The following is a 144,179-nucleotide window of genomic DNA, read 5'->3' as shown; positions in this document are numbered from 1 at the left end:
TTAAGTTTATATTAATGTTGATATGGCATGAGGGACAGAATTGGGAGTGTCAATGGCACCCATTTATTCATTTATCCGATCCGTATCATATGCGAAAATACTGATATTTTCGGATAATGTTAAAAAAAAAAATTTCGTGAATTTATGGGGGACAAGGGTAACATTTTTTTCTGTTATCTTACCCAGTTTAAGATAATTTTTAAAAATAAAATTATAGATATATATTTGTATAAAGATGATATATGATACAATAAAGTTTTGTATTTTATTAAATTTTTGTAATACAAATTAGTTGTATTCATTATTTTTTTTTTCTGTTTTTCTTATTTTGAATAATATTTTATCAAAAAAAAAATCGAAATGTCAATAGCACTTTTTTCATCTGTTAGCCGACCCATACTGTATTCGAAAAGACGAGGTAAAGATTTTCTTTTTCATTATCATAACGGGTATGGATATGAAAATACCTCCACCCGACCCGTATCGTATCCGTTGACACCCCTAGACAGAATGCAGTAATTAATTAAAGCCTTAAAGAGGGCATCATATATGTTTAAGTTTGATTGAGGATCAGTCAATCGAGGAACAAGATGAAATATAATAAGTCTAACTTTGATGAAATAGGTTTTGTTTTCAACCAAACCGGAAAAATCAACAATTCTAAGAACCTGATGGTAGCCCAAACATATAACTCTACCCATTTATTCATACAGTAGGCCTTAAAAGAGGAAACCAAACAGATCTTAATAAGGCACCAACGGAGGAAGACCTCTACGAACCCAACAACCAGGGGTAACGCCAATGACGGATCCGAGGGGACAAAAAAAATATTATATCGGGTTTAAATAGTTTATTGAATTTAAATTCATTAACTAATTGGGTACTCGATAAAATAATAATACTTTGACTTATATTTTCCAATTATCTGACTTGTAATTTATGATGTTTTAACTTATAATTATAATTATCAATCATAATTTAAGAAATTTATTTTGATTTTAACACTAAATTTAACCGAATTACAAATCAACATCCAGAGGAGGGCAAAAAAAGTTTCTAGGGAGGGGCAAAGTCGATCAGTACTGATAGATCACTACTAAAACTCAAAATTCGGTGGATGGGAGCCACCCCTAGGTAATGCTACCTTTTTTTCACATTGTTCTTTTTTTTTTAATTATAATAAACTGAAGTGTGCAATGTCTAAACATGACAATCAAATATTTTGATTTAGTTTATGTTAGATTAGGTTAGGTTTCTTAATTACTATAAACTCTAGCAGCACTTAGGCTACAAGAAAGATGTATCACATCTCATATAATTGTTACCACTACATATCGGTTGGGTAAATATATATATTTTATTATTTTATTATTATTTCTTTAAATTTGATATTGTAGTACATCATTCAATGTGTATACACAAATATCATACAAAAGTATGATTTGTTTATACACAATCCTTGTATTTATAAATATAACAGTTGAACTGATTGATCCACTGATCTGACTAATAAAACAATGATATGAAATTTACCAGGTTGGCGTTCAGTCTAGTTCTAATAACATTGTAAAAAATTGTAAAAAAAATGTGAAAAAAGGAAATTTTTTGAATTTTGAATTGTTTAATGGGAAAAAATCCTAAAAATGTGAGAAAAATTGAAAATTTGTTTTTAAAGTGAATGAAATTGATGGAAAATTTATTTTCATACTTCTCAAAAAATGAATAGAAATAATTTTACCCTTAGTTTCTTCAATACAAAACATAATGGTTTTCTTATCTCATACTAGAAAAAATGTTGACTTTTTTTTTAATAATGATTTGATATTTTAAGTTTAAAGTATAATAATATTTACTTTTAGAAACTTTTTAAGATGAAAATAATAGATAGGTAATGTTTGTGGAGGATTTATGTTATTTACTCGGAAATAATTAATAAATGAAGGTGCTTAATTTCTTCCAGTGCGGCAGGCAGTGAAGTCTCCATAGCATGCACTGGAGAAACCAATCACCTATGCTTTCAGAGGGTAACTGGACTCGTCTTTTCTTTACGAAACAGAGATATATTGAGAAAATCTTACAATTCCAAGACACGCTTTATGGACCGACTTCGCTGTTGCCTGTTGCGCGGGAGCAAAAGGGAAATTAGTTACTCTTCGCACTCCGCAGCTGGAATTCATATCACCTAGATCTGGACTGTCCGATCAGAACATGCACGAATATTAATAAAAATAAATATTCTGTTAGCCTAGAGGATATGGACTCCGGAGCTGAGCTTCTTGAGAACTCTTCCCATTCCCTTTGAATATTCTATTATCTTCTTCTCTCCTGTCTGGGGGACCCCACCGATTCCCTAGGAGAAAATAGATCACCATCTCCAGCGAAAATAGGCCCGTTAGGATCCAATAATAGGCCCGTTGAGGATCCAATAATAGGCCCGTTGAGGGGTAATAAAGCCCGTGGATCTCAATTGATGTACAGAAATGCAGTGTCAATAAATTCTTAATTACATCGCATGTTATTAATTTTGGCTTCATGCAGTGTTGTATTGACTTGATCGTATGTGCGCTGTATGAAGCCAAAATGAGTTCAAATCACCTCATGTACTTGAGGGATTAGAATATATACTCTCAGCCGAACCATAATCAATTTAGTGTCTATTTAGAACACTCTCAGCTAGGGGTGTAAACGGATCGGATATTATCTTATTTCGTCTGGATCCGAATCCAGAAAATTACTTAAATTATTAGATCCGTATTCGTATCTGTATCCGTATTTGAATATTATAAAGGATAAAGATACGATAAGATTTTTAACTATCCATAATTATCCGTATCCAACCTTTTACACCCTAAATCACAACAAATGTACTCTATGTTTTTAAATTGATTTATTAAATTGCATATACATATATATTTTGATGAACAATATAACACTATGACATAATTAGTAACTAATATTTTGATAATATGATATAAGTTTTGTAACCAACAAATTTATTATGAAAAATATTAGATCTAATTTATGAGTGAAACATTATATTTAGATGTTATTCTTTATTAGAATATACATTAGTAATTTATCTTTAATTATGTGAATCTGATTCATATCCAATCTATATCCATCCAATTAATATCCGATCTATATCTATAGCATATAAAATCTTATTCGTATCTGTATCCGAGACTATCCGTATTCGTATCCGTATCTGAAAAATTATAACAGATAAGGATATGGTTTGACCACTATCCGATCCGTATTCGACTATTTACACCCTTACTCTCAGCCGAACTAAAATCAATTTAGTGTCTATTTAGAATATGAGTATGTTTTAAGATTTGTGTCAGATTGAAACAGACGACTCAGATTTCATTCTATTCGATCAAGTATTGCACTGGATCTATATTCAGCCAAAACTGCGTTGTTAATATCTTTACCCTCCTCAATTTGTACCACTGACAATTGACAAGTGCTATAATAAATTAATAATCATCCATGGAATGTAGCTTGATTCAGTAACAAAGCAAACCATGATGAAGAGAGATTCCCTTTTTCTAATAATCCATATAATAATCCATGTGCAGTACAATGAAAAGTGCAATCCAGAATCTCCTTTGCTTTTCTTTATTTAATTTTTACCCCCACAAGTTTCCTTTTTTCATTTCTTTTGTGAAACAAAAAGGGTAATCCAGGTCTTGAGACCTGACAAATTACAAACTAACACATGGGTTTCATTTTTTTTATGAAAACACTCTCACCATCATTACTTAAGTTTCAATCACTCTTATGCCAAAATCCAACGTGCTCTGCTACCAATTGTTGGCGTTCATATATACGCGGAAGTACTCAAGAAGTAATTTCGTCGAACACCTTGCGGGCATACACCAATACCCAACCAAATAGAGAAATATAAAAATCAAACAAGAAGCTAATACAAACAAGTAATCAATCACAGAAAATAAAAGAGAGACACAAAATTTTACGTGGAAACCCTTTTGGGAAAAAACCACGGGAGCGCACGACGCAAATTCACTATATCAAGGAGTTTTTACACATACAAAGAGATAATCAAGCCAATAATACACTCTTTTACAATTTCATACACTTTAGATTCTCAAGTATATATATTGGTGAATTGGTACAAATAGAGCAAACCCTAAAAAGAGCTAGAAGAAGAAACCACTTCTATTCACCTATTGGCTTCACTCTCTGTCTTTCTCTCTCTGTTTCCTTTTATTTCCATTCGGAAATGATTTCCACGAATTTTCAATATGGGGCCAGAGGCCCAATTCAATTTTGTCTTCACATGATATAATAAGTACATAGTAATCTATACCCGTTTATTATTGCAAAGTTCTTACAAATATCCATTAGTGAAAATGTCGAATGTAAAACCCATCTATAACAAAATTAAACCACTTTCTTCCATTCTCCCATAATACCGTAGCCCAAATTACAAAGGCAAACCCCATACCTAACCCCAATCCAATTGAAACAGAGAGCTCAATTTTATCAGTAGAAGACTTTGAAGACAAACCTTCATTAAATACATGATTTGAAGGAGGTGCTGGACATTGCTTTGATAACGGACCGCCACACAATCCGGGATTACCCAAGTAAGAATCATTTGAAAAGGTTGAGAACTGACGTGCTTGGGGTACTTCACCAACCAAATTGTTGTATGAGAGATTTAGTGAAGAGAGAAAAGTGAGAGAAGTGATTTCTTGAGGGATGTGTCCAGAAAGCTGGTTGGATGAGAGATCCAGCGATTGAAGTTGGTATAAATTAGCAAATTCTGATGGTATTGGACCGGTTAGGGTATTATGTGATAGGTTAAGCACATCAAGTGACTTGAGTTGCCCGATATCTTCCGGTATTATCCCATAAAATCCATTTTGTGATAGATCAAGAGAACTGAATATGCTGAGTGATGTCTTTATCTCCATCTCTTGTCCTTTGGATGTGACTATAATTGAATTAAGATAATTATATTCACCCCCAAACTCAAATGTACTAGAATCTGAAATAGTCACCATGGCCTTCAAATTTTGGAAAAATTCTTTTGGGATAATGCCATCGAAATCATTTGAAGAAATATCAAAAACTTGCAGTGTGGAAAACAAGGAATGATTTGTTTTTGAATTTGCTTCCATATTCGGAATTGTGCCATAGAATTGATTTGATCTTAAGACAAGCACTCTTAAATTGTTGAGATTTCCAAGCCAAAAGGGAAATGTATCCACTATTTGATTATTTCCGAGGTCTAAGATCTCTAAAGCATTGCAGTTCGACAGTGACTGGGGCAAACTTCCATGTATTCCATTCCCATTCAAATCTATTGTTATAAAGTTGCATCCGTGACTAATATTTTGTGACAATGACCTACTTAGTTTGTTACTTCTCAGGTTAAGCACTTCTAATTCACCAAATTCTAGAAGACAAGCAGGGATTGTACCGGTTAAATTGTTATATGAAAGATCAAGCAAGGATAGGAATGTTGCATTACAAATGGAAAGCGGGATCTCTCCAGTGAGGCTATTGTTAGAGATAGAAAGATACGAGAGGCTGGAAACAAAAGAAGATGCAGGCCATGAAAAAAAGTGGTTGGATGAGAAATCCACGTAGCTAATATTATATCCCGGTGGGAGGAGAGGTAAAGGTCCTAAAATCCTGTTGGAATGGATATCAAGAAATATTAGATTGTGGAGAGAGGTAAAATGTGCATGCCCCTCAATTTTAGTAAAGAAATTATGTGATAAATTAAGGTATTCAATATGTACTTTACTACATAACCAATTCGGTATAACATCATCAATTTTATTATTTGAGAGGTCTATGGTGTCAATAATTGTTTGGTACCTAAGAAAAGAAGGGAACTTTGTTAAATTACACGATACCAACCTTATCTCTGACATATGGGGAAAGGAAGCATAGAATGACTCGTTATGGTTTTTGTCTTCTATAATGGACAACGTGTTGTTTGAGAGGTCCAGAAAATCAAGCTTCTTATTGTGCTTGATGATGTCTAAATTTAATGTACCAGTAAAGGAGTTTGGGGGAATTGAATATGGACATTGGCAACTGTCCTTGAATATTATTGGAGTGAAGGTCAATATATTTTAAAATTGATGATCCATTTGAGAACTCAGGTATATGTCCGGATAATTGGTTATTTGATAGATCCAATGATTTCATAGAAGGATGAGAAAACAAATAGATGGGTATTGAACCTATCAAGTTACAGTAGGAAAGATCCAATATCGATAAATATTGCAAATTTCTAATTGAATCTGGCAATTGATCCAGCAACATTGAGTTCCCTGATAAATCTAGCTCTGTTAGATTTGTAAGGTTGAATATTTCATCTGGAAAATTTCCCATTAATCCACATCCTTGCATGGATAGCTTTTGAAGAGTTGGGCCTACTTGAGAAACTGCTTTTCCCCGCTCAGATACATTGAGTGAAATGTCAACCCCATCCAAATAAAGAATTTGGAGCTTGGTGAGGTTGCTGAGTAAGGTTTTCAGGCTTGTGTCATGAAGATACAAGAAATTTATGTAGTATGAATGGATGTTTGTGGGTATGTCTCGTGCGATGTCTGATAAGTTAAGTGAGACAAGATTTGTAAGGGCAGAAATGCCTATTGGAACTTCACCAATAAAGCCAGAACACGATAAGTCGAGATGGGTTAAATTACCAAGTCGCTCAAACCCGGTTTGTGGAAGGGAAATATTATAAAAGTTGTTTAAAGCAAGGTTGAGGTACCGAAGAGAGCTGAGATTGAACAAAGCTGGGTTGAGTTCACCGCTGATGGACCTGCCAAAAAGGTTGACTGCATTCACCATACCTGTTTGCTCATCGCATGTGATGCCATCCCATATGCAACAATCGGTACTTGCATTCCATGTATGGAGTACTTCAGTGGTGTTGAAACCTTGCTTGACTTGAATCAAGGCATCACGTTGGTCGGGAAGGCAGTAGGCTTGTGCTAGAGTGGTGGTTTTGATGGAGAGAGAGAAGAGAACAAGTGATATGGAAACAAGTGCTACAAGTGCCATTGTGGTAGAGAAAAAGAGAAAGCAAGACAACTTGGAGAGGTGCTTCATTGAATTTAGTTAAGTATGATATATATAAGAGCAAACCTAAGAATTTAAAAAATTAAAATTAATAAAGAGAAAAATTATTGGAACGCGCGTTCATGATTTGACAGATTGTGAAGTGGAGCATGCATTAATCACAAAGCGCAAAACAGAGTTCTTTAATTACCTGTAGCAGATTAATTTTGTATTAAATTCCCATAGGAAGACTTTGATTTTTAGATTGACTTAGAATGGAAAAAAATAAAATAAAGGCTATATCTGTAGTTGATAGCGGGCCCTTAATTTCTTTGATCAAAGTTATAATTAATTATTGTCCTCCTGAGGAACAAGTGGAGACACTTGATAGAAAATGAATTAAAAAACTCTTGGAAGAAGATTCCCGTATCAAAATAATGTTTTTGGTCTTGTAAATGCCAAAAATAAAGCAATGGGAATTCTTTGAATGTTAGGTAGAGCAGGGAAAAGGAAATTACTTGGAAGTTGCACTAGCATAAACTGAAATCTTAATTTGGTCTTTCAATGTTTGGTAAGCAGGGAATTACTTTTTATGAGTCAGGTCAAGAAAGTGAGGGAAGTGGGACCGTGATTTTTATTTTTATCTAAAAAATAAATTATTTTATTATAAATAACCACATTTTGGTTAAAATTTTATTTTTGCTCAAACCGTACATAATATTTACGGTCCGGATTTAAAATTTCGGACCGTATAGAATATTTGCGGTCGAATTTTTTTTTATTTAAAAATTCGGACCGTATAGAATATTTACGGTCCGAATTTTTTTATTTTTTTAGCCCAACTTTGCACCTCTGGTTAACATATCAAAACACCTTCAAAAATCATGAAAATTTACCGACATGCATTTTTGACTTCATAGAATAAGACTGTGAAATTTCATACAATATCTCAGAACAGATCATGAGATTTTGGCTCTCAAAAATTGTCCGAACTGCTGAAGGAGTGCTTCTGAGCCCAAATTTAAATCTCTGATTAACATATCGAAACACCTTCAAAAATCATGAAAATTTACCGACATACATTCTTGACTTCATAGAACAAGACTGTGAAGTTTCATACAATATCTCAGAACAGATCGTGAGATATCGGCTCTCAAAAATTGCCCGAACTGCTGAAGGAGTGCTTCTGAGCCCAAATTTGCACCTCTGGTTAACATATCAAAATACCTTCAAAAATCATGAAATGCAAGGTAGGCAACAGGGCCACCGTCCTCTCCGTTCCACTACTGACAAGTAGAGTCGAGGTATGTAACATTCAACCCTGATTATATTTCATTTCAATATTGAACAAGTCATATTGTTGTTCATAATTTTCTTGTTTTGGTGTAGTGTTTTTTTGTTGTATAAGTACTTCCCAAGAACGATTACAATATATAACATAGTTCAACTCAAAGCATAATAAAATATAACGAAACTAATTGGTCTCCTTGCAGGGTCCTGCCTACATGCCTCCACTCTGCCTGTCAAGTACCTAACCGATATAGCCCTTCAGATTACCATTAATAGAGAGTTTTTTTTTTATAGTTTTAGTTCAGTTTAGCTATGTTACGTTTTATTATGTTTGAGTTTTCATTTTTGTTATGTTTCATTATCTCACGATCAATTTTGAGATTTTTGTATTAAACTTCACAGTCTTGTTCTATGAAGTTAAGAATGCATGTCGGTAAATTTTCATGATTTTTGAAGGTGTTTTGATATGTTAATCAGAGGTGCAAATTTGGGCTCAGAAGCATTCTTTTAACAGTTCGGGCAATTTTTGAGAGCCGATATCTCATGATCTGTTGTGAGATTTTGTATGAAACTTCACAGTCTTATTCTATGAAGTCAATAATGCATGTCAGTAAATTTCATGATTTTTGAAGGTATTTTGATATGTTAATCAGAGGTGCAAATTTGGGCTCAGAAGCACTCCTTCAGTAGTTCGGGCAATTTTTGAGAGCCGATATCTCACGATCTGTTTTGAGATTTTGTATGAAACTTAACAGTCTTATTATATGAAGTCAAGAATGCAGTCGATAAATTTTCATGATTTCTATACGGTCCGAATTTTTAAATAAAAAAAAATTTCGACCGCAAATATTCTATACGGTTCGGAATTTTAAATCCGGATCGTAAATATTCTGTACGGTTTGGGAAAAAATAAATTTTTGACCAAAACGTGGTTATTTATAATAAAATAATTTATTTTTTGGGTAAAAATAAAAATCACGGGAAGTGGGATATTGTTAGTTACTTTAAGAATAGGTTTAAAATATATTATTATTTTTGTGTTTCAATTATTTTTTTGTCTCTGTATTTAAATTCCAAACAGTCGATCTTGACACTCAACATGTTCCCCATATTTAAATATGGTTAGAGATGAAATTTTATAATTTTTTTAAATCTTGTATTACCTTTTTAGATAGGTACAAATTCACTACTTTAACATAAATTAAGGTTTGTTCAAAAAGAATAACAATTTCTTAGAAAAATATTGCATCATCTGATTAAGATTATATGGTTAAAAACACTGAAATTTTTTTAAGTACCATAATGCAAAAAAATAAATCAAAGCACTCTGATTTTGGAAGAATTCAAGTTTTATCCAAATTATAAATTGAATCTACAGCCCCACTTAATGAGGACAGCACAGCAAGTCTACGACTCCAAACTGGAGTCCGCAAATTCAATTTTTTTTAAGAAACAATTATTAATAATAAACAACTAATCTAATTAGGCTCAAACTTTGAGATATCTCAGAATATGCGAATTATTTATAATTAAACTTGAGTAAAATTAAGGTGACACAAATTTCAAGGAGATATCTCAGAAGATGTGAAGAAAAAATTATTCATAGTTGGACACAAATTTCAAGGGAACAAAATAGTTGCTTGTATCATCTAAATAAGATTCAAATAGAACTTTAACTGCATAAAAAAAACGAGCAAGCACAACTTTCTATAACTCTAAAACATAATTACATTGGTTGAAGTACCTAATCCATATCAGTCAATCTAAGTCGAATTCTCTCAAAATAGGAGTGTTTTGATTTATTTCTTTTATTATGGTATTATAAAAAATTGGGTTAAAAACATACAAGAAAAAATTGAAATTGGAATCGGTCACTTGACCATAGAATCAGAATCGGGTGAATCGGATTGGAAAATTGGATTTATTTATTTTTTTCCTTTTTATATAAGGTTATTTTGTATTAAGGCCCCAGTTTTCAGTGGGCAAAAGATATGAAGTAGTGGGAGCTCCCTAACAGCTCAACCTAACAATGAATCTCACTATCAGTGAAAGAAATAATTAAAGAGATGAGGCTCTAATACAAAAAGAATAAAATGGTTTGGGTCTGATCTTGAGGAACTGAACAAAGAAAGTCCCACCTCCAAGTGTCACATTTCACATACTCCAAGTCCATTTTGACTAAGCCATTGTTATGTTTCTCATTTAAATTGACTAACGAGACCCCACCTCTACGCCTCTCTATGCCAATGGGAGCCGTTTCATTTGTTCTCTGAACCGTAGGCCCCAATTCTTCAGCCTACTATTGTGATATTGTCCCTCCTTGTGCCCGAATCTCTTTCTTCTCCTTCGTTCAAAATCTAGTGATCTCCTCTCTCGCGACATCCCCGTCTCTATCTAGTAAAAGAAAAAAATTAAACTAACTCGCTCTCTGTGTAAATCGGTCCAAAATAGGCTCGGTCTGATCCAATTCCGTAAAACAATTCGTTGGCAGTTTAAATGGATAGAAATAATTTTACCCCTAGTTGTTTCAATGCAGAACATAATGGTTTTCTTTTCTCATTCTTACTAGAAAAAATGGTGATTTTTTTTAAATAATGATTTGATATTTAAAATTTAAAGTATAATAATATTTACTTTTAGAAACTTTTAAGATGAAAATAATAGATAGGTAATGTTTGTGGAGGATTTATGTTATTTACTCGGAAATAATTTTTAAATGGAGGTGCTTAATTTCTTCCAGTGCGGCAGGCAGTGACTCTACCAAAATCATTCTCACCAGTCTCCACTGAAAGCTTTCAGAGGTAACTGGACTCGTCTTTTCTTGATGAAACGGAGAGAATAGAGAAAATCTTACAATTCCAAGACACGCTTTATGGACAGACTTCGCTATTGATTGTTGCGCGTGAGCAAAAGAGCAATTACACTTCATATTACCTAAGGTAACAGAATATTTCTGTTTATATCTGAACCGTTCGATCAGAATCCGCACCAAAATTAAAGAAACCCGTGCATTCCACCTAAGGCCGGATTGGCTCAGATTCTGATATAAACAGAAATATTCTGTTAGCCTAGGGGATATGGACTCCAGAGCTGAATAGAATATTATTTTTTAATATTCTATTATCTTCTTCTTTCCACAGGAGAAAATAGATCACTATCTCCAGCGAAGATAGGCCCGTTAGGATCCAATAATAAGCCCGTTGAGGATCCAATAATAGGCCCGTTGAGGGATAGTAAAGCCCGTTGATGTAATGTCGGTGGTATTGGAGAATCTAGCTACACTGCCTCAAGATTCTCAACCTCAGTACAACTCGAGAAATGAGATGTTGTGCTGAAGGCTTCAACCAATTACAAGAATTGATTATTATTATTATTATTATTATGTACTTTTACTTGCTAGAGGATTAGGCGATAGAGGAGGGGGCCAATGGGCCACGCCCATTCTTCTAAAACTCAGTATTACTTTCTGTGACAAATTGTGTGTTCCTCACAGTCACAGGCTACAAGCCTACAACACCTAACCAACCTTCAAAAATTTGATGTATCAATTGATGTGCTTAATTCATTTGAGTCACATTTATGATCGATCTCAATTGATATACAGGAATGCAGTGTCAGTAAATTCTTAATTACAAGATATTAATTGTACTTAATTTCAAGTCTTCTTCGCATGGTATTAGTTTTGGCTTCATGCAGTGCTGTATTGACTTGATCGTATGTGCGCTGTATGAAGCCAAAATGAGTGCAAATCCCCTCATATACTTGAGGGAGTAGAATCCTCTCAACCGAACCAAAATCAATTTAGTGGCTATTTAGAATATAAGGAATTAAGTCTGTTTTGAGATTTATGTCAGATTGAAATGGACTGACTCAGATTTCATTGAACTCGATTAAGTATTGCACTGGATCTGAATTCAGACAAAACTGCGTTGTTAATATCTTTAACCTCCCCAGTTTGCTGATTTTTTTTATTAGGAGGAATAAAAATAAATATCGATTATGGGGTATACTTTCGTGAAATTTTGAAAAATAGGAAAAATGTTATGGTTTATAACGTCTAGGACACTGTAGCTGAATGATAAATCATAACTTCCAGTTAATCCAATTGTTAATGATTACTAATTAACCAAAAACACTGTAGCTGAACGTTATGGTTTATGAAGTCCAGTTACATTTTTTTTTTTTTTTTTTTTGGACCATAGTCCAAAAAAAAATATATATATAGCTAGACTTCATATACCATAACATCTAGCGACAGTGTTTTTTTTGTTAGTTAGAAATCATTAGCTAGTGCCTTGGACGTTATAAATCATACTGTTTTTTTTTTTCCATTTTTATAGAATCTAGCGAAATGGTTTTCTATTATTAATATTTTATTTTCTTAATAAAAACTTTCCCCAATTTGTAACACTGACAACTGACAAGTGCTATAATAAATTAATAATCCATGGAATGTAGCTTGATTCAGTAACAAGCAAACCATGATGAAGAGAGATTCCCTTTTTATAATAATCCATGTGCAGTAGTACAATGAAAAGTACATCTAGAATCTCCTTTTCTTTTCTTTATTTAATTTTTACCCCCACAACACAAGTTTCCTTTTTTTTCATTTCTTTTGTGAAACAAAAAGGGTAATCCAGCTCTAAAGACCTGACAAATTACAAACTAACACATGGGTTTCATTTTTTTAATGAAACACTCTCACCAGTCAATCATTACTTAATGGCCCTCTGTGGTCAACAATATCCACTAACCTGATTCAAATCCGGGTATCCATAAACCCGTTAACCCGATTCGACCTTTGCTTCAGACTTGTATTACTTCCATAGAGGGTAACAATTTTTAAAAGAAAAATTATTTACTTCATACAATGCACGAACAATAAAGTCAAAATTGTATATAACCCGTACGCTGCATACAGCCAAAACTGCATTGTCAATATCTTTATCTTCATTAAATCTATCTTGAAACACCAATTTACATATTTAGTATTAATTTTTACAACTGCCAATAGACCATGAACTCAAAACAACCTGAGACAAGAACCAACTTCAACTCAACCCGATCCACTAATCTTTTGTTCAGATCCACCAATCAAATGCCTATCTTTTACCTTTTGCCTTTATATAAAGATAACTGTTTTTAACTGATGGATAATGAAGAGAAAATTGGGCACATAGAGTTGTCAATAAAACAATATATCTTGTTGTACCAAACAAAAGAAAGGGGAGAGGAGGAGAGTGATCTAAGAGGAGACACTGGTATTTCATGCTTGCTGAAAGAGATTAACAATAAAAACTGTTCTATGACAATGGGTATACAGGGAGGTTTACTGAGAAGAGTCTTTTCAAAGGGCCGGTCGTATGAATACAATGTACTATCTCTCTCTCTCTCTCTCTCTCTTTCCTCAATTTTTTTGTTCTCATATTTAGTTCTTAATTGAGTTGAACCTGATTTTCATGCTTTATTAAGACTTAATATCCTGTCTGTATTGGTCTGTGTCAGTACCAGCATATATCAGTACTGGAACTAATACACAATTTGATCAACTCAGCAGGGACAAAGTTGCTCTGAAGGTGCTCAATCAAAAGTTAAATGGGTAGATTCTGTCAAAGTTTACCTATGTGGAAATGAAATTAATTCAAAGACAATTCAACAAGAATTAGAAGAAGAACAAGAGTTGGAGGATTCTGTCTCTCGTAAAAGCTCTGATGCAAATTTAACAAGAAAACAGAATTTGGCAACAGATTCGAGAAATGGTGAAGTTCGAATGGAATTGCATGAAGATCAAAACAGGGACCGCAATGCAATGCCGGAGAAATTGTTGCAAGAAGAAAGAGCTGCAATAGTTATACAATCAGCCTACAAAGGCTTCATGGTTTGTTTAATTTTGAAAATTTTGATGAAATTTTCTTTTCTCCTGAAGTTCTACCCTTGAAAGAGAGGATAAATACTTGACTTATTCAATGAGTGAGGTTATAATAATATCCATATTACGGATCAACCCGTACTATTGATCCATATTACATGATCTCCATATGAAAATGTACCTGGGGACCAAATTTTACATTTTCTAGAACTTTTATTATTTTTTAAATAAGTAGAAAATCACTGCTATCAGATAATCCATAATTTTTAGATCAAGTCATCATGGTTTGTTTATATTTACAAATTTTGATGAAAAGCTTTTTATCCTAAAGTTCTACAAAGAAAAAACTAATACTTTGTTTATATTAATTATTATTTTTAAGGCAAGAAGGCAATTTATGGAAATGAGAAAAATAGACCAAGAACAAGAACAAGGAACAGAAGAGGAGGAAGGAGAAGAAGAAATGGTAAATAATGACTTGTATGCAAACACAGATGCAGCAACTGTGGATACATCAACTGAAGTTCAAATTGGGGAATCATTTAGCACTCTCAAATTTAGTGAAGAAAGTGTGTCGTTGCATTGTAAGGGCTTTTCAAAAGACAAACCCCCTGTGTTTAAAGTGAAGGTAACCACCATCTTTTACAAATAAACATAAGAAAAAATGTTTTATATACCAATGCAAGGTTATAATTTCCTATATAGCCCTTGTAAGATAGTAATATTCCGGATAAATATTTTCACAGAGCAGTTTTGGCTTCATGCAGCCAACAGATTATAGAATCAAAACAGCTTTGCGTATGATTTGTGTGTGCATGAAACCAAAACTGCTCTGTTACAGTCTTTACTCTAATGATCCCTCATAATATCGGTGACCAATTTTAATATTTTTCAATCAATGAAAAACATACCTATTTTAAGGGGGCAAAGAAGAAATAGTCAGCACTTTAGTCTTTTTTTTTTTTTCCCCTGAAATCAAAAGCAGTGAAGAGGAACACAGAAGAAACATATGACAGAGCAGTTTTGGCTTCATGGAAATCATATGCAGTTTTGATTCTATAGTCCGTGTGTTGCATGAAGCCAAAATTCCTCTGATATATTGCATGCCACAAGAAACTTTCTCTTTGTTTAAATATAGTAATTTTGTTAGGTTTTTTTTTTATTTATTAGGAAGAATGGGATGATAGCACTGTGAGCAGCAATGTATCAAAAATGAGAATGCAAAACCGCCTTGAAGCAACCACACGGCGTGAAAGAGCACTTGCTTATGCTTTCTCACAACAGGTACAATGTATATTGGGAGAACACTTGCAACTTTGCAAGGGCCAACTCAAATTTATGCTTTACATTGTCTTTTGTTAACATTTATACATCAGTACTGATAGTCTGATACAAAACCTTAATTTAATACTGGGATATTAACCAGCTGGCATGTACCTTGAAATTTTTTTATTTTTATAATTTAAAAAATCAAATTACCGGAAACATGATGGATCATTTTTTTTCATCAAATAGATGAGTTGCAGCATGCTTTCTGCTACATAAAATTTGAAAAGTACTGGTTCGGTCCCAGTGGGGCTTGTGAAACTCGCGGGCCCTCTCATCTCCTTCCTTTTTCTCTCTTTCACCAGTCACCCATTGTTTTTATGTAGACTTCCCTTAGTGGGACCGAATCAACAGTTCATTCCATTTATTTATCGAAGAAAAAAGAAAATCAATCAATCTTGTTTCCAATAATTTTAATTTTTTTTATTTCTGACAATAAAAAAAATTGTGTACCTTGAACCATTAATCACAACACCGGGTAATTATTTTACTAATTGGACTCAATTATCAGCTGAGAACTGGCAACACAAAGAAAAGATTAAGCAGGTGCGACTCAACCGAGCCCAATGTGAGCTGGAGCTGGTTAGAGAGATGGATGGCAACCCGCCCAAACCCAGAATCCGATAGCCCGCAACCCGATGATTGCATAAGCAAAACCTTGGAAGAGTTTTACGCTACCACAAGCCGTAAAACAATCCTCATGAAAAATAGAAGGCTGGATGTCAGTTTTGAAGGAAAAGAAAGTTGTGGGTCCAATGATATTTCTGTGAATTTTGAGGGTTTTAATGCAAAAAGTCAGAGTAGCTCACCCAGTGACAGTGAGCGTAATAGAATAGTAAAGAATAAACCAAAGACCAGTGCTTCAAGAAGTGTGCGCAGGAGGAAAGTCTTGTCAGAGAGCCGTTGCAACAGTAGGTCAAACAAGGTGAGCAAAATCAAATATAAATATCTTACAGATTAAGTTTTTTTTTTTAAATTAATGTATTTTTTTTATTTTTAGGTGATAAAAAAAGAGCATAGTACACCAGAAAAGAGCAGCCCAGAAGAGGCCGAAGACTTGAATAATTCTGAGTCAATTGTTGAATGTTGAATGCGTGTTTATATGTAAATAACTATTATTAGAGGATGAATATGATTATATCAATATTGTGTTTTCTGTTTTTGGTGTGTTGAATATCTTTTTTTCTTCAAGTTGATTTGAAACTCTTGAAAGGACAATTCAAATTCTCTTAATAAATTGATTACAAACAGATATGCTTTTGTTTTATTTTAAAGCGTAGCAGCACTAACAGAAGAGAAAAGTGAAGGGTCCCCCCCCCCCATCCCCCCCCAAATTCATATTTTAAATTTTTTTTAGTGGAGAATGAATACTTTAAATTTAAAATGAGTTTAATAGAAAAGTCAATAAAATGGATATATTTGTGAATTTTAGAAATTTAGAAGGGTATAAATATGATATTACAAATTTTAGAGAGGATATATGTAATTTCGAGGTTTTTGAGGGGTATACAAGAAATCCCTCAAAAAAAAAAAAAATCATACTGAAATTGAAAGAGCACACTACAAGGACAAGCCATTTATTAATTGAAGATGCAAATCTCACAGGAGTACAAGTACTATTACCACAGGAAAAACATGAACCAATACAGGTACAACTAGCATAGTTCCCATTACCAGAAATTTTTGAGCTGGAAACTAAATATTCAAGGCAGTGAAGGTAGGACCCGCCCGGCGCACGTCCCGAACCCTACATTGTAGTCTTTCCCCTGCCAAATACAAGCAAGCATAAAAGGAGAGAATTTGTAAGTAAAAATTTTGAAGAGTTATTTAGAGTGAGGCTTTGGTACTGTGCGGTCTATGCATAGCACATATTGATCTGTTGTATGAATCAATATTTTTTTTTTAAAGTCCAAACAGTCAATCTGAAACCGTTCAACATGATCTTCAATTCTTCATATGAAAATGTACTTGCAAACTAAATTTTACATTTTTTTAGAAACTTTTTGCTTTTTTTCTATATATAGGTAGAAAATTAGTACTTTTGAATGGACTATAATTTTTAGATCTCCATAGTACAGACCAATATGTGCTATGCATAGTAGCCTAACCTCAGGTACTATCATTGAAAGCTTCTCGAAACCATTTCTCATAATTGGCAAACATAATATTTTCTTCATGTGCTCTTTATTATCTTCTGTTATATTTGGTGCCCTCAACAAAAATAAGTGGTTTGTTGTCAAAAGGGACACACAAACATATACAAAGAACAAAACAGAAGAAAATTCTATTACACAGTCATAAATTATCAATCCAAATTCAAATTGAATTCAAGAGGTCTGATATTCTCAATGCACATGTCTGTGCTATCGATCCATATCTCCATTTTAAAAATTCAAAATTCAAACAGTTGATCCAAACCTCTCAACACGACCTCCAAATGAAAATGTACTTGGAGATCAAATTTTACATTTTAGAATTTTCTTATTATTTTTTCAGATAGTTAGAAAATCATTCTTTAGATTATGTGATTTTCTACCTATCTCAAAAAATAGTAAAAGAAATTCTAAAAAAAAATGTAAAATTTGGTTTCCGACTACATTTTCATATGTATATCATGTTAACCTGTACGGGAAGGAATCCAAAAACTAACAAAGTTCTATCAGATCAATAAAGTCTTTTGGCAGTAATTTACTCTGACAGCTGTAAATATTCCAAGAGGTGAAACAAAAAAAGAAAGAAAAATAGTACCTTGCAGCAGCCGGTAAATATAACCTCATCTCCATCTTCCAAAAACTTACGGTCTGATTTTCCAACACTTAGTGTTTTCTGTGCATTCCATGTCAGCTCTAGCAAGCATCCCAGTGAATCTGGTTCCTAAAAAATATTATTTTACTATATCAAGAATCTTCTTTGGTCAGAAAATACCTCAGACTTTTAACTTTCCAATAGAGAAAAAAAAAACCCCTAAATAATTAACTCTTTTGAGCTTGGCAAAAGTTATCAATTGTAAGAGTGTCAAGATACGCAAAAAAACTCTGTTGTCTTTTGTCTTATGAACAGATCTAGAATTTGAGAAGAAATTATAGATCATACAAATATTTTTGGAGAAACTACATGTTTCAAATGGAGAAAATATGAAATTACATACAGGTCCACTAATGGTGCCGGTTCCAAGCAGGTCACCCGGTCTCAAGTTGCATCCATTGATTGTGTGGTGTGCTAACTGTTGTGTTACCGTCCAATATCTTCAAAATATATAAAAATGTTATAATGAAATCCAATGTTTACTTGTTTAGAGAGAGAGAGTATTTGAATTCTCACAGATGCTTGAAGTTGCTCTTTGTGACAACGGAAGACTCATCATGGCCCTTGGGTTTTATCGAAACCTATTTTGCAAAGTAAATCTTTATCATTCGAATAAAAATAATAGTTCCTACCAAGGACTTCTCTTGAATTACACAATTGATAAAAAAAAGAAAAAGCATATGACCATCAAATAATTTTGTAGTGCATACCTCAAGGGAAATGTCATAGTTTTCATGTGTCTTTTCTACCAAGTAAGGCAATGGCACAGGATCCTACATATATATATATATATACCATATATTAGGGCAAAATATATATAAGAAAATTAACTTTTGCAACAGTATATGTACAAGTACAAAATCTCAAAGGACCTGAGTTGGAGCTTCACAAGCAAATGGTTCAAGCGCATCTAAAGTAACAATCCATGGTGATACCGTGGTACCTAAGATTATATAATGTTGCAAACCAACAATCAGTATTTCTAATTATGATACATATTTTTCCAAAAAAGAAACAAAAGAGAAGGAAAGACACTCACTAAAGCTCTTGCCAAGGAAAGGACCAAGAGGCACACATTCCCAAAATTGAATATCTCTGGCTGTTAAAAAAATATATTTCAAGTCCAATTTTTTTCAAGGGTGCGTAAGCAAGATATTTTTTAAGGTTAACTATGCAAAAAGGTCTCTACCACTCCAATCATTCATTAGAACGAGGCCAAAGATGTGATCAGCAGCATTGTTAACATCTATATGCTTTCCTAGCTCATTTCCGGGCCCCACTACTGCTGCCTGTATATTTCAATATCACATTAAAGCCAATACAAAACATTGTTTGAAAATTGAAATTGTACAGGCAATAGCAAAGATACCACATGCGCATTACATTACTAGTAAAACTGCATTTGAGTTGGCACTTATCAGAAGACTTAAGAAGTTCAATTCAGCTTCTGACTGATATAAGACAAAATAAATATGTATATATGTTTATTTAATCACTGCACAAACATACAAGTGCAAGGTCAATTTAGTAAGAAATAAATTTATCTCACCATTTCAAGTTCGAAATCTAGCTTCTGAGAGGGTCCAAAATATGGAGTTGCACTTCCCATGGGAGGGCCTTGACCTCTGTTTACAATACACAAAAGAATTCACACATGTTAAACACTAAAATTAGAGCATGACAAGAAGTATAAAAATAGATATATCCTGTAAGAGTGAATTATACATATAACCAGAGACCGCATCACTACAAATCCAGGTGGCACAGTAAATGACTATAACTCATATTATTTGGTCTGGTTTTGAGTTCCTAGAACCATGATTTATTGTAATTCATTCATAAAAACCTCACATAACAAGCTAAGTTAATAGAAATAAAGCTGACTGGTAGTTGTGATGCTGAATAGTTGAACCATGTCATACCTACTGGACAGTACCAACATTTTAACAGTATTATAGAGTGAGGCTACAGTACTATGCATAGCGCACATTGGTTTGTACTATGGATTCATATCTTAATTTTCAAGTTCAAATAGTCGATCCAAACCACTCAATATGATATTTATATAAAAATGTATATAGAGGCCAAACTTTATATTATTTTTTTAGAATTTATTTACTATTTTTTCAGATTATTAGAAAATCACTACTTTCAGATGGTTTAGAATCTTTAGATCAAGTGATTTTCTACCTATCTAAAAAAATAGTAATAAAATTTGGCATCCAAGTACATTTTCATATGGAGATCATATTGAACGGTTCAGATCGACTATTTGGACATTAAAAATGGAGATATGGATCCATATTACGGACCAATGTTGCATTATGCATAGTACCATAGCCTCACTCTTAAAAAATTATTACGTTGTTAGTTTTACCTGGGGCGTATGACATCGGTGCCAGAAATAACAATAGAAGACGACCTTCCATGATAGGCTATTGGAAGTTGATACCTAAATAATTCAATCACTAATTATTCTCTTCACAACAAAAACAAGCAGTGCATACATATAGTTGAAATATATACAATTTCATAAAAGAATATAGAGTCAAAAAGAAGAACATGAATTACCAGTTAGGTGCAATTGCATTCTCTGCACCCCGAAACATGGTACCACAGTTCTTGGCATGATGTATAGAAGAGAAGAAATCGGTATAATCACCTATCACTATAGGTAAAACCATCTCTACCTCACTCTGCACATTGCATCCAATTAGTAACAACAATTTATAATTTTATACATCAATCCAATAATTTATAATCATATAACTGTCAAATTGATTTAATTACCATTGGTACAAGGCATTTTTTTTTCAAGGCATCATTGTCCCGTAACACAGGCTCGTCAGCTGAAAAAAAAATTAAATGATAAAAACTTAAACTTGTGTAACCTCAGAAAACAATTTCTTTCTGATAAAAAAAAAATCATACCTTTATCATTTTTAAATTTGGATGAATCATAAATTCATAATTATAAAGAAATTTACCAGATAAAATCTTTTGAAGAGTAGCTCGCGCCTCCTTCCAAGCAGGCCTTCCCATTTCAAGAAACTTGTTAAGTGATGGCTGTAAATTGAAAAATCAATCAACTTTGATTCAAATCCTTTTTGACTTTTTGGTATATTTATTGGTACTTTTCTCAAAATATGAATAGTACTGTACCTGAGAGAAGCACGTGGAGCCTTTGAGGTGGGGTCCATCGAACAGTCCTGCCTCAGCAACAGCAGAGAGGTCAAGCACGTAATCCCCTATCGCCACTGCCGGACGTGCCACGCTGGCTCCCTCCACCGGTGATCTTGGTCGGAAAACGCCGTAGGGGAGGTTCTCTAGCGGAAAGTGCGACCCTTCGCTGACTTCTACAAACGATTTCAACCCCATCTCTCTCTTTCTCTTTCTCTTTCTCTTTCTCTTTCTCTACGCGAGCGCTGAAGGAGTAAGAGACTGAGAGAAGAGAGACTCTTTGAGCTTTCTTTTTAGTAGCTGAGTGATGGCCTCGTTGATCACGCTCTTTTTAATATTTATAAATATAGCGGGTAGTTCGGAACAATTAAATGACCCGCTATAGAATAGCTTCACAGGAAGAGTTACAGGAGATCTCTTAATGTTAGATATTCCTGCATCATTTTAATATTTATAAACGTAGCGGGTGATTCAGAACATTTTAAATGAACCGCTATAGAATGGATTCACAGAAAGAGTTACAGGAGATCTCTAGATTGTTTTCTGATAACACAGCACGAATTCTTATCCTCTGAGATATCTCAAACTTTGCGTGACTTTATGGAAATCTCAGCCGTTTAAATACGTCTACACGAATCTCAAAGCACATATAATACTGACCCCCTACATCACCACCGAATAGGAACCAGACACGTAAGACACGCAAAAGTTGAGATATCTCAGAGGATTCGCACTCAGCACAGTATATCCTGCTGATTGCTAGAAGCCTAGAATGGCTGGCTGGGACCGGAATCAAAATTCAATTCGTCAAGCGTCATCCTTTGGGATTGAACTCGTGCACGGAGCATCTTCTACGACTTTTGTACGTGCCAATGGAAAAGCAGGAGTAAGGAGGAAACCCACCGAAATTTTTATTAATAGAAAATATAATAAAAAAATATCCAGATTAGGGGACTTTTTTCGTTTTTTTTCAGATATAAGGAAAACGTTTTTAAATATCGCGGCCACTGGCCGTTGTGGCTTATCACGGCCATACTTAATGCCTTATTAATCGTTCTAACTACATTAACCATTCTAATTGAACCAGAGAAAAAACCGGAAAAAAAACTCTGTCCGTTATGGATAGAAACGGCCAGCGGAAAAAAAAAAAAAATCCGAAAATGCTGTCCGTGATAGATAGCAACGGCCAGCGAAAAAACAATAAAAAAAGCTTTTCTTACGGACAGCATCTTCATCCGTATCCGAAAATGTTGCCAAGTACTTGCTCAAGAATGTGAATGATTCTTTCCCCATGCTACAACCAACGAACAATTAGTAAAAAAATACAAAAAAAATATTAAAAATTACAAAAAGGAAGACAGGGAGAGAGAGAGAGAGGACCTCTTGTTGTCCTTGAGGATGTTAGAGATGGAATGAAAAAGAGCTCGCTGGTCAACCTTGCCAATATTCCATTCGCTCAAAAAGGCATCAATCTTCTTAAAAGAAAGAATGATACCTTCCCTCCTCAGCTTTTTTTATTGTTTTTTTGCTGGCCGTTGTTATCCATCACGGACAGCATTTTCGAAATTTTTTTTTTTTTTCCGCTGGCCGTTTCTATCCATAACGGACAGGGTTTTTTTTTCCGGTTTTTTCTCTGATTCATCTCTGGTTCAATTAGAATGGTTAATGTAGTTAGAACGATTAATAAGGCACTAAGTATGGCCGTGATAAGCCACAACGGCCAGTGGCCGCGATATTTAAAAACGTTTTCCTTATATCTGAAAAAAAACGAAAAGCGTCCCCTAATCTGGATATTTTTTTATTATATTTTCTATTAATAAAAATTTCGGAGGAAACCCAAGAAGAGGTTGGTATGGTCCGTATGGATGGCTCGCTTGGGCCGATTTTTTTATTAATCGAAAATAAAAATAAAATTTATCGTGAAAAAGATTTAAAATTGAAATTTATGAAAAAAAAGATAGTTTATTCCGTTCAAATATTATAGTTGGACGGGATGAATCATTTGTTCCGTTAATCTTGATTTTAATTAGTGATCTAACAAAAAAGAAATCTGAACAGGATAGACCATCGCATCTTGACACTGTACCAATTTTTTTTATTTTCTTATATGAAGCTAAATTAAAAAAAATTAAAAATAAAAATGCTACAGTGCTGAACGGGATAAGCAGTGCAGCATTTTTTTATGCTTAGCAAGATTAGCAGGACGCTAATTTGAACGGAAAATTTTGTACTATCCGGAGAATAATCAATTTCATTTTTCTTATATTTTGACCTTTTTGCGATATTTTATTTTATTTTATTTTCAATTAATAAAATAATCGGTCGCTTGGGGTTGGTATGAGAAGGGTAGTTGGGGGAGGGTTCGTCTCTTACGCAGTGCTACGGAAATGGTCAGATAATTTCAAACAGATTTAGCCCGGTCATTTTAGGTTGGACGGTCTAAATCCTAAATCAAATTATATATATATATATATATATTGTCATATAATATCGGTTCCAGCAGCAAGTAAGAATAGAAAATCACATCCATATTAAAATTATGGCACTTGATAGTTACCAGGGGTGAAAACGGAGCGGACAGTGGTAAAATCATATCCATAATTTTTTTTTTTAAATTCTGATACGTCGCGGATATAGATACGCATAAAGATTTATTAAAATTAGATCATATCAGATATTTATTAAAATAATATAAACAAATATTAAAAAATATTAAAATTCATAATATTTATCTAATTATAATACTGAATAATATAAATTTTTCATAATATATATTAAAATATATGATATATATTTACTATTCGGATACAAATAATTGAAACATAAAATTATATCAGTATCCTTATCCACACAAATATCAGATATCAAATATTCACGTCTAAATTTTCGAATACATATCGGATATTATCCATACCGTTTTCAACCCAACGAATTATTATAAATTAGATTATATCGAGTTGATGGATCAAATTAAATAGTCCGACAGTCTGACCCGCATTTGAATGATACAACCAGAACCATGCCCCATTTATTTGAGTTCACTTCTCCTTAAAAAATCGTGCCAAAAAATTAAAAAAAATCTCCTTAGAAATACCTCAAAATTTGAGTTCATATTATCATAAAATAATTATTTTTCAGATAATATTGCCAAATCCTATAAAGTAACTCAAATTTTGAGTTTGAATCTGAACCATCCGATCAAAACCAATCCAGACCAACCTGGCTCAAGTTAGAATTCATGAGATCCTTTTAATATTTGTATTGATTCTGATTAGAGGTGCTATCGGGTCGGGTCGGGTCCGGGTACTATTATATTTGGATCCGGATCCTAAAAGTGTTCGGGTCCAAATTTCGATCCATATACTTATTTGTTTCAAATCGGGTCAGGTCCGGATCCGGATACCTATCTACCTGTAGATATTTCGGGTCCAGTCTTTCGGTTCCGGGTAGATAGATACCCGTAACTTGTTTGTGGATTATCGGGTCCGGTTCGGATACGGGGCGGTTCCGGATCCAGAGCGGGTATAGGTCACAACTCCAAAGTATTCGAGAAATTATTTACATTTAAATATAATTATAATTTCTTAAACATCTCATATAATAAATCATTACAATATAAATTAAAAACTACTGCAAAATAAAAATTATACTATTAATCATGTTTATAAATAATAAAATATATCATGCTACATAGCAAAATAAAAATAATAACTCTAAATTATTAGTTGGTTGTTGGTTGTTTGGAGTACTCATGGTGTAACAAAAAATATTGAATTTAGTTTTTTGTTAATAGCTTTTGAATTCAGGAGGATGGAGGAGATATAATTTTTAGAAAGTAAAATATTAGAGATGATGATTTCCTTTTCTATAATTCAAAAAAATCTATGAATTGAATGTAATAGAAGAAAAAAGGTATAAAATAAGCTGGTTATGGAAGAATAAATTTGACAATCATGTGTTATGTGTCACATGTGTATAATATAGAACAAAAATTTAAGGGCGTAATTAAAGGACTAGTTAAGGATGTAATTAAAGGGTAGTGTAAAACAATAGCATAAATTTGGTTAAGTTTTATCAAATTATAGCTCAGCTGAAATATATTATCTAACACAAAAACTTGATGCAGAGTTATTAATATATATTTTATCGGGTATTTATACGGGTATCAGGTCGGGTCCGGTTATGGGTCGGATAATTAAATGATACCCATATCCTACCCATTACAGTATCGGTTCCGGTTCGGATCCGGGTCGGATATTAAATTATTAATTTTATACCCATACCCATAATTTAATCGGTTATATTTTTTAAACCATACCCTATCCAAATTAATCGGATCCGGGTCGGTTCCGGGTCGGATCCGGTTCGGTTCCGGATCGGATCCGGGTAATCGGGTAAAAGTAGCACCTCTAATTCTGATTGGATGTTGTTCATTCAAACTCAAACTTTGAGTTACCTTATGAATCTCAATTATAAAATGATTAAAATTGTATCAAATCATGCTGATTATTTATTATGGTTTGTATTAACAGCAACAAAGGAATTTGTATGTCAATTATTTATTATGGTTTGTATTATAACTACATAACACTACATATTAACCAACAATTGGTAAATCTATATTATTTGTTTTTTTTTTGCCTCTCGTTTAGTAGCTTTTTTCAAATAAAATAATGCCAAAACATTGACCGAGCAGTGAGAAATTCAATATATGAAAATCATGATTTTTTTTTTTCACATGTTTAGATATGTTCATTCTTAAACCAAACCCGACCATTTAAAATGTAAAATATGCGTTGAAAAGATATGTTGTTTTCTAATGTTGACCATTTTAAAAGAAAGAAATCAAAGTATCTTTTTTTGACGAAAACCAACTTAACAGTTAATTAAACAAATACAGAAGCAAATTCAAAATTGACTAATGTAATTGCTAAATAAATTGAGTCTTTTTTTTCTTTTCTTTTTTTCTAAATTACGTTCAATACAAATCACACACAAAAAAAAAAGAGAACAAAAATGCTGCTTCTTTACTCTGAACAAAACATCAGTAAGAAAATGGGCATTACTTATTACAGAGATGTAATTTATTATCTCCTAATCATTTATTTTATCTAGATACAAGTGATCAATAGCTTCAGATAATTTTGTAGTTGGCATTTGTATGTTTCTTTTATTTTATTTTGCCCTTATTTGTATCAAAAGCTTTATTTTTATTACAATTGCCAACCTTCAATAAAAAATAAATAAATAAAAGTACCTTGCAAAATTTGATTCCAGGTCAAAAATTACAATTCTAAATACCAGAACTTACAAGGTATATTTGAAAACCTACCTGAAAACTAGCTCTTCTCAAAAGTATTGCATATTTCTCTGATTATTTTTATCAGAAGCCAAAAAAAAAATGTCGTCATTTCTCAACAAAATTGACAATTTATAGTGATCAAGTTCATACCAATAGTTCTTTCTTAGACTGGTGGAGAGGAGAAGAGAAGAGATGCATTGGTCCCACCGAACCCAAAGGAATTAGATAGAGCAGCTCGGATTGGCATTTTCTTTGCATGGACTAATGGTGCATAAGCCCCTTCAAAGACCGGGTCTACCTTCTCTAAATTCAGTGTTCCCGGAGCTATTCCCTAAAACAATTGCCATTACTTATTAATTTGTTTTCAGGAGTGAGGCTATGGTACTATGCATAGCACATATTGGTCTATACTATGGATCAATATCTCCATTTTCAAAGTCCAAACAATCGATTTGAACTGTTCAACATGATCTCCATACGAAAATTTACTTGTAAATCAAATTTTACATTTTTTAGAATTTGTTTACTATTTTTTTTAGATAGGTAGAAAATCATTACTTCAGATCAAGTGATTTTCTATCTATAAAAAAATAGTAAACAAAATTTTGGAAAATGTAAAATTTAGACTGCAGGTTTATGAAAATTATGTTGAATGGTTGAGATTGACTATTTGGACTTTGAAAACACAAATATAGATCCGTAGTCAAGGTTATATGCATTGCTGTTATAACTTAGATTGGTCAAGTGACATTTCGGACATGGTTATCCACTTGTACTTGGCATAGTGAAAGCAGGCCAATTTTTCACAGTTTAATTCTGTAATTTGGCACTTGGCATGTTGGTTGAAAAATATAAGACTTGCAAGTTTCGGAAATCTGTATTATACTTCACCTATATATTCTGTCTGTGTAGAGAGAGAGAGAGAGAGAGAGATTACATGGTGGATAGCAAGCACACTAAATATAGCCTCAACAGCACCAGCTGCCCCGAGAAGATGCCCAACTGCCCCCTAAAAAACACACAAAACCATGTTGTTAGCAAACAAACTAAAATTTTAAAGAAGATTGATAAAAATGAAAGAGTGAGGCTATGGTACTATGCATAACGTAGATTGGTCCGTGCTATGGATCAATATTTTCATTTTCAAAGTTCAAATAGTCAATATGAACTGTTTAACATGATTTAAATATGAAAATGTACTTGCGGACCAAATTTTACATTTTTTAGAATTTTTTTAACTATTTTTTAGATAGGTACAAAATCATTACTTTTGAATGGTCTACATTTTTTGATCAAGTGATTTTCTACCTATCTAAAAATATAATTTTTTAAAAATAATATTAATCTGATCTAAAAGTACATTTTTATATGGACATCATGTTGAACAGTTCAGATCGATTGTTCGCACTTTAAAAATGGAGATATCGATCCATAGTATGGGCCAATATGTGCTATGCATAGTACCGTAGCCTCACTCAAAATGAAATTAGCTTAGTACTAATTTAATACCTTTGTTGAGGATAAAGCTAAGGCACCTGAGGTAGCATGATCAGAAAATACTGACTTTACTGCATTAGCCTCAATTGCATCACCTGATACACATTTTCTTATTATAATACCAAAAATATAAATCTACAATTTGAAATTAAAGAAAAGGAAACCCAAAACAGATTTAAGTTATATGCAGTTTGAACCTAGAGGAGTTGATGTAGCATGAGCATTCACATAGTCTATTTCATTTGGATGAAGCCCCGACTGTGTATTATAAACAAAAAGATTAAGTTATATGCTAATTACTAAAAAAAAGTGTAAACTGATAATAATTTAGGATTTAAATTTGGTACTTGGTCAATAGCTCTCCTCATAGCTAATATGGCGCCTCTACCGTCATTCTGTGGTTGTGTAATGTGATATGCATCCCCTGTAAACTTAATTAGTTTTTCCATGTAGAAAACATGGCTTATTCAAGGTGAACATCATTTTCATTTTGGTTGGCATGAAAAAATGATAGCCACCAGAAAAATAAAATTAGAAACATTACATCTAAAACTAAAATAAAAAAAAGGAAAAGGGGGTTATACCAGACATTCCATAGCCACGCACTTCAGCATAAATCTTCGCACCTCTTTGCTTTGCATGCTCAAGAGCCTTAAATTTTCCCCAGAGAAAAAGAAAGAACAAAAATTGTTACCAGAATCAACTGTCACCACAGAAAGAGAAAAGCTTGAATAAAGTACTGACGTACGAAGTCTACTATGCATTACAAAATGAGTGAGGCTATGGTACTTTGCAAAGAACGGATCGGCTTGTACTATGGATTCATATCTCTATTTTCAAAGGTCAAATAGTCGATTTGAACAGATCAACATGATCTCCATATGAAATGCAGACTGGGTTTTAAAATCACTACTTTTGGTAGGTTGAAAATCACTACTTTTGGATGGTCCAGAATTTTTAAATTAAATGATAATCTAAAAAATGTAAAATTTGATATCCAAGTAGATTTTCATATTAAGATCATGTTGAACGGTTCGGATGGATGGTTTGGACTTTGAAAACAAAGATATAGGTATAGTACGGGTCGATGTGCTCTTTGCAAAGTACCATAACCTCACTCTTACAAAATTAGTAAAAGGCAGCTATTGCCCTGTAGATCCCTCAAAAATATGGCATTCAAAAGTGTCACTTGACAAGTTAAGAATTCTGATTAAATAAAATATTCTGTATTTGGTGGTTTTGTATAGAAAATTATAACCCAATAATTTAATAGTATTGTGAATAAAAGCATTGCTCACAAACACTAGAAGTTATTCTCTTAGTTCTAAAACTAACCTCCAAAACCATGACACCAGCACCTTCACCTATCCTGGAAATAACAAATAAATTTGTGAGCTTGAAAAAAAATCATTAAAAAAAGTTCTGAAATATGCTATTAGAATGTAGTATCTTACACAAAGCCATCTCTGTCACAATCGAACGGCCGAGAAGATGCCTCTGGATTAGTGTTATATTTTGTGCTCAATGCTCTTAATCTGAGATCCAAAATAATATATATCAATGAATATAATATACAATTACTAGAAAATAATGTCTCCTAATATCTGCATTTTATAGCTCCAACATGCTTGTGACACAGTTTCTTTTTTCATAATTATTTTAACCATCGGGCCGTAACTTTCTATAAGAAACCCTAAACCTTAAACCAAAGTTCATGACTTATAGACCTGATATGTGGGTAATATAGATCATGCCTATAATGTTAAATTCTAAATTTCAGCTTTATTTTTGAAGATTGTCAAATAAATACATGTCAAGTGACCCCCCCCTAAAAAAATATATAATAACATTAATAATTATAAAATAACATGTAATCTAAAAATAATTATTATATATACCTGGAGAAACCAGCAATGGAGAGCGCATCGATACTGGACTCAGTTCCACCTGCCACCATGACATCAGCATCTCCAAACATAATCATGCGTGTTGCGTCACCAATTGAGTGGGCCCCAGTTGCACAGGCTGTAACTGCCGCATGGTTTGGTCCCTACACTACAATTATATAATCATAGCATCTCTCTCTAGCATCTCTCTCTAGCATCTCTCTCTTTTCTCAAGGTACATACAGGTCCTGTGCTATGCAAAGTGCAGGTTGGTCTGTACTATGGATTGATATCTCCATTTTCAAAGTCTAAATAGTCGATCTGAACCGTTTCACATGAGCTTCATATGAAAATGTACTTGTAGGTCAAATTTTACAATTTTATTACTATTTTTTAGACAGGTAGAAAATCTCTTGATCTAAAAATTCTAGACCATTCAAAAGTAGTGATTTTTCTACCTATCCAAAAAAAATAGTAAAAAAATTCTAAAAAATGTAAAATTTAGTCTGCAAGTACATTTTCACCATAGCACGGACCAATCTGCGCTATTCATGGTACCAGTGAACAAGGATTGGAACAGTTGCTACGTAGCACTATTAGTATTACATAAGAACCAGTGAGCACAATACGTTTTTTACCAGTTGAAACAGATGCAGTTTGAGCACAAGAGTAGCAAAAGTACATACCTGGAACCCATATTTCATGCTGACATGGCCTGACGCCATGTTGATCAGAATTCTCGGTACAAAAAATGGACTGAGGCGCCGTATCCTCTGTGTATAAACCAAAAGCAAGTAATTTCAAAATCCAGCAATAAGGTAAAATAATAATTAACTACCAGCAATAAGGTAAATTAATAATTAACTACTTATAGTCATAGTTGTACAAAAGTCCAGGCAGAAATTACTGCAAAATTACCCTTGAAAAGAGAAATAGTACTATTCATAAATCGACAACAACACAGCAAAAGAAAAGGAATAGTTTTAGTGGGTACCCAACAGACTAAAAAATATTCCACATAATCTTGCACACAAAAAAAAAATGAATGAATAGGGGAATTTCGGCAGTTCCCAAGAAAAAAAGCAATTTTATGGATTTGTTCCCCCTACTATGCCGTGGTGCGTAAAATATTTCCTATGTTCCTTGAGTATTCAAATATTTTTGGGGGCACACATTATAATACCAATAAAACATGTACCTTTTCAATAATCAACTTTGACGCATCTAAGATGTCAGATATGCTTCCAATCCCTCCACCTATGGAGACACCCTGATTATAAACAAAATAGGTACAACAAAAATAGACATATATTTAACAACCAAACATCTGGTCAAAACGGGAAAGATACCATTCTTTCTAATCATCTGGTGTTAAAATGAAAAAAAAAAAAGTACCGTTCTCTCTTTCTTTTCAGTTTCATTTGGTAGCCAATTGGCATCTTTTAGAGCCTCATCAGCTGCACAAAGTGCATAAGCTATAAAGGGAGATATCGATTTGCTATCCTGTAAATAAAAACAAACATATATAAAAAACAAGTCATTAGAAAAAAAAATAAACTGGCCCCTGCATTCCGAATAGGCACCACAAAAAAATTGACCTGACTTTAGATAAAATGAAAGTCTGAGATATAAATTGTATCAGCGAATTTCCATATGCTTTAAATTTCTATTTTACTTTTGTGGCCTTTTATGTTCTTCTTAGTTCCTTGCTTTTCACAAATGCCCAATATATTTTAGGATAACAGCATAGTCCATGAGATAGGAATATAAACATTCATTTGGCATTATTACACAAACTAAATCTGAAACAAAAATAGTAATTTGCAAATGCAAGAAGGATAAAAAAGCCAAAATTATAACAAACCAGCCCAGGCATTTCTCTCAAGCATTTCTACAAACACTTCAAATGCAGTAAAACACGAGCACATGAAAAGAAATAACATTTTGCTCAATGACCAGTATTTCTCACCTTGGACTGAAGGCAAACTTCTTCATTGAACTCCCCTTCACCTATCCCACGAGGCACAGGTGCCGCCACCTTAGAAGACAACTGCTCGTAAGTATAAGCTAACGTGGCTTCATCCACACAGTCTAACTTCAAATCCTCAGGTCTAATTGCACGAATCCCACATTTCCCTTCAATTAGTCGTTTCCATGTGAGGTCAACACCGCATCCGAGCGGCGTCACAGCTCCAAGTCCTGGAGGAAGAGAGAGAGAAAGCTAGTTGTTATATACATATATGAAGCATTCATGGTGTTGGGTTTTGATCGAGTCGAAGGTCGAACCGGTGACGACGACACGGCGGAGAGAGCTGACGGAGGAGAATAGCCGGCGGCTGAAGTGGCCTGGGACTTTAGCCATGCTCAGTTGCTCACTCGATTCTCTTTGTTTCTTTTTCTTTTCTCTCGACTAAAATTTACAACTGGTGACGACGTGTCCGGTGCCTATTCGGGGATGGCGCAGGGGGGCCAGTTGTCAGCATTATTTTTGAATTGAGATTTGTGCAGATCGTATTGGAACGGTTAAGATTTTCTAAATAATCGCGCTAAAATATGAGATATCTGAGAGGTTGCGAATTCGTGTTTCTTACTAAAGACTAATAGAATTGAGATTGGATCTGAACCGTTAGATCAGAGTTCACACTAATATTAAAGAGGCCACGGGAATTATAATTTTGGGCCGGATTCTGATCGGACGGTTATGATCCAATATGAAGATATTGACGGACCAGTTTTGGTTCATGCAGTGCAAAGTCACCCGCAAAGTTGTTTTGGCTCTCGTGTCTTTGCGCTGCATGAAGCAAAAACTACTCGTCAATATTTTTACAGGGTTTAGATAAAAAATCGCGCCAGGTAGGGGTCGAACCTACGACCTTCTGCTTAGGAAACAGACGCTCTATCCACTGAGCTACAGGCGCCTGTTGAATAATTTTTTATTAACAATTTAATTGAAAACATATAATTCCACTGAGCTACAGGCGCTTATTAAATAATTTTTATTAACAATGTAATTGTGAAGTATGATTAGTAAAATTAATATCTATTTGTTCTACAGCTGTAATAAATAACTGATAGCCACAATCAGGTTTTCAAAAAAAAAAAAAATCTATTTGTTGTAATTCCAAAGGCATAATTGTAAAAAATGTAAATTCTATTCACATAGTATTGAGGAGGGATCTAATATCAACGAATTTGATGCCAAATCGTTCCCAATATAATTGAACTCAAATTATTATATTCTAAATTCATATAATTTGCTTTAAATTTGTACTTTTATATTGACGATGGCATTGAATAAAATAACTTACATTTAAATTATAGAATTCATGCTCTCAAGCTCCGTTTTCGGAAATAAATATGCTGTAATCCTCCACTCATGAACAGTAACCCTACAATCCCTCATTTTCCGAATCCAGCTGTTAATGATTGTTTGAGAACGAATCTCAAAGCAACTTTTTTCAAAACTTTTATGTTCACGCATCTCAAAAAGCATTAACGGTTGGATTCAGAAAAAGAGGGATTGTAGGATTACTGTTCATGAGTGAAGGATCGCAGCAGATTTATTCCTCTGTTTTCATATTCTTATTAGTATTCATATATTATTTTTTCTTAATAAAATGCATTAAATACGTAGTCTATGAATTAGTAAAATTAAGAAGAAAAAAAAATTATCAAGTATTACATATAAATTAAGTTAATTTTAATTTCTTAACTTAATTTACTAAGAGAGCAAATGCATAAGATACAGATCATATTGATCGGATAGTGGTAAAATTATATATGTATTTTTTTTTTGATACAAATATTGATCGGATATTAAATGAATACGTACAGATATAGATTGAATATCAGACATCCATAGGATATTAAAATTCAAACCATATTTGTATCTGTATTTTCATAACATAGATTAACATATATGATATATATCTACTATTCGAATACAAATAATTAAAATTCAAACATATATCTATCTGTATCCGAACGAATATTCAGATATCCGTATATAATTTTTTGATACGAATCCGGATACAGACAAATATTATCCGATCCGTTTGCACCTCTATTTTATACTATGTAATTAACTTTTTTTTTAATGATCACGTCATCAATTATTATTATAAAAGAAAGAACAGAGTAAACAAAAAATAGTTAAAAATTATGCTACATTGAAAAAATAAAAAATAAATGAGTAGAATAAGAATTAGAAAGTGTCAATTTTTGTTTTAGAAAAAAAAACAATATTCAATGTTGTTGTTGTAAATTGAACAATAAAAATGGAAATAAACCCTTGGTAGCTTCAACCAAGTCTTTTTTTTTTTTTTTGAAAGCTTGGTAGCGGCTATCAAAATTCCAACAATTCAACTTTGTTGAGATTCATGCATGAAAAAGTTTATTTATTAAGATTTGGGCATGAAATTTTTTGAATGGTTGGCATTGGAAACAACAAAATTATTTCCATAAAAAATAAATAAAATTCTCAGTGTGCTTGCAAGGGCGGATCTAGAATTTCTATCAGGATAGGGCGCTAATCAGATTTAAATAACTAATCGGATTCAAACCCGTTAACTAATCGGATAATAGATAATAACCAATCAACATGATATAATCATATAAGGCTCGTTAACATGGTAATTGACAAGAAGAAGCGTCTCAAATCTCGATTCTGCACTGGTCAATTGATTGATTGATTAGTGAATTAATAAATCTCAAAATGATGAGGAAGAAAATAGAACGAAGATAACACATACAACATATAATATGTAAATATATAGATATTTGCAATGGATTGATGGATAGAATGATTAATTAAGAGAAAAGGTGTAGGAGGGTTTGGTCTCGTAACAAGAAGAAAGCAAAACAAGATTGAAGATTAAGAGTTACGAGACCACCAATTAACACCACCAGATTGATTGATTGATTTGTAACAATAACGAATTGATAGTAGTAATTAATTAGGAAGTAAATATGGAACGAAGAAAAGAGAGAAGAGCATAGAAAGAAACCTTGAATATGAGATGGGGGCTAACTGGCTGAACCAGACACGGTTGATGGAGGGTCCGGATCCCCTAAAGTAACCCAACTTTTGGGTTTTGGATAAGGACCGTCCGATTAGAATCTGTCGTTCGAGATTGTCTCGGAATTCGTATTAGTTGCTCAGAATGTGTGCGCTTCACTTCGGACGGATTGTCTCCGATTCGAATCGGAAGGTTTAGATCCTAAACTGAAAAGTTGGATTACTTCACTAGATCTGAACTCATTGATGGAGGGGACTGAGGAGGAGACAATGAAGGGGCCAATTATTTTTTCCTTTTTTTTTTATTGCAGCTGGGCTATAATTTTTAACTTTGGTTAGATCAGGGCAGGCACAACTATTAAATTGTATCGAGCTTAAATAAATTCACAATTCAGGGGTAGACACTTGCCTACTCCTGGCCTCTCTGGGTCCACCCATGGTAACATATATTTAAATTTAAGGATATAACTGTTTTTATTTTTTTATTTCTATTAATTAGTGTTTTTTATTTAATTAAAAAAATAAGTATATTTCTAAGATAGTTGAGGGTTCAAATCCCTCCATTTTTTGTGCCTCATCCTTGCCTTCACTTTTAAAAACTTTAATAATTCAAAATTTAAAACTTAAAAGTCAAAATAAAACCGTTAGATGTGATCTGTATTATTTTCTTTATGTGCTCATAAAAAATTTTCACATTTCAATTTTGTTTTTATGTGAATCAATAAGTTGAAAAATGAACGTCTATAAATTATCTACATTAGTACGTTTTTTACTAGCTTTTGATGACAAACAAAACAAAATTGAAATGCCATAATTTTTTACACGTGCATAGATAACATGATGTAGATCATATCCAACGGTTTTATTTTAACTTTTAAATTTTAAATTTTGAGTTATTACAGTTTTTAAAAATGGAGGCATTTGAACTAGGGCTGTACAAAATTGCTCGAACTCGCAACTCGCTCATAACTCGCTCGTTAATGGCTCGCTTTAACTCGTTTATTTACAACTCGAGTCAGTTTCAGCTCGAGTTGGTTGACTTGTTTAATAAATGAGCTGAGTTTGAGTTGAGCCCAACTCGCTCATTTATAACTCGAGTTACATAACTTGCTCATTTATAACTCAACTTATGTACTAAGTTGTATGAAAAATTGTTGGATTCTAAGTTGTTGACCTATTATCTGTGTTAGATTGTTTGTATTTAGATAAACTATTACTATGTCATTTCAATTGTTTGTGTATAGATAAACACATATTAGTGTATAACAATACCTAAGAACTTGATTGGTTAAACGAGCTGCGAGTCAACTCGAGAACGAGCTGAGTTCAAGTTAGCTCTACAGCTTGTTATTACCATCCTAACTCGAGTTAACTCGCTCGTTTATTAAATGAGCTGAATTTGAGATGGGGGTAACTCGCTCAAACTCGGCTCATTTACAACCCTAATTTGAACCCTCCTCTGTTTAGATTGCGAAATAATTTATTTTGAAGTTTTGATGATAAAATATATATATTTTTTTTAATTGAAGAAATTATGATGCATGAACATATATCTAAATTTCTCTATAATATAACACGAATCTTCGATTGGAGACTTTGACTTTTTATTCACACACGTGTAATAACACTAAAATGAAAGGATCGGTAACCATCTACCTTTTCGTTTTTGCTCCGTCGCTGTGACTAATTAATGGTGGTTGCCTAAAAAGTGACTACATCAGCTGGAAATTTTCAATGGATTTGAACTACTGCATCACAATTAATAGATGGGGAAGACAAAAGATTAACACAAGTATTATATGAAAACAACGGATTTATGTTATTTTTATCTAAATAGTAATACGTAAAATTAAACACCAGCTGAAATCCAAACATGCATGGCATCAAATAATATAATTATATAAATATTCTCAAATGATATTTCTTATTTTTTAAGCTCAATTGCCCATATATTGGCAAAGACATAGGTGGCTTTCAAGCTGGAGAAGCCAGCCTCCTTCGACAAGGCCTCAAACTCGTTTTGCGTTCTCTGTTTTCCTCCTGGTGTTTGCAACAGCATGATGAGGTCCACGTCGAAGACACCTTGCGATTCCGGTGCTGCTGATGGGTTAACAGGAAGGATGCGCTCGACTATAATCACTTTTGCATTGTCTGGCAGGGCTCTGTAGCAGTTCTTTAGAATTGTCACGCAGTGCTCATCACTCCAAGCATGCAGAGTAAACTGAAATTAGATGATAGTAATGTTAAATTTTGAAAAGGAGATCTTTTTATTTGTATTATTTTAGAAGTCATTTCTATGGAAAATTATTAACATCTAGCTAGCTCCATGCTTAATACTAAATTTGTCGGATCTGTTTTCTTATTTATAAGGATACCAGAGAAATTAAACTGGGTGAGAGTAATCAAACGTTAGATACCAGTAAAGCAAAGCAGTTGAGAGTAATTCCTTCCTTGGTTTATGAGAATATAATTAAATTATAAGCTGACCTTAATTAGAATGGCGTCGCCGGTGGGCACTTCCTCTAACATGTCACCAGCTACATGCTCCACTCCTGCATTTAAATTCATCGATTGAAACAAACATATTAATTTATAATGTTGTGAGAGAATAGATGCAGGATAACTAATGATTTATTGATTATATAAATATTTATCATGTCTATATAAAAAACTACCGGGTAAAGCAGGTGCCGCGTGTATTACATGCGGAAGATCAAAATTGATGCCTTTGATGTGATTATAACTGGAGATGATTATGCCCAAAGTAGCACCAGTACCGCCACCGACATCAACAAGTATATTGACATCGTCAAATCCTCTGTAGAATTCAATCAACTTCTTTGTGATGATTACAGTCTGGCTTTTCATCCCCTCATTGAATAACTGATTGCAACGGGCATCTTTTCCGTAGTACTCGAAAGACGTCACTCCATAGGCCTTGTTGAAAGGGATGCCACCTTCTAGCACAGCATTCTTCAGGTGGTACCTGGTGCATGGTGAAGTTGTGAGGTGAATACCATACACATTTCACATGTGGTGTGAGTGAAATTTAGAGATAGGTTAGTCCGATTAGCAAAAGCATAAGCCTTAATTTCTCTATTTTAATATTTTATATGATTTACAGAGGAAACTGGAATCGATTAACCTGTGAATAATTTAAACTGAAAGCGATTAAAAAGATAATTTAAGTACCAACTCTCCATGAGAACCTTGTCTTGGTTCATGACAACTAAAGATGCCATCGAAACACCTTCCTCATTCTTTGTCAGCCACTTGCACACTGGTGCCGGTCCGTAATGCCAAGTCAGTAGCTTTCCGTCATCTTTAGTCTCTGCTGTACATGTGACTATGTTGTATGCTGCCAGAAGTCTTAGTATTCTATCTACTGTCGTTGCTGCCTGAGAAAACGTACATAGATAATTAAAAGCTAGCTTCAATTGATGTTTAAAGGTTTTGGACTTTATTTCTAGCTTAGATTTACAACTGCCGCTTCTGAAATAATTTAACAATCAGTCTTCTTTTTTTCCCATCTTGTAAACATCCACTTGTGAAATAAATACTGATAAATATATTATATAAATAAATAATGTTTTACATTAAATAAAAAATATACAGAGAGGAATCAAAGAAAATGAAAGAAAGAAATATGAAGAAAGTGTCAAGGAGGATAACAGTATCAGAAGGAAATTCTCCACTGAAATCCCCTTTATAGTTTTCTGTCTGGCATCACCTCCTAATTAATGGTATTGTTAAAAACAGTCAAAATTGCAAATCCATATATGACAAGCTATTAGGATCTGGCTTGAAGAGATCCTACGATCTACATTACTTATTTACTGAAATGTGCCAATACAAGTTGCAACAAATATGTTTCTAACTTTCTATTTTATTGCAGTCACCTCTTCTGCTTGTAAAAATCCTTGAAATTAATGAGAATCATTTTGCAACTGTTAGATTTCGTGACAACTAGATTCAAACCGAAACCAGTGTCTCCTTGACAACACTAATTAGTATCAATTTAATTAAGTCCTGTGCTCTGATACCATGATAACATAGAGATAAATGTTTGAGATATGAAATCTTTTATTATATTGAACCAAAGTTTACAACAGCCTTTATATAACCAACACTGTAATTACAATGCTAATCTAGCCTTAACAACATTCTGTTATGTGCTAACTGAATTAACTAATCCTAACTGCTGGAATTTTCCAATAGTCCGATATTTTTAATAAATTACGTACCTGAGGGTTGCTGGCTTCTACGTGTAACACGACATCAGCAGCTGTCATGGTCAGCTTACCGGAGGGTCCGCCACAGCCAGCAACCAGGATTTCAAGAAGGTCAAGTTCAATAGCAGTCTTGAGCGTCATGGGAAGGATGGAAGCAGTAGTGAGTTGCCAAGCAAGCATGCTTGCATCGTCATCAACTGCACTCCTCCGCTCTGAAACAGCAGGTAAACCAGCAGCAGTAGGTCCCATGCTGGTGTGCTTGTGTGCGCTTGTATGAGAAAGAGAATAATATGTAGCTATTGAGACTGTTATATCACAACTTGTATGATTACAGGCTTGGTCAGTTTTATATATATTAGCGAAATGGTTTGCTAATGTTTTACACATCATATCAGGATATCTCTGTCTTATGTATGGTTATCAAAGAAATTGAATGCAAATACAAATTGAATTATGACCGGAATTACAAAATTGAATGCAAATACAAGAAAATTCAGATGAGACAATATCAATTTCTTTGTCATGTAATACTTTTTCTGGGGAAGGTAGTTTTACCATTGTTAGTGTAACACAATTCAATTCAACTCTTTGCAACTGATGTTGACTTTAGTTGGAAGATGTTTGCGTGGTCAAAAATACTGATCTATAGTCATGATCGGTATGTTTTCAATTACTGGATTCGATAAGCTAAATGAGACATTATGAGCGCCAACAAGAAAAGTTGTTGCAAAATCTTGCAGTGAAAATGACCCAGTTTTTCAATATCTGGCAAATGCTGACAGGGACGGACGAGAATCGGATTCAAATAGCTTATTGGGTTCAAACCCATTAGCTTATCGGGTCGCTTCAATGCCTTAAAATCTAATTTTTTTTTTAAATTATGAGATTTGAATTTATTGAAAATAAAATCCATAATAAAGTTCTACACATTAAACCGAGAATTTTGATATGAAGAATTAACGCGAAAAACTTCCAAACAATTGATTTTATATGAATTTTACAAGATTTAACGCACATTTGGATGCAACTTGGATGTGTTAGATAGCAATCCGACTAGTGGGGCCCACTATCATAGAGACACCATTTGAAATAATTTGAACTCATTTAATGTGACCCTTTCATTTTAGATACACTCACACCACATAGACCAAAATATAAAAAACATGAAAAAGCCATAGACTCATCATAAACCAAGTCTATCAAAAAATTAAAATAAAATAAGAAGCATTCTATTTGGTCAATGACACGTGGGACCTCTTTGTAAAATTCTTCTTCCTTCTTTGTTATCTGAAAATTGGTTTAAAGAAGATTTTTAGAACTACAAAATTCAAGAGAAAGAAAAAATCTCATGGCTTATTCTCATCAGCAATCAAGAGAGAAATAATCAGATTCGTTTTTCTCCAAATAGAGGTGATCTAATTTTCAGAGGGGGGCAAAACCGAAATCAACTTATTTTTTCTACTACTTTCGAAAATCCAGAGGAGCAGCTGCCCCCCCACCCCCCCCGAACTACACTGGGTCTGCCCCTGCTTGTTGGTACAATTTCTTAGTTCTTCTCCTCCGATTGCTGTCAGAGAAGGAGGCGATATGTACAGCCTCCAACGCCGGGCATTCTCCGGTAAGGTGAGTGACCCTTCTCCTCCGCACAGAATCAGTTCTAGGTTTAACTATGCTGTAGAAAAAGTAGAATGTTGTTTTCCTCTACCTTTTCCTAAATCATGATTGTAACTTAAAACTAAATAAATCCTAAACACCTAGACTTAGGCTAAAGGTTTTAACAGAGTACTTTTGGTTTCTTGCAGTGCACAAACAATATGAAAAGCTACTTTGATTTTATAGTCCTTGCACTGTATGAAGCCAAAACTGCTCTGTTAAAATATTTACCCTAGACTGAAGCCCTAAACCCTAAACTTGTTATTCGTAAGAAATGTATTAAATAAATTTTGACATTAGAGAGCGCTTTTGAGATTTTTCGAGATATAGGGAAAACGTGGTGCTTTATCACGTCCGCTGGACGTTCTGGTTTATCACGGCCAAGATTAGCAGCAAATTAACCCTTCCAACTAGAGATTAACCATTTTAACTCATAAAAAAATCAGAAAAAAAAAAGTTGTCCGCACTAGACAGGAACGAACAGATTTACGAAAAAAAAAATATATATATGCAGGCCGTGATGGATTGTCACGGCCAGGGCGGAAAAAAAAATAATCCGAAATTAGAAGCCCTATTGACACGCGTGTGTTAAAACCCTTTCAGCTGGCCATTACTACCTATTGAGTGACAAGAAGAAACCAAAAGGAATAAAAAATAATTGTGGTATGAATTGATGGGCTGTGATAGGTAGAAAATGGTATTTGTCTCTTGTCAATAAAAAAAAAAATCAGAAGAAACCAGATTTGCGGTATTTGTTTCTGGCCGTGATGGCCTGTCACGGCCCGCAATTTCTGGCTCTTCTAATTCGGAAAAAAAAAGCCTTTTTGCTGGCCGTTACTATCTATAACGGACAAGATTTTTTTCGTTTTTTTTTTCTGATTCAGTTAGAAAATAGTTAATCTAGTTAGAATGGTTAATCTGCCGCTAATTCTGGCCGTAACAAACCATAACGTTCAAAAGCCGTGATTAATCAAAACGTTTTCTCTATATCTCAAAAAAAAATCAAAAACATTCTCTAATCTCGATATTTTTTTAATATATTTCCTATTTTTTTGAATAAAAAGGCTACCGCCCAGTTTCATTAAGAAACAGAGTTAACTTACAAAACTGATAAGAGGATGTGAGAGAAAACAAAATTCTCTCAGATCCAAAATTATTCCTTAGGCCTAATAGAAGCAGATAGCATCCCACTGCTTTAACAAAAACAAAAAACTTGCTAGCTATTAGGTCTAGCATCAAACCACAAAATCGTATCAACACTTCACAGAAGCATATCAGCAGACCACTAAACAGCAAACAGTATTTGTCAATTGCTAGCTATCCTTTTGTCAGCAAGGTTTATTATTAAAGCAAAAGCCATTAGGCCGGCGATGGAGATGTGGAAGGGGGTGGTGTGAAGGTGGTGAAGTCCTCCTCCTCCTGTGGCATCAGCTGGTCATCTCCAGGGAGCCAAACACGCAATGGAATGGTCTCCAGTACCCCTGCCTGCGGCATCCAATCCTGAGTAGCCTCCTTGGTCTGCTGCGGTACCTTGTTGCTACCTATCCAATATTCAATCAAAGAGATAGTAAGTAAAATAAGTTGGCGACCTGTTTTAAGTTGTATATTGTTAAAACACACTTCATTACGGTGTTTCCAAATTGTCCAACATATGCTACTAAAGATCATCAAAAAAGCTTGTCGCTGATATTTATCCAAAGTTTTAGCAAATGCCATGATGTCATTTAAAGATTTTCATTGTTTAAAATAGTTTTGGTTGTTCCCCATCCAAAACCACACTTGTTGAGCAAGTGTACAAGTGAGGAACAAATGATTAGCTGTTTCAATGTTATTACAAAAATGACATTTGGTATTGCCTGTCCAACCTCTAATTTCCAGTTTGTCTTTGGTAAGTATTTTTTTCCTACATGTTAACCACATGAAAATTTTAATTTTATGAGGTATGGGTGTCTGCCACCAAATCATGGGATAAGCTACAGTAATGCCCCGAAAGCTAAGCATTTTATACAAAGATTGAACTGTGAAGCTCCCTGTGTGTTCCCATCTCCAGGAGATTCTATCAAATGTGTGTGTGAAAGAAATGGAACTAATGATGTGGAGAATTTGAGCCCAATCTGTTTGATCAACCCCGGTAAGAGTACGTCTAAATTGAACACAATGTCCTTGTGAATTTATCACATCGGATAGCAACACCTGTGGATTAGTACACAGTTCATATACTTGAAAATAGGCTACAGATAAGGAGCAGTTACCATACCAAAGGTCTTCCCAAAAGCGGACTAAGGATTGTGTTCCAGGTTTATATGCAATGCTACAATTGCCTATTGAATCGAGTTTGACAATTTCTGACCAAAAAGGAGAAAGGACATGACTCTGGCCTGGACTGTAATATAAGTAAGTCACTAATGTTTTCCATTTACTGTTGAAGGTGGGGTCTTTAAATTTCCACCACCATTTGCCTAGAAGTGCTAAATTCATGTGATCTAAATCGAGGATGCCTAATCCACCATACTCCTTAGATAAACACACGATGGGCCAGCTTATTAGAGAATATTTTTTCCTCTTTTTATCACTCCCTTGCCACAAAAATCTGCATCGAATCTTATCGATATCTTTTATCACAGTGCTAGGTATTCTAAACAAAGATAAAGCATATAAGGGGATCGAAGACAGGACTGAATTGAGTAGGGTATGTCTTCCTCCTAAAGAAAGGAGTTGTCCCTTCCAATTTTGTAATTTTTTATCGATCTTATCTACCATGAATCGCCAGTCTTTACAACTAAGTTTTCTGTCATGCAAAGGAATTCCTAAATACTGAAGTGGAAATTGTGCTAATTTGCACCTAAACAATTGAGCGAATTCCTCAGAGTCATCAGTATTGATAGTAAGCATTTCAGTTTTATCTAAATTTATTCGAATACCCGAAACAGCTTCAAAAGCTTTCATTGCCCACCATGCAGCTTCCACTATTTCATTTTTAGCTTCTAAAAATAAAATAGTGTCATCCGCATAGTGGCAATTGGTGATTGTTTGATTAGCAAAGCAAGATGGTCCGAGCCCTTTGAGAACTTGGGCTTGTCTGCCTTTTGCAAAAATTTTACTAAGAGAATCGGCTGCTAAAATGAATAAGTATGGAGATAAGGGATCTCCTTGTCGGACTCCCCGCTTACAATAAAAATATGGTGTTAATTCCCCATTGATACTGATACATGATTGCGAACTCTTTAACCATAGTGTTATCCAATGAATTCACCTTTCATTAAACCCCCTACTTTGTAATATTTCCAAGAGATAGTCCCAATGTATTTTATCGTATGCTTTTTCAAAATCGACTTTTATAACAACTCCTGGCTGGTTGTGCTGGTGACTATAGTGGATAAGTTCATGTCCTAATATCACATTGTCTAATATATATCTAGTTGGCAAAAAGGCCGATTGGCTGTCATCGATAATTCGAGACATGATGGCAGTGAGTCTATGGGTTAAGATTTTAGATATAAGTTTGAAACTACAATTAACGAGACTAATTGGTCTATATTTGCTAATAAGGGATGCATCTCTTTCTTTTGGTATAAGACATATAATAGATTTGTTAATCTTATCTAGCTGTAGACTATTTTGGTAGAATTGTTTACAAAGTAAAAACAAATCAGCCTTAACTAATTCCCAAAAATTTTGGTAAAAAGAGAAGGGTATCCCATCTGGGCCCGGTGCACCATGTGGTGCACAATCAAACAAAGCAGTTTTGATTTCCTCTAAAGTGAAAGGGAGAGTTAGAATAGTATTTTCCTCCTCTGTGATTGTGTCGACAGTATCCCAAAAGTTATCCCCTAAGCTAGCATATTTATATTCAGCTGTGCCTAAAATATTCTTATAGTAGCTACTAACATGTTCTTTAATTTCAGCAAGTGATTGAGTAGGCTGATTATTAATGATTAAGCTATTGATTCTATTTTTCTTTTTTCTATGATTGACCATGACATGAAAGTATTTGGTATTTTGATCGCCTTCCTCTAGCCATTGATGCTTAGCCCTATGTTTCCAATACTTTTCATCTTCTAAGTATATATTCTCTAATGTAGCCTTAAGGGTTTTCCATTCTAGATATTCCTGCTCATGAAAAGGCCTACATTCCTGAATGAGTTCTAACTCATGCAATCGAGTATGAATGCGAGTTTTTTCTTTGTTCTTTTTCCCATAGTGATTCTTAGCCCAACCTTTAATTTTCCGGCGTATACGACCTAGTTTATGATTCCAATTAGCTGCTACATCATGTAAAGATAGTTGGTTTTCTAGCCACCATTTATTTATAAGCCTAATAAACTCTTCGTCCTCTAACCATAGTGGATCTAATCGGAAATGTGTTTGTGTAATACAACCTGAGGTAACACCTTGTAGTATCAAAGGGCAATGGTCTGAACCATGTTTACTAAGATCTTTAACTAAACTAGCAGGATACATACGGTCCCAATCGATGGTTGTAAAAAAGCGATCTAATAATGCAAATTTGGTGCCGCTTGACCATGTATACTTCCTATTATGTAGTGTATGTTCAACTAGATGATGTCTATTAATAAAAGAGTTAAACATGTGACTAATTTTGATGTCAAAAGCTGGACCTGACTTCTCTTTCTGTGTTCTAATAACATTGAAGTCTCCACATAAAATCTAGGTGGTATGCTGTCCCAATCGAATCATATCTAATTCCTTCCAAAAATCTGGTTTGAATTTGCGAATAGTAGGACCATAAACAATTGTAAGTTGCCATACTGAGTTATCTAATTTATTCTCCAAATGAATATCTAAACAGTATTTGTGTTGACTATGAGAGATAATATTGATTTTGTTACTATCCCCCCCGAATAATATCCCTCCCGACCTACCAGCTGATGGGACATAAAGCCAAATATCCAGCCTATGAGAAAGGGAGTTAAGAATCCTTTGAGAGAATGTGTCTTTTTTAGTTTCTTGAATTGCAATTATATCAATATTATGTTGATGTATGATATCAGCTAAAGCATGTCTTTTTCTTGGGGAATTCATCCCTCTAATGTTCCATGTTAGTATATTCATGAAACACTATGCTCTACCCTATTCCTATTGACAATGGTATCTATCCTAGCATTAGAAAGCTGAGCTAAGCTAAGGCATGATGTACCATCTAAATCTTTAGGTTTATTAGCTAATTCTTTCAAAACCTGTTCAAATTGAGCCCTCCCCATATGCTTAATAGCTGAGATAAGAACAAGTCTATCCTGTGGAGTAGCTCCTAATTTTATCTGATACACTCCAAATAGTTCAGTAATTTGATCTATAGTTAATCTATTGTAAGGATAAGAAATCAACAATGAGTTACCTTTGTGTATGTGTGATCCATTAGCTTTCCTTTTTTGCGCCCTTTTCATGATGGGCGTCTGAGTGGTATTCACTTGCAGCCTAACACTTCGTCTAAGGACTGGTATGAGATACTTCCTATGATAACTCTCTAAATTCACTTCAGGTGTGGTGACATAGTCGGTAGACATAGCCAAGCTTTCAGTCACTGTTTTATCAACCGAGGAAGGAGAGGCAGAATTGACTGGTTTTTTGGTTCTGGAACGAGGCCTATGATGCTGCTTAGTCCTTCTAGCTGGACTCACACTCTGTCGCCTCAAAGTGATGGTTCTAGTTGCTACAGCAGGTGAAAATCGTATTGAGTTGGGTGGTTTTGTGTGGTCAGCTTTTTTGGATTTGGGAGGTGGTGTTTTGGGTTGGAGATTTTTGCTTTTCTCTTTCTGAACTTGCAATCTTTTGGCTCGCACCGACAATGGTTCCTCATCAAGTAAGTGATCTAGACCATCGCCTAGGAGGTCACTGTCACTATCAGGATTCTGAATGGTGAGGTCGGTTTCTAGTGGAACATAATGTAACGGGCTATGAGCTACCATTTTGTTTTCTGAGGATGAATTAGCATAGGGTATCTCAGCAGCAGTAGGCTGTTGAGCGATGCCAGAATCTGCTGGGGGATCAGATTGATCTCCTTGTTGCGGGGCAGCAGAAGTAGACCCAAGTCCGAGCCCTTTGTCCATGTGTAGGATTGCATTTAGAGCATTTTCAAACGAATCTTCATCAGAGTCAGAGGTTTCATAACCATCTCCAAGCTTGTTTATCTCATCAGAGCATTTGGAGGCTGAGAGTGGTTTTTTCCCCTTGCCAGGAGGGGATTTACCGAGCATTGGTCGTGCTCTAGGAGAGGGTTCAGCGATCACCACCCCTCTCTGCCTAGGCGGCTGGGGAGAAGGACCATGGAGAACATGTCTAAAAGGAGGTGTGGGACGAGTAGTATGGTAGGGAGGAGGTTGATAGATGGAAGAAACAGGCGGGCCATGTTCAGAAAAGGTATCTCGAGGGGGAATGGTGGTACTGCCTGGATTAGGATCTAAGAGATCTTCATCCATATCCTCAGGATTTGTTGGGTGTGAGACAGGCTCAGGAGGATTGGTTACAGACTGGTTGGTGGCAGAAAATTGAGGAACAGGAACCTGGGGTTTGACTCCAAATGGAGTGCCATTGGGGTATGGTCGGCCGTTCAGCCGGCCCCTCCATGCATGTATGCTCTCTGTTTGGTCCGTTTCAATTTCAAATTCAAGGTCATAGGTGGCAACAAAACCATTGGTATTCCTACGGTTAACACTATGATATCTAGGTAGAACCGAGATGTTACTAATGCCAATTCTGAGTCTAGCAAACCGGTAATCATACCGAGAACGTGTTCCTGGGTCAAGTTCAAGGACTATAGCACCAAAAGGGCTGACTAGTGAGTTGAATTCCCCCCATTCCCAGAGATTGTAAGGAAAACCAGTAAGCCTGATCCAAACTGACTGCAATCGTTTACCCACATTAAAGCTCGGATCCCATTTGAGAATAGGAAACTGGATATCTTCCATTCGTATCCATTTTTTTCTAGTAGCCGAGTGAGCCCACTCATCAGATGGTGCTTGGATAAGATAAACAAATTCATCTAGTACCTGAACCACCCAAAGGAATGGCGGATACGAGAATCGGAGTAAGCGTTCCACCTTTTCAGGGCCCCAGCCAGCAATATCGTCAAGTAAGAAACTCAACTGCAACTCGCGGTCAATTGCTTCAGATTCTGGAGTAGAATTAAACATCAGGATAGGTGGATGAACAGACCTCTGGATCGGTGGTTCAACAGCAGGTTCTACCACCCTAGGGCGCACAGGTTCTGTGGGTCGAGTATCTCGACTCTGGATCGGTCTGTCCGGTGGAGTTTGTTGAACTGGAGGCCTGCGTTGAGCCATTGGGAGAGGCGGACGGAAGGGCTGAGGTTGTGGTCGGAAATGAGGGGGTATCGGAGGTCTGGGAGCATGAGAATGACGCTCCAGTGGTGGCTGGCCGTCAGTCGAAGGGTGAATCAATCCCAGGACCAGGTGGTCTGCCATGGGATGCTCTTCCGCCTGGATGATAAGGCCGAGATCGCGGAAAACCTCTCCGATGCGCCGGTGGCGCCATGGTTTGCGCCTCCTTGCTCTTGTGAGTTGCCTGAGTGGATGGGATGGGAGGTGAAGTGACCGAAACCGAATGGCAGGAGATACCTTTATGACCAGTTTTGTTACAAATAAAACAAATCGGCGGGTCGCGACAAGCAACTGCTAAATGTCCTTTCATGCCGCATCGCATACACACTGGGCGAGATAGTGTGGAAGATCGACGGATCTCTTCAATTTTGTTTCGAATGTGTTGAATCTGAGCTTCTCGTGTGCGGATCGGAGCAGCAGAGGAAGGAATTGCTTTAGACGGTGACAGCAGCGAATCCTTATATGAATTACGCCTTACTGGGCCAAGATTAGGCGGGCTGTCCGCCATTAGCGAAGCAAATTGAGCTCGGGCGAGCTCCATTTGGCGGGCTCTGTGCAAGGCCATAGGCCTGTGAGAGATTTCGAGATTGCCTACGATTTTCTCTTCTTCTTCTCTTTTTTTTTTTTTTTTTTTCTTTTTCTTTTTCTTTTTCTTTTTCTCTCTCGCTGATCGCCTAAATCGCCAATTTTATCGCTCTTGCTATCGCTCTTCCATTTTAGCTTTTGTTTATCTACATACAGCTATCATCCAATAATATATTTCCTATTAATAAAAATTTCGGAGGCAGGTTGCTAAGGTACCAAAACCAAATAATTAGTTGTAACCCGAAACACGGAGAATCACATAAAACCAGAAAAGCTCTTACCTTGACATATGTCATTCGGAAATTGGTTGTTATTGTGTTAGGTTGTTTTTTTTTTTTGAGGAAAAATAAGAGTCAAGCTCTCATTTCATTGATGATAGGATGTTACAAGGGTTTTGTAACAAAGTAAAGAAAATACAGTGTAATTGTGTTAGGTTGTTAATTAGCAATGCTGTTTGTTGTTAATTTAATTTAGTTATTTAAAAAAAAATAATAGCTTTAAACATGCTGGAAGGAGGTACTGGAGACGAGAGCTGGATGGAATCATCAAATAGAAGTTACATCGAAAAAAATGAGAGAAGAAGTCGCTTCGAAGAAAAATGTTCATGATCTGACTATCGTCAGCTTAATTAAAGGTATGCTGTATTTTTATCTTCTTTCTCTTTGTTCCTGTCGTATATTGTATTGGGTTAAGAGAAAACTGAACCCGTTACAGTAGTTTAATTTGTTTTCCTTCTCACTTAAATCCATCACAGGGAACAAAAAAATGTTACTAACCCAATTCGACACAACTCATTGCTAAATAATAGATATTCAGAACCTTGTGCTAGTCTTTTTAATGTGATGCTAATATTACTTTTGAGTGAGGCTATGGTACTATGCATAGCGCAGTTTCGTCCGTACTATGGATCCATTTCTTCATTTTCAACGTCCAAATAGTTGATCTGAGCCGTTCATCATGATCTCTATATGAAAATATACTTAGAGGTTAAATTTTATATTTTTTTTAGGATTTATTTACTATTATTTTAGATAGGTAGGCAATCACTACTTCGGATTATCCAGAATCTTTTGATCAAGTGATTTTGTACCTATTTAAATAGATAGTAAAAAAATTCTAAAAAAAAAATCTAATATTTGGCATCCAAGCACATTTTCATATGTAAATCATGTTGAGCAGTATAGATTTTGAACTTTGAAAATGGAGATATCCATAGTATGGACCAAAGTGCGCTATGCATAGTACCATAGGCTCTTATTTTAATCAATTCAAGATAGCCATAAAACAAATATAAACTTACATAGATGCTCAACCGATTAGTTGACCAATTTCTTTATTTTTCTGGTAACTAGTTATGGAAACAAAGACTATACTTGCATGGATTTTAGAGGATCGAGGAGATGTGGTTTTCCGAAGCATTTGATAATCTTATCATAGCATTTCTTGAAGATGCGAGTGCGTCACTTCATACTAGGAGAGTTCAAAACAAGAGAGAAATCACAGGAGCACAATGTGTGAACAATATTTTATCGGGCGATCCAAACCGATGTTATGACATTTTTCGAATGTCGACGGCCAATTTTCACATTTTGTGTCAAAGAATATCCAACAAACTCAATACAATCATGGCAACTACCAGAACAATTGGCCATTTTTTTGTTATGTATCGGTCATGCGCTTAATCGGAGAATACTTTCAACACTCTTTTGAGTCTATATACCGACTTTTCAAGGATGTTTTGAAGGCTATACTTGGTTTGCATGATGAATACATAAAACAACCCGATTCGGATACGAATAGTAGAAATCAGTTCTTCAAGGTATTAATTTAAAACCCGTATTTCTTTCTTTCCCACAAATCAACATTTTTAAAATTCACATAACAAAATCTCATTATGAATCTTCCGGCTGTTGTGATCGATGGAATGCATATTCCGGCTGTTGTGAACAAGAACATAGAACGATTTCGTAACAAGAAAGGAACTCTGTCTCAGAATGTTCTCGTTGCATGCTCATTTGATATGATTTTTCTTTATGTTGTTGTTGGATGGGAAGGATCGGCATCAGATATGAGAGTGTTGAATTGGGCTATAGAGGATGACGGTTTTACCGTACCTAATGGCAGGTACTATCTTGTTGATTCGGGTTTTGCAAACACACCAAACTTTCTAACTCCATATAAAAATCATCCATATCATGCTGTGAAATTCAATTGTCAAACTAGGGTTTCTCGTTATACGGTCCCGGAAGCTTTGTATAATCATCGGCATGCTCAAGTTAGGAATGTGATTGAGAGAACTTTTGGAGTTTTGAAAATGCGTTTCAAAATTCTCGAGCGAATGCCGCCATGTTTACGGTTTAGGAAACAAACCTTGGTTGTTATGGCTTGCTGCATAATTCATAATTTCATAAAAATGCAAAATGCATCGGATCGGTTTTTTGATGCCTCGGTAAATATGGAATTCACACATGACAATGTGGAATCAGTGGATTCAAGAGAGTTGCCGAGTGCTACTGACATTGCTGCAGGAGATGTTGTTCGAGATAATATTAAAAATGCTTTGTGGAGACAGAGTCGACAGAGAAATTAGATTTACTTGACAATGTGACCTATGTTGTCACTTGATTTACATTTCTAACCTCTAGTTATGTTGTGCTTTAAATTAAGTAATTTATTTTTTTTAATTTAAAAACCTTGATGTTCTTTAATTTATAGAGTAGGCACTGCTGATATTTTGGAATTTTAATTTAGTTGTAATTTGTTTCTATATTATGTCTTATTAGCTTTTAAATTTGAATTATGTTGTAATTATAAATGTTTGCTGATTGTTATCAATTGCTTAGAAAGAAAAAAAATGAACCAAATAACAAGGAATTTTTGCTGACTAATAGAATACACTGCATTAATGAAATTGTCATCATGAGTACAACAATACATTTTTAAGCAATAATATACATTTTTTTAGAGAATAAGCAATAATATACATCAAATGTAACAATATACAATGCAATGAATATTTTAAATCATGATTAAATAAGTTCCAACCAAATAAAATAATAATTTAAGCCATAATTAAGTAATAAAATCCATCTAAACAAGAATAACATAAATCAACTTGACAAAAACTTTACTGGTCTCAACTTTGAGAAGCTGTCGCATGTATCATACAATACTTGAGGTTTGCTTTATGGACTATTTGAAAAAATATATATATATAAATTTAAACCTCTCTAACATGAGAAATCAAATCCAAAACTTCTGCTTTAAGATTTGAAACAAATAATTTGAATACTGTCGACTGGAGTTGGATAAGGAGGAGCTTCGAGAGGGTAGAGTTCTCAGCTAGAACTGAGAGCTCAGAAAGCATTTTTCTTCCAAGTAAAATGAATTCTGTGATTGGCCAACTAATGTTATTTTTGTTTCTGAATTTTATTTAATATATAGTAATTTGCAAACATGGTCTAGAATTATTGTTGCTGATTTAATGGTTTACTTCTTTAATAATTCAGATTTCTTTTTTGCATAAGAAACCACTGTCTAGAGGAACTTTTTTCAATAAAAAACAGCAAAAAAATAAAAAATAATAATAATTTGAAGTTGAAGTTGAAGTTGAAGGCAATTATAGTTGCAAATCTCAAGATAAAAAAATATACCATTATGTATTGCTTGCAAAACAGATCAGTTTCTGAATCTCCTTTTCTACATTTCCTTATAGATCAGATCACAATAATCTTTCTTTCTATTTTTTATGTGCAAATCTTAACAATTCAAAATTGGTTTCTCCATTGAAACCCTAAAAGTTGGTTCTTCCTCAGAAGATTTGTCAACTAGTCCTCCAAAATTTACCTAAACACTAAAACAGCTTACATATGTAAACCAATTATCCTAATATATATATATACCAGATCTGGTCTACACAGGTTCAAGGTGAACCAGTTCCAGCACTAACAGGGTTATTGCTTGACACATGAGATGCTGTGTCATCTTTCGCTATAGCAACGTAGTTCACAGGAGCAGAGGGTCGGGCAGGATCCTTCTGCCCATTTCGGGTGGTAGAGCGGGACCCATTCTGATTCGTAGTGAGCCGCTTGCTTCCAGTGCCTCCATTTGGCGTGCTACTGGTCGCTCGGGGCCCAGTAGTTTTCTTCAAGGTATGTGGCCGGGCCGGGCCGGGCTTTGACCCAAATAGAGCCTCCTTCTCTGTGGTCAATTGCTCATGAACTTTCTTCTGATCCTGCAACATAATTAGAACGATTAGATAAATTTGAAGCAATATCAGTAAATTGTGTACAGTGACTCCTGACGCTAAAGCATTAATCAATCACCAGACCTAGGTTTTATAATAGAAGTTAGTTTATACTTTACCCTGAGACGACGTTTTTGATCTTCCTTGTTTTGCCTGAGCAACTTATAGTCATCTAACATGGCAAGTAGTGGGACCCCATCGTAGGTGAAAGGCATGCCCTTTTCTGCCTCCCATGCCTGAGTCTTTGCTGCTAGTGTGTCCACAAGGGCTGCCATGTCATCATAGGTGACAACAAACGGTTTTAAGTGCAATTAACACTAATTAGGACAAATCAATAGTATAAAAATAGTAAGTTTTTTTTACCTGGGATTTTATTGACCAGGATACGGGCCTTCTCTGCACGTTTAAGGTTCAAATGTGCACCTCTGCCAGCATTGTATCTGTTTTGATCCTGATCAAAGTAATGATGAAAATTAAAAACTAAATTTGCTAAAGGAGAATCTGGATTTTAGTTTTGACCTCATATAATTTTATCAACACACTACATGAACTCATGGTTTCAAATTAGTCAAAAACATCTCAAGTGCTCATAGGAGAGATAAAAAACCACATGTAGGATAAAAAAGCCTCCAATAAAACATACGTAATTTATAATCTTGCCATCTTAACTCTAATCCAGGTCCCACTACATGACATTTCATCATACCCATTGTTGCCATGCCAACTAGAATCCATGGATCATATTTACCTGGGAAGCAGGGGCAGTCCGGAGCCCAGTCGGAGCCATCCGATTCACATCAAGATTCGTGCAAACAACTTCAAAATTTGCAATACAATAACCAACAACTAAATGCAATGCAACACCAGCAACTAAACTATCTTCATTTCTATTTATCCAGTTTAACTCACAGATCCAATCAGTACCTATACCAAATTACCAATACAATAACCAACAAAAAAAAATGTACAATACCTGACTGTAGTCATCATGCCAGCTCTCCTCATCACAAGACAACATCCACTTGTCAACCTTATCCAAAATTTCCTTTCGACTCATCGACTCCTCCTTGGCTTTTTCAACCAGTTTCTCCATCTCTTGTAACAACTCCAATGGGTCAAAACTACCCACCTCAATGACAGCCAAGATGCTCTCAAATGGTGCAATAGTGTCAACCTTCACATGAGCCCGTTCATAGATCTCTTCTAGTTCGAGTTGTTTTTTCTGGGCTATTTCTTTCATTTTAGTAGCCTTGAGAAGATCAAGCCTCTGCACTTCTACCTCCGCCTATTTTATTATATGATATGTTTTTTTTATTAGTGGGAGTACAAATTATTTATATACATATTTCTGCAAACATATATATAATTTAGAGCTCAATACCTGATGGGTTTGGTTTGATTAAGTTTAAATTTAGAATAGAAAAAAGGTGGACTCAGCAGAGTCATGTGCAACCTTTCCAATATTTAAATGTTCTTTTCCATCATATAATTTTACAATTAGGCGCTATTTACTATCCAAACAATGTGGTCAGAGTTGGTCACATGTTGAGGGTAACCCAAGTATCTGGCCAAATGCTATATGTACTTTCAAAACACCATTTACTTCTTACATATGTTTTTTTACAAACTTAAAACATATTCTTCTTTCTTTTTGCAATGTAATAAAATAAATTTAAAACATCAGACCTGATCTAATACATCGAGAGCTAGAACCCCGGGACCCGCTACCTCATCTACATCAGATGAGATATGACATGTGACATGTGAAAATAAGTTCCTCTCTTCATTGGATGTATCCATTAAATTCCAAATGTCCATTAGTCGAGTAGCCAGCTCTTGAAGCTATGCATATGATATCCAAAAATTAGTTCAAGATAAACAGTTAAACACAGTTTAAGCAACTCTTTTAATATAAATAATATAATTCAAAATAAACTTTTTATATACATATATTGCCTATCTGATATGCTAATTCGAGGAGAGGCAAGATAACTTTGGACATATAAAAATGATATGAGAAGAGGGTAAGGTGAGTATATCTGACACTTTGCAAGGCTGTCCCACATACTTCCATTTTTTTGTAAATAAATAAATAAATAAAAAAAAACACACAGGATTCCATATCATAGATTCATAGTAGTAGTTGCTAATTCAGAGAAGACCAAGGAAGGAAAGAAAGCAAGCGGCACCAAAGGTACACACAATGTTTTAATAAATGAAGAAAAAAGACAAAAAGGAGGTTACCTTTTGAAGCCTCTTCAACTTATCCTTTTTAAGAGTAGCAAGTATTTTTGAAAGCTCCGCTACAGTTTGGTTACTAATGCTCTTAGACTGAATAGCGGGCCCGGAAGAGCTGTTAAGACTTGGATCAACCTCAGTAATTGTGCCAAAGAAATCCATCCCCAAAACCACACACAAATCATGCACCATGCTTACTAGAGCACGAACCTTACGCAATTTGTCACTCTGCAAAAAAAAAAGAATACAAAGACTCTAGCAATATAACAACTGAGAAAAACATTGAAGGCTGCACATATAGATAGGGATGTTCATTGGGCCAGTTCGGTCAAAACCGAATTAGAATAGCCAGACCAAAATTTTATTTGGTTTGTTTGGTTGAACCGAAATAAGAGAGATTAAATTTTAGAAGGTCAAAAATCAATACCTACACAAATAATACATTTAATAATCATAGAAATAAATATGACTTATATATAGAAGTTATTGACATTACACACATTGTTCAATTCCATACAAAATATGAAGATGTTCTAAAATATCCAAACAAAAAAATTTCCTCATTTTGAGTCCAAAAAGTCATCAGTGAGGTAAAAAAGAAGCAAACCATCGATCGCACTAAAATATGGATTTAAACCATATTGAGTTCAGTCAGTTCGGTCTATGTGGTTTTGAAAAATATAAACCGATCCAAACATAAAAAAACTGAAGTAATCCAAAAATTTAACCGAACCATTCAATAAAAACTTATTTGGCTCGGTTGAAAACCAAATAAACCGGACCCAATGAACACCCCTATGCACATTACAGTAAAAAAAAAAACTTTCATTTGTACCTTTTCTTTCTGTAGCTCCTTTAACTGAGACTGGTACTTTTGTAGTTTGTCAAGAGACAAGTCTTGTTTGTCCACTTGTGGTGTACTGGTTACTCTCTCTCCAGTAATTTCCCCTTCAATGCTCTGAATCTGCAACTGAACTTGCATGAACTCATTCACTCTCTCTTCCTTTTGCTTGCACAAGCGGTCAAGCGTTGGGGTCACAGCGGCCAATTGCTCTTTTATGGTCCCAGTTGATTTGTCAGGCTATAAATAAAAAAAATGGTCAAGAAAAAGCCAGCAAAAGGATTGATAGAATAAAATAAAAAAGAGTAGTCATAATGCCAAAGATCATCTAAAAACCCCAAATCCCAATATACCACTTTGCATATTCTTAAATTTCATGTACACTGCTGTAAGATGACGGATGTCAATGACCCTCTAAAATAGCTACTTTTATGCTCATGTTAGGAATAGAGGTTAATTGAGATACAATTATAAAGAAAAAAAATGGGTAGGGCAGACAAGCTTCTTGTCTAAAAACAAGAAATAGCTACTTTGTTGCTGTCTATAATGCACCATTTTACACAATCCATATCATTTTCTATCCAATATTACAATTAAACATTTACTAGGGATTTGTAGCTATTTTGGACAGGAATAAACCATTGACATCAACATAAAACTTCATTTAAACACCAAACAAACATTACAAATAAATATGGAGTGATGGAATTCAACTTATCAACTTACAATGGGGATGTCAGAAAGTGATTTCTCTCCAAGCGCAGAGACAAGCCGGACAAGGTGAGCCCTTGCATCAGCCAATGACTGTAGAAGCATTGCTCTCGACTTAGCAGCCTGGTCAACCTTTCTCTTATACACTTCAAGGCACTCCTGCTCCAGCTGCAGCAGCATCTTATCTCTATCTTCGTCACTTTCTCCCACCTCATCCCATATCACCTGCCAACAGAGTATTAATTAGATAAGGTAACCGGTTGAGTCAGATGCAATATCCATGGTTCTGGGTTGCTTTCGATTATTGATCCACGATTCAGGGGTGTCAATGGTACCATTTTATCCATTTAGCCGACACATATAGTATCCGATAAGACGGTATGGGTATAGTTTTTTTGTTCGTTAAATAACGGGTAAGGATGATGCATGATATGATTAGTGTTATTTATGGCCCATATATATCTATTCAATGGTGCCCTTCTATCATTCGTTTACCCGACCCATACCGTATTCGATAAGATGGTTATGGGTAAAAAAAATTTCATTCGCTTATCGGGTATGGGTAAGGATAAAGTTTTTTCATTGGGTTGTATCAAGTCTAGGTACAACCCAAGCGGGCCCACGTTATCAGGTTGTGTAACAGAGTTTCAACTAGGCCTGTGTACCATTTATACATCCTTTCAGATCAGGGTTGCTTGCTGGCCGGGCTCAGGTTCACACGGCTTTTTCGCATTACATGAAACCTTGAGAAAAACAAAAGATTTACCTCCAACTGGTGCATCAAAGTCGCACATGTGGTTTGACCTATCAAGGTGTCATTGCTCTCTCCCCGAGCCACCATTTTCCCGTAAACAACCTGTTTGAATAAATGCCACAGTGAGTAAGAGACTAAGAAAAACCAGCAAAAAAAAAGGAAATTGTGAAAATTAGAAAAGAGGCTAGAAAAAGGAAAATATTATTTTTAAGTACATAAAAATAACTCCCAATAAATTTTCTAAAACCCTAAAACTTGTACTCCTTTAAACAAGAATCGCAAATCGAATACAATCAAACAACAAATCAAAGCAATAAATAATAAAAATCTTGAAATGCTAAGGTTTTCGATCAAGTGCAAGGTCGATTAGTTCACCTTGGCGCGAAAAGAGAATTCGAGGTTTCAAACTTCTTCCCAGTTATAGAGAGCGAGAGCACGAGAGAGAAAGAGCGGGAGAGCGAAAGCGACAGAGCCAGATTAGAGAACTGAGAGAATTATGTTTATACTCCCGACAAAAGAAAGAATTCATATCCCTAAGGTAACAGAATATATCCTTTTACATACGGACCATTCGATTAGAATTCGCACGAATATTAAAGGCATTATTGGATTTCCGGATTCTGATCGGACGGTTAATATTAAAATTGAAATATCGTATTACCTCAGAGTAATGTATTAACAGAGGAATGAGTCAAAGGTGTTCTTAGTGCGTCAAAGAACCATTCGACCTCCGTTCACATCTGAACCAAATTAGGTCCGCTACCCGGTATTATCCGTCCGATTTGCTTTAAGATTCACTCTGAAGCTTTACGATTACGTGAGTCCTAATGTACACAAATCTTAATGCAGATAGAACGGATCTGACTGGACTTCGGTTTCTCCCCCACACCTGTTCCATCACGTAGACTATTACTAAAAAGTGGATTTGAATAGCTTTCTGCGGCCGAATGATATCCTTTGTGACAAAACTTTGAAATTTGATAAAAGAAAAGTTGGAGAGAGGGAACGAAATACTGAAATAGGAAGAAATCAAGTATAAAATTCATTAAATTAACTTTAAATGATGAATTTGAATCATTAAAATTTAACTATGAGTGATGTGTCTATATTTTAAAAAAAAATTATTTTAAAATTAATTTTACATAGAGTCAAAAGATTAAAAAAAAATTAAAAATAAATGCATTAAAATTAATTTATTAACCTTCTAATTTTGACCGCTTGATTTTATACTAAATTAATTTGAATGTTTAAAATTTTTACATGTTGATAGATATTACATAAGTTTGACCACAGTCAAAGGTTGTTAGGAAATATTGTTAGGACAGCTGTTAAGTAATTCTATTTAGCAAGGTTGTTAGGACAGCTGTTAGGCTTTCTGTAGATGATTCTACAAGATTCTACAAGGCTATATAAAGCCTCCTTGTAAATGTAATGAGATTAATAAATCATTAGTAAAAGAAATACTTCTCTCTCAATTTATTGTTCTTCTACATTTATCACATGTAAACGGATATGCGGATTTCAATAGTTTTAATTCGTCATTTGAAGCCGATTTGACGGATTTTAGACTTAAAAAACTTGATGAACTTAAGAACACCCTAGTTCTACTCAGAAGGAATGGAATGTTATGATATTTTTTATAACTCTTATTTTATTTGATTCATCTTATTTTATCTTTGTTATATTTTTAATTTGAAAATTAATAAAATATAAATTCTATAAAAAATGTTGGAGATTAGAAAAAGTCACTTCAACCTTACCTTCCTATTGAATATCCAACCAAATAAAAATTTATTGTGAGATTTTCTCAACTTCCTCAACTCTTCATCTAAATAAAGAGTTAAGTTACATTTGGATCGAAAAAAAAAATACAAAAATAATATGAAAGAAGCATTAATCTTGAACTACTGAGAATAATAAAAAAAGATTAATTTAGATACAACATATATATGTCCATTTGTTCTAGAAAAATTAGCAATGTTATCAAAATCGGACTGAATAAGACGACTGGACCCAAAAAAAGGGAACCCTGATGCCTTTCCGATTTGATTCATTTAGAAAACCGTTTATGTTGTTAACCCGTTAAAACCGTCAAACTTTTATCTACTTTTTAGTGCATTAACTCAAAAGATAATCTTTTGAGTTAATGAATCTCAACCGTTTAATTTTAAACGATTACTTTCTGTCTATAATATATGAGCATTTAATATTAATCACAAATCTTAAAACAAATCTAATTTACACAAATTTTAAAATAAATCAGACGGTTGAGATTCATTAACTCAAAAGATTCCCTTTTTGAGTTAATGCAAAGGATATGAACTCTTTTGGAGGCTCTGTACGGCTGTACGCCATTCAAACTTCCGTATCGTTAGATTTATTTTATCTTACAAAATTTATTCACAAGTCCTCAAGTTTATTACTATTAAAAAATCAATACGTATGTAAAAAAAGTTGTCTATATTTATTTCTTTTCAAAATAATAATTGTACGTTACTATTTTATTATTTATTTTAATTTTCGGTGTCATTTATTGAACTGCTTTATCTTTTATAAGAGACATAATTTATTGTTATTACAAAATAACCTTCTGCTACTTATCAAATAAAAATTAAAAAATTGGGTCGTTAAATTCTTCAACCTTAAAGAAAAATATTCAGTCGTGTTTATTAAATTCACTATTTTAATTTAATTTTAGGTGTTAATTTTGAATTATATCTATAAATTAGGTTTTCTATTATATTTGAATATATATAATGTTACAGTTATATCTCGTGTATATTAATTATACAATTATTTGCGAGGGTACACCCATAGAAAAGTGTTATTTCTGAACATATCAGTATTGTTTCAATTGATCTAGTTGATCCACCGATCTGACTAATAAACTGTTCTGTTAATCTGGAGTCTTACCGGACATCTGAAATTAGTAAATAAAATGTCAGCATATATTTGTCCCGTTTTTTTTTCATCTTTTGTAGAAAAAAAAATATATACTTAATATTGTCAGCACAATCTGGAATGCAACCAGGATAGGCATGTTTCTTTCGTTAATTTGAATGGTCTAGAATTTTTAGATCAAGTGATTAAAAATAGTAAAAAAATCAAATAATAAAATTTGATCTACAGGTACATTTTCATATGAAAATTATGTTGAATGGTTCAGATCGATAGTTTAGACTATAAAAACGAGGATATATTGATCCATAGTACGGACCAATATACACTAGTAATGATTATTTTTTATCTCTAGCTTTTGTTCTATTTTTTTTTTCTTAAGTTGAATGAGGCTATGGTGCTATTCATAGCACAAATTGGTCATAGGATCAATATCTTTCTTTTCAAATTTCAAATAGTCGGTCTAAACCGTTCGATATGATCTCCATCTGAAAATGTACTTGCACATAAATTTTATATTTTGTAGAATTTTTTGGAAATGCTCCTGCCTCTTCCTCTTGAATCTTACTGTTTTCTTTTGTTTTGCATGCTTAATTAGGTCTTTGGTATCTAGAAACAATGCATAAAATAAAAGTAAAAAGTTATAAGGTTTAGATTCAAATTACTTTCTTACTTCTTGTCAGGCCTTCATACCAGCCTTATTACAAAAATAAATTTTATTAGGGCCTATCTGCATATTTTATAAATTTGCATTTTTTTTTTTTATCGACCAACATCCTATGAAATTCTGATTTTGTGACAATCAATCTCTAATGCAAGATATCTGTTACTTTAAATTAACACCGTTAACTATATGAATCAATACAACAGTGGTATTTATTTTATCTTTTTTGCCTTAGAATTATGTGTTGGTAAGTAATAATGGTTATCAGTACATATTGTATGAAAACTTGTATCTTTTTCTCATCAATATTTTCTTTCCAATAATTGTAGTTGCAGAGTTGGAGAAGAACATTCTCTAAGAAACAGATCCCATCTTTGATGCTTTAATATCCGCACTACATCCTGATATTGACAGATTAATTTGAGAAAGAGGTACTACATCTTTAATGCATCTTTTTTTTATGTAATGAATAGAATTTATTACATAGGAAAATGCAGGAACCGAACTTATATTAGAACTCAAAATTATTAAATATAATGGTAACTTATAATAGGAAAATGCTTCAGTAGCATAATAAATTAACAATGGAATAAGTTTTATTTGATTAGGTCTACGTTGTGATTTTAATCAATCCAGCAACATAAAAGATAAGGGATCTTGAGTTGGCTCATAATCTATCAGTGTAAATTCGTGAAAGATAAAAAGAAACCGTGTAAATTTTGTTATGTGCGAAAAAAACTAATGCATAAACTATTGGTATAACTAGGGTAGCCAAAAAAATTTGTAGTTCGTAATTCAATTGACTTCGATTCGAAAAATTTGTAGTTCGCAATTAATTCGTTATGAAACAAATCAAACAAATTCGGTTCGAATCTTATTCAAACTCAAACTGAGCTTAGTTTGATTCGATTCAATTCGTTTGCAGCTCCAATATAATCCTACATAACAGAAAAAAGTATTTCTCATTTTTATCACTGAAATGAGACTCTCTTTTATCATAGAAAATGTATTTCTCAAGTTGCCGTGTATAATCAGTTCACTCTGATATCACTTTTCCGTGTGTGGTCAATTTCAGTTTGCAGTGTGTGGTCAGTTCATTTTGATATCACTTTGTAATGTATTGTCAAATTGCTCATTTAATTTTTTTTTTTAGAATTTGATATATATATATGAGTAGAACTAGGGTGCTCTTAAGCTGACCAAAGTTTTGGTGAGCTTAACTCTAAAACTCATCAAATCGATTTCAAATGACGAATCTGAACCGTTAAAACCCACCTACCTTACGTGTGATGCATCTACATGTGAAATTTTTAAACATTCCAATTAATTTAGTATAAAATCAAGCGGTCAAAAACGTTCAAAAAATGAATGCACTAAAATTAATTTATTAACCTTCTAATTTTGACCGCTTGACTTTATACTAAATTAATTCGAATGTTTAAAAATTTCACATGTAGATACATCACACGTAAGGTAGACGGGTTTCAACGGTTCAAATTCGTCGTTTGAAATCGATTTGATGAGTTTTAGAGTTAAGCTCACCAAAACTTTGGTGAGCTTAAGAGCACCCTAGTTATACTCTATATATATATATATATATAATTATATTGATCATAATATCAATACACTTAATATAGTTTAATTTTAGTATTACATTTTCTATAAAAAGAAAAACAATCAACATCTTAACAAATTTCTCGTGCATTTGCCGAATGCTTATATTTTAAAATATTTCATGAGTTAAATATCTTTGATTTTGACAAATTGAAATTACAATTTCCATATTAAAAATTTTCATTTGTACAAAAATTTCATGTTGACAAACAGACTCTAATAGAGTACCGACAAAGACAATTTGTAACTGTTACATGAGGTGTAGTTGGGCACAACTAGCAAATTAATTAACCATACAAATTGAGTAGTATAGTATAGAGTGATGCTTCTATGGACATAAGGACCTATTTGTAAAATGAACATATTTTTATTTTCAAAGTTCAAACAGTCGATCCGAACCGTTCATCTTGTTCTCCATATTAATATGTGCTTGGAGACCAAATTTTACATTTTTCTGAATTTTTTTACTATTTATTAAGATGGGTACAAAAAATATCAAATTCAGACCATTGAATTTTGTACCCATCTTAATAAATAGTAAAAAAATTCATAAAAATGTAAAATTTGGTCTCCAAGCACATATTAATATGGAGAAAAAGTTGAACGGTTCAGATCGACTTTTTGAACTTTGAAAATAAAAATATGTTCATTTTACAAATAGGTCATTTTGTCCATAGAAGCCTTTGCCTATAGTATAATATAATAATGTAACGGGACCACTGCACAACCAACCAATAATAATGTAACGGGACCACTGCACAACCAACCATGGGAGAAACTAATTAATCCTTCATAGTCATGACTCGTGAACCATGCATAGAAAAGCTAGTCCGAACAAAAATTAATCAATCATAGAAAAGCTAGTCTGAGCGAAACAAAAGCTCCCTGGCAAGTCACCGACCATGACCACCTCCGACGAAAGTCCACCCTTGGATCACCCTCCAATCCTTGTCCTCCGTCCTCTCTCTGACGCCTGGTCGGCGGCTCTCTCTGCCAAATTCACTATCATCCCACCTTCATCCCCACTCTCCACCTCCACTCGCGCTGTGCTCGTCTCAGGCGGTGTAAATCGGGTGACCTCGACTGTCCTCGACCAATACCCTTCCTTGAGGTGCGTTGTGACGACAAGTGCAGGGGTGAACCACATAGACTTGGAAGAGTGCCGGAGAAGAGGTGTTCTAGTGGCGAATGTGGGGGAGACATATTCCAACGATGTGGCTGATTATGCGGTGGGTTTGTTGATTGATGTTTTCAGAAGGATAACCATGTCGGATCGCTACTTGCGAAATGGGTTGTGGGTTACACGGGGTGACTACCCGCTTGGATCGAAGGTACGTACATTTATTTATTTTATTACTCTTTTATTACCCACTTGGATCGAAGGTAATATATATGCACATGCTTCAGTAGTAAATCAGAATTAATTGCATCAACCCTGTTACTGTTAGGTGTGTGGTGTGTGGTTTCTGCAAATCAAAATGCTGGACTGATCGAAAGTATATATATATATATAAATTGTTCTGTTAACTTTCCAGCTAGGAGGTAAACGGGTTGGCATTGTCGGACTGGGCAGTATTGGGTCTGCGATTGCGAAGAGACTCGAGCCATTTGGTTGCAAAATATCGTATTTCTCAAGAAAACCAAAGGCAACTGCCAATTACTACAGTTATATTCCCAATATCATTGACCTGGCCACACAATCTGATGTCTTAGTTGTGTCGTGCTCGCTAACCAAAGAAACTCACCACATCATAAACAAGCAAGTTCTGCAAGCCCTCGGCAAGGAAGGCATTATCGTAAATATCGGGCGTGGGGCCCATATTGATGAGCCTGAATTGGTGCGATCATTGGTACAAGGAGAGATTAAAGGGGCTGGGATTGATGTGTATGAGAATGAGCCGAACGTGCCCAAGGAGATGATCCAAATGGAGAACGTTGTGATAACGCCACACCAAGCTGTGTTTACTCCTAACGCCTTGTCAGATGTTATCCAAATTTGCATTGCAAATTTTGAAGCTTTTTTTGCTGGTAAGCCATTGATAACACCAGTGATACATAGCTGATTTATTTTTTTTCATTCTATGAGTAAAACTTGGGAATAATCTAGTTATGACTGATGAGATAATTATTAATGTGATTTGTTATAAAGCATCATAAAAAATGTTGTTTTTGATATCTCTTTGTAATGATGTATAAGGATGTATATATGTCAATGATGGTGAGGTATTGTATATCAGTTGCTATAGGTTAATCTAATTGAATATGATTGTTCATGTTAAAACGAAGAAAGGACGAGTGTGTTGATTACTTCATTTTATATATATATTGAAGAACTCCCAGGAGCACAAAAAAGGACATGCGCCTTCCTGAAATCTTGTTTTTGTTAAAAAATTAAGAATATATTTAGATTAATTCTTGTTGTTTGAAAGTGACGGTTACATCTGGTTGAGTAAAATACAACCAAATCCGATTCGTTGTTGTTATCACATTTATCAATACAATCTTGATAGTTGCTACCAAGATTTAAAAAAAAAAAACTTTAGGATCTCGCCATACATTTCATTTATAATTGTGAAATAAAATAATTAGAAATTATATCTATATGGGTATATCAGTTATCAATCGCATAATTACATAAATTGCATGAGAATACTAATTGCATAGGCCGAAAATTTTAGTACATATAATTTAGTTTGCGCCCTCATGCATGGTTCTCCGAGCCATCATATCCAAGCGCATTCCCTAAGTAGTTTAACAGAAAAAAAAATTCCAATATTGTCTAATTTTTTTTTTTTGATAATATCCAAATATTTAAAATTATGTTTATAATATTTTAAAGTGTTACTTGCAAGCATTTAAACATATATCTGAAAGTATTTCTAGATAGTTTTAACTCTTAACTACGTTTGTCTTCAAGCCAAAAAAAGAAAGATTTTTTTCACCCATTTATTTTTATATATTTTCTCTAATCATTATAATCTATTTTTTTGACGATCCGTGATGAATTAAAAAATACGAACATTTTCTATTCGATTTTATCTTTCAAATAAGACTCATGAAAAAATATTTTTGAGTAATTTTGAGGTCATTTTTTTTAAAGTAAAACTCATTAGTACTTTAAATTTTTAAGTTTTTAAATCTCTGTCTACCTCTATTAAAATTTTCAATGCTCTGTACATGAGTTTTGTACATGGAATGTTATTGTTGAGGCTTAGAATTTTAGATTCTTTGTACATGAGATTTACACGCTTTATTCTAGAGATTTGAAGTGTTATCAATGAGGTTTATATAAAAGATTTGAAGGCTTATAAATAAATGTTTAAATTGTTTTGAAGCAAAATAAAAAAACTGAAAGTCACAGATATTTAAAGTGGTAAAAAAAGACGATACAAATATAACTCGAAAGTTATTCTTCATGGATCTCATTTGAAAGAGAAAATCAAGTAAAAAACATTCGTTTTTAGATTCGCAAAATTTATCATGGATCGTCAGAAAAATGAATGATAATGATAAAAGGAAAAAAAAAAGCGGGTGAAAAGAATCTTTCATCTTTTAGCTTAGAAACAAAAATAGTTAAGAATTAAAACTATCTAAATTTAGAATTTAAATGATTTCAAATACATGTTTAAATACTTGCGAGTAACATTTTAAATATTATAATTAGAGCTTTAAATTAATGTTTGGCCATTAGCGCTGGAATTGAAGTTAGATAACATTAGAATTTTTTTTTTGTTAAATTATTTGGGGAATGCGTTCAGAAATTTTGTTTAGAATACAATTATCAGGCTCCAAATATTGATTATATGGGTATTAATTAAAGATGTAATCATGTCAATTGTACTTAGTTATTCACGCAAATAATGCAAACTTAGTTATATCAGATGTAGAGGTGCAAACTAGGGGTGAAAACGAAGTTGGATTATCCAATCCGTATTCGCTCCGAATCCGTTTTAAACGGAGCAGATAGTTTCCAAATTCAGATCCGAATATTTATTATTTATTGAGTAATTTGAATAGTGTTCGATTCAGATCCGGATATTTATTGAGTAATTTGAATAATGTTCGGTAAGCAACACAATTCTTTTTCTCCGTCACTAGTGGGACTAACCACAACCATCACATCCGAATTCCGGATACAAACTTTTTTTCGCTTTATAATATTTAAATATGAATTGGGCCGGAGCAAATCAATGGGCTTGAGCAGTTTCTATTTCCATCATCCCAAATCTTAATACTTTTATTTTTTACAAATATTTCATATAGCTTTCTAAAAGTCCAATAAATTTATTCGTATATGATTTTTTTTTACTAAACTACAACATATATTTTAATGATTTTTAAATCTTTAAATTTTTATTAATTTGTATTTGTATTTAAAAGTTCATATGTCTTAATTATTCGATCATTATTCGTTTTATATTTGTATTTGAATTCGTATCTGTGGACTATTCGTTCTGTATCCGTATTTGCATCCGCTAATTATCTAACGGATGCGGATATGATATCAGCATTATCCGCTCCGTTTTCACCTCTAGTGCAAACGGATTGGGTACGGATCGAATAATAATAAAATTATTTTCATATCTATTTTTATTTTCTGGATATGAATATAGATAGGATATTAGACGGATCCGGATATAGATCAGATATTAAACAAATACGGATATCTATTTTTTTTTATAATAGTGAATTATATAATACAGTCGGATAATATCCGAACCGTTTGCACCCAGATGAGATAAAAGAATTGGTAGGACAGCTATCGTTTAGCTGGGAAATTAATGGACAGACAAGTTGCAAGCAAATGAAAACAACGAAGAGAAGAGAAGAAACATCTTTCATCAAATTTCAGAAACTCAGGAGATAAAAGGGAAGAAACCCATAACCCATTAATTAGTATAGTGAATATGGAAATGGAAGAGGTAGAGGGTCTCACAAACATGGTGCTGGAAAAACTGGATGGAATCGTGGAGCTCGGGGGGTTTGGAGTGGCCATATTGACACTAATTGGTGGTTTTTATCAGGTCCGTGGATTTTTTGAGAATAGAAAGTTAGAAGCTCTGGATAAGAACCAGGCCTATCGTCTTGCAAAAGAATTGGTGCAGAGCATAAAGGCAACAATTGATGCAGTGGAGTGCTCTAACAAACTGATGTGGAGCCAGAAATTGTCTACGTGGTTGAGACAACTGAATGACATGGCATACGAGGTGGAGGACTTGGTAGACAAAGAAGAGTTCATGATGATCAGGGAAAAAATGAAAGGCAAGCGCAAGTTCAATGAATTTAAATTTAATTTCTACCAGATGAATTTTGGTGAGCTCTTATTATCCGCGCGTCTTCAGTAAAAAGAGTTCCCAAACCAGTATGATGCACTTAGAAGCTCTCAGCATTAGGTTTAAAGTGTTCCTTTCTTCAGCCAATTATTCCACGAACTTGTTTGATAATATTGTTGCTGAAGCACAGAGGGAAATTACGTATCCCAATTATTCTCCGTCCATTACTAAATTTGTTTGTCGAGCCAAGGAGAAAGAAATGATAAAAAATTGGTTGGGAGAACATGAAGAGAACAAAGTTGAAGTTATTCCCATAGTAGGTATTGGGGGAGTTGGAAAAACAGCTCTTGCACAGTATATATACCATCATGAAGTGGAGAGATTTGAACTTAGAGGAAGGGCACATCTCTCTGATAGTTCTCATATTATAATAACCATACATAACTTGAAACGGAAATCTGGCGAAAAGGATTTACCAGTAAATGATTTCAACACTCTTAATCGAACTTTATGTGGTAAAAGATTCTTTCTGGTACTTGATGATGTAAGGAATAATATAGAGAACCAATGGAACTACTTGTTTGCTGCCTTGGAATCAGGTGCACCAGGTAGCAAGGTTCTGATAACCACTCAGAGCCACAAAATTGCCAGGAGAATTGGGACTGTGAAACCAATAAACTTGGATGTTTTAGAACCTGAGGCCATGTTAACACTTTTTGAGCACCATGCATTAGGTGGTGTTGAAATTGATGAAGAAAAAGAAAGAGTACTCCGTTCGATGAGTAGCAACATAATAACAAACCTTTGTGGCCTACCTTTAGCCGCAAAGATAATTGGAAATATGTTAAGATCTACCTTGAATGAAAGAGAATGGAGAAGAGTATCAGAATTGCCGTGGGGGGACTTTAAGGAAGCAATAGATGGTATTTTGCCATCTCTTCTTGTTGGTTATCAACAACTTGAAGCTGGGCAAAGAAAATGCTTCGCATATTGTTGCATATTTCCAAAGGATCATATTTTTCTAAAGGAAAGGTTGGTCCAAATGTGGATAGCAAATGACTTCATCCCACAAAATGAACAAGAGATGGTGACAATGGAGGATATAGGACGACAATGGTTTGATGACCTAGTGGAGAAGTCCTTTATTCAACAACCAGATAAAGAAAAGAATGAGTTCACTATGAGCAGTTTGATGCGAGGTTTAGCCGTTGTCGTTTCCACAGCCCAGAATTTGTCATTCACCGAAGAATCATCAATACCATCTACCGTTCGTCACTTGTCATTGCCGGCTAGTAAACTGGAAGTACTCTGCGACATTGCGAGTTCAAGTACCCTTCGCACAATTATATTATCAGGCAATACTGAAATCAACAAAATTAACATGCTCAACACTGTTTTTAGGAAGCTAAGCTGTCTGCGTGTATTGCAGCTATCTGGAATTAGCATGCAAGAGCTACCTTATGCTATTAGGTACTTGTTGCATCTGCGTTACTTGGATCTCGCAAATACCGGAATCAGATATTTGAATGAATCTATTTGTAGGTGTTATCATCTTCAGGTTCTAGACCTTGAAGGATGCAACATCGTATCCTTGCCAGATGGCATCACTGACCTGATTAACCTACGACACTTGTATGCTGATTCTAAAACTATCTCATTAATATCAGGAATCGGTCATTTGGCCAATCTCCAAGAATTATATGAGTTCCACATTGGCAAAGAAAGAGGGTATAAAATCGTGGAGTTGAAAAATATGAGATTTTTAAGTGAACTCCATATAAGGGGAATTGAGAATGTTAGCTGTTCGGAAGAGGTAAAGGAGGCAAATTTAATAGAAAAGAAGAATCTTGAAAAATTAGGGTTATATTCCAAAAGACCTAATTTTTCAAAAGAGATACTACAAGCTTTGCAACCACATTCTAATTTGAAAGAGCTCATAATCAGTGGTTATGAGGGTTTTTTCCTTCCAGAATGGTTTCAGCAATTAACCTCCATTCAGAAAATAACTATTGAAAATTGTCCCCAATTAATGTCAATGGATGGCGTACCGCCTATGCTACAAGAATTAACTATCAAAGAATGCTCGGAACAGCTCATGGAGCAGTGCATAGAAAATGGAGCTCAGTGGCCACATATTGAACATGTTCAAAGTATCTACGTCGGGGACGTGAAGATCAAGTAGCCAGAAGAAGCATTAACCTAATTAAGTGCATAAGGTCTGTATTATTTTTCATTCAAAAGTATGTAATTTGTATCCTCTTAGTTAAATTTTGAGTTAATATCTGGACTGCCCGATTAATCCACACTAATATTAAAGGCCCCGTGCATCATAGGCATGGGCCGGATTGGCCCGAATTCTGATCGCACGGTCCAGAAATAAACTCAAACATACGTTAATCCAGAGGATGCGGATTCAAAGTATAAAGTATCTTTTATTTTGATACTTGAAGTTTGGTTGTTACCATTTTGGCCCTTAATACTAGGATTGGTACTGGTCTGGTACCATGATATCCTGTTTTTACTTTTCCTTAATTTTTATCCGCACTGAAATTCTTTATTCGGAATTTGATCCAACAACCTCCCATGCAGAGGGTATTGTTTTTGAATGTGTATCCTCTGCATTAACTCAAAAGAAAATTTTTTGAGTTAATGAATCTCAACCGTCTGATGTTAAACGGAGCCAATCCGGCCTCTGCTTAGGATATAGGGGGCCCTCTGATATTAGTGCAGATCTAGTCTGTACGAATCTTAAAACAGATTGGATGGTTAGGATTCATTAATCCAGAAATTCAACCTTTGCCTCAACTGCACTTAGAATGTGATGCAGTCCTTCTCCTCATGTTTGCTTTATCTCAAGTCTAAGCTCAAATCACAGCAAAATCAACAATTTTTAACTACAACTGGTATTATTTATCATGTGTAAAACAATGAATATATGAAAAAGTTCTCTAGTGAAGATACAACAGGTGTATATGTATTTTGAGCAGTAGATTAAGAATTACTTCTTTGATGACGGATTAGAAAATATAGATGCATATCAGTAGTGGCCTCATATAAAGCAATTGCTTCTGCCTAGATAACACCGCAAGCACGCATACCAGCCGAATGATACTCTACTAGGCCATTAGCACCATAGATCACAGAACCAATACCCCCAGCCATTTATCTCCCCGAGAACCCCCTTTTTCTGGGAACAAAGAGGAGGAAAAGTAAAGGTAGACAAAGGGTAAAATGGGTAATATATAAATTTAAAATGAGTTTTAATAGAAAAAACAATAAATTGGATAAATTTGGGAGTTTTTGAACTTTAGAAGGGTAAATATGATATTATGAATTTTAGAGGGGGCAATACGTAATTTCAAAGTTTTTGAGGGGGATACATGAAATTCTCCCTTTTTGAAAGAGGCTGTTGAAAATAGCTAAGAAAATATACCAACGGGAGATGCACCTGTTAGGGACACATATCAAAGGTGTGAGGAAATTTACACATTACATCCAAACAAGAATATTGCTTCCTTCTCACAATATATCTTTTGAATTTTCATAAAATAAATGAGTAAACTGGCTATGCTTAGTTACATTGAATTTAATAACCAAGACATGATCATGGTTATCAGATGAAAGAGAGACTTCTCACATATCTTTTGAATTCTTCCAATTTAGTTTGATAATTTGGATCTTTAATTTGTCATCAGATTGAAGAGAAACTTTACTGTTTACCCATTCAATTCTTCGGTTTGCCGTGAAGAGCCGTCGTGACCACACATGACCATGCAAGGTATTTTTCTCCATTAAGCAGTGCGTGTGGTGGAGAGGTGCAGCGATGGATCAACTATTGTTAATTTGTATGTAATTACATGTATTTGCATGTGTTCTCAGTTTTTCATGTATTTGATTATCTAAGTTCTTCCTCCAATTTCACAAAATTCAGATTCCATTGTTCTGGTATATTGTCTTTTCTGATACAATGAAAACTTTGATAAAACCAATGTCTGTAACTTTACTGATTATTATTTCATACTTTACCATGTACAACACACATTGCTATTTATACAGATTAAGGCTATATAGCCGTTGCAATTAATTAAAGAACGGATTAATGAAAAGATTATGTAGCCATTTGAGAAGCTTTTGTAATTGGTATATATATATAGGAAGAGAAAGCAGCAATCTTGTTTGGATATAAGCTGGTACCAGTGCATGCTAGTATTCTTTTAAGCGAACTTTGAACACTTAATTTATCCACTATTACAGAGACATTCACCTCAAGACATTTATTTTGTCCAGACTGAATTTTTGTTTCAGAAGGTTAAATATTACAGCATTCATGTTCAGATTTCGAAAATGAAGTTTTACCATTTCATGCATGTATATATAGTCGCAGATGGTGCTCCTAACCATGGTTCTGAAACTCGAAATCGGATACTACACCGTGAAATCGGAAACGAATAAATTGGTCGAATCAGATCAAAAACTCATATTTATTTATCAGAAGTTTGTTTTGTACTGAAGTAATAGGAAAAAGTTGGTAATATCATTAATTTGTTAAAAAATAAATGTGCTGAAAAATAAAAATTATTTACTAGTCTTAATATTAATCTCTAAAAAAAGTAACAAAAAATGAAAACAAATTAAGAAAAATAAATTTAAAATAAAAATTGAGGTATCCATCAAAAAAGAAATGGAGAGGCAAAGAATTAGATAAAAAAAAAGCATTGTAGAGGATTACCCTCGGTTTGAGATTCGAGCTATCATAGGGGATATATTATTGGGCTTTGAGATTCGTGCCAAGTTAAAAAGAACGGTTCAGATCTAGTAATTGTAAAAGATTCCCCTATCAGGTATTGGAGAGGATGTGAATTCTATTCGAATCTTGGTTCCGCCCTTGTCATATATGATAAAGAAGAAACATGATTAAAATAAATAAAAAATCAGATTAAAAGGTAAAATGGAGAAGTTCCAAATGGAGAAGAGTAAAGAGATGAAATAAAGAATAAAAGGTACGTACGTAGCGCCAGAACTAGGGGTGATTAATGAGCGAGCATGAGCGAGTTAGGGTATGCTCATGCTCGCTCATTAAGTAAATGAGCGAGTTGTTAATGAGCGAGTTTAAATGAGCGGATAAATGAGCGAGTTGTAAATGAGCGAGCTTTTAATGAGCGAGTTATGAGCGGCTCACGAGTTATGACTTATGACTCATAACATAATTATATAATGTGCTCACGCATAACAAAATTTGTTAAAAGTCATTATAACAAAATCCAACAAATTGTCATAATTCATTTAAATGAGCGAGTTGTTATGACTATTACTTGTTTTGGACTTTAGGCAGAGGTTTTGGTTCTGCCGATTTACAAAAAAAAATGAATATGAAACTATGAATATTAGTATATTACACATGATTAAATGTTACATTGTGCTCACTATATTACACAAGATTAAATATGAAACTATGCTCACTATCTATCAATCTTAATAAGGCAAGCTTGATGTTACACATAATTACATAGGATTAAATGTGGCAGGGATTAGATGTGGCAAATTCTTAATGAGCGAGTTATGAGCGAGTTGGGACATGCTCATGCTCGCTCATTAAGTAAATGAGCGAGTTGTTAATGAGCGAGTTTAAATAAGCGGATAAATGAGCGAGTTTAGGCGAGCTTTTAATGAGCGAGTTATGAGCGGCTCACGAGTTATGAGCGATTTACTCACCCCTAGCCAGAACCAGCAAAACAACATTCCGGAGCACGTCTTTAATTAAGCCCCACATTTAATATTGAAATTAATTTGAAGCGTATATATTTGATTTCGGGATCAAAACCTTTACGTTCGAATTTCGGAGTTCACAGTCTCTCCACAATTCAGTATATATACACCTGGGCCTGCCCCTGTGTATCTGACTTGTGGAATAGCTAGAAGATTTAGTATTTATCAAAGTAATTGAATCCTTTATGAATGACTTTTTTTTTTTTTTTTTTTTATCAGAACTGAATACATCATTTGGTTTTGATTAATTATAACAGGTGGCTTCATATTAATATTATGTGGATTTTATATAATACAATATCATATCCTCAACTTTATTCCTTTTGTTTCAATAATATTCTTTTTTACCCAAAAAAATATATTAATGTTAGCTGTGATTTATTTAACTTTATTATGCATTTATAATGCATAAGTTGTGTTTAATTCAAAATAAGAAAAGTTTCAAAATAAAGAAAATTATTCCATATTAATGTTAGTTGTGATTTGGTATTTATTATGCATATGTTATGTTTATTTATTAGAAGACTTATGAGTTATGAATTTCGAATTATGAAAGTTTTTAATATGGAAGACTTAATTAATAATGAATTATTTAATTAGAATTTCGGACAGGAAAAAGATATCACAAAGTCAAACAGTCAATATTTTTTTACTAATACTGACTACAAGAATAGAGCAGTATCCATGAGGGATACTGTCAGTATACTGTCACAGATACTACCATCGCTAATAAAAAAAAAACACCTTTATGTTAGTATATCTTTGCAAATAGTCACTTTTTTACTCAAAACACATTTATTTATCTTTTTGATGGTGAAAAGATGTTTTAACATTCTTTTATACAAAAAAATAAATAAATTTGTTCTAGATCTGCCATGGCGGATATATTTATGCAGCGAGTTTTAGACATTTGGCCAACTGGAACTGGAACCCTGAATGTTTGAATTCAAATCTAGTGAGCTAACTCAATATTTGGGTTTTAGATCAGAACTGTCTGATTTGAATTCACGACAATCCATCAAAGTAGAGCGCACATATCCTGAGCAACGAATCCGAATTCTGAGATGATCTCAAGTGACAGATTCAAATCGGATAGTTCCGATTCAAAACCCAAAAGTTACGTTACTTTAGGGGATCTGGACTCCAAATGTTTTTACTTTTGTCCTCTTATTTTTAATGGGGTTTTCTGAAAACTTTCCGACCCGACCATTTGCATTGAATTATTATACCTAAAGTAACTCAAATTCTTAGTTTAGATCTATACCGTCAGATCTGTTTCAGCACGAGTATTAAAGGTATCCCATGCATTCCACCTCGGACTAGAACAGACCTGATTCTGATCTAAACACAAATTTTGAGTTACTTGAGAGTTGCTGACTCGACCTCCGTTTTAAACAGGATATAGTCGAGGCATCTTCTGATGGCTGTCAGAAAAGAGAACAGTACATCTCTCTAATTTGTCTGTGAACCTTTTTAGGTACTATAATTATTTATTATAATTGCTACAAAATCAGTCAAGTGTTGCTAATTATTAATCCAACATCTGAGAACCCATATGCTAATTATTAATCCATAAACTTTACAAAGTACGACGTTTCTTAGAAATGTTTTTGTCTTCTACCAACCTGCCTTTCCTTATGCAAAGTCGGCCCGGCCCATAAAGGAGACATCTCTGTTCCATTAATCTCCTCATCTCTTATCTCAATCTCAGTCTTTATCTTCTCTTCCTCGCTTCCTTATCTCACTTCTCATTTGAAAGAAAGAAAGAAACGCTCAAACCCAAAAAGAAGAAGAAGATGATGCCCGTGCCCGTGCCCGTGCCCGTGCTGTCTCTCACCCCTTTCTGTTCTCTTTCACCTTCAATTTCTCCTCGTCGTGACCTCTCTCTTTGCTGCTATGCCATCCCCAATTCCAAATCTCAACCCCACCGAATCCGAACCAACAACAAACCAAAACCACCCTCTGCAACTAATTCGCATTACAAAGAGATCCTTGAGCATTATCACTCTCTATTGGCTTCTCAGAATCCTCCCACCTCAATCAATCCCTTCAATGACCTCCTGGCTACCTTGGTTCGCAATTCTGACCCTGCTATTTATTACTTCTTTGACCTTATAACCCGTACTGATGGAATCAGTCCTAATAATTATACCTATCGTCTTATGATTAAATATTATGCCCAAACGAATCGTCTTGATCTAGCTTTTTGTTTTCTTGGAAGACTTCTCAAAGAGGGTCACACGGTTAAGGCCGTGATATTCAGTCCAATAATAAAGGGCCTTTGTTATGAGAATAGGACTAGCGAGGCGGTAGCCATTGTTCTTTACAAAATGCGTAGGTTGGGATGTATACCTGATGTGATATCGTATAACTTTCTTATCAAGGGGCTTTGCTCCAAGGGCAACATTGGTTTTTCCCTTCAATTATTATTTAGGATGGTTAAACATGGCGGTGAGTGTAAACCTTCTGTTATCACGTACACCATTGTTATTGATGAGCTTTGTAAGGCGGGTCAACTCCCTAAAGCATTTGGTTTGTATAGACAGATGTGTCCTGCTGGGGTTATACCTAATACTAATACATACAGCTCGTTGATTAATGGGTTGTGCAAGAAAGGTGAAATTACAAAGGCAAAAGAGTTGATGCATGACATGATTTCCAAAGGGTGCGAGCCCAATGTCGTGACTTACAGCACTATTATAGATGGTTTGTGCAAAAAAGGTGAAATTACAAAGGCAGAGGAGTTGATGCATGACATGATTTCCAAAGGGTACGAGCCCAATGTCGTGACTTACAATACTCTTATAGATGGTTTGTGTAAGAAAGGTGAAATTACGAAGGCAAAGGAGTTGATGCATGAAATGATTTCCAAAGGGTGCGAGCTCGATGTTGTGACTTACAACACTCTTATAGATGGGTTATGTAAGAAAGGTGAAGTCACCATGGCAAAGGAGTTGATGCATGACATGATTTTCAAAGGGTACAAGCCCAATGTCGTGACTTACAATACTCTTATAGATGGGTTATGTAAGAAAGGTGAAGTTACAATGGCAAATGAGTTGATGCATGAAATGATTTTCAAAGGGTACAAGCCCAATATCGTGACTTACAATACTCTTATAGATGGGTTATGTAAGAAAGGTGAAGTTACCATGGCAAAGGAGTTGATGCATGACATGATCTCCAAAGGGTACGAACCCAATGTCGTGACTTATACCACTCTTATAGATGGGTTGTACAAGAATGGTGAAATTACGAAGGCAAAGGAGTTGATGCATGACATGATTTCCAAAGGATGCGAGCCCGATGTCATGACTTATACCACTCTTATAGATGGGTTGTACAAGAATGGTGAAGTTATAAAGGCAAATGAGTTGTTGCATGAAATGATTTCCAAAGGGTGCGAGCCTGATGTCGTAACTTATACCACTCTTATAGATGGGTTATCTAAGAAAGGTGAAGTTATCAAGGCAAAGGATTTGATGCATGAAATGATTTCAAAAGGGTACGAGCCCGATATCGTGACTTATAATACTCTTATAGATTGTTTATGCAAGAAAGGTGAAGTTACCAAGGCAAAGGATTTGATGCATGAAATGATTTCCAAAGGGTACAATCCCAATGTCGTCACTTATAATACTCTTATAAATGATTCGTGTAAGAAAGGTGAAATTACGAAGGCAAATGAGTTGTTGCATGAAATGATTTCCAAAGGGTACGAACCCGATGTTGTGACTTATACCACTCTTATAGATGGGTTGTACAAGAATGGTGAAGTTATGAAGGCAAATGAGTTGTTACATGAAATGATTTCCAAAGGGTACGAGCCCAATGTCGTCACTTATAACACTCTTATAGATGGTTCGTGCAAGAAAGGTGAAATTACGAAGGCAAAGGAGTTGATGCATGAAATGATTTCCAAAGGGTACGAGCCCGATGTCGTGACTTATAACACTCTTATAAATGGGTTATCTAAGAAAGGCGAAGTTACGAAGGCAAAGGAGTTGATGCATGACATTATTTCCAAAGGGTACGAGCCCAATATCGTGACTTATAACACTCTTATTGATGGCTTGTGCAAGAAAGGTGAAATTACAAAGGCAAAGGATTTGATGCACGAAATGATTTCCAAAGGGTATAAGCCCGATGTCGTGACTTATAACACTTTTATAGATTGGTTATGTAAGAAAGGTGAAGTTACCAAGGCAGAGGATTTGATGCATGAAATGATTTCCAAAGGGTACGAACCCAATATCGTGACTTATACCGCTCTTATTGATGGCTTGTGCAAGAAAGGTGAAATTACAAAGGCAAAAGATTTGATGCATGAAATGATTTCCAAAGGGTATGAGCCCAATGTCGTGACTTATACCACTCTTATAGATTGGTTATGTAAGAAAGGTGAAGTTACCAAGGTAAAGGAGTTGATGCATGACATGATTTCGAAAGGGTGCGTGCCTGATGTCGTGACTTACAACACTCTTATAGATGGTTTGTGCAAAAAAGGTGAAATTACGAAGGCAACGGAGTTGCTGCATGAAATGATTTCTAAAGGGTACAAACCCGATATTGCGACTCATACCATGCTTATAGAAGATCCGTATCCTCCCGAGTAGTGGCGTAGCCATGATTTTTATCAGGGGTAGGCAAAATATGTAGCCAGGATTTTTATCAGGGGTAGGCAAAATATATATATATATATATGTATGTATATTTATTGATATATTGTTATTATTATTATTTTTATTTTTATTTATTTATTATTTTTATTATTATTATTATTATTATTATTATTAAATTTATAATTAGTATTTTTTGTTAAAAATTAAAATTGGTAAAAGACTTCCTTTTATACAAAAAATCTCAGACACTTATTAAATAATTTGATAGTACTCATGGATTATTTGTATTAAATTTCGACAAAACTATTCAGGTTATTAATTCCACCCCTTTAATGTTCTGATGCATGTATTACAAAAAGATTAAGAACAAATAAAATAGAAAAGGATTAAAAAGATAAGAGGAAAAAAAAAACATGAAATATGATTGAAATGGAGATGTCTAGGTATGTAAAATTGGAGATAAAAAAATTATGGGAGATTTAGATGTGTCCAGCCTTGAAATTATATTCCAAGAGCAGAGCAGAAAAAGGACACTCTATGTTACTCTCTCATTAAATATTACAAGTGGCCCCCCCTTCTTTCTATGTGTTTTTGTATAAGCATGGTTCACAAGGACTTTTTAACAACTTTTATGGTTCATGTAAACCATCCTGGTATACTTTTAAGAGAATCATCTTCCCCATTCAATCCTGAAAAACAACGGGAAGTGAAAGAACAAAAAAGCTAAAATTTTCTGGCGAAGGAAAAAGAGATGGAAATGAGATCCTTTAAATGTAATCTCTTGCAACAATTAGGTTGATTTCACTGAGAGATGAGACCAAATCAGGGGTAGGCAAATTGTATTTCAGGGGTAGGCAGAGGCCCATATTAACATGGGGATATGAATTAAATTTTCAAATTCAAGGGTAGGCAACTGCCAATTCCTGTAACAACATAGCTCCGCCTCTGCTCCCGAGTACCCTGACTTGTACAATGGGCAGAAATCTGAACCGTTATTTTAATCCAGCAGCTTTGATCTTCTAATCTATATAAAAAACAGTGCCCGCCGCGTGACCGCTGACCAGCTCTCTCCATCTCTCTTTTTGTCAACGTAAGAACCTCTTCTCTTTTATAGGAACTTTCAAGCTACACAAGTGCTTAACAACTTGATAACTTGTCTTTTCTTTCTTTTGAAAAAAATACTTCACAAATTAAACCGTTCGTAAAATGGTATTGTATAAGTTTTTACTTGCTAACACCTGAAAAATACAAATATTAAATTTGAGATTATTACCAGTTTGGTGCCATTTGTTTGCTAGTAGGTACAGTTTGTACCAGTGTTGTGTCACATACTGGCGTGAACTTTGGAGAAGGGTAACCTCAACCATGCTTGATTTGTCCTTAATTTGAGCCTAAATTGACCTCATTTTAGCTTCATTTATGCAGTTAAGTGTCTTTGATTCCCATTCTCACATACAGTACTTGAAAACAACAGGTCCTTTAGGTTGAACCCCAAAGCAAGGTAAATACACCACATGATTTTCTCTTCTAGATTCCTTTAAAATGCTCATATCATCCTATTCTTGTCAATAAAATATGAGTAAAAGCTCAAATCAGTGGTGTATTTGTTCTCAAAATGTCAAATTGTGAAAAGCTTCTACTTGATGGTATTAAACAGGTTTTCAATACTGCAAGGAGTGCACAGGGGCAAAGAAGAACAAGAGAAGTAATATTGATAGCACAATTTGTCTTTTGGAGGTAGCGGTGGGTGAGGATTTTCAGAGATTAGAATAAAGAACTAGTGCTGGTAGAATAAGTGCAACCTGAGCGGATTCTCCTTTGGTTCCGATTAGAAAAACTATAGATTTGTGATGTGTAAACAAGAAGAGGAATCAGTGGTGTATTTGTTCTCAAAATGTAAAAGCTTCTACTGGATGGTATTAAACAGGTTTTCAATACTGCAAGGAGTGCACAGGGGCAAAGAAGAACAAGAGAAATAATATTGATAGCACAATTTGTCTTTTGGAGTTTGCGGTGGGTGAGGATTTTCAGAGATCAGAATAAAGAATTAGTGCTGGTAGAATAAGTGCAACCTGAGCGGATTCTCCTCTTTTTTACTTTTCTGCAGAATTTTTTTTTTTTTTGGTGGCTGAAGAGTCCAGTTAACATGTTTTGTAACAGGTTTTAATTCAAATTTCAAAACCTTAACCGTTTGTTAATCATCAATTCAATACAATACAAGTTCAAAGGCATTTTTGTCCTTTTCACAAATAAATCATAATTTTCTATTACTTTTGATTCTGATCTTGATATCAGAAGATAAAAAACACAGGTTGGATAGAACAAAGATTTAAACATCTATATAAACATGTAAATAAACTTACTACAAGCAAAGATTCGCACATTGCATTCTCTTCTTTTCCCTATAATTCAAAAGACAAACAACAAAATATAAATAAGATCTATATAAACATATTTATTTAATTTTACCAACTCTGATACACAACATATCAAAATTATAAAAAAGGTACTTATAATTTAACTTCTCTCAGAGTAGGTGTTCCATGATGAAAAATTTATTATGCATCAATCAATTCCCCCCCCCCCCCCCCCCCCCAATCTTGTCTTTCATTTAGCATAGTGGAAATAACCCAATTTTATTCGTCATCCTATGATAGATCAGATTAGCATATTGGAAATAACCTCAAAAAAAAAAAAGAGCATTTCTGAAAATAATAATAATAATTAGGTGCTTGTAATCCTTTTAATTAGGGGTGTCAACGGGTACAGTAAGGAGGATTGGGTGGAAACATTTTTATATCTGTTTCCGTTACAAATTGTCTTACCTGTACCCTATCCTTATCCAATATAAAAGTTAAAATTCTGTCACACAGTGTTCTTTCTTTCATTATTAAATATATTAAATTTATATCAAATATTAACAAATTTATCCAATATAAAATATTATAAGATTCATAAAGTGTTTTTTTTTAAATAATACCAAACTAATTCACATTTAATATATAAATAAGATCTGAAGGTCTGACCCATCAACTTATTAATAATGATAAGGCGCGCATTAGATTATCTACATGTCTTGCTTTCCAAAGCGCATATTAAATCTAATGTTGTGACCTCCAACACTCTCATAAATGATCTGTGCAAGAAAGATGAAATTGACAAGGCACTGGACTTTCTAGATATTATGATTTTCAAAGGGCTTGATGCTGATGTAACCTATTGCACTCTTATTGACGGAGGTGGATTTACGTGTATATATATGTTAGGGGGGCTAAGTTATCCTATAATTTTAATTTTTTTAATTATGTATACTAAAATTTAATTAACTTTTGAATTTGTTGAACTTTTATATAGTCTAACTCCCCTCATAAACTAATAAATGTATACTAGTAGTCTAGTGGTTTGAGTTCTATTTGGTATGTATAAGGTTATGGATTCAATTCCCACTAACCACATTATTTTTGTCTTTTTCACATATTACATTTTATAAATTAGCTTCCCTATTCAAATTTTCTAGTTCTGTCCCTCCTTATTGAAGGGCTGTGCAAAGGAGCGTGAAATATTGACTAGGCATGAAGTTTAATTTTGACTTTGGGGGGGGGGGGGTGTGTGTTAGGGTTTAGGGGTTTAATTTTGACAACCCTAAACCCTAAATCCAAGTACGAGTGCGTATCTGCTAACATATATCATATTTTGCGTGATTGACGTGTTTGGTGCCTATTCGGGGTAGCGTACGTTGGGGCCTAGTATTTTTGTGCTTTGCACAACCATTTTGAACGGTTGAGATTTTTCCATAAAACACACAAAATACGAGATATATCGGGGGATACAAATTCTTCAATTATATTATTTTATGGTGATACATCCTGACACTATATGTTTACAAGTTACTTTTGCAATTTCAAAATCCAAATAGTTCGATTTGAACCTTTCAACAAGATCTCTATATTAAAATGTATTTACATACCAAATTTTATATTTTTTTAATATTGTTTACTATTTTCTTAATTTTTTTAAATCACTCTTTTTCAATGATCTAGAATTGTCTTAAAACAACAAAATTGTATATATCTTAATAAATAATAAGGAAAAAAAATCCAAAAAATATAAAATTTGGTCTCTAAACACATGTTAATATGGAGATCATTTTGAATGATTTAGATTGACAATTTGAATTTTAAAATCACAAAATTAATTTATAAATTTTTGATGTTGAGATGTGTTATTATAAAATAGTATAATTGAGTCCCTCATCTTTTGACTTTACATGATTTCTAAAGGCCTTCAGCCTGATTTCTAAAAATAGTGTATTAATTGTTTCATTGCCCTCACCTAGGGAGTAATTAGAGCCAATTGGACTTATATATTCATAAAAATTGTTGTATATTGTGTTTTTTAGGAGGGTTCAAATGCACCTTATTCTTTTTCTCCATTTTCAAAATCCGAATAGTCAATCCGAACCGTTAGATGCGATATATATATATATATATATTAAGATGTGCTTGGAGACCAAATTTTATATTTTTTGGATTTTTTTTTTACTATTTATTAAGCCACTTTAAAAAATCGCTGATCCAATGATTCAGAAAATGTAAAATCAGCGATTTTCAAAGTGGCTTAATAAATAGTAAAAAAATTTCAAAAAATGTAAAATTTGGTCTCCAAGTACATCTTAATATATAGATCACATCTAACGGTTCGGATTGACTATTCGGACTTTGAAAACGAAGAAAAATGATTTGAAAGATATGGTGCATTTGGGTGCACAAAAATTTGGGTACATTTGAACCCTCCTCTTTTTTTTTATAGTTAATCTGCTCATTTAATTTAATGTCTGATGGAAAATAATTTTATATATGCATGGAAGTTGATGTGTCATAAATAATATTTTTATAGCTTTCATTTTGTCATCTTATTTATCTTTATTATACTATAATTTTATGATTAGTAAAACATAAGTTTTATGAAGTTACAAAAAGTAAAAAAAAGAAGAAAAAGAAGTAATTATATTAACCTCACCCTTCTATTGAATATCCAACCAAATAAAAAATTATAATGAGAAATTTTGTCCCTTCCTCTATTGTTCATAAAATAAATAATACAGAAATAATGTTATTTGAGTTAATGTATGAAAATATGGTGAAAAGAATACTAATACGAAAATATAAAAGGAGTGTTAAACTTGTATTAGTAAAATAATAATTTGCTAAGATTTTTATTTTTTTATCAAAAGGTAGCAAGTATCTTAGCAAACTTCGTTTTAGTAATCTTTATTTCTTTGAGGTATGTTTGGATGGGGGGCTAGAATAGTTAGAACAGTAAAATTTGGAATTAGTATATGAGAATAGAGAAAAAAATAGTGATTTTCATATTTATGTAAAAATGGTACTATTCGGAATAGTAAAAATATTGTTTGGATTATACATTTGAAATAGTAAATAGCTGTAACTAAAAAAAAATAATATTAATAATGTGTTAATTAAGAGGAAAGATAAGCAAGAGGAGTCTCAAATGAATAATCACGACGTTGAGATAATAGAAGTAATGTTAACTTTATTATTCGGAAATAATAGTAATTTCAGCATTTACAATAAATAAAAAATAGCAGTTATTCTAACTATATATTTCAAACAAAAATATTGTTTGTGAAAATATTATTCCGAATAGTCATATTCTCGAATTTTAGAAAATAATCTCTATTCTAAAGCTATCAAAATTAAACGATTCAGTCCGGGATTCAAATATATACGCTTGGAATTCATTTCAGCATCAAATGTGGAATCAACTAATCATCAAAATTAATAAATAATTTCAAAATCTATATTTTTTACAGAGGAATTTTGAAATCTGTCCAAACTAGAGATTTAATTTCTAGTTTTAAGTAAAATTATCGGAAATTTATTTTCTGGTTCTAGACAGTTGGAAATAGGAGATTAAGAAATGGAGAGTAAACCCAGGTTTTAAGTTTTTTTTATTATTATTAAATAAAATTACTGTTTGAGTCAGAAATGAATTCAAAAGCGACAAAACTATGCCTGAAATTGAAAAGAGAGCTATCTATTAAAGCTATCATTGCCTGAATGTTTTACTATTTTTGATATACTCGTGACGTGGCGAGAATTTAGGAAATTTTAATCGTGCTGTAAGGAGTTGGTAAATTAGGAGATGCATAAGATAAAACGGAAGGATATATCAAGCTTGCAATTATGATCCTCTGTAATTATCTCTGTCACTGTAATTGTGTAGCGAACAATTCTCCGTGGCATATATTGACTCGCTACGCATTCATCAACAATTAATTGGTCGCTAAAACTCAATTTGCAAGTGTAGGAGCGCAGAGTGGGTATCCTCTGAGACATCTCATATTTTGTGCGACCGACATGTCCGGTGTCTATTTGGGGCATAGCGCAGGGGCAGTATTATTTATGCATTGAGATTCGTGCAGAACGAATTTGAACGGTTGATGTTGGCATCAATCCCTTTATTTTCATATGAGGATTGAAACTCACTATAAACAAAGATTTGCACATGGCATTGTCTTATTTTCCCTATAATTAAATCAAAAGAGAAACAACAAAATATAAATGATTTAGAACCCTTTATTTTCATATTTATTTAATTGCACTAACTCATAGTAAATGCTACTTACTGTTTGATGTGGGCCAATACAGACATGCTTGTATCTTCTATAGCAAGAATGCATAGTTTAATTGTAATATTCTTTTGCATAATTTGATGCATTACAGAGTTCTACTTGCATTGCCCACAACTGGTTTGACGAAACTCCTCAATGAAGTAACTTTCCTTGTATTGAAAAACGAAATTGTCTTCTACCAACATCTGAGAACCTGCTAAGCTTTACAAAGTACGACATTTCCTAGAAGCTTTTTGTCTTCTACCAACCTGCCTTTGCTAGAAACTTTTGGGCTAGCAAAGTTGGCCCGGCCCATAAAGGAGATATCTTTGTTCCATTAATCTCCTCCACTCCTTTGCTCATCATCCGAATCAGATCTCTTATCTCAATCTCAGTCTTTATCTTCTCTTCCTCGCTTCCTTGTCTCACTTCTCACTTCTCACACTTCTCACTTCTCACTTCTCACTTGAAAGAAAGAAAGAAACGCTCAAACCTAAAAGAAGAGGAAGATGATGCCCTTACCCGTGCCCGTGTCCGTGCTGTCTCTCACCCCTTTCTGTTCTCTTTCACCTTCAATTTCTCCTCGTCGTGACCTCTCTCTTTGCTGCTATGTCATCCCCAATTCCAAATCTCAACCCCACCGAATCCGAACCAACAACAAACCAAAACCACCCTCTGCAACTAATTCGCATTACGAAGGGCACGAACCCAATATCGTGACTTCTGCCACTCTTATTGATGACTTGTGCAAGAAAGGTGAATTTACAAAGGCAAAAGATTTGATGCACGAAATGATTTCTAAAGGGTATGAGCCCGATGTCGTGACTTATACCACTCTTATAGATTTCTTATGTAAGGAAGGTGAAGTTCCCAAGGCAGAGGATTTCATGCATGAAATGATTTCTAAAGGGTACGAACCCAATATAGTGACTTATACCACTCTTATTGATGGCTTGTGCAAGCAAGGTGAACTTACAAAGGCAAAGGATTTGATGCACGAAATTTATTTCAAAGGGTATGAGCCCGATGTCGTGACTTATACCACTCTTATAGATTGGTTATGTAAGAAAGGTGAAGTTACCAAGGCAGAGGATTTCATGCATGAAATGATTTCTAAAGGGTACGAACCCAATATTGTGACTTATACCACTCTTATTGATGGCTTGTGCAAGAAAGGTGAAATTACAAAGGTAAACGATTTGATGCAGGAAATGATTTCCAAAGGGTATGAGCCCGGTGTCGTGACTTATACCACTCTTATAGATTGGTTATGTAAGAAAGGTGAAATTACAAAGGCAAAGGATTTGATGCACGAAATGATTTGCAAAGGGTATGAGCCCGATGTCGTGACTTATACCACTCTTATTGATGGCTTGTGCAAGAATGGTGAAATTACCAAGGCAAAGGATTTGATGCACGAAATGATTTCCAAAGGGTATGAGCCCGATGTCGTGACTTATACCACTCTTATTGATGGCTTGTGCAAGAATGGTGAAATTACCAAGGCAGAGGATTTCATGCATGAAATGATTTCTATAGGGTACGAACCCAATATTGCGACTTATACCACTCTTATTGATGGCTTGTGCAAGAAAGGTGAAATTACAAAGGCAAAGGATTTGATGCACGAAATGATTTCCAAAGGGTACGAACCCGATGTCGTGACTTATACCACTCTTTGTTTCTATCGTAATTTATTGGTCAGTTACTCATTCTTGCAGGAATGTCATTCTTACCATTGTTTCTATCGTAATTTATTGGGCAGGATAATTGAAGGAGGATCTCCAAGCGGCGATCAATGATTGGCTCCCTCAGGACTTGGATGAGGTACCCCTTCAGATGGCTTCCCCTAAGACAGAGAGGATGGTGTAATGGATCTCTGACGACTCTACTTGAAGAAATGGGATACGCTTGCTGTGGGTTCTAGTTGCCCAGTTTATGGCTTTCTGTAGTGCTATTATGACCTTTGTCTTTATGGTTGTTTACTGGCCTGAGTGCCTTCTTTTGATATCACTACTTGCTTTGTTACTGTCTAGGCCTGTGCTCCTAGTTTGGACCAATGTACTTTGCTTTTCCTATTTTCTCTATTAGTTTGGTATTTTGTGTGTAAGAACTTTGAAAGTTTCATGGTAATGAAATGGGCACTTGCCTTTTTAAAAAAAAAAAAAAAACTCATACCACTCTTATTGATGGCTTGTGCAAGAAAGGTGAAATTACAAAGGCAAAAGATTTGATGCATAAAATGATCTCCAAAGGGTGCGAGCCCGATGTCGTGACTTACAACACTCTTATAGATTGGTTATGTAAGAAAGGTGAAGTTACCAAGGCAAAGGAGTTGATGCATGACATGATTTCGAAAGGGTGCGTGCCTGATGTCGTGACTTACAACACTCTTATAGATGGTTTGTGCAAAAAAGGTGAAATTACGAAGGCAACAGAGTTGCTGCATGAAATGATTTCTAAAGGGTACAAACCCGATATTGTGACTCATACCATGCTTATAGAAGATCCGTATCCTCCCGAGTACCCTGACTTGTACAATGGGCAGAAATCTGAACCGTTATTTTAATCCAGCAGCTTTGATCTTCTAATCTATATAAAAAACAGTGCCCGCCGCGTGACCGCTGACCAGCTCTCTCCATCTCTCTTTTTGTCAACGTGACCGCTGATCGCTTTGACTCAAATTTGCTTGGTTGTGCAACTTTGTAAGCTTGCGAGACAATACTTGATACAAGTCAGATTTAAGATACAAGTTAGGTAGGAAGGATCTTACTACTGAGTATGGGTATGTATCGGGTATGTATGATGTATCAGTATTTTCTACCAGTACTGATTTCTTATTTCATATTTTAGGACATCGCTCGAGTTTTATATCTATCTTCTTTATTTGTTTTTGTGGATTTAGTGGGCTGACTTTCCATAAGCTGATTCTCATGTCTCATGATGTACATGTTGTCCCGGGCTAGATGAAGTTGGAGGTCGTATTTGCACATAGCCTTTGACTTATTCGTGAGATCTTTCATCTGCTACATGATCTTACTGAGGTACTTTTGTTATTTTTTATTTTTTAGGTTTTCAATACTAGTTTGTAATTTAGGCTGATACATTGGTACCTGATCCTGGTACATGGATTTTAAACACTGGTACACGGCATCAAGGACTGGTATGGAGGTGTAGTGAACCATGTAACCTTATGCATCAACAAAAAACGTGACTCTTTTACATTTTTTAGCTTAGAAATGCAAATCAATTTCAGAGAATCAGAAAATGCACTCAATGAAATAACATGAAGTTTGAAATATGCTTTATCTTAAATAGAAAGTGCAGAGAGTTTCAAGTCTTTATTAGATGTATGAACTGATTTTAATTACAAAGCATTCTCATCTCATGAACTGTTTTTTATTTGATTTAAATGAAGATAAAGAAAATATGCATTTTAGACCCTAACAGATCTTTATATTATTATGAAAGAAAAGGGTGTATAACATCACCAAAAGCAAGATGCGTGAGAATTATTGCAAAATCGAACATATATGAAAACTTAAAACCCCAATTAGAAATAATTAACGTCATGCATACAACCAACTGTTAATATAATTGTAATCATCAACCAATTGTTATGTTCCTATGGCTTGGTCATTTGTTCTTTCAAACTATTCATCCTTGTCGTAGGTTGCATTGTATACAACACTACGAACTCGTAGCATAGGCATAGGAAAAAACACTTGAAAAAGCAAGAAAGATTATATCACATATATTATGGGTTCGAGGTCATGGTAAAATATAGATCACACCAGCATTAATTAATAGAAGTATAAAAGCATGCAGGCCTCTTTTCAAACACAACAAGAACATCATGTTCCTGGTTCATCCAAAAAGGAGATTTATTGTGTTGAATTTGACGCTTCAATGTCCTACGAAACATAACGCCATAGGTCCAGGCAAAAACCAAAGAAAAGTGCCTTGGTTCGTAACGAGGGTTTAGATTGATCATATATCTGTCTTGGCTGGATATTATTTTTTATTATTTGATTTGACTACATAATTTGTGAAGTCAACTTTTAGATGTCTGACATTATTTATGACTTTTCTGTAGATACTGAAATTACAACAAAAGATACAAGGTGTGCAAGCAGAAAATATCATGGTCTAGTCCCATTATTTAAACCGTTGAAATTTGTACTTTTATATTGGTACCAGTGGTACTGTACAACTGTATATGGCTTGTAGATGGCTGGATGAAGACAATAGTGATGCTATGGCTAGATGAAGACAATAGATGCCTCAATGAAGACAATAGTGATATTGATGGATGTAATAAATTTAGTGCTTGTAGCAAAATTTTTTTTTTTTAAGATGGGTTAGGACTTGGTAAATCATGTTATAGTTTGTATTATGTTGGTACTTCTAGATGTATTGAGGATTGAAAATTTTGCCAGTGTGCGTTATTTCCATAGTTATTTTCTCGAGGTCACCTCTGAATGGTTTATGGTTGTAAATCTATGCCATAAAAATGTCTTCAAGCATTCAAGCAAGATGAAAATATGTATCTGTAAAGATATTAACTTTATATTTGAATTAAAAATTGTATTTGTTTTGGTCAACTGTTAGTTGATTTTTCTTATTTATTTTTCAGATCCAGATTGGTTTGCTTGTTTCTCCATATTTGTTGATCGAAAAATTCTAAATAATTCAGTAAAATGCATTTTAGTGTGCTTGATATGCCATATAAATTTTAGAAAGAAATTCAAAATAATTAATTAACTAGGGTTTTTGAAAGATTAAGGGGTATTTTTGGTACTGATTTGATCAGTGGGTGTTTTATTAGAATTTTAAGAACAGACAACCCAAAAAAGTAAACTAATTACATTTGATTTCTTGGTTTTATCTAAGAAAACAAGCATCATTTAATTTTCTGCATTTCTAAAGGTTGGGTTTGTGCGTGCTCAGAGGAAGAGAGAAATGAAGGGAGAGATTTCTGATATAAATGTCGTGTGGGAGAGGGGCGGTACGATCGAGAGAGGTATGTATCTGATAAGGAGTTGGAGTAGGTCCGATGCCCATTAAACCTACTTTGGTTCGATGGGTGTTGTGATCATCCAATAGCATCAAGATTCATGTGCTCAGTATTAAATCCGTGCGAGTCTTTATCAATTTTTGTGCGCACAGATCTTAATGCTTATCGTACTGTGATAGAGCCCATCAAACCTAAAAGTAGGTCCAATGGACATTGGACCTACTCCTATCTCGAGACAGCGAAGTTGCACGCACGAGAGGACGCTGCATGGGAAAGAGCAAGAGGAGGGAAACGCTATCCTCTGCGGAGGTTTTACCTGCGGTGCTGTGCGGTGGTTTTGATCTGGTCCGTTCATTTCGGATCGGACGGGCTGGATTAAGGGTTCACCAAATTTTGAGTTTTTTTAAAATTCGGGCAAGATCTGATCTGGTCTGTCCGATCCTAAACGAACGGACCAGATCAAAACCACCGCACAGCACCGCAGGTAAAACCTCCGCAGAGGATACGCTTCCCAAGAGGAGGAGGAGAGCTGAAAAATCTGGATTTTGGTGTTAACGGGTTTAAGAGTCCGATAAATGAAATTCGTTTTTGAAATATTCATTTAGGAATGATACTTTAGTCTGAGCAGTTCGATTAAAATTCTATGGTAGATCTTAGCATCGAAGTTAAAAGTAGGTCCGATGTTCATTGGACCAACACTGCTTCTGTGACCCTGATAGAGTACGTATCCTTTGAGATATCTCAACTTGTACGTGACCGACGTGTCCGGTACCTATTCGGAGGTGATGTAGGGGTCAGCATTATGTCTGTTTTGAGATTAGTGCATAATGTATTTGAAACGGTTCGGATTTTCCATAAAGTCACGCAAAGTTTGAGTTAACTCAGAGGATACGAATTCAATGTAGTGACGCCACTCTTATAAAGGAAACAAATATGTTGAAATCCTCGGAGATTTTAGAGACCTTGAAATTTTCAATTCAACTGTTTATATATTTTGAGATTTGTGCATAAAAAACTACTTGCTTTGAGATTCATGTATAAAAAAAAATTAAGACAGTTTGATTGAGAATTTTAGAATCTCTGAAATCTCCAAAGATTTCAGCAGAATTAGATCAGATGGTTAGATTGATACTGTTTAAAATCAGACAGCCAAGATGGTTAGATTGATACTGTTTAAAATCAGACAGTCAAGATGGTTAGATTGATACTGTTTAAAATCAGACAGCCAAGATGTATTAACTTCAAAAGATTCTCTTTCGAGTTAATGCAGAGGATATGTGTGTCTTATCTACGTGTCTTAGATTTCCAGAAGGCATGAGCCTAATGTCGCGATCTACGTACAACACTCGTATAATTCGGCTGTGCAAGAAAGGTGAAATTTGACAAGGCAATCGATTTTCTAGATATCATGGTTTTTAAAGGGTTTGATACTGATGTCGTGACCTATTGCACTCTTATTGGAGGACTTCAAAGGAGGGTGAAATTAACTAGGCATGGAATTTAATTTTGACTTGCGGAGGGATCCAATTACGAGTGCGCATCTTCTGAGATATCTCATATTTTGCGTGACCAACATGTCCCGTGCCTATTCGGGAGAGCGCTGGGGGCTAGTATTGTTTGTGCTTTGAGATTCGTGCATACATTTTTGAACGGTTGAGATTTTCCATAAAAACATGCAAAATATGAGATATCTTAATTTGTTTTTTAAATTGTTTACTATTCTTTTAAATTTTTTTTAAATCGCTGTTTTTCAATAGTTCAGAATTGTTTGAAAACAATAAAGTTGTACACATCTTGATAAATAATAAAAAATTCAAAAAAAAAAAAAAATTTAGTCTCCAAACACGTGTTCAGAATTGTTTGAAAACAATAAAGTTGTACACATCTTGATAAATAATAAAAAATTCAAAAAAAAAAAAAAATTTAGTCTCCAAACACGTGTTAATATAGAGATCATTTTAAATAATTTAGATCAACTATTTGAACTTTAAAACTAAAAATTAATTTATAAATTTATAATATCAAGAACCAAGATATGTCACTATTAATATTAATAGTGTAATTGAATTCCTTCTCTTTCGGCTTTACATGATTTATAAAGGCCTTGAGCCTGATATCTCCTGATGAAATGATGGAGCCGTGCAAGGGACGCCAAATGGAGAAAGCAATTTGTTGTTGGATAATTAAGGTTATTTGAGTTATTTGAGTTAATGTATGAAAATATTGTGAAAAAAGTTTAATTCAGAAATAGAGATTTCTTAAGAGCTGAACATAAATTAAGGTTTTGAACAAAAAAGACTAAATAAGAAATTCTTAATCTTTGCTAAAAGGGATGTATCAGAGGGCTAAGATTTAACAGGTGACACCCGTTGCAAATGCTACTTGCTTGCCGCTTTTAAAATCACATGGATCCTTCTAAAGAAAGGGCATAATTAAGTACATCACTACATCAGATGGCTAAGATTTACCAGTATAAAAGAAGACTAGATTAATCTGTCCCACAACGACAATTGTTGTAAATTTAAGATTTTTGTTACAATTGCTAATTATTCTATAATAATATACCTTACATTAATTTTTCCTATTCAAAATTAAGCATCGGTGGAATTAAATGAAGAGATTCAATGATTGACGACTTGTAAAAGTAAACAAAATGTTTTTATCTGTGGAATTCCAACTTTTAGTATGAGAAAGAGTCAAATTAAAAGCAAAGAAAATTGCTATCAGCAACAGAGAAAAGTAGGAACGTTTGATTAATGGCATTATGACAAAGACCAACCAATTCTTGTTAATCACAATAAAATACAAAAATGCATTTCATTTATCATGGCTCTCAATGCACTTGATTGCCTACTACATAAAGTTGAGTGCACACAAAAGAAGTTCAAAATTTATCATTTTTCTTTCATTAGCCATGACTTCTCCAAAACCTTACAGCTTGCTTCCCTTTCTCTTCTTCCTCTGTCTTAGCACATCAATCTCTTTTGCTTTTGATCACATCTCCTTCGACAACTCTCTCTCAGGAAACAAGACTATAAGTTCTCGAGGTGGGAAGTTTGTGCTCGGTTTCTTCCAGTTAGGTAACAAATCAATGTCTCCAAATTACTACCTTGGTATCTGGTTTAAGAAAGTGTCACAATTGACTCCTATTTGGATTGCAAACAGAAATGCACCAATCTCAGATCCTAACACTACTGAGCTAACAATTTTACCCACTGGAAATATGGCTCTTTTGGATCATAACAAGAACCATATTTGGTCTACAAATGTGACATCTCTAAGATCAAACTTTACAATTTGTACATTGTTAGATACTGGGAACCTTGTGTTAAAATATAGTTCCAATGAAACTGCCACATCCTTGTGGCAAAGCATGGATCACCCGACCAATACCTTGTTACCGGGTGCTAAATTTGGGAGAAGCAAAGCATTGGGCCAACAGAGATTAGTTTCATGGAAGAATTATGATGACCCTGCAGAAGGAATCTTCTCACTCGAGATAGACCCAAATGGCTCTAGTCAATATTTCCTATCATGGAACAGATCAAAACATTTCTGGACATCCGGAGAGTGGAACGGGAAAATATTTAGTAACACCCCAGAAATGTATTCAAGTTTCATAGCCAACTATGAGCATGCATATGTCTCTAATGAAAATGAGACCTATTTCAAATACTCAATGCATAATGACAGTTTAATTTTTAGGTTTGTGATAGATTTATCGGGACAAATAAAGAACCTAATATGGTTGGAGGAATCACAACAATGGATTTCTGTTTTGACTGAACCACAAGCGCAATGTGATGTCTATGCTCTGTGCGGTCCTTTTGGGAATTGTGATCAAACAAGTTGTAGTTGTGTGAAAGGTTTTAAAGAAGTAAATTCCATAGATTGGGAGCTTGGCAATCCAAGTGAAGGTTGCCAGAGGAACTCTCCTCTGCAATGTGGCCTGACAAATGGTTTGTCACCAAATAAAGAAAACGATCAATTCTTTGAAATAACATGCATAAGACTACCAGATAATCCACATATACTAAACAATGCTAGTGTAAAAGATTGTGAAAGATCATGCTTGGAAAATTGTTCTTGTAATGCATATGCATATAATAATCATAATTGCTTGATTTGGTATGGTAGTTTGCTTAATTTGTACCAACAAATAGATAGGTCCAGTGGAGACACATTATTTCTCCGTCTGTCAGCATCTGAGTTTAAAAGGCCAAGCCGCATGAAAAAGGAGATAATTTGGGTTATCTTAGGATGTCTCTTAGGTTTTTCATCTTGTGCGGTTGTTATTCTTTTGTTGGTCAGGAGGTACCAAAAGAGGAGGTTTGTTCTAGCTACCAGTGGATCAGAGAATGGCTCGGTTGCATTTAGATATGGTGATCTGCGAAGAATGACAAATAAATTTTCAAAAAGGCTTGGTGGGGGTAGCTTTGGTTCAGTGTTTAAGGGAACATTACCAAATACTTCTTCTATTGCAGTGAAAAGGCTGGAAGGGATCATCCAATTAGGGGAAAAACAATTTCGAAATGAAGTGAGCACAATTGGCATTGTTCAACATGTAAATCTAGTTCGTTTGAGGGGTTTTTGCTGCGAGGGAGACAAAAGGTACCTAGTTTATGATTACATGGAAAATGGATCACTAAATACGCAATTGTTCCGAGAAAATTCTACTCTTCTGAATTGGAATAGACGATACCAAATTGCACTCGGTACAGCACAGGGATTGGCATACCTTCATGATAGTTGTAGAGATTGCATAATACATTGTGATGTTAAGCCTGATAATATCTTGCTGGATGAATTTTTTGTTCCAAAGGTAGCCGATTTTGGTATGGCAAAACTTGTCGCGAGAGATTTCAGTAGGGTTTTGACTACTCTAAGAGGAACTATTGGATATCTCGCTCCAGAATGGATATCTGGTGTGCCAATTAGTGCAAAAACGGATGTTTATAGCTATGGCATGGTTCTTTTGGAACTAATATCAGGAAGAAGAAATTCAGAGCAACTAGAAGGAAAAACTATTGATTATTTCCCTCTGCTGGCAGCTGTAGAATTGAATAAAGGAAATATGCTCGATATACTTGATCCCAATTTGAATGGAAATGCTAATTTAGAAGAGGTTGAGCGAGTGTGCAGAATTGCTTGTTGGTGCATTCAAGACGAAGAACACAATCGTCCGACTATGCGTCAAGTGGTGCAAATTTTGGAGGGTGTTTCTGAAGTGAGCCTTCCACCAATAGCAAGATCGCTTCAAGCAGATTTGATAGAGGATTCGTCCTATGAGATCAGTAAAGGTGTCAAATTAACTTGTTTTGATTCTTAAATCTCCTTTGGTTAGTTATAAAAATATGGTAGAATCGTGAGTAATTTTGTGGAGTGGTACAAGCTCGTCTCTCTATGGAGAAGAGATGCATGTTTATTTCTCGAAATTAACATCTAAAGATGTTGGAGTACTTACTAGAACTCTTTAATATTTTATTTTTATAGCAATATGGCTATTCCTGAAATACTTTTATACCCATTTTTCTTTTATGTATTGAGGTGCTTGTAATATAATTGGCTTTTGGTTTGGTGTTTTCTGCTGTTATTATTTAGTAATTAATCAATGTTGTTGTAATTAGAGTGACTTTCAATTTGTTTTCTGTTTTAATTTTCTTTGTGGCCAGGTGAATTTAGTGATGCATTTATTAACCTTGAAAGGTTCATTTAAGAATATGTTATACATATATACATATATACATAATTATTTTTTATTTGGTTATTGGTTTCAAAAATCTGATAATAAATTTTTATTTGGTTAATAGAAATTACTTTTTTGAACTTTTGTAACTTTATATAACTGAAATGCATTAATCTTAAAATTAAATATTTTTTTTAGTGAAAAAGAAGTCTGGCCTTTATTTCTTTATTTGATTGATAGCTGTGTGGTGTTACAAATAAAATTTAAGTAATTATGAAAATAAATATTTTCATAAAAAATTATGAAGATAAATATGATAAATCAAATAAAAATGGTAAAAATATTGTAACATTCCTTCCTATTTCTTTCCTTTCCTCCTGATTTTTTATCTTATTTTTCTTTTATCTCGTGTGAGCCATGGACCATGGTGCAAAATATTTTGAAGTATTGTAAAAAAGGATAAGACATACAGGAGCTATCATCAAACAGGGTTTATATTATAATTTTACAGGGTACATAAGAAATTTTTCACTTTATTAGCTATAAAATAATTTGGGCCGAGAGACTAGACTATGTGATACAAGAGTTCGGGCAACCGAATCTCCCGCTCTTCCGATCCGTGAGCACAAAATTTTTGCCCCTAAAGTTACTGACTTGAATGTCAAATGAATTTGAGATGAGTTTTGAGAAAAAACTATATTCAATATTTAAATGAGGAGGGTTCAAAATGTCAAATGAATTTGAGATGAGTTTTGAGAAAAAATTATATTCAATATTTAAATGAGGAGGGTTCAAAATGTCAAATGAATTTGAGATGAGTTTTGAGAAAAAACTATATTCAATATTTAAATGAGGGTTCAAAATGTCAAATGAATTTGAGATGAGTTTTGAGAAAAAACTATATTCAATATTTAAATGAGGGTTCAAAATGTCAAATGAATTTGAGATGAGTTTTGAGAAAAAACTATATTCAATATTTAAATGAGGGTTCAAAATGTCAAATGAATTTGAGATGAGTTTTGAGAAAAAAAACTATATTCAATATTTAAATGAGGGTTCAAATGCACTCAAATGCATCCTATCATTTTTCTCCGTTTTCAAAGTCTGAATAGTCAATCCAAACCGTTAGATGCGATATATATATTAAGATGTGCTTGGAGACCAAATTTTACATTTTTTGAAATTTTTTTACTATTTATTAAGCCACTTTGATAATCGCTGATCCAATGGTCCAGAAAATGTAAAATCAACGATTTTCAGAGTGGCTTAATAAATAGTAAAAAAATTTCAAAAAATATAAAATTTGGTCTCCAAGTACATCTTAATATATAGATCGCAACTAACGGTTCGGATTAACTATTCAGACTTTGAAAAGAGAGAAAAATGATTTGAAAGTTAGAGTGCATTTGAACCCTCCTCTATTTAAATATTAAAATTCACTTCAGATCCACGTGTCAGTGACTTTGTAGATAAAAATTTCCTACTTACATGGACGCAGGTAATTTGATTCCTGGAGTTCAGATCTAAACTCAAAAATTGAGTTACTTTAGAGATCCGGAACCAGAAGCACATATTGTAAATAAGTTAATTGACTTTTATTTATTTTTAATTTTTTTGTATTTCTTAATAAATTTTTATATAATTTAGCAAAAAAAAACATTATGAAATTATAAAATTGATCATTTGTAATTTAAAAAATCTATATACTTGATCTCTATCCGGACCCCTTATTAATAATGATTTTACGGGGTGATATTTATTTCGTTCTTAGTGCGTCAAAGAACCATTCGACCATTGTTCTCACTTGACTGAAATCATAAACCTAAGGTAACTCAAAGTTTGACTTTAGATCTGAACCGTCCGATCTTCTTTGGCACGAATATTGATGGGGCCGTGAAATCCACCTCAAATTAGATCGGCTCAGATTTTGATTGGACGGTCCGGATCCAAAATCAAAATTTGAGTTACCTCAGAGAATCACTGGCTCTGGTCCCAAATTATCTTTTAGATAATAAGGTGAAAAGTTTCTTTAGTACCCCTGTAAAATTTCAATATTAGCCCCAAACCTCTGTTTGTTACAAGATAAATAAAACAGGAGACGGGGGAACGAAATAGGATTCTTTTAGACAAAATGTTACAATATTTTGTACAACTTTTATTTGGTTTATCTTAATTATCTTCATTATTACTTTAATTTTAAGATTAATAAAATGTAATTTTTATAAAGTTACAAGATGTTCAAAAAGTACTTTCTATTAACCTCATCCTTTTATTGAATATTTAACCAAATAAAAAAAATTATTTTGAAAAATTTCTCCCCTTTTTCTACTCTTCATCTGAATAAAATGTTAGATTACGTTTGGTTCGCCAAAAACAATTCAAAAATAATATTATTTGTGTTAATATATGAGAATATTGTGAAAAGAATACCAACACCTTCTCTAAATGTAATTAATTATTCCTATTATTAATTTATTAATTACATAAGAAATACAAGCATTAATTCAACGGTTACATTATTTTAACACCTATCATATCTCCAATTAAATTCATAATTTGCTAATTAATGACCTTATTAATTATTATTTACGAATTACAAACCAACACTACACCATCCATCTAGCATGTCGATCGAATTCATATCATCTAATGTAACTCAGTGTTTTGAATTTGAATCCGGTCCATTATATATTAGCACGAATCTTAAAGGAACTCCGTGCATTACCGGCTCGTCTCGGATTGGTCCAAATTCTGAACAGACTCTTAGCACGTCCCCGGGCCGAACCCGACAAGCTTCCTTGACACATCATAAACCACATTGAGCTTTCTTTGTTGCACATTCCCTATGATTGAAAAATCGCTCGGGTCGCTGTTTCCGGCGAACGCTAAGCAAACCTGAGAGATGGTGTTGACATAGAACACTCCGGCGGCATCGAGAGTCACTGTTGATCCCGAAAAAATGAATGAAATTACCGGAATTGTCACGCTAGAATACCCCGTGAAGTCGTAGCACGTGTCAAGTATGGATAGAGCTGGTGCAGTTTTGTACTGTGACATGGCTTGCCTAAAGGCGGTACGCAAAGCGGAGTAGGCATCTGATGGTAATCTCGTGATTACTGTACCGGAGTCGATTATGGTTCCGGCATTCGTGAAAACCGTTGAGGATACTGGTAGTTGTTTACCACCTACACTTAACCCGATCAGATTTAAATAGTAAAATGTCGGGGCATCTTCGTTTGTCAGTAATGGTGTGTACTTCACATTTGTTGGTACGGAGCCGGTACCGAAACTTAGGTAGCCTGTTGTGGTGGTGGTAGCAGGGAGGCAGTACGAGAAAACACCTCCATATTTCCCAACTGTTTGAGAGACAAAAGATGTTGAGTCACGGCCGAGACCGAGTAATCCGGCTGCCTTTCCGAAGAGCCCATCATTGTTCTCTCCGCACCCAAATCGAAAATTCTGTACCACATCACTTGCGGTAAGCGTAAGTGTATCTTGTGCGTAAAAACCAACCGTGTAAGAACCGTCCCCGTATTGCACGGCATAGAGGCAACTACTTCCAGAGCAACCCTGGGTGTCTAACTGGTCACAATAATTTGAACTGCACGAGATGTTGCGGTACGTAGAGGATTGTGTCGGGTCGAAAATCGGGTCTTGCTGAGAATAACAAGCGGATACGCACGGTTTGCACTGAATCCACGTAACGTCACTTCCCGTGTCAAAGATGACCGAGAAGTACTTTTTCGGGGTACCGAAACCGACTGATACGATGTAATTCCCGGTGCCAATCGATGCACCATAGTGTGCCGGGATCTCCAAGGAATTTAACGGGTTGTATGCCTTCTCTCTTTTGGAAGCTGTTGCGACACGGCGATGAATCGAGTCGACTCGGGATTGATCCTGCGCAAGGATTTGTTCATGAGTCGGGTTTTCGTCGAGGCCGAGAGGAGAGCACGGGCTGTACCGGTGAACAAGCTGCAGACTCAGATCATCCGGTCCTGATTCTTTGATGTCTGAAATTATAAATAATTTTTATTTAATATTGAGAGAAGATGTATGTATGTATGTATCTTGTTCATGATTCCAAAAATATCATACATTTTTTTATTGGGCATGGTAGTTACATATCTCTATCCAACAACTTGATTCGAATCCAAAATGTAAGCCAAGGAAACATGCAGCCGGTCTTTCATTTTCATGTTTATATATATATTTTTTAATTATTACTTTTTACCAAAGGATGATAATGGCTGGTAAATTTTTCATATTTTAGTTCTGTTCATATATTAGTAAATTCTACATTATATATGCTAGCTCTCCATTGATAAATAAACAGTTGACAGTTACATGCAAATTTTATAAATACTTGGATAGATTTCAAATAATAAATTTAAACCGGTAAAACTGTTCTACTTCACGAGTAATGTGTTTATATGTAAAATTTATAAATTTAGTATAAAATCAAGTGGTAAAAAAATAAAGATTCATACATTAATTTTAATTGCATTCATTTTTATTATTATTTTTCGACTATTTAATTTTGTACTAAATAAATTAGAAAATTTGTAAATTTTTTATATAAACACATCACTTGTAAAGTATATATGTTTTAATTATTTGAATACCTCATTTGAAATATATCTAATTAATTGTTAGATGCCATGAGAGAATCCAAATTTTGTACCTTGAGGAGAGGAGCAAGTGTTAGATGCCATGAGAGAATCCAAATTGATTGTGTGCATTGAACTTCTTGCAAGAGGTGCAAATGTTAGTAATAGAGAGAGAACAACAACCAATAAATTCCCATGACAAGCCATTAATTGATTTGAATTTCAAGTAGTTGGTTTGGAGAAGTACAAGTGTATATTTTGCCAAGTACATGGCTTGTCTTTATATAGATGCACCAATTACAACCCCACCCATAAAATAAGACAAATAAAATAAACTATAAATTTGTGGGGTCTTTGTAAGTTTTTGATTTGAAGATAAGTTATCTCTGGAGCTTATATAATTTATTTAGATGCTTTGTCTGTATTTTACCGCATGGTATATATATATATATAGTATGAAAGGGTCAGGATCAGAGTAACAGTATTTTGATTCCAAGTTGTAAATAATAAATTTTAATTTTAAAACATTGTATTTTAATTTTGTTTTCATATATAGAAAATAATTTCAATGGACATTAAAGTCATTATGAACATTACTTGTTGAATAATTTCATTAAAAGAAAATAATCTCATCCTGATATAATAATTGAAAACATATTTTTTTTTCTTTGGCTTTCAAATGAAATAAAAAAAGAAATACTTGATATCCCATCCTTGCACGTGACATTTTCGGATATATATTGATTATATATATATGCACAAAAAATAATATAAATAAAAAGGAGAACCAAACTAACACTCAAAATAACATATATAGTATTGAGGGGGCAAACTTTTGGGTCACTTGTATGATTGGTATACATTGAATTTTTTTTTTTTTTTGAACTTTAATTCACAAATGAAATTAATTCTAGTACTAGTTGATTTCAACATTTCAACATTCAATTTTACGAAATACATATCACAAGTAGTTAAAGTAACTCAAAATTTGAGTTTTGATCCGGACTGTCCGATCAAAATCCAAATTAATCATGTCTGATGTAAAATTCACAAGGTCTTTTTAATATTCGTGTAGATTCTGATCGTCAGCATAAAGTGGCACTAGCCTTGCAAGTATAAATTTTCCGAATTAATCCGGTCTGATGTAAAATTCACATGATCTCTTTAATATTCATGCAGATTCTGATTGTCAGCATAAAGTGGCACTAGCCTTACAAGTATAAATTTTCCGAATTAATCCGGTATGATGTAAAATTCACTTGATCTCTTTAATATTCGTGCAGAATCTGATCGGACGGTTAGCATAAAATTGCACTAGCCTTGCAAGTATGCATTTATGACATAATGGTGATGAAGAAAAATGAGTCTAGGAAGTAAGGTTGACAGAACCTTGCAAGTATCAATACATGTCCCACATCTTTGCTATCACCAACTCAAGAAAGCTATACGGCTATCCATTCATACATTAATTAATTATTCCTTCTATTTCCAAAAATGGTGATTTCTTGCATACATATATCCTGATCAGTGTTGTAAAAAACGTTTGTTTAAGCCGATTAATCGATCGATTAGTTATTGACGGTGACCAAACTGTCATGAATTTTTCAGACTAATCGACCGATTATTTTCAATTATGACCAATTATTTCTGATTATTCTCGATTAATCGCTTAGCGGTACCATGTCTGTCCGACGATCGCATACCGTTATTTACAACAATTATTATAATCAAAAGATTAAACTTATGCAGATAAGAACCTTGCAAAACTAATTATTTTTTCTAGTATTCTGGGTAATTTTGTGGATATTTAATTAAAATTGTAAATTTATTTTGATCATTATATGATGCGTATTTATTTTCCAAATTTACAAATCATTTTATCAATAACCAATAATCAATTATTAATCACAAAATTAACAATTTTTTTGTTAATGCTAGAGTATTTACAGTCTAATCTAACTGGATAAAGTCATAGAGTATTTATAGACGATCAGAAAGAAAGAAGAATCAAAAGAAATGATGAAGCGGATCTTCCAAACGCACGATGTAATGCCATGTGGCGCTGACTCAGCGAACAGATCGAGGTCTCTTCGCTTCTTCCTCATCTCCAGTCCGTTCCACACGAGTCCCCTCCATTACTGACTATGCGGGTCCCTTCGGTCAGCGGAACTAATTTTAATTAAAATCCTGACCGTGGGTACTTCTGTTCTGAGCCTCTGACTGCCCAGCCCGTCTCTCCTTCTTCCTCGCGATTTCGAAACGGGTCAGGATTCAATTCGGACTCAGCGGTTCGCTACTTATCTGACGGGCCCACTGGTCAGTTGATTTAGCGCCTTACGGCTCTGGGTTCTTATAAAAAATGGTGGGACCCGATTGCAGCCTCCGTCTCCTATAACTTCTCCTGCCCGAGCATACTGACCCCCATGCCCGTGACCCTTTCTCTTTCCTTCTCATTCTTTCCTCCAGCGTCCCTCCCCCAAATCGACAAAATCTGTGTGGATCTCGATGAAAATTAAAAACATGCTTTTACATTTAAGACTCAATGAACATACAATTAATGTCACATTACTGTAGAATGAAAATAGTTTAATAATTCAACAAATACAATTCAAGTAAAAGATAGACATCATATAAATTGTTCTTACATTATCAAAATTTATAACAGAATGAACACTTAAATACATCCCACACATTTACATACATAGTGTCACTAACTTGAAGTCCAGAAACTTAAATGCATCCCCTATAAATAAGATATAATTTTTTTATGAAATACAAAATAAAAGTAAAATGAAAGATGCATATATTTTTTTTTTTTTTTTTTTTACATCCAGTCAGGATCAGGGCTTGTGGTTGGCTCATCCTGTACCTGATTCACTGTAATGCAAGAGGCACATTAATTCGTTGTTATGATTTATATTGTGATTGAAACAAATGATTTATAAACTTACTATAAAGCTCATGAAAATGTTGTAATTTTAATAATATATTATCTTTAGTCTTGTTGGGAAATTAAGTAACTTTAACATCGAAATAAACATAAATTTACCAGAATGCCGTCTCTTCTTGATGTATCAAAAAATTTGCTACTAACTTGAAGATTTTAGTGTCACTAACTTGTGAAGTCCATGAGGCTGAATCCATCCCAGCCCATAATCTATCAAAAATTTAAAACTCATCAGAATCTAACTCAATGTGTGATTTCTTGTATAACCCAACAAAGGCTTAAAACAGTTTCATTTAATTCATGTAGCCGCATAGTGTTCTTTCAATTCTCTACCAAAGTTTATTGTACGAGTTCATAGGAACTCAAAAAGTGAGAACTAGAGGAGAAATTTACTTGTTATAAAATAGAAAAACACAGCAGATAATATAATTTAAAAAAAAAATGTGTTTAAAGGGTTTTGAAAAAGCCCTAACAAGAACATATACACATTAAATTGTATATATTGTCATGAAAAGTTTTGCTTATCTCAACAAGTATTTATGGGACAATGTATGTGTATGATTATTCATTTATTACTATTAATCCAATTTCATTTAAAAGTAATTTTTTTACAAAATACAATTTTACGATTTTTTTCATTATGTCTGATTTAGAAATAAATCGACGGTAGAAGGGGCTCAAGATGGAAATTCTAAAGGACTGGTTGGAGCAAATGAAAGAAAAATCCTAGAAATTCTGATAGAGAGCTCTAAAGATTTTTTTTTCATTAAGGATAGATCTAGCAGCATCGCTGCTGCTAACTTGTAATAAGAAATGCTTTAATCTAATACAATAAAAAATAAAGAAAGAAATAAAAATATCTAATACAATAAAAAATAATAAAATAAAAACTTACTAGTAAGTGGATCGGCGAAGTTCAGGGGATTCACGGCAAATTTCACAGGGAAACTTGAACAAACCCTAGCCATGATACATCTGAACTGTGTCTCAATAGACAGTTTCCAGGTACTTTTATAGTCTATGAGATAGGCAATTTCTATTCAAAAAACAATGTGGGACTAAAGAAATGATAACGTAACCAGACCGGTAATTTTCTAGATCTAAAAGCATTCTTACACTTGGTTCATACTAAATCAATCATAGACTACACATAATTAATTCATAAGCATCAAGAATTCAAATAGTCAAAAGTTTTTAGACCTAATACAAATCAAAATTGGTTTGGACTCGAGCATGGTCAAGACAATGCCAGTTGATCTAGACATCACTGCTCAGCAAAGTTCATGTCTTATTGGGTATCATTTACAATTTAGATGCACATGGAAATATATAACACTTCATCAATTATTATTTTTGTGTTATTAGTAATTATTTTGTACTCTAATTTTAGAAATCCTCACCAATCATTTATATATTATTAATGTTGACAGTTTGAAGCTAAAAGTGTTTACATCTTTCCTTCTCCACTCGTTTTGTTAACTACAATGATTATTTTTGTTCAAAGATGAAAACATAATTCATGATAAATCAAAGCTAATTTTGATCCACCATCTTAAATTCCAATTTAAAACGCAAGATTCCAAAACTTGTAATTCATAGTTTATCCCTACAAGTGTACTCTAATTATGTAATAAAAGATGCATAATTGTCATGTCCAATCGATTAATAGTGATATTATTTAACCATTGATCACTTTTAGTGAACACTTTCAAAACCAAAATTGTCAAGTTATTATAGAGCACCAATTCCTGACTGAAATTGTTGAATGCCCATAACTAGTTTTGTGTGGATACTTTTCACTAGAAAATATATATAATGCATAATTGGCTTCAATTCAACCAAACTTAACGTCAATTAAACTAAAAGTAAAACTAAGAAGCATATATACCACTTACCTTGCAGAAGGTGGATTCAATTTTGAACATAAGATTTGGATCCTCTGGTTGAACTGGTACTGCATGTATAAACCCAGATTAAAATACCAGTGGTGTGGATTGGATTAGAGGGATTACAAGCAGTTTTGTGAAATATGACTTATCAAATCATAATAGAAAATTATGATTTTTTTTGTGAAAAGGACAACAATGCCCTTGAACTTGTATTGTATTGATAATTAACAAACGGTTAAGGTTTTGAACTAAAACCTGTTACAAAACATGTTAACTGGACTCTTGAGCCACCAATTTTTTTTTTTTTTTTGCAGAAAAGTAAAACAGAAAGAAAACCATAACATATATAAAAATTGAACTAAGAAACCAAAAAAAAAAAAATAGCAAATATAAGAACCCATATGAGTCATAACTGCCAAAGCAAAATTGCAACAATATTTTTTTCTAATCGGAACCAAAGGAGAATCCGCTCAGCTTGCACTTTATTCTACCAGCACTACTAGTTCTTTATTCTGATCTCTGAAAATCCTCGCGCACTACTACCTCCAAAAGACAAATTGTGCTATCAGTATTATTTCTCTAGTTCTTCTTTGCCCCTGTGCATTCATTATTAATTCGCTCACATTGTTCTAAAATTGGTGAAGCATTCCTTGCGGTATTGAAAACCTGTTTAAAACCATCGAGTAGAAGCATTTTACCATTTGACATTTTGAGAACAAATACACCACTGATTCCTCTACTTGTTTACACATCACACATCTATAGTAAGTGCAATATGTTTACTCATATTTTACTGACAAGAATGATTGAAATGGTAAAAAGGGAACCTGAAATATGTTTACTCATATTTTACTGACAAGAATGGGCTGATTTGAGCATTTCAAAGGAATCTAGAAGAGAAAATCATGTGGTGTATTTACCTTGTATTGGGGTTCAACCTAAAGAACCTGTTGTTTTCAAGTACTGTATGTGAGAATGGGAATCAAATACGCTTAACTGCATAAATGAAGATAAAATGAGGTCAATTTAGGCTCAAATTAAGGACAAATCAAGCATAGTTGAGGTTACCCTTCTCAAAAGTTCACGCCACTATGCAACACAACACTAGTACAGACCGTACCTGCTACTAGATAACTGGCATCAAACTGGTACCAATCATAAATTTAACATTTCTATTTTTCATGTGTTAGCAAGAAAAAACTTATACAATACCATTTTACGAATGGTTCAACCTAAAGAATTATTTTCTTCAAAAGAAAGAAAAGACAAGTTATCAAGTTGTTAAGCACTTTTGTGTAGCTTGACAGTTCTTATAAAATATTATCAACTTTACTTCTGTTCTATAAGATAAAAGCTGATATGATATGATTTTGTAGTTCTTATCTAAAATGGAGAAGTACCTCTGTTCAAATTTCTAGAAAGGTGTCTTTCTTGGAAGCCCGCTTGCAAAAACTTCAACGAGATACAATGCAGTTTGAAGCTTGTTCACGGTATCAAGTGCATCATGGATCATTAATTTCTATAAATATCAAACAAAGGTCAATCCTTTAAACATACTAATAGGAGTTGACCTGGGCGGAGGGAGAGAGGAATAGGAAATCCAGGGGGAGGTAGAGTCGGGCTGGGCGGAGGAGAAGGTATTGAGACGAGAGAGAAGAGGTTCTTACGTTGATGAAAAGAGAGATAGGGAGAGCTGATCAGTGGTCACGCGGCAGGCACCGTTTTTTATATAGATTAGAAGATCAAAGCTGCTGGATTAAAAGGATTGTTCAGATTTCTGTTCATTGTACAAGTTAGGGAACTTGGGAGGATACGGATCCTCTATAAGCATGGTATGAGTCACAATATTGGGTTTGTACCCTTTAGAAATCATTTCATGCATCAACTCCTTTGCCGTTGTAACTTCACCTTTCTTACATAACCCATCAATAAGAGTGGTATAAGTCATGACATTGGGCTCGCACCCTTTGGAAATCATTTCATGCATCAACTCCTTTGCCATTGTAGCTTCACCTTTCTTACATAACCCATCTATAAGAGTATTGTAAGTCACGACATCAGGATCGCACCCTTTGGAAATCATTTTATGCATCAACTCCTTTGCCGTTGTAACTTCACCTTTCTTACATAACCCATCTATAAGAGTGGTATAAGTCACGACATCGGGCTTGCACCCTTTGGAAATCATTTCATGCATCAACTCCATTGCCGTTGTAACTTCACCTTTCTTACATAACCCATCTATAAGAGTGGTATAAGTCACGACATCGGGCTTGCACCCTTTGGAAATCATTTCATGCATCAACTCCTTTGCCGTTGTAACTTCACCTTTCTTACATAACCCATCTATAAGAGTGGTATAAGTTACGACATTGGGCTCGTACCCTCTTGAAATCATTTCATGCATCAACTCCATTGCCGTTGTAACTTCACCTTTCTTACATAACCCATCTATAAGAGTGTTGTACGTCACGACATCAGGCTCGCACCCTTTGGCAATCATTTCATTCATCAACTCCTTTGCTGTTGTAACTTCACCTTTCTTACATAACCCATCTATAAGAGTGGTATAAGTCACGACATCGGGCTTGCACCCTTTGGAAATCATATCATGCATCAACTCCTTTGCCGTTGTAACTTCACCTTTCTTACAAAACCCATCTATAAGAGTGGTATAAGTCACGACATTGGGCTCGTACCCTCTTGAAATCATTTCATGCATCAACTCCATTGCCGTTGTAACTTCACCTTTCTTACATAACCCATCTATAAGAGTGTTGTAAGTCACGACATTGGGCTTGTACCCTTTGGAAATCATGTCATGCATCAACTCCTCTGCCTTTGTAATTTCACCATTTTTGCACAAACCATATATAAGAGTGCTGTAAGTCACGACATCGGGCTCACACCCTTTGGAAATCATGTCATGCATCAACTCCTTTGCCATGGTAACTTCACCTTTCTTACATAACCCATCTAGAAGAGTGTTGTAAGTCACGACATCGGGCTCGCACCCTCCGAAAATCATGTCTTGTATCAACTCCTTTGCCTTCGTAATTTCACGTTTTTTGCACAAACCATCTATAAGAGTGTTGTAAGTCACGACATTGGGCTCGCACCCTCTGAAAATCATGTCTTGTACCAACTCCTTTGCCTTCGTAATTTCACCTTTCTTACATAACCCATCTATAAGAGTGGTATAAGTCACGACATCGGGCTTGCACCCTTTGGAAATCATTTCATGGATCAACTCCTTTGCCGTTGTAACTTCACCTTTCTTACATAACCCATCTATAAGAGTGGTATAAGTTACAACATTGGGCTCGTACCCTCTTGAAATCATTTCATGCATCAACTCCATTGCCGTTGTAACTTCACCTTTCTTACATAACCCATCTATAAGAGTGTTGTAAGTCACGACGTCGGGCTCGCACCCTTCGGAAATCATGTCATGCATCAACTCAATTGCCTTCGTAATTTCACCTTTCTTACACAAACCATCTATAAGAGTATTGTAAGTCACGACATTGGGCTTGTACCCTTTTGAAATCATTTCATGCATCAAATCCTCTACTTTGGTAACTTCACCTTTCTTACATAACCCATCTATAAGAGTGGTATAAGTCACGACATCGGGCTTGCACCCTTTGGAAATCATTTCATGCATCAACTCCTTTGCCGTTGTAACTTCACCTTTCTTACATAACCCATCTATAAGAGTGGTATAAGTTACGACATTGGGCTCGTACCCTCTTGAAATCATTTCATGCATCAACTCCATTGCCGTTGTAACTTCACCTTTCTTACATAACCCATCTATAAGAGTGCTGTAAGTCACGACATTAGGCTCGCATTCTTTGGAGATCATTTCATGCATCAACACCTTTGCCATTGTAATTTCACCTTTCTTGCACAACCCATTAATCAACGAGTTGTATGTATTAGTATTAGGTATAACCCCAGCAGGACACATCTGTCTATACAAACCAAATGCTTTAGCGAGTTGACCTGCTTTACAAAGCTCATCAATAACAATGTTGTACGTGATAACACAAGCTTTACACACACCGCCATGTTTAACCATCCTAAAAAATAACAGAAGGGAAAAACCAATGTTGCCCTTAAAGCAAAGTCCCTTGATAAGAATGTTATACGATATCACATTAGGTATACATCCCAACTTAGGCATTTTGTAAAGAAGAATGGCTACCGCCTCACTAGTCCTATTCTCATAACAAAGGCCCTTGATTATTGGACTGAACATCACAGCCGTAGGTTTGTGACCCTCTTTGAGAAGCCTTCCAAGAAAACAAAAGGCTAGGTCGAGACGATTCGTTTGGGTACAATAATTAATCATAAGACCATAGGTATAATTATTAGGACTGATTCCATCAGTTCGGATTATAAGGTCGAAGAAGTAATAAATAGCAGGGTCAGAATTGCGAACCAAGGTAGCCAGGAGGTCATTGAAGGGATAGATTGAGGTGGGAGGATTCTGAGAAGCTAATAGAGAGTGATAATGCTCAAGGATCTCTTTGTAATGCGAATTAGTTGCAGAGGGTGGTTTTGGTTTTGATTTGTTGCTGATTCGGTGGGGTTGAAATCTGGAATTGGGGATGGCATAGCAGCAAAGAGAGAGGTCACGACGAGGAGAAATTGAAGGTGAAAGAGAACAGAAAGGGGTGAGAGACAGCACGGGCACCGACATCATCTTCTTCTTCTTTTTTAGGTTTGGGCGTTTCTGTCTTTCTTTCTTTCTTCCAAGTGAGAAGTGAGATAAGGAAGCGAGGAAGAGATCGGAATCGGATGAGCAACGATAAGATATTGAGATAAGTCACATCATCTTCTTTTTCATTTATGGGCCGATTTTTCTGGCCCATAGGTTTCTAGCAGAGGCCTACAACCTGACCCAGAATAATTGCTAAAAATGATTGGAGAGTAAATTTTTTATTTTTTGAAAATTTTGACTATCTTTTAAGATAAGTAGAAAAACACTGTTTTTAGAAAATTGTGACCATCTAGAAACAATATATGATTTTGTAAATATCTTGAAAAAAATGTCAAATTTTTTCTTAATTTTCTTAATAGCGCAAGTAATGATGACAATTTAACTGTAATTTAAAATAATATGTATAATAGGCGTATTGTATTCTTGACTTTTGAAAATAACCGTATCGTTATATCTATATTGTATTCGATACAGTATCCGTATCTGTATCCATACAACATGGCATAAGTGGTACCTACAAAATGAGTCATAAAAAATAAATATTTTGGAGCTCACAAAACATATTTAACATAAGATCGGATTCTAACAATTTCAGAAATATTATGAAAACAAAATAGAGTTAGGCTGGGGTGCTATGGATAGCATAGAGGCCTCTATGCTACGGCTCAATATTCGAGTTTTCAAAATCCAAACGGTCGATCCGAACCGTTCATCTTATTCTCCATATTAATATCTGCTTGAAGACCAAATTTTACATTTTTCTGAATTGTTTTACTATTTATTAAGTATTTTACAAAATTGTTGATCCAACGGTGGCTGTACAAAACAGTAAAACCGTTGGATTAGCGATTTTCAAAGTGGCTTAATAAATAGTAAAACAATTCAGAAAATTATAAAATTTGGTCTCCAAGCAGATATTAATATGGAGAATAAGATGAACGGTTCGGATCGACCGTTTGGATTTGGAAAACTTGAATATTGAGCCGTAGCACGGGAGGCCACTATGCTATCCATAGCACCCCAGCCTAACTCAACAAAATATTAACTCACTTGGATACTCGATCGTAATATATATATAAGATATGACTTATGAGCGTTCAAATGTGAAAATAAAATAAAAAATATAGATAAAAAGTTTTTATATTGGAAAGACGTAAGGTGGGGCCCATTCGAGCACTGCCTTTATTTATGTTTCCATATTTGTTTGGTTTTCCATTTTGCCCTCGAGCACGGGAAATAAATGTGCTGTTATTCTAAGGCCCTGTTCAACGGACGGAGGAGAAAAGAAATGAAAATGAGATTGTAAAATTTTTGAACTGATTTTTACGGTTTATGTGGGAAAAAATAAATTCAGTCCGAGTGAATTTTTTTTTCTCACATGAACAGTAAAATATTTACTGTGACTGAACAGTACCTAAATGAAACCGTTCAAAATTTTTCATTCACGAATTTCGATGAAGATCAACGGTTATTGTTATTCCTTCCTTCAGTATAACAACAGATATATTTTAAGAATTTTGATGAAGATCAACAGTTTTTTTTTTTTTCAACATAAGAAAAGTTACTTCATTGAGGAATTTCATCAAACAAGTTGTGGGCAATGCAATTATCAAACAAGCTGTGGGCCCACTTACCAGAATAATCAACGCCAGTCCGCCCCCCACTGTTTATCTGTTCTCCAGATATGCTATTAGTTGTTATTTATTAATAAACAGATCATAATGCATATAATTTTTTTTCATATAAAAAATGAAATAAAGAAACTTTTTCCTAAAACTTGAAAAATATTCTTCCATCTATGACATACTCTTAAATATAAATCACGAGGAAGTCAAACATATCTCCGTTTCAATTGTGGTGTTGTGTTTTGTAATCATAACTTGTGTAAAAATGAATGCAATTAGTGAATATTTATTTTATTGTATGATTGGTCATTTGGGATTTCATCCTTGCTTGAATGACATCAATGTTGTTGTAGTTGTAACAAGTAATATTGTTGTGATGTTTTAATCTTGTAACAAATAATGTTAGAGTACAGACATTCATAATTGCTAACCTCTACATTAGTGTACAGGTACAGTTGATCAGGAGCAGAAAACAAAAATTGCAACTGAACAGTGTTATTTACATACCATATACTGGTATTGTTCACAAGTATAATTCTTTTTATGAATGTTTCAGCATAATGTGCAAATCTTTGTTTATAGTAAGTTTATTTATATATTTATATACATGTGCAAATCTTTGTTCTAATCAAATCTGTGTTTTTTGTTCTGGTCAACTTTTAGTTGACTTCAACTTTATTTTTCCAGATCTAGATTAGTTTATTTATTTCTCTTAATCTGTTCCTTGTAAAAATCTGCAAAATGAAAAATAATTGAATCTAATTTTGTTCTTATGTTATATGAATATCAAGATGAGAATCAGAAGTAATAGAACATTATGATTTCCTTTTGTGAAAAGGACAACAATGCCCTTGAACTTGTATTTTATTGATGATTAACAAACGGTTAAGGTTTTGAATTAAAACCTGTTACAAAACATGTTAACTGGACTCTTAAGCCACCAAAAAAAAAAAAATTCTGCAGAAAAGTAAAACAGAAAGAAACCAAAACATAAGAATTGAACTAAGAAAGAAACAAAAAAAATGCAAATATAAGAACCCAAATGAATCATAACAGCCAAAGCAAAAGTGAAACCACTTTTTTTTTTTTCTAATTGGAACTAGAGGTGAACACGCTCAGCTTGCACTTCTTTTACCAGCACTACTAGTTTATTCTGATCTCTGAAAACCCTCATGCACTACTACCTCCAAAAGAAAAATTGTGCTATCAATTATATTATTTCTCTAGTTCTTCTTTGCCCCTGTGCACTCCTTACGGTATTGAAAACCTGTTTAATACCATTGAGTAGAAGCATTTTACCGTTTGACATTTTGAGAACAAATAATACACCACTGATTCCTCTTCTTGTTTACACATCACACATCTATAGTAAGTGCAATGACTTAGTAGTGGAATGATTGAAATGGTAAAAAGGGAACCTGAAATATGTTTACTCATATTTTACTGACAAGAATGTCCTGATTTGAGCATTTTAAAAGAATCTAGAAGAGATAATCATGTGGTGAATTTACCTTGTTTTGGGGTTCAACCGGACCTGTTGTTTTCAAGTAGTGTATGTGAGAATGAGAATCAAATACACTTAACTGCATAAATGAAGCTAAAATGAGGTCAATTTAGGCTCAAATTAAGGACAAATCAAGCATAGTTGAGGTTACAGTTCACGCCAGTATGCAACACAACACTGGTACAGACCATGCCTGCTACCAGAAAACTGACATTGAACTGGTAGCAATCTCAAATTTACTATTTATATTTTTCATGTGTTAGCAAGAAAAAACTTAAACAATACCATATTACGAATGGTTTAATTTGTGAAGTATTTTCTTCAAAAGAAAGAAAAGACAAGTTATCAAGTTGTTAAGCACTTTTGTGTAGCTTGACAGTTCTTATAAAATATTATCAACTTTACTTTTGTTCTATAAGATAAATGATGGTATGATATGATTTTGTAGTTCTTATCCAAAATGGAAAAGTACCTCTGCTCAAATTTCTGGAAAGGTGTATTTCTTGCAAGCCCACTTGCAAAAACTTGAGCGAGATACAATGCAGCTTGAAGCTTGTTCACGGGATCAAGTGTATCATGGATCATTAATATCTATAAATATCAAACAAAGGTCAATCCTTTAAACATACTGATAGGAGTCGACCTGGGCAGAGGGAGAGAGGAATAGGAAATCCAGGGCGAGGCTGAGTCGAGCTGGGCAGAGGAGAAGGTATTGAGAAGAGAGAGAAGAGGTTCTTACATTTACAAAAAGAGAGATGGAGAGAGCTGGTCAGCGGTCACTGTTTTTTATATAGATTAGAAGATCAAAGCTGCTGGATTAAAACGACAGTTCAGCTTTCTACCCATTGTACCAGTTAGGGTACTGAAATCATGTCATGCATCAACTCCTTTGCCTTCGTAATTTCACCTTTTTTGCACAAACCATCTAGAAGAGTGTTGTAAGTAACGACATTGGGCTTGCATCCTTTGGAAATCATGTCATGCATGAACTCCTTTGCCTTTGTAATTTCACCTTTTTTGCACAAACCATCTAGAAGAGTGTTGTAAGTCAGGACATCGGGCTCACACCCTCCGAAAATCATGTCTTGCATCAACTCCTTTGCTTTCGTAATTTCACCTAATTTGCACAAACCATCTATAAGAGTGTTGTAAGTCACGACATTGGGCTTGCACCCTTTGGAAATCAATAACAATGGTGTACGTGATAACAGAAGGTTTACACTCACCGCCATGTTTAACCATCCTAAATAATAATTGAAGGGAAAAACCAATGTTGCCCTTGGAGCAAAGCCCCTTGATAAGAATGTTATACGATATCGCATTAGGTATGCATCCCAACTTAGGCATTTTGTAAAGAACAATGGCTACCGCCTCACCAGTCCTATTCTCATAACAAAGGCCCTTGATTATTGGACTGAACATCACGGCCGTAGGTGTGTGACCCTCTTTGAGAAGCCTTCCGAGAAAACAAAAAGCTAGGTCGAGACAATTCGTTTGGGCACAATAATTAATCATAAGACCATAGGTATAATCATTAGGACTGATTCCATCAGTTCGAGTTATAAGGTCAAAAAAGTAATAAATGGCAGGGTCGGAATTGCGAACCAAGGTAGCCAGGAGCTTATTGAAGGGATCGATCGAGGTGGGAGGATTCTGAGAAACCAAGAGAGAGTTATAGTGCTCAAGGATCTCTTTGTAATGCGAATTAGTTGCAGAGGGTGATTTTGGTTTTGATTTGTTGCTGATTCGGAGGGATTGAGATTTGGAATTGGGGATGGCATAGCAGCAAAGAGAGAGGTCACGACGAGGAGAAATTGAAGGTGAAAGGGAACAGAAAGGGGTGAGAGACAGCACGGGCATCATCTTCTTTCTTTCTTTCTTTCAAGTGAGAAGTGACAGCGCCGATTAAGATAAGGAAGCGGGGAAGAGATCGGATTCGGATGAGCAAAGATAAGAGGAGATTAACACCTTGTTTGGATGGAGAGTAGAGGAAGGGAGGGAATGGAAAGAAACAAAAACTTTCTATTGAATCGAGTTTGGTTGTTAAAATTATGTTGGAGGTGAAGGGTATAGGAGGTGAAAGGTTTAACCTTGTATCGTTATAATTAATAGAATCGGTGTCTCTTTCAAATTGGAGTGTAACGGATTGAAATAAATTTTTTTACAAATATTTTTAGAAAAAATAACACAAATGTCTAACCCTATATTTTACATGAGTAAAGCTAGCCTGTGACATGCTCACCAAGAAAGTTTGGTGAGCATAACTCCAAAAGTATATCGAATCGACGTCAAATGCCAAATCCAAACCGTTGAAATTCATGTACTTCATGAGTGATGCATATACATGCAAAATTTTGAAAGTTTCAAGTTTATTTGCTACATGTTCAAGTGGTCAAAGAAATAATAAAAATTGAATATATAAAATAACTTATAATAAAATGTTCATTTCTTTGACCACTTGACCATGTAGCAAATAAACTTGAAACTTTCAAAATTTTGCATGTATATGCATCACTCATGAAGTACATGGATTTCAACGGTTTGAATTTGACATTTGACGTCGATTCGATATACTTTTGAAGTTATGCTCACCAAATTTTCTTGGTGAGCATGTCACACGCTAGCTTTACTCATTTTACATATATAATTCTCATACAAGATTTTTTTCCTCAAACCTACAACAGTCACCGAATTTCTCATTAACCTCCTAAATTTTAGTCAACCAAACAAAAAATAAGATGGAAAGGAAAGTTACATTTATTTTCTCTCATTAATCATCCAAACACGAAGAGGTTAAATATATTAATCTTCCTTTCTATTCCATTCCATTCCATTCCCTTCTATTCTTAACCTCCTATTCCTTCCTCTACTCTCCATCCAAACATGGTAATGGAACAAAGATCTCTCCTTTATGGGCCGACTTTTTTGGCCCAAAAGTTTCTAGCAAAGGCCTATCACCCGACCCAGAATAATTAATACTGTTCTCTTTTCGACAGCCTTCAGAAGATGCCTCGACTAAATCCTAACTAACAGAGAGCGTCAAAACCCTTAACGGAGCTCGAGTCAGTAACTCTAAAGTAACTCAAAATTTGTATTTAAATCAAGACTGTCCGATCAGAATCCGGTCTATTATGGTCCAAGGTGGAATGCGTGGAATACCTTTAATAGTTGTGGCAAAACAGATCCGACGGTATAGATCTAAACTCAGAATTTGAGTTACTTTAGATATAATCAATCATTGCAAAACGGGTCGGAAAATTTTCAGAAAATCCCATTAAAAACAAGAGGATCAAAGTAAAAACATTGGGTGGTCTCACACATAGTGACAAACAAATAGTTCAGGCTTAGTTCGGTAGAATCAAAAATTTCTGATTCGAATATAATTCGGAATTAATTCAGTATAATAAGAAAGCAAAAAAACCCTCTTAATTTAATTTTAAAAGTAAAATATTTTAGCCTTTTTTTTTGCGGATAATTCGTTTTTTCGTGTTTTATTCTCAAATAAAACGTATTATACTTTCTTGCGTTTATTTGAAGTTCGGTTCAGAAACGTTAAAAAAACAAATAAAATGTGAATTATACCAGTATATTGTTCGTGATTCGGGAATTATTCAGCAGAGTCAAAAATTTCGTAATTAAAAAATAATTCATGTATAATTCGGAAATTATACGGAGCAAAATCAAGAAACAAAGCTTCAACTGAAAAAAAATTTGGCACTTACATATTTAATTCCTCTCTAGCTATTGATTGAGAATTTGACATTTAGTGACTTAAATTAGATGTGTTAAAGAGAATTTTAAATTACTCATTTAAGTTTAATATATTTTTTTAATCCTATTGATTTTGAGGATTTGATAGCATGATCATTTATTTAACATATTTTATTTTTAAACAAACTTTTCATATGAATGGTTTCATTTAACTGATACTAACATCTCCAGCGTTGGTTTTTTAAGAAACACTAGAGGCATCGTTGTTGCGGCTCCGCCGCAACTATTCTTTTATGTAAGTTGACTTATACGGCAGACAATTTTTTCTCCTTCTATATAGTGGCACCACATATATTTAAATACTTAAAAAAATATTTACATATAAATGTTATTGCATCTAACATTATCTAGCATTATATTGATAGCCCAGTAAAAAAAATATATATCAAACAACTTAATGCTTTAAAAAAGTGACAAACTCATCCAGACTATTTGATGTTGCCACTCTCTTTGCCATTGGTTCAGTTTGTCTTCATCTCGGGGCCATTAGAAGGTATATACAATATGTATTATTTCCTTTAATCATAGTGTTAGATAGAGAGAAAAAGAGCCCATGGATCAAACAGAAGATCATTGAATAATCACAACTCCTGCAATTGAAATCAATTATTGCTGTTCACAAACAAATACTACAAAATAGATTTTAAATAATTGTAAAATCCAATCCCATAGCATAGATCGAGCCTATTGCATGAAATATCGAGTGAATACCAGTGGTATACATTTGACTTTACTGGTAAAGCGTTAGCAGATGACTGAATAGAAAATCTGGTACAAAATTTATTTATTTTTTTCCTTTTATTTTTTCAGCATTTGAAAATCAAAGAAGGATTATTATTAGTGTGCCTTAGTGGCAGCAACGATATAAACCAAAAATCATCACTGTGCAATCTGATAGTTAGTGTATTTTGACATCATAAGGGTCAAACTAAGCAAACAGGAAAATCAAAACCTAGTAAAGCAAAACAGGGAAAAATTTCAGTAGAACTTTGCAGCAACAAAAATCGGGAGGCAATAAAACATGAAGTATAAAATGCATTGTAAAGACGTATTTTTCCTAGGTTGTGAAAAAAATAAATCCCGACAGAGATGCAAATTGGTAGTGTTTGTGTTTGAAATCCTCAAATATTTTTATGAATCTCAATTACAATCGAACCGATTACATTGATATTGAAATCTCCGAAAAACTTGCCTCTACTGTCTACATAGAAAAAAGAACAATAATAAATTCAGATATATATTAGGAAGATTTAAATACCATCATTCAATAAACTTCTTAAAGGATTCTATAATGCAACATATAATATAAGATGTGAAAATAAAATTCATTTTTGTTCCACTTATTCTAATAAATAACCTAAGAAGCCAGAAACCAATTGTCAAAATTGAGTTACTTGTTCTTGACAATTGTCCGTAAGTGACATATTTTGGCTTTGTAAAACAAATTATTTCATAGCTATTGTTGAACCGCCATGCAATGGTCAGATAAGAAAATTTAATGTTAACATTCCAAATAAAAAATGTAAATTTAATGTCTATAAGTGACATATTTGGGCCAATTGTAAAACAAATTATTACATTCCTACTCTTGAACCACCATGAAATGGTCAGAAAATATCAAATGTTCAAATACATTTCTGCCCGAATCTCAAAGTTAAAATAACATTGGTCCTTGTGTTGTTCCTAAATAAAAACCGGACACGTCAGTAATATATGCGAGCCAGCAGATACGGATGCAACGCAGGGCCCACGGTGATCTAAATAAAGTAGATAGGTGAATCAGTGTTATGTCTTTTAAATAAAGTAGATACCCTCATATACATGAGAGTTTTTTTTTTCCAATACCAACCAATTCTATCTTATAGTTTTTTCAGATCTGTTTTTTTTCTTCTATCGGCCTCCATATGTCTTCCAATGTAGATTCACTTTTTTTTTCTCAAATTTAAAGATATGGTAATAAATTATATATATACTTTTTTATTATTATAATTAATTTATTATTTTTTATTATTCTAATATGCTAATCAGATCTATTAACCGAGCAATTTATGTTTTTAATGGTTGTCTCCAATATCTCAGTAATCATTATATTGTTTGATAAGTATAAGAAATGAATACATCATCTCTCATTAAAATTTCTGATAATTTTTTTGTTTTCAAGGTTTGCCCTAAATGCACAACTATACGCCTTTCAACACAATGGTATTAGAAGATATACTCACTCCAAGTGAACAAGTTTCACATGAATAGAGATCACACATAAAGAATGATAACTAACATTAAAATTTATACGGCTATAGCTATACGGCTATCCATTCATTCATTCATTATCTATTACTTTTATTTTCATAAGAGGTGATTCGCTGTATATATATATCTTGATCAAAAGATTAAACATATGCAGATAAGACCCTTACAGAACTAATTATTCTTTTTCTATTATTCTGGATTATTTTACGTATATCTAATTAAAATAGTATATTTATTTTGTTCATTATATGACGCGTGTTAATTTTTCAAATTTCCAAATCATTTTATCAATAACCAATAATTAATTATTAATAAAAAAATTAACAATTTTGTTGTTAATGATAGAGTATTTATAATCTGATCTAACTGGAAAAAATCAGATAGTATTTATAGACAATCAGAACGAAAGAAGAATCAAAAGAAATGGTGAAGCGGATCTTCCAAACGAACGGTATGATGCCATGTGGCGCTGACTCAGCGAACAAAACATCCAAGATGGCTGAGCTGGCTCACTGATGATGTGGGTCCCTTCATCATTAGATTTGCGGACCCTTCTGTCAGCCGAACTAATTTTAATTAAAATCCTGACCGTGAGTCCGTGATTCCTCCTTCCTCGTGGGTCAGGATTCAATTCGGACTCAACGATTCGCTACTTATTTGACAGGCCCCACTGGTCAGTTGATTTAGCGACCTACAGCTCGGAACGCTATCTTCTGCGGATTTTTTCTGTGTGGAGCTGTGCGGAGCTTTTAATCTGGTCCGTTCGTTTCGGATCGGACGGACTGGATTAAGGGTTCACCAAATTTTGAGTTTTTTTAAAATTCGAGCAAGATCTGATTTGGTCCGTCCGATTCGAAACAAACGGACCAGATGAAAAGCTCACTCCGCAGAGGATACTTTCCCCTACGGCTCTGGGTTCTTATATAAATGGTGGGACCTGATTGCAGCCTCCGTCTCCTTTAACTTCTCCTGCCCAAGCATACTGACCGCCATGCCCGGGACCCTTTCTCTTTCCTTCTCATTCTTTCCTCCAGCGTCTCCCCAAATCGACCAACTCTGTGTGGATCGCTGCTGCTAACTTATAATAAAACATGCTTTAATCGAATACAATAAAAAAGAAAGAAAAAAAGAAAGAAATAAAAATATCTAATACAATAAAATAATAAGTTACTAGTAAGCGGATCAGTGATGGATTCCATCTTCAGGGGATTCACGGCAAATTTCACAGGGAAGCTTGACAAACCCCGGCCGTGATATTGAGACAGTCGCCTGTTACTTTTATAGGCTATTATTTAACCATTGATCACTTTTATTGAACACTTTGAAAACCAAAATTGTCAAGTTATTACAGAGCACCAATTCCTGACTGAAAGTGTAGAATGCCCATAACTAGTTTTGTGTGGATACTTTTCACTAGAAAATATATATAATGCATACCTGGCTTCAATTCAACCAAACTTAACGTCAATTAAACTAAAAGTAAAACTGAGAAGCACATATACCACTTACCTTGCAGAAGGTGGATTCAATTTTGAACATATGATTTGGATCCTCTTGGTTGAACTGGTACTCCATGTATAAACCCAGATTAAAAAACCAGTGGCGTGGATTAAGTTTGTTCCTTGTAAAGCTAATGGATTGGATTAAAATAATAGCGTATGGTATCTCAGATGTTGGTAGAGGATAGCTTTTTTTTCAAGATAAGAGAAGTTACTTCATTGAGGAATTTCATCAAACAAGTTGTGGGCAATGTAATTTTTATACCAAAAGTTGCATACATGCAATAATTAAAGACCAATTGAAAGAAGAACACTCGATAAAATGAATTGAGAATATTAAAATTATAGAGAAGGAGAAGAGGAACCGTGGAATGAATCAGGGAACTACAGAATTGAGTTCCCAGCAACTGCGCCACACAACACAGCAGCAATTAAGCTGGGATTAAAACCGTCCGATCAGAATCCAGACTAAGCTGACCGTCCAAGCCTCATTTTGAAATAATTACACACAACATATGCATAATAATAAATACTTAATCTTCCAACTATTTCACCAGTCAGATAAATTCAACAACAAATAAATAAATTATAAAAACTGAAAAATGAAAAAAAAAAATCCGAAAAAAAAATTCCTTAAAAAAATTTTCTTTATTTTGAAATAATTAAACACAACATATGCATAGTAATAAATACTTAATCTTCCAACTATTTCACCAGTCACATAAATTCAACAACAAATAAATAAATTATAAAAACTGAGAAATGAAAAAAAAATCCGAAAAAAAAAATTCCTAAAAAAAAAATTTCTTTATTTTGAAATAATTAAACACAACATATGCATAATAATAAATACTTAATCTTCCAACTATTTCACCAGTAAGATAAATTCAACAATAACAACAACAACAAAAAAAAATACTCAAAGGAAAGGGAACTATCCGCTCCTAGTTTCAAAAAATATATTTGTAATACTTCAATACAATAAATAAATAAATTATAAACAATGAAAAAAAAGAATCTGAAAAAAAAAATTTCCTAAAAAAAAAAATCCTAAAACCATAAAAAATTATTACCGTTTTAAAAAAAAATCCTAAAACTGGAAAAAATTATTCCGGTTTTAATATCCATTTATCGGAAATTTTTTTTTCTGGAAATTGATGTTGAAATCGAATTTTTTTTTTTTTTCCAATTTGGATAGTTTTCGAAATTGACAAGAGGTTTGATTAGTTTTTTAAATTTATATATTTTTTTTGGATATAAATAAAAAAATCGGTTTCATCTTCATGCTGTCATGCATGGCATGTCACATATTTTATCTTTTTAATATTCAAAATTTCAAATATTGATTTCAACATTTTTGAACTTTTGTCCATAATCGGTAGTCATATAACGGGAAATAAATCTGCTGTTATTCTAAATGAAACCGTTCAACGTTTTCCATCCACGAATCTCAAGAATCTCAAGGAACAAACTTTTTTATACACAAATTTCGATAAATATCAACAGTTATTGTTATTTCTTCTTTGGAATAACAACAAATATATTTTAAGAATTAATATTATTGGGGTGACCAATAAGTTTATTTTGTTTAATAAAAGAAATTAATGACCTTATTTTGTTTAATATATTCAAGTTCATGAGTCATGAATATGGTGAAATATAAATTTTAGTTTAAAATGTTTTTCCATTTATTTTCTAAAAATGTAAAGTTTAATTTATGCTATAAGCATTTATAATTTTTGGCCTTCATCACATGGTCAGTGGGTTGCATTTATTGATTCCAAAATTAAAAATGTGAAAGTTTCAGAAAATATCAAATGTTCAAATACATTTCTGCCCAAATCTCAAAGTTAAAATAACATTGGTCCTTGTGTTGTTCCTAAATAAAAACCGGACACGTCAGTAATATATGCGAGCCAGCAGATATGGATGCGACGTAGGGCCCACGGTGATCTAAATATAGTTTTTTCAGATCTGTTTTTTTTCTTCTATCGGCCTCCATATGTCTTTCAATGTAGATTCACTTTTTTTTTTCTCAAATTTAAAGATATGGTAATAAATTATATATATATATTTTTTATTATTATAATTAATTTATTATTTTTTATCATTCTAATATGCTAATCAGATCTATTAACCGAGCAATTTATGTTTTTAATGGTTGTCTCCAATATCTCAGTAAGCATTATATTGTTTGATAAGTATAAGAAATGAATACATCATCTCTCATTAAAATTTCTGATAATTTTTTTGTTTTCAAGGTTTGCCATAAATGCACAACTATACGCCTCTCAACACAATGGTATTAGAAGATATACTCACTCCAAGTGAACAAGTTTCACATGAATAGAGATCACACATAAAGAATGATAACTAACATTAAAATTTATACGGCTATCCATTCATTCATTCATTCATTATCTATTACTTTTATTTTCATAAGAGGTGATTCGCTGTATATATATATCTTGATCAAAAGATTAAACATATGCAGATAAGACCCTTACAGAACTAATTATTCTTTTCTATTATTTTGGATTATTTTGTGTATATCTAATTAAAATTGTAAATTTATTTTGATCATTATATGACGCGTGTTAATTTTTCAAATTTCCAAATCATTTTATCAATAACCAATAATTAATTATTAATCACAAAATTAACAATTTTGTTGTTAATGATAGAGTATTTATAATCTGATCTAACTGGAAAAAATCATATAGTATTTATAGACGATCAGAACGAAAGAAGAATCAAAAGAAATGGTGAAGCGGATCTTCCAAACGAACGGTATGATGCCATGTGGCGCTGACTCAGCGAACAAAACATCCAAGATGGCTGAGCTGGCTTACTGATGATGGGGGTCCCTTCGTCATTCGATTTGCGGACCCTTCTGTCAGCCGAACTAATTTTATTTAAAATCCTGACCGTGAGTCCGTGATTCCTCCTTCCTCGTGGGTCAGGATTCAATTCGGACTCAACGATTCGCTACTTATCTGACGGGCCCCACTGGTCAGTTGATTTAGCGCCATACGGCTCTGGGTTCTTATATAAATGGTGGGACCTGATTGCAGCCTCCGTCTCCTTTAACTTCTCCTGCCCGAGCATTCTTTCCTTCTCATTATTTCCTCCAGCGTCTCCCCAAATCGACCAAATCTGTGGGGATCGCTGCTGCTAACTTATAATAAAAAATGCTTTAATCGAATACAATAAAAAAGAAAGAAAGAAAGAAATAAAAATATCTAATACAATAAAATAATAAGTTACTAGTAAGCGGATCAGTGATGGATTCCATCTTCAGGGGATTCACGGCAAATTTCATAGGGAAGCTTGACAAACCCCGGCCGTGATATTGAGACCGTCGCCAGTTACTTTTATAGGCTATTATTTAACCATTGATCACTTTTATTGAACACTTTGAAAACCAAAATTGTCAAGTTATTATAGAGCACCAATTCCTGACTGAAAGTGTAGAATGCCCATAACTAGTTTTGTGTGGATACTTTTCACTAGAAAATATATATAATGCATACCTGGCTTCAATTCAACCAAACCTAACGTTAATTAAACTAAAAGTAAAACTGAGAAGCACATATACCACTTACCTTGCAGAAGGTGGATTCAATTTTGAATTGGATCCTCTTGGTTGAACTGGTACTGCATGTATAAACCCAGATTAAAATACCAGTGGTGTGGATTGTTCTTTCTAAAGCTAATGGATTGGATTAAAGGGATTACAAGCAGTTTTGTGAAATATGACTTGGCAATATGACTTATCAAATCATAATAGAAAATTATGATTTTTTTTGTGAAAAGGACAACAATGCCCTTGAATTTGTATTGTATTGATGATTAACAAACTGTTAAGGTTAAACATGTTAACTGGACTCTTGAGCCACCAATTTTTTTTTTAGTTTTTTTTGCAGAAAAGTAAAACAGAAAGAAAACCATAACATAAAAATTGAACTAAGAAACCAAAAAAAAAAAAAATAGCAAATATAAGAACCCAAATGACTCATAACTGCCAAAGCAAAAGTGAAACAATATTTTTTTTCTAATCGGAACCAAAGGAGAATCCGCTCAGCTTGCACTTGTTCTACTAGCACTACTAGTTCTTTATTCTGATCTCTGGATATCCTCACGTACTACTACCTCCAAAAGACAAATTTCTATCAATATTATTTCTCTTGTTCTTCTTTGCCCCTGTGCAGTCATTATTAATTCGCTCACATTGTTCTGAAATTGGTGAAGCACTCCTTGCGGTATTGAAAACCTGTTTAAAACCATCGAGTAGAAGCATTTTACCATTTGACATTTTGAGAACAAATACACCACTGATTCCTCTTCTTGTTTACACATCACACATCTATAGTAAGTGCAATATGCTTACTAATATTTTACTCACAAGAATGATTGAAATGGTAAAAAGGGAACCTGAAATATGTTTACTCATATTTTACTGACAACAATGGGCTGATTTGAGCATTTCAAAAGAATCTAGAAGAGAAAATCATGTGGTGTATTTACCTTGTTTTGGGGTTCAACCTAAAGGACATGTTGTTTTCAAGTACTGTATGTGAGAATGGGAATCAAATACGCTTAACTGCATAAATGAAGATAAAATGAGGTCAATTTAGGCTCAAATTAAGGACAAATCAAGCATAGTTGAGGTTACCCTTCTCAAAAGTTCACGCCACTATGCAACACAACACTTGTACAGACCGAACCTGCTACTAGATAACTGGCATTGTACAGGTACCAATCTCAAATTTAATATTTGTATTTTTCATGTGTTAGGAAGAAAAAACTTATACAATACCATTTTATGAATGGTTTAATTTGTGAATTATTTTCTTCAAAATAAAGAAAAGACAAGTTATCGAGTTGTTAAGCACTTTTGTGTAGCTTGACAGTTCTTATAAAATATTATCAACTTCTGTTCTATAAGATAAAAGCTGATATGATATGATTTTGTAGTTCTTATCCAAAATGGAAAAGTACCTCTACTCAAATTTCTAGAAAGGTGGATTTCTTGGAAGCCCGCTTACAAAAACTGCAGCGAGATACAATGCAGTTTGAAGCTTGTTCACGGTATCAAGTGCATCATGGATCATTAATTTCTATAAATATCAAACAAAGGTCAATCCTTTAAACATACTGATAGGAGTCGACCTGGGCGGAGGGAGAGAGGAATAGGAAATCCAGGGGGAGGCTGAGTCGAGCTGGGCGGAGGACAAGGTATTGACATGAGAGAGAAGAGGTTCTTACGTTGATGAAAAGAGAGATAGCGAGAGCTGATAAGCGGGCACCGTTTCTTATATAGATTAGAAGATCAAAGCTGCTGGATTAAAAGGACTGTTCAGATTTCTGCTCACTGTACAAGTTAGGGTACTCAGGAGGATACGGATCCTCTATAAGCATGGTATGAGTCACAACATTGGGTTTGTACCCTTTAGAAATCATTTCAAGCAGCAACTCCTTTGCCTTCACAATTTCACCTTTCTTGAACAACGCATCTAAAAGAATGTTATAAGTCACGACATTGGGCACACACCCTTTGGAAATCATGTCATGCATCAACTCATTTGGCTTTGTAATTTCACCCTTTTTGCACAAACCATCTATAAGAGTGTTGTAAGTCACGACATCGGGCTCGCACCCTCTGGAAATCATGTCATGCATCAAATCCTTTGCCATTGTAACTTCACCTTTCTTACATAACCCATCTATAAGAGTGTTGTAAGTCATGACATCGGGCTCGCACCCTTTGGAAATCATTTCATGAATCAACTCCTCTACCTTTGTAATTTCACCTTTCTTACATAACCCATCTATAAGAGTGTTGTACGTCACGACATCTGGCTCGCACCCTTTGGAAATCATGTCATTCATCAACTCCTTTGCCATTGTAACTTCACCGTTCTTACATAACCCATCTATAAGAGTGGTATAAGTCACGACATTGGGCTCGTACCCTTTGGAAATCATTTCATGCATCAACTCCTTTGCCATTGTAACTTCACCTTTCTTACATAACCCATCTATAAGAGTGTTGTAAGTCACGACATCGGGCTCACACCCTCTGGAAATCATGTCATGAATCAACCCCTTTGCCATTGTAACTTCACCTTTCTTACATAACCCATCTATAAGAGTGTTGTAAGTCACGACATCGGGCTCACACCCTCTGGAAATCATGTCATGAATCAACCCCTTTGCCATTGTAACTTCACCTTTCTTACATAACCCATCTATAAGAGTGTTGTAAGTCAAGACATCGGGCTCGCACCCTTTGGAAATGATTTCATGCATCAACTCCTTTGCCATTGTAACTTCACCATTCTTACATAACCCATCTATAAGAGTGGTATAAGTGACGACATCGGGCTCATACCCTTTTGAAATCATGTCATGCATTAACTCCTTTGCCTTCGTAATTTCACCTTTCTTACACAAACCATCTATAAGGGTATTGTAAGTCACAACATTGGGCTTGCACCCTTTGAAAATCATTTTATGCATCAAATCCTCTGCCTTGGTAACTTCACCTTTCTTACATAACCAATCTATAAGAGTGGTATAAGTCACGACATTGGGCTCGTACCCTTTGGAAATCATGTCATGCATCAAATCATTTGCCTCCGTAATTTCTCCTTTCTTGCACAAACCATCTATAAGAGTGTTATAAGTGACGACATTGGGCTTGTATCCTTTGGAAACCATGTCATGCATCAACTCCTTTGCCTTCGTAATTTCACCTTTCTTACGCAAACCATCTATAAGAGTATTGTAAGTCACGACATCGGGCTCGCACCCTTTGGAAATCATGCCATGCATCAACTCTTTTGCCGTTGTAACTTCACCTTTCTTACATAACCGATCTATAAGAGTGGTGTAGGTCACGACATCGAGCTCGAACCCTTTGGAAATCATTTCATTCATCAACTCCTTTGCCGTTGTAACTTCACCGTTCTTACATAACCCATCTATAAGAGTGTTGTAAGTCACGACATCAGGCTCGCACCCTTTGGAAATCATGTCATGCATCAACTCATTTGCCTTCTTAATTTCACCTTTCTTACGCAAACCATCTATAAGAGTATTGTAAGTCACGACATTGGGCTTGTACCCTTTTGAAATCATTTCATGCATCAAATCCTCTACTTTGGTAATTTCACCTTTCTTACATAATCCATCTATAAGAGTGGTATAAGTAACGATATTGGGCTCGTACCCTTTGGAAATCATGTCATGCATCAACTCCTCTGCCTTTGTAATTTCACCTTTTTTGCACACACCATCTATAAGAGTGCTGTAAGTCACGACATCAGGCTCGCACCCTTTGGAAATCATGTCATGCATCAACTCCTTCGCCATTGTAACTTCACCTTTCTTACAGAACCCATCTATAAGAGTGGTATAAGTCACGACATTGGGCTCATACCCTTTGGAAATCATTTCATGCATCAACTCGATTGCCTTTGGAATATCACCATTCTTGCATAACCCATTAATCAACAAGCTATATGTATTAGTATTAGGTTTAACCCCAGCAGGACACATCTGTCTATACAAACCAAATGCTTTAGCAAGTTGACCCGCCTTACAAAGCTCATCAATAACAATGCTGTACGTGATAACACAAGGTTTACACTCACTGCCATGTTTAACCATTCTAAAAAATAACAGAAGGGAAAAACCAATGCTGCCCTTTGAGCAAAGCCCCTTGATAAGAATGTTATACGATATCGCATTAGGTATACATCCCAACTTAGGCATTTTGTAAAGAACAATGGCTACCGCCTCACTAGTCCTATTCTCATAACAAAGGCCCTTGATTATTGGACTGAATATCACGGCCTTAACCGTGTGACCCTCTTTGAGAAGTCTTCCAAGAAAACAAAAAGCTAGATCGAGACGATTCGTTTGGGCACTATAATTAATCATGAGACTATAGGTATAATCATTAGGACTGATTCCATCAGTTTGTGTTATAAGGTCAAAGAAGTAATAAATGGCAGGGTCGGAGTTACGAACCAAGGCAGCAAGGTGCACATTGAAGGGATAGATTGAGGTGGGAGGATTCTGAGAAGCCAAGAGAGAGTTATAGTGTTCAAGGATGTCTTTGTAATGCGAATTAGTTACAGAGGGTGGTTTTGGTTTTGATTTGTTGCTGATTCGGTGAGGTTGAGATTTGGAATTGGGTTTGGCATAGCAGCAAAGACAGAGGTCACGACGAGGAGAAATTGAAGGTGAAAGGGAACAGAAAGGGGTGAGAGACAGCACGGGCCCGGGCATCATCTTCTTCTTCTTCTTTTGGTTTGAGCGATTCTTTCTTTCTTCCTTTCAAGTGAGAAGTGAGATAAGGAAGCGAGGAAGCGAGGAAAGATCGGATTCGGATAAACAAAGATAAGGAGACCAATGGAACAAAGATCTCTCTTTTATGGGCCGGGCCGACTTTTCTGGGCCAAAAGTTTCTAGCAAAGGCTGGTTAGTCGTCCTAGCATGGGCATCTCATGTCATCTAGTCAAATAAATACAAAAGTTAAGCAAAATATTGTACCAAAAAGTATTACAATTAAACTATGCATTCTTGCTATAGATGATACAAGCATTTCTGTATTGGCCAATAAAGGTTATAGTTCTTCCTTTTTCATCTCAATCAGCAGCAATTAATAATATTTAACAAGAAGAACAATTATTAGTAATCAACAGCAAATTAATACAAGCATGTCTACTTAAACAAGCAATGCAGAGCTTCAGTAATCGACAGCAACTATTAGTAATTAACGATCAACAGTAATAACCACATTTAACAGTAAGTAGCAACACTTAACCAGTTTTAGCAGTAACTAAAATAAACAATGGATAAAGATTTTAACAGAGTAGTTTTAGCTTCATGCAGCGCACAGACTAAAGAATCAAAACAGCGCTGCTCCTGGTTCATACGCTGCATGAAGCTAAAACTACTCTGTTAAAATCTTTACCTTAAACAACAGTACCTAAAAGGGTTCACAGACAAATGAGAGAGAGAGAGAGGTACCTTGTCCTCTTTTCTAACAGCCTTCAGAATTTGCGCTGTCACGTCTCATCAGAATCCTGTCAATCTGAAGTAACTTAAAATTTGTGTTTAGATTAAGACCGTCCGATCGGAATCCTTTCTAATTTGATCCGAGGTAGAATGCATAGGGTCACTTTAATACTCGTGCTGAAACGATATGACGGTAAAGATCTAAACACAGAATTTGAGTTACTATAGGTATAATAATTTAATGTAGGTCCGTCAAACGGTCGGGTTGGAATTTTTTCAGAAAACCCCATTAAAAATAAGAGGACTAAGTGTCTTAAACTCGCTACACAAATAGAAATATTTGTATCCGCCATGGTGGATCCGAATCAAATTTAATATTTTTGTATAAAAGAATGTGAAAACTCAAAACATCTTTTCACCAATAAATAAATGCGTTCTGGCTTTCCACAACGAATCGGTATTAGTAAAATATATATTGACTGTTTGTTGACTTCGTAATCCTGTTCGAAATTCATAACTCAAGCGTCAGAACAAATTATAGAGTGAGTCTATGGTACTATGCATAGTACGATTTGTTACTGTGCTACGGCTCTATATTCGAGTTTTCAAATTCTAACTGTCGATCCGAACCGTTCATCTTGTTCTCCATATTAATATGTGTTTGGAGACCAAATTTTATATTTTTTGAAATTTTTTTACTATTTTTTTAGATTTATTGAAAATCACTGTTTTTGGATGGTCCAGAATTTTCAGATCAAGTGATTTTCTAAATATCTAAAAAAATAGTAAAAATTTTCAAAAAAAATGTAAAATTTGGTCTTCAAACACATATTAATATGGAGAACAAGATGAACGGTTCGGATCGACCGTTAGGATTTGAAAACTCGAATATAGAGCCGTAGCACGGTAACAACCCATGATATGCATAGTACCATAGACTCACTCCAAATTATATATTATATGTAGTTTCTGTCATTTGTCTTATAAGTTATAATTGAATTTGTTTTGTCCCCTATTGAATCTTGCAGTGGGGGTACCAAAGTAAATAAATTTAGGCACACTGAAAAGTTTTAAAATGAGCAATGTTTTAATCTTTCTGGTGGAATTTTTCATTATTTTGAAATAATTAAACACAACATATGCATAATAAAGTTAAATAAATCACAACTAACAATAATATTTTTGTTGGGTAAAACAAAAATGAAACAAAATTACTAAAGCGGAGTATATATATGCTAATATGCTATTGACCTATTGTATTATGTACAATCCACATCATAATATGAAACCACTTGTTATAATTAAAAAGAGTAGGGTTAAAATGAACCATTGGCCGTTATGTATTCAGTTCTGATAAAAACAAGTAATTTAAAAAAAATTCAATTACTTTGATAAATACTAACTCTTGCAACTATTCCACCTGTCAGATAGGAACCATCCGTTCCTAGTTTCAACCTCTGCTCCATTTAGTAACAGTCAACCAAAAAAAAAAAAAAAACATTGTTTAGTGGAAGATTGAAGAATGAAGCATCTCCAGTAACGGTACAGTTAGCGGCAGTGGTAAAAGTTGTGAAGTAATTCAGGATTTCTGCCTATTGCGGTCATATATATGTATTTATCATAGAAATTTATTTGTATAAAGATATCCTTTTTCAGTTTTAAACAGTCAATCCAAAGATTTCAGACTATAAAAAATAGTAATATTTTACCTATTGAAAAAAAAAATTGGTTTTCAATATTCATATTTTAAGATGAAGATCAACTTTTTTTTTTTTTTTTTTTTTTCTAAAACGTTTTACTATTTTTGTATTCAGTAGGTACAAAATTACTATTTGTTTATGTTCAGAATCTTTGAAAATAGAAGTAAGAATATGAGGCAAGATTAAGATATAAAAGACATAAGGTATTTGAACCCAACTCTATTTTTATTAATATAATAATAATTGTTGTTTTTATAAAAGACTTAGGCTGAGCAAAATTGATATTTAGTTGCAAATTCCGGGATCGTTGGATATGGTAATGTAGATGTGTTTTTCCTTGTCCTTAGATGTGCGTGTCGACACGTCATGCTTTTGCAGGATCAGACTCCGCTGTTTTTCCGATATCAACCATTCAAAATTTTCTATTCACGTATCTCTATAAAGAAATTTTTTATGCACAAATCTCAACAAATTTGAATGGTTGATATCAGAAAAGCAGCAGAGTCCGTTCCGCTTTTGCATTGCACTACTTTTGGAGCAACTTTTAATTTATCATATGACATATTTGCCCTCATAATGCTCTGCAACTATCTTTGTCGTTTTCTAAAAACATCATGTCGTTTTCTAGAAAAAAAATATCATGGTGTACGTTAAACATAAATAAAAATTAAATTATATTTGTGGCATGGGACAAGTAAAAAAAATGCAAATGTATATTTTTTTTTTCAAATGAATTTGAATTTGAAGATCTAAAATAATGTTTTGAAAATTGAAGATCATATATATATAATATCTACAATGTAAAGAAACAAAGTAATTTGGTACCTATTTTCCTCAAATAATGTTTTTTTTTTTCACGGTTGTTTTGAATGAATGAATTATTTGGTACCTCTTTTCCTCTAAGCTGATTTGCTTTTTAAGTGTGTGCATGCACTGTAGAATTTAAATTACGTTACCGAAAGAATACTAGTACAACAATTGCAATCTCATAAGAGGCAAATTGATACAACCATAAATCACGCACTAAAAAAATAATAAGTTACAATGTAAAGAATAACCAACAAATATCAATTAAGAGTAGGAAGCAGGGTTCTAATTAAATAACTAGCTATCTGCTCTATAGCTTTTTTCGGATCTCAAAAGCTATAACGCTAGTAATCGCTTCTTTTATAATGATTATGAATAGTTAGCTATGGTTGTGCTCTGCGTTATAGCTTTTTCAAACCTTAAAAGCTATAATGCTATCATCGCTATTTAGAACCTTGATAGGAAGAGATGTATTTGAATTACCATGGATTAGGAGAAAACCAAATTGCTGGAAACCTAAGTCGATCATTTATGCCCTCCAAAATTAGTTCTACTTTTCTATCATTCATGTGATAAACTCCATTATCTTTGAAATTCTTTAAAGGGTAGGTACCTCTTGTAATTTCAGAAACTAGATTGCTTTCATCGGCAAAGTAAATGCAATTCCCCTGGCATTCAGGGTATAAATTTGAGTCCAAGCATAAGGTTGTGTTGCAACCGACGAAGAACACTTGATCATGAAGATTTTCTAATTTTTTCCAGATTTTGCCGCCTTCGGGTTTCTCTTCTAACCTGTGTACCGTGAAGCAAATTGTTTCCTTCCTTAACCAATCAAAAAATCTACTAATCAACAATAGATCTCCAGATAATGATTCAGTGAGATAGTGTCGACCACAATAATTTTTCATATCTGGCACTGGTTTAATAATAAGTGTAAACTTTCTATTAGGATTTCTTTTAATTGAAAAAAGGTAGGCATTTATAGTGACGAAATATAAGTTTCCTTTGAATTCAATGACATCATCGATTCGACCCATAAATGTTTCGAATTCTTTCCATTTGTCATCTCCAATCCTACAAATATGCAAATCACTATAGCTACCGCTTGTTAGAACTGCAACAGTAGTTGTGCAGTTAGACTGCTTAGCAACTTCCCCGGAGGTTAGAATGATAATCTTTTCAATTTTCCACGAAGAGCTTATCAAGGTACGTAACGGTGGCAGGGTTATCGTCGCTTTTGTGATGGGATTCAAGAGATAAATCAAGTTTAGGTCTTTTATATCAACAGTTGCTAACCAACCTCTCCAGCTTCCATATATCCATTTGTTACTAATTTCTGGTAAATGGAGTTCATTCACCTTCCTCTTGGTAATACTATAGAAATAGTGTAATTTGGTTTTCTTTCCAGGTGGTTGCAGGAGCAAGGGAAGAGGATATTTTTTAGGCAAGGGATGGAACAATAACTGAAGGTCACTTCTTGGGTTGGATTTTAGAGCATGGGCAATAGAGCGCCATCTTCGACAAACAGCAATGGAATTTAGGTAATCTTTTGAAAAATCTATACTAGTAATAATTTCAGCCAGCATATCATTTGGAAGCTCATCAGACCAGGACCTTTCTGCGGCTTCCTGCACAACAAGCGAAAAAAAGAGATCATTTATCTGCACACTCATTTGAATCTAACCTAACAATTAATATAAGAGGTTTTGGTACTTAATTACCAGTGTAGAATGGATCTCAGAATTCATACTGTCCTGATCAGAGAAACTAGGTTTCCTTCTCCGACAAAATAAATAAGGCCTGCTATGTTTTCTCAAAGAAAATCAGGCAAATTTTTGTAGTATTGTTGAAGATGCTCCCGTAAATATTTTGTAAAACATCACAAATTAATAATATTATTAATAGCCGCAGCAAATGCTTTCAATAGACTAGACGCTATTATTAGATCTATCGATCATCTTAAAGCCAATGTACAGCTAGCACAATAAAATTTCCAGTTGGGATAACCTGGATTAGCCAGCCGATAAGTATAGCAAATTACAAGCCAAAATCCACACATATAATATTTCAGAATGAAAACATATATATAGTCTTGGTTTTGACAGATCATTGCAGTATATGCACTAATTCAATGTACAGTAACAATAGAAAATTTTGATATTTACACACCATATTTATTATGAGAAATATGACTTGTAGATATTTACACACCATGTTTATATATCAAGGAGAGAAAAGGAAGGGGACATGCATTAACGTAGAGGTCTATTTGAACTGATTGAAATAATATAGGAGATTGATTTATTGAATCAGAAGATAAATTAGGAGTTCAATTTTTAGAAAATGAGGATATTATTAAAATAACGGCCATTTTTATTAATAACAAAAAAAAAAGTTTTTTACAAAAGTAACCCCAAAATCTGAGTTTTTTCAAATATAACCAAACCGCCAGGCATGCTGGCGGTCCAGTTCCATACCAGACCGCCAGGAACCTGGGCGGTCCAGTAGGGACCAGACCGCCAGCGTTCTGGGCGGTCCGCTTTTTTTTTTTTTTTTTTTTTTTTATAGAGATATGATTTTTTTTCTTAATATTTTCATTTGTGAAGTTTTAGTTTTTTTTGCTTAGGGTATTTGCCAAAAAATAAAACATTTGATATATTTATAAGTGAGGTCGTAACTCTTTATAACTTTCAATTGATTTGTCAGTTGGATATCACGAGTCTAAAGATAACACTAATTAAGGACTTGGTCTTGATTCACAACTTTTTTTTTAAGAGAATAATTGGAGAGCGAGAGAGAGAATAATTGGATTATTCACTAGTGGAGAACTTGGAATTAGTGTCAGCTGTTTATGGGTATTAGTGTCGGACATTAGGCGACACTAATCGGGCTGATACTAATACTTTGTAAATAGCCGACACTAAAACAGAAAATACATAAAACAGAAAACAAATAACACTCACTAAATAAAATATCATCCAAATTGCTCATTTATTGTTATTCTTATAAATGGTTTGTGCAAACCCTAAAACAGAAAATACATAAAAGACATGACGTCTGTTTAAATACAAACCCTAAATCAAAAAATACATAAAAGATACATAAAAGACCCTAAAAACTCTAAAATTATAAAGAAATGTCCAAAAGTCCAAAAGACATCAAGAAATTGGAAAAAAAGTAATGGAAAGATAGATTTGGTTATGAGATCACACAGATTCTCAATTCTTTAATAAAACTGATACATCAAGAACTAACTTCTGCCAAAAGACATGACGTCTGTTTAAATACAAACCCTAAAAATAGAAAATACATAAAAAAAAACATAAAAGACCCTAAAAACTCTAAAATTATAAAAAAAGGTCCAAAAGTCCATGAATGAAGACTCGGATCGCGAATCTGAGCCCGAAAATGGGTGAAATGAATATATAGATTCATTTCTAATCCGGTTTTGGGCTGTGGAGTTCCTGTCAAAATTTCAGTCCGATTCGACGGACGGATCAAAAGTTACGCCCCTTTTCGTGAAGCATGCGCAGGACCATATTGCATCATATTTGCCAAAAAATAAAACATTTGATATATTTATAAGTCATGTTGTCTAATTGTAGAAAAATCCAAATAAATTGAAATTTGTATCAATTCTGTGTATTTTTTAATGCTCTACATGCTGGTGTAATAACTTTTTCAGTTTGGTCCCTGTATCAGTCCAGACTTGCTGATTTACCAACAGAGGTCAAATTTAATGTTTTTAGTGCATTGCACTATACCAGCAGCTTTTGCCTAGTGCTTGGCTGCTGAGTTTGGAATTGGTACCATACCAGAGGTCAGTCTAGGGTGCTTTGTGCATGGACAGAGATCTAATTTGAGGTTTGAACATATTTTAGTATCTCTAAACTATTGTATTAGTACCATAAATATAGAGAAGAAGATCAACAAGCTGTCAGAGCTTGAAATTTTTTGAATCAAAGCGAAGTCCTTAATTAGTGTTATCTTTAGACTTGTGATATCCAACTGACAAATCAATTGAAAGTTATAAAGAGTTACGACATCACTCAAATGTTTTATTTTTTTGCAAATACTCTAAGCAAAACTAAAACTTCACAAATGAAAATATTAAGAAAAAAAAATCAGATCTCTAAAAAAAAAAAAAAAAAAAAAAGCGGACCGCCCGTGTCCCTGGTAGTCTGCTATAGAAGTGGACCGCCAGCATGCCTGGCGGTTTGGTTATATTTGGAAAAACTCAGATTTTGGGGTTACTTTTGTAAAAAACTTTTTTTTTTTGGTTATTAATAAAAATGGCCGTTAAAATAAGAAAGTTTAGATGGGGAAATAACTAATTTATGAATTTCGATGAGTAAATATTGAATTGATGAAGTTAATTTTTATGGGCATGCATGTAAATTTCTCTTAATAATAGTTTGTATTTTAAATTAATGAAAGTAAGTAATGGAGATATTACTAAATTATGTGAGTTTAGGTGGATAAATAAATGATTAATTTTTATATTTGATAAAGAAATATCTAAATCACAATGTTATGATAGACATATCTAAACTTCTCTAAAAATAATAGCACATTTGAAGAACAGAACGAACTAGTCTGTAGGTCGTTGCATATATGTGATTTAATCAGATCCGTTCATTCAGATTTAGGTTTTAACTCCCATAAGTTCCTGACTCTCTGTCTCGCTCTCTCTATCTAGATCTCTTGTTACTCTCGTGTGGAGCCTCACCAAACCTCTTATAAATCTTCAATCTGACAATACTCCATCGCCTCCTCCCATCCTCCCTGACTCTATCCAACCATCAGTTGTTGTTCTACTTAAAGCCTAAACCCATCTTCTTCTTCTCGTGCATCAGAGGTGGAACCAGTCACTGATTCTAATGACGATGAGCACGGGAGCCATTTCCTGACAGTGGCTCAGGAGGATCAACTTAACGTGGAGTTGTAGGTCGCCAAAATCTATCGTTCTCCTCCTGAGCTAACTCGGTCCAGCTCGGACTAGCTTGTCATGATTTCAAGCTGAAGTTTTAGCTTGGATGCCCTAAGTGCAACTCGCTCGAGAGTAACTCAACTCGAAATTAACAATCTAAGCTAGGACTTAGCTCGGACTAGTCTGTTCGTTGCCACCCCTACCTGTAGGTCTTCTGAATTCGGATCTCCATAATACTTTAAAGGTTTGAGTTTGATTCGAACCGTCCGATCATAATCTACATAAATATTATTAATATTATTGAACAAGTATATGTTCATTTAACCTCGAACGATCTGGATCCAGAACACGAATCGGTTGTTATTCTTTTGAAAAAACAGGTTTTTATTTTTTTTTATTCAACTCTTCAATATTTTTCATGCACAATCTCGACTAAGGTTAACAGTTGGATGAGAAAAACCTGCTTTTTTAAACGAATAACAACTTATTTCCTCACCAGGATCCAACCTTAAATTTCGAGTTACTTTAGAGTGCGTATCCTCTGAGATATCTCAACTTTTGCGTGACCGACGTGTCCGGTGCCTATTCGGGGTGATGTAGGGGGTCTGAATTATGTGTTCTTTGAGATTCGCGCAGAACGTATTTAAACGGTTGGGATTTTCCATAAAGCCACGCAAAGTTTGAGAGGATACGAATTCGTTACTTTACGGGAGTCGGACCCAGGTCTTATACGCTTCCAACTTCATGGCCACTTGTGTTGTGTGACTTGTTTTCAGTAATTTTTTTGTTGAATGTATCTGACTGGTGGAATGTTTGGAAGATTTAGTATTTATCAAAGTAATTGAATTTTTTTTGCATGACTTATTTTTATCAGAACTGAATACATCATTTGGTTTTTATTATATTGCACTTGTGATTATAACAGGTTGCTTCATATTATGTGGATTGTACATAATACAATAGGTCAATAGCATAGACACACACACACTCCGCTTTAGTCATTTTGTTTCATTGTTTTTTACCCAACAAAAATATTAATGTTAGTTGTGATTTATTTAACTTTATTATATATGCATTTATTATGCATAAGTTGTGTTTATTTCAAAATAAGAAAATTTTCATTAAAACATTGCTCATTTTAGAACTTTCCAGTGTGCCTATATATATTTATTCACTTTGGTACGTACCCCCGGTCACTGCAAGACATAAAATTGGACAAGAAAATTTCACACTTTTTATTTGCATAAGACAAATAACATGAAGTACATATCATAATTCGTTTTGACACTTAAGAGTTATGAATTTCGAATTATGAAAGTTTTTAATATGGAAGAATTAATAATGAAGGCCCAAAATTACAAGAGGGCTCAAATGTCCTAGTGCTTCATGTCCTAATTGTACTTTAATATTTTTATCTTTGACTTCAAAATTCAAACAGACGATCTGAACCGCTCAACATAATATTTATGCTAAAATATGACTAGAGACAGCGACGGAACTGGGGGTCTGCAAGCGGGGGCTAGGCACCTCCCATCAAACTATGAATGTTGAAATCATATATACATGCATCAACCATTTATACACAGTTGTTTACAGATGCATATCGGTTAGCATCCCCCAAAAACCCTCCAAAAAGTTTCGCCCCCCCACCCCCCCAAATTCAAATCCTAGTTCCGCTCCTAGTCCGGAGATCAAATTTTTATTTTTTTGGAAAATTTTGAATATTTTTGAAGATAAATATAAAATCATTATTTTTAGATGATTCACAATTTTCTGAAAAAAAAAGTGATTTTTGCATGCATGTTGAGCAGTTTAAATCTGTTTTAACTTTGAAATTGAAGATAAATATGTTGAGATACTATTGGATCATTAAGTAATGGAGCATTTGAGTTGCCTTGAAATTACAATTATAGTATTTAATAAAAATTTAGTACGGGAAAGAGATATCTCAAAGTTGAACAATCAATATTTTTTTACTAATACCAAGCTGTAGAAGGCTAGAACACATTTATTTATCTTTATGGTGCTGAAGAGATGTTTTAACATTCTTTTATACAAAAAAATAATAAATTTGTTTCGGATCCGCCATGGCATGCAACTATTTCTATTTGTGCAGCGAGTTTTAGAAATCTTGCCATCTGGGACCCTTGACTAAATCCTTATTAACAGAGATCGTTTAAACCCTTAAGCGGAGGTCGAGTCAAATCTCTAAAGTAACTCCAATTTTGTGTTTAGATCAAGACCGTCCGATCAGAATTCTGTCTATTCTGATCCGAGATGGAATGCATGGGATATCTTTAATACAAAACAGATCCGACGGTATAGACCTAAACTCAGAATTTGAGTTACTTTATGTATAATAATTCAATTTAAACGGTCGGGTCGGAAAATTTTCAGAGAACACCATTAATTAATAAATTCTGTTTTGGCACGACTATTAAAGGTATCCCATTAAAAACACTACTAAAAAATTACCAAATAATATATTTGCCATTAAAAAATTGATTATACTCGCATATTTATATCAAGTAATTAATTAGACATGACAAGTACGTATTCCAAAAATAAAATAAAAACAAGGATAGCAGAATCAGGGTTGTAAATAACGGTATGTGGTCATCATACGGATAAGGTGCTGTCAAGCGATTAATTAGAAATAATCGAGAATAATTAATCGGTCTTATTCAAAAATAATCATTCGATTAGTTAAAAAAATTCATGACAGTTTGATTACCGCCAACGACTAATTGGCTGATTAATCGGCTTAAACGGACGTTTTTTACAACACTGAACAGAATATTTGATTGTAGATTCTGACCGTTGGATCGTAATACTTCAGGTACCTCATATGAATTTGAGTCCTGGAGTCTTGCCGACAAATTAATTAATTAAGTCCATTTTTCTAGAAATGGCACTAGTAGTTTTCTTCATGTTTGGAAGGAAGCCTGTTGGGCTTGACTTGTTTTCCTTCGGCACTTGTATTATTTTGTTAGCCTTGAAGGCCCCGTGAAGTCGTAGCAAGTGTCAAGTATGGACAAAGCTGGTGCAGTCTTTTATTTTTACCATTAAAAAAAAAGATAAACCAAATAGCTGGAAAAAAAAATATAAATTGAAAAAAAAATGTCATCATTATGTTCAATACACATATTTGTTGAAAATATAATAACAGATGGGATTACATTATTCCGCAGAAAGAGCAAAAATAATTGGTAAAGAATTAAATCAAATAGCATTAAGTCAGGCTATATATATAGCGTCAAACAATGAAGAGTACATCAACAAATCAATCTGCTGTTAAGGAAAAGTTTTATTTCCGACTCAGCTATTCATAAGAAATGAAGGCATACGATCCAAACCCACTACATTAAGTTCATAAATGGTCGTATATATTCTGCGCATCTTTTACATACAATAATTGAGCAACGATCAAATTTTAATTAAATAAATAAAGACCATTATGTTCTAATTAATTGAATATGACAATGAAAAGCCGATTGAGCTTTGATTGCTTCTTATAACATATATATATTAACATTCCATTTCACAATATATATGCAACATATTTGTAGTTGTACTATATATCATGATTACTAGTCAGAGAACATGGGCCCTAGCTAGCAATTTCATATTGATGATAACTAATAACTAATAACTAACCAGAAAAAATATCTAATGTAAATTAACAAAGCATTCAGGGAAAACATAATTAACTAAAAATAGATACATCCATTATAAGAATGTCCAACAAACCGAAGTACATAACAAAAATGTTCATTTTATGTCACAAAAAAAAAACATTAAAAAAAACAAATGCTTCATGAAGCAAACAAGGCAGACATCGATAGAGAATGAAAATGGAAATTAAAAAATAAATAAGGCCAGGCCGAAAATGAACAGGAGAGATATTGCATAAATTGCCAATATACTTCTCCCATCAACAATAAGATCACTAACGAATCTAAAATTTCTCTTCCTTGCGAATAAAACATAAAATAGGGCAGGAGACCCTATAAACAGAGTGATAACAAGGAGGATGATGGCAATTGGCAAACAAACTGGAGCTAGCGTCACATACAACCCCAATCCAAATGTCACAACCATAGTAGATGCTGCCAACAGAAACATAACTATAGCAAACTCAAAGGTATTGATAGGTATACCTGGCAAAGCATTAATAAGAAGTGCAAATAAGCTTAAGAATCCTTGTATAAACGACAAGGTGTTTGCTAGAATAAATGTCCAGAACATATATTTCCTCCCTAGAACTGGTGTACCATGATCTTGATTATAACCTCCTGGGATTGTGAAAGCGCAGCAAAGGTTACAGTTGTGATCAGTACGGAGCCCAGTCCAATGACTTGAGTTCTCTCCCATTTATTTTCCAAGGATGGTGGTGGTTCGACATCCATTACATCATCAAACCACTCTTCAGAAAATATCCGCCCATGAGCAATCTCGTGGGCGCGAATTCGTTTATACATCGCATAAAACTGTTATAATATATAACCAAGAGAGCACTCATTTATCAATACGAACAGTTCTAATGAAGAATTAATGATTAGAAAGGTGTCACGTTTTAATTAATTTATTATCTTTTATTCTTGCAAAGTTTTAAAAAATAACAGTTAGTAACTAATAGTTTTATTGTATTGGGTGATACTCCATTACACAGACAAACATTAGAAGATCCAGAACAATTAAATTCATAACACAATTGTAATTTATTATAAAATTTATGGTTGTGGGCATTAAATTAATAACTCTAATCTTCAGAATAAGTATAGAAAATATGTACTGGACTACTAGATTTCACATGTCTAACTCTCAATTATCACAATTAAATTTAATAGATTTTCTACTAGTAAAGTAAAAAAAAAAGATCAATATCTATATTTTTTTATAATGACCTTGGTTAATCGAAAGGTTGAGATCAATTTAAATATTTATTTAGTAATTAAAAAATGGTGTACTAGAGTAAAATTCATATTTGGACTTTAGTATTTTGGCTGCACAATTCTCTGACAAATTTATCCAAAAATATTTAACTATTGTTTTTTTTTATGCCTCAGATCAAAAGTATATCTACACTTTCCATATACTAAGCCTTCAACCGCATTGGCGTCAATAGTGAAGCTATTATGTATTATCTAATTAGCTAGTGTGTGTTTTGCTTGCTTGGTAGTTCAATATTTGATAGTGTCATAGTGAAACACGAGTTAAGGAAAAATTAACAAGAAATAATTTTTGGATGCATTTGTTAATTTGGACATACCTCATTATTATTTTGTAGTAATTGTGTCCTGGAAATCAAGTACGGCTTCAAGTCTAGGTTATTTGTAACTGTTTCTGCAGCAGAATTCATCCTCCACAATAATTTCATATAAGACTTGTGTCCCTTCATTGTTGCAATGTGCAATGGAGTATTTCCTTCATAATCTCTTGCATTAGTCATTCTTACTTTCCTATTTCGCTCACTACTTAATACAAAAATATAAAGAATATCGTAATTGCCCACTTCGGCGACAACAATGTGAAAAATATTTCTTCCATGAGGATCTACCAACTCTGCATAATCAGGGTTCATTTCCATGAAATAGCTTACCAGAATACTGTTACACTTGCTTGCTGCTAAATGAATGGGAAACATTCCATTGAAAAATTGGGTGCATGCAAGATTTGGTTCAACTTCAATCATTCCCTTTGCTATGTCAGTACGTTTATCCTCTATAGCAATGTACAGTGGAGTTAACATTTCGTTGTTGACCTTATATGCTACTTTAGGATCCAACTTCATCAGCTCGATGGTGATATCTTCAAAGTAGTATTTGATAGCAACATGCAAGGCCGTGTCTCCCTTCTCATTTGTTTCTTGTAGCACATCCTTGACAATGGAAGGATCTATTCGAATGATCATCTGGATGAACTCAAGGTTTCTGGCCTTGACAGCACTATGTAGGGGTGTTTCTAGCATCTTGTTCTGCACTTTCAACAGGACCACCTCTCTTTGAAAAACCTGCAAAGCGAGTTTGTTGTGCCCCTTCGTAACAAGTAGATGAAGAACAGTGTCTCCAAAACCTGTTGTACTTTGAAGTTCAGATTGGACAGTGTTGTGTTCTGTCTTTATTTGTTGCGGATCAGAATGCGAGGCTTTTGTTGTTACCTGATTAGACAATGTAACTAAAATTTCAGTAAACTATCAAAATTAAACATATTTGAAATATAACATTTTCTAAGATTGAGAAGATAAGATAGACGAGGTAACTAATTAAGGTAAAAAATGGAATTGGCCGAATTGAATCGGAAACATGGATCTATTTGACTTGTTTTGTACTAAAATAATAGGAAAATGGGTAAATTTTTTTTGTTAAGACAAAAATAAAAAAATGACATGAGAGTTGATATTTTTTTAAAATGTTCAATAAGTTAAAATTAGTGTCAAATAAATTTTTAATTAAAATGATAAAATCCACATAATCTCTAGTGCGATCCAGTTAGGGGTGTAAACAGTTGGATATGGATCAGATAGTTGTCCAACTGTACCCTTATCCGTTATAATTTTTCGGATACGCATACGAATATGGATAGTCTCGGATACGGATACAGATATGGATAGAATGTTAAACGGATATGGATACGGATCGGACATCAGACAAATACGAATACTATATGAATGTAATTTGGATAATAAAAAATAAATTACTAGATCCTAATGTACATTCTAGTAAAAAATTACATCTATATATATTTTTTTTCATTTATAATTAGATCGAATATTTTTCATAATAGGTTTGTTAGTTACAAAACATATATTATATTATCAAAACATTAGTCAAATAGTGTTATATTGTTCATCAGAATATATAAGTATAAA

General features: G+C 34.1%; 12 protein-coding genes, 1 long non-coding RNA gene, 1 other non-coding gene and 1 pseudogene across 26 annotated transcripts; 6 read left to right on the top strand and 9 right to left on the bottom strand.

Annotated features, from left to right (window-relative positions):
• The first annotated feature begins 13,559 nt into the window (after positions 1–13,559).
• On the top strand, positions 13,560–16,694 carry IQD33 (IQ-domain 33). Of its 2 annotated transcripts, none has more exons than XM_078298266.1 (5): positions 13,560–13,717; positions 13,898–14,221; positions 14,595–14,840; positions 15,383–15,496; positions 16,050–16,694. In XM_078298266.1, exons 1-5 carry the CDS (start codon positions 13,649–13,651, stop codon positions 16,497–16,499), a joined length of 1,203 nt encoding a protein of 400 aa, XP_078154392.1. In that variant the 5' UTR covers positions 13,560–13,648; the 3' UTR covers positions 16,500–16,694. The 2 variants fall into 2 exon arrangements, with proteins under 2 accessions (XP_078154392.1, XP_078154391.1); XM_078298265.1 differs by having other exon boundaries at positions 13,627–13,717; positions 13,901–14,221.
• Positions 16,695–17,089: 395 nt separating this feature from the next.
• LOC144549250 (fumarylacetoacetase) lies at positions 17,090–21,825 on the bottom strand. The gene is made up of 14 exons (XM_078297973.1): positions 21,506–21,825; positions 21,331–21,409; positions 21,134–21,192; positions 20,915–21,039; positions 20,721–20,795; positions 19,893–19,968; positions 19,533–19,632; positions 19,383–19,442; positions 19,216–19,286; positions 19,054–19,116; positions 18,860–18,924; positions 18,687–18,783; positions 18,287–18,412; positions 17,090–17,304 (listed from the first exon to the last, which is right to left on the bottom strand). The coding sequence occupies exons 1-14, from the start codon at positions 21,719–21,721 to the stop codon at positions 17,242–17,244; spliced, it is 1,275 nt and encodes a 424-aa protein (XP_078154099.1). The 5' UTR covers positions 21,722–21,825; the 3' UTR covers positions 17,090–17,241.
• Positions 21,826–26,750: 4,925 nt separating this feature from the next.
• On the bottom strand, positions 26,751–32,806 carry LOC144549453 (Beta-ketoacyl synthase). The gene is made up of 14 exons (XM_078298193.1): positions 32,495–32,806; positions 32,178–32,407; positions 31,604–31,711; positions 31,407–31,478; positions 30,895–30,981; positions 30,221–30,372; positions 29,777–29,857; positions 29,658–29,691; positions 28,907–28,973; positions 28,670–28,746; positions 28,520–28,580; positions 28,335–28,417; positions 27,763–27,834; positions 26,751–27,156 (listed from the first exon to the last, which is right to left on the bottom strand). Exons 1-14 carry the CDS (start codon positions 32,568–32,570, stop codon positions 26,989–26,991), a joined length of 1,368 nt encoding a protein of 455 aa, XP_078154319.1. The 5' UTR covers positions 32,571–32,806; the 3' UTR covers positions 26,751–26,988.
• A 247-nt stretch (positions 32,807–33,053) lies between these two features.
• TRNAR-CCU (transfer RNA arginine (anticodon CCU)) lies at positions 33,054–33,126 on the bottom strand. The gene has a single exon. It is a non-coding gene; the product is annotated as a tRNA-Arg (tRNA).
• A 3,960-nt stretch (positions 33,127–37,086) lies between these two features.
• On the bottom strand, positions 37,087–39,777 carry LOC144549653 (tricetin 3',4',5'-O-trimethyltransferase-like). The gene is made up of 5 exons (XM_078298423.1): positions 39,470–39,777; positions 38,418–38,623; positions 37,901–38,211; positions 37,713–37,777; positions 37,087–37,446 (listed from the first exon to the last, which is right to left on the bottom strand). Exons 1-5 carry the CDS (start codon positions 39,704–39,706, stop codon positions 37,150–37,152), a joined length of 1,116 nt encoding a protein of 371 aa, XP_078154549.1. The 5' UTR covers positions 39,707–39,777; the 3' UTR covers positions 37,087–37,149.
• A 12,925-nt stretch (positions 39,778–52,702) lies between these two features.
• On the bottom strand, positions 52,703–57,986 carry LOC144549576 (65-kDa microtubule-associated protein 1-like). Of its 2 annotated transcripts, none has more exons than XM_078298350.1 (9): positions 57,856–57,986; positions 57,105–57,314; positions 56,373–56,618; positions 55,544–55,765; positions 54,986–55,141; positions 54,273–54,584; positions 53,663–53,750; positions 53,414–53,567; positions 52,703–53,287 (listed from the first exon to the last, which is right to left on the bottom strand). In XM_078298350.1, the coding sequence occupies exons 1-9, from the start codon at positions 57,928–57,930 to the stop codon at positions 53,260–53,262; spliced, it is 1,491 nt and encodes a 496-aa protein (XP_078154476.1). In that variant the 5' UTR covers positions 57,931–57,986; the 3' UTR covers positions 52,703–53,259. The 2 variants fall into 2 exon arrangements, with proteins under 2 accessions (XP_078154476.1, XP_078154475.1); XM_078298349.1 differs by having other exon boundaries at positions 53,419–53,567.
• Positions 57,987–63,918: 5,932 nt separating this feature from the next.
• Positions 63,919–65,189, top strand: LOC144549462 (glyoxylate/hydroxypyruvate reductase HPR3-like). Its single transcript, XM_078298206.1, has 2 exons — positions 63,919–64,350; positions 64,555–65,189. Exons 1-2 carry the CDS (start codon positions 63,922–63,924, stop codon positions 65,080–65,082), a joined length of 957 nt encoding a protein of 318 aa, XP_078154332.1. The 5' UTR covers positions 63,919–63,921; the 3' UTR covers positions 65,083–65,189.
• Positions 65,190–67,932: 2,743 nt separating this feature from the next.
• Positions 67,933–72,112, top strand: LOC144549315 (putative disease resistance protein RGA4). The gene is made up of 3 exons (XM_078298032.1): positions 67,933–68,332; positions 68,436–70,508; positions 71,988–72,112. Exons 1-2 carry the CDS (start codon positions 67,933–67,935, stop codon positions 70,472–70,474), a joined length of 2,439 nt encoding a protein of 812 aa, XP_078154158.1. The 3' UTR covers positions 70,475–70,508; positions 71,988–72,112.
• A 3,647-nt stretch (positions 72,113–75,759) lies between these two features.
• LOC144549525 (uncharacterized) lies at positions 75,760–78,827 on the top strand. The gene has a single exon (XM_078298290.1). It carries the CDS (start codon positions 75,855–75,857, stop codon positions 78,672–78,674), a length of 2,820 nt encoding a protein of 939 aa, XP_078154416.1. The 5' UTR covers positions 75,760–75,854; the 3' UTR covers positions 78,675–78,827.
• A 6,905-nt stretch (positions 78,828–85,732) lies between these two features.
• LOC144549526 (uncharacterized) lies at positions 85,733–89,770 on the top strand. Of its 4 annotated transcripts, XM_078298293.1 has the most exons (5): positions 85,737–85,968; positions 86,044–86,959; positions 87,080–88,110; positions 88,220–88,358; positions 89,411–89,770. In XM_078298293.1, exons 1-3 carry the CDS (start codon positions 85,824–85,826, stop codon positions 87,114–87,116), a joined length of 1,098 nt encoding a protein of 365 aa, XP_078154419.1. In that variant the 5' UTR covers positions 85,737–85,823; the 3' UTR covers positions 87,117–88,110; positions 88,220–88,358; positions 89,411–89,770. The 4 variants fall into 4 exon arrangements, with proteins under 4 accessions (XP_078154420.1, XP_078154419.1, XP_078154418.1 ...); XM_078298294.1 differs by having other exon boundaries at positions 85,733–86,749; XM_078298292.1 differs by having other exon boundaries at positions 85,737–86,959; positions 87,080–88,099.
• A 3,424-nt stretch (positions 89,771–93,194) lies between these two features.
• On the top strand, positions 93,195–95,912 carry LOC144549666 (G-type lectin S-receptor-like serine/threonine-protein kinase At2g19130 pseudogene; annotated as a pseudogene). Its single transcript, XR_013509754.1, has one exon. The product of XR_013509754.1 is annotated as a G-type lectin S-receptor-like serine/threonine-protein kinase At2g19130 pseudogene (transcript).
• A 2,551-nt stretch (positions 95,913–98,463) lies between these two features.
• LOC144549686 (aspartyl protease family protein At5g10770-like) lies at positions 98,464–100,882 on the bottom strand. The gene is made up of 2 exons (XM_078298459.1): positions 100,702–100,882; positions 98,464–100,030 (listed from the first exon to the last, which is right to left on the bottom strand). Exons 1-2 carry the CDS (start codon positions 100,832–100,834, stop codon positions 98,781–98,783), a joined length of 1,383 nt encoding a protein of 460 aa, XP_078154585.1. The 5' UTR covers positions 100,835–100,882; the 3' UTR covers positions 98,464–98,780.
• Positions 100,883–103,240: 2,358 nt separating this feature from the next.
• LOC144549446 (uncharacterized) lies at positions 103,241–114,179 on the bottom strand. Of its 7 annotated transcripts, none has more exons than XM_078298185.1 (4): positions 106,864–110,233; positions 106,384–106,583; positions 103,677–106,129; positions 103,241–103,504 (listed from the first exon to the last, which is right to left on the bottom strand). In XM_078298185.1, exon 1 carries the CDS (start codon positions 110,172–110,174, stop codon positions 107,220–107,222), a length of 2,955 nt encoding a protein of 984 aa, XP_078154311.1. In that variant the 5' UTR covers positions 110,175–110,233; the 3' UTR covers positions 103,241–103,504; positions 103,677–106,129; positions 106,384–106,583; positions 106,864–107,219. The 7 variants fall into 7 exon arrangements, 6 of the variants coding, with proteins under 6 accessions (XP_078154311.1, XP_078154310.1, XP_078154308.1 ...); XM_078298184.1 differs by having other exon boundaries at positions 106,384–106,459; XM_078298182.1 differs by lacking the exon at positions 106,384–106,583 and having other exon boundaries at positions 103,241–103,370; positions 103,456–103,504; positions 103,677–106,222.
• Positions 114,180–124,781: 10,602 nt separating this feature from the next.
• Positions 124,782–125,831, bottom strand: LOC144549448 (uncharacterized). The gene is made up of 2 exons (XR_013509682.1): positions 125,369–125,831; positions 124,782–125,114 (listed from the first exon to the last, which is right to left on the bottom strand). It is a non-coding gene; the product is annotated as an uncharacterized LOC144549448 (long non-coding RNA).
• Positions 125,832–126,152: 321 nt separating this feature from the next.
• On the bottom strand, positions 126,153–129,206 carry LOC144549447 (uncharacterized). Its single transcript, XM_078298187.1, has one exon. It carries the CDS (start codon positions 129,140–129,142, stop codon positions 126,188–126,190), a length of 2,955 nt encoding a protein of 984 aa, XP_078154313.1. The 5' UTR covers positions 129,143–129,206; the 3' UTR covers positions 126,153–126,187.
• Between the last annotated feature and the right edge of the window lie 14,973 nt (positions 129,207–144,179).

This window comes from Carex rostrata, chromosome 35 (genome assembly GCF_964058835.1).
Source record: "Carex rostrata chromosome 35, lpCarRost1.2, whole genome shotgun sequence".
NCBI classification, from domain to species: Eukaryota; Viridiplantae; Streptophyta; class Magnoliopsida; order Poales; family Cyperaceae; genus Carex; species Carex rostrata.
Note: the sequence above shows the minus strand (reverse complement) of the source record. Positions and strands in the feature narration are given on the sequence as shown.

Excerpts from the sequence above, each read along its gene's own strand:
- LOC144549526 (XM_078298292.1), top strand. The coding sequence starts at position 85,824 with ATGATGCCCTTACCCGTGCCCGTGTCCGTGCTGTCTCTCACCCCTTTC. Across the intron at positions 86,960-87,079 it reads CACGAAATGATTTCCAAAGG|GATAATTGAAGGAGGATCTC; the intron begins GTACGAACCCGA and ends TTTATTGGGCAG.
- LOC144549686 (XM_078298459.1), bottom strand. The coding sequence starts at position 100,834 with ATGGCTTGTCATGGGAATTTATTGGTTGTTGTTCTCTCTCTATTACTA. Across the intron at positions 100,031-100,701 it reads CACTTGCTCCTCTCCTCAAG|ACATCAAAGAATCAGGACCG; the intron begins GTACAAAATTTG and ends TTATAATTTCAG.
- LOC144549250 (XM_078297973.1), bottom strand. The coding sequence starts at position 21,721 with ATGGGGTTGAAATCGTTTGTAGAAGTCAGCGAAGGGTCGCACTTTCCG. Across the intron at positions 19,443-19,532 it reads TCTAATGAATGATTGGAGTG|CCAGAGATATTCAATTTTGG; the intron begins GTAGAGACCTTT and ends TTTTTTTAACAG. Across the intron at positions 19,287-19,382 it reads TTTCCTTGGCAAGAGCTTTA|GTACCACGGTATCACCATGG; the intron begins GTGAGTGTCTTT and ends ATATAATCTTAG.
- LOC144549315 (XM_078298032.1), top strand. The coding sequence starts at position 67,933 with ATGGAAGAGGTAGAGGGTCTCACAAACATGGTGCTGGAAAAACTGGAT. Across the intron at positions 68,333-68,435 it reads TTTCTACCAGATGAATTTTG|CCAATTATTCCACGAACTTG; the intron begins GTGAGCTCTTAT and ends TCCTTTCTTCAG.
- LOC144549462 (XM_078298206.1), top strand. The coding sequence starts at position 63,922 with ATGACCACCTCCGACGAAAGTCCACCCTTGGATCACCCTCCAATCCTT. Across the intron at positions 64,351-64,554 it reads ACTACCCGCTTGGATCGAAG|CTAGGAGGTAAACGGGTTGG; the intron begins GTACGTACATTT and ends TTAACTTTCCAG.
- LOC144549446 (XM_078298185.1), bottom strand. The coding sequence starts at position 110,174 with ATGATGTCGGTGCCCGTGCTGTCTCTCACCCCTTTCTGTTCTCTTTCA.
- LOC144549525 (XM_078298290.1), top strand. The coding sequence starts at position 75,855 with ATGATGCCCGTGCCCGTGCCCGTGCCCGTGCTGTCTCTCACCCCTTTC.
- LOC144549447 (XM_078298187.1), bottom strand. The coding sequence starts at position 129,142 with ATGATGCCCGGGCCCGTGCTGTCTCTCACCCCTTTCTGTTCCCTTTCA.
- LOC144549653 (XM_078298423.1), bottom strand. The coding sequence starts at position 39,706 with ATGGGACCTACTGCTGCTGGTTTACCTGCTGTTTCAGAGCGGAGGAGT. Across the intron at positions 37,778-37,900 it reads CGCGGCACCTGCTTTACCCG|GAGTGGAGCATGTAGCTGGT; the intron begins GTAGTTTTTTAT and ends ATTTAAATGCAG. Across the intron at positions 37,447-37,712 it reads GCGACGCCATTCTAATTAAG|TTTACTCTGCATGCTTGGAG; the intron begins GTCAGCTTATAA and ends ATCTAATTTCAG.
- LOC144549453 (XM_078298193.1), bottom strand. The coding sequence starts at position 32,570 with ATGGCTAAAGTCCCAGGCCACTTCAGCCGCCGGCTATTCTCCTCCGTC. Across the intron at positions 28,974-29,657 it reads CTGGTGTCATGGTTTTGGAG|GCTCTTGAGCATGCAAAGCA; the intron begins GTTAGTTTTAGA and ends GGAAAATTTAAG. Across the intron at positions 28,747-28,906 it reads GCGTGGCTATGGAATGTCTG|GGGATGCATATCACATTACA; the intron begins GTATAACCCCCT and ends TTAAGTTTACAG.
- IQD33 (XM_078298266.1), top strand. The coding sequence starts at position 13,649 with ATGACAATGGGTATACAGGGAGGTTTACTGAGAAGAGTCTTTTCAAAG. Across the intron at positions 14,222-14,594 it reads CAGCCTACAAAGGCTTCATG|GCAAGAAGGCAATTTATGGA; the intron begins GTTTGTTTAATT and ends ATTATTTTTAAG. Across the intron at positions 14,841-15,382 it reads CCCCTGTGTTTAAAGTGAAG|GAAGAATGGGATGATAGCAC; the intron begins GTAACCACCATC and ends TTTATTTATTAG.
- LOC144549576 (XM_078298349.1), bottom strand. The coding sequence starts at position 57,930 with ATGGTGGCTCGGGGAGAGAGCAATGACACCTTGATAGGTCAAACCACA. Across the intron at positions 54,585-54,985 it reads CTCTCGATGTATTAGATCAG|GCGGAGGTAGAAGTGCAGAG; the intron begins GTCTGATGTTTT and ends ATAATAAAATAG. Across the intron at positions 53,568-53,662 it reads CCTGGTCAATAAAATCCCAG|CCCTTGTGGACACACTAGCA; the intron begins GTAAAAAAAACT and ends ATGACATGGCAG.